At 43.1% G+C, this 144179-nt stretch overlaps 1 protein-coding gene across 1 annotated transcript; it reads left to right on the top strand.

Annotated features, from left to right (window-relative positions):
- Positions 1–90180: 90180 nt before the first annotated feature.
- LHCGR (luteinizing hormone/choriogonadotropin receptor) lies at positions 90181–143077 on the top strand. The gene is made up of 11 exons (XM_026486224.4): positions 90181–90347; positions 108489–108560; positions 110730–110804; positions 113949–114023; positions 116050–116124; positions 116213–116290; positions 125500–125568; positions 130753–130827; positions 133632–133817; positions 137041–137121; positions 141922–143077. Exons 1-11 carry the CDS (start codon positions 90181–90183, stop codon positions 143075–143077), a joined length of 2109 nt encoding a protein of 702 aa, XP_026342009.2.
- Positions 143078–144179: the final 1102 nt, after the last annotated feature.

The raw sequence follows: 144179 nt of genomic DNA, 5'->3' as shown, positions 1-144179 counted from the left end.
TTCCCACTCCCCCTGCTTGCGTTTCCTCTCTCACTGGCTGTCTCTCTCTCTGTCAAATAAATAAATAAAATCTTAAAAAAAAAAAAAAAAAAAAAAAAAGAATCTCCCAGGGCTCTGGGCAACTGGACGACATTGAGGTGGGTAATCCTCCATCCACATGCCTCCAGCGAGACAGTCACGTGGTATCCAGAGCTGCTTCTAGCATAGACACATTTGGAAACCAAGGTGTCAATCTGGCTATTTCCTCTGAGCAAGAATGGGGGCAGGTGTGAGGAAAGCTGAGATGGGAAAAGAGGGTATCTGGGCCCCAGGGCTGGAGACAAGGAGCCAGAGGGTTTGTGAGCTGCCACTAGGACGACTCGGTTCAGCTTCCTGTTGCCCAAAGCTCTGTAACAGGACAGGAGGGGCTCCCTCTTCCTGACACACAAATGGGATTTCGGGGACCAAAGGCTTCTGAGGTACTTCTCTGCCTGAGGCAAAGCAGACAGTCAAGGTAGCTCTCACTCACTACAGCCTCTAGTTAACTCTCTCTGGTCCTAGGTATGTCCTCAGTGTCAAATCTGGACTACTTCCTTAGAAATATAGCAAGGAAGCACATCCCTCCACCACAGTAACTTTGTGAATTCTTCCAGCAGTCAGTCTCCTGGAATGATGCCAGGATGAATACCGTCTCTCCAGCTTACTCTCTTCCTTTTTCCCCTGGGTACAGCTGAAATACTGGACAAGCCTTCATTCCACAAAAGTATGCTAAAACAATGAGGAGTAGAAAATGAGACATCACACATATTTCCAACACAGAAGAAGATTATGCTGCAAAGACACATGGGAATTCCTGGGATGCATCGGCCTAGAAAAGCCACTCCCCTCCCTCATATCTGGAACAGGCAGGGGCACACTGTTCTGTGAGTCAGGGCTTCCTTTTAGAAGCAACGTCTGCCGAGGCTAACTCAGCTTTCACAACATGGGCTCCTCTCTGCTCTAGTGAGCACCTCCGATAAGTCTATGAGCCATACCCCCATCGGTGCCCTCGTTTAGCTGCTTATCCTGGTTCATGATTTGTCATCATTGAACAAATCCTGTTTCTACAGAAGGAGTGGGAGAAATTTAATGCCCTTCACAGGAGTGCTTTCCCTTTTCTCTCTCCTTTCCTTCTTCCGGCAGAGTCCCAAGACCCACAGGAACCCCTAACATACTTCTCCACAGTCTCCCATTCCACCATAATAAAGCTGCCAATTCCTAGGCTTTCTATAGTCTCTGCTGAAGGGAAAGGCACAGGTGCCAAGTTCCATCCCACGTGTGCCTTTCCCACCCACCCCTTGGCCATAGCTTACGGCGCCAGAGGTGAACTCCTGAACCAAAGGCAACCAAATAGGAAGCTGGCCAGCAGCCTATACAAAACATTAGCTGTCTCTGAAAGTTGAACTCGGAAACATGGAAAAGTCGGCTCCATCATCAGTAGAAACCGAAACTAAAAAGATGCCTTCATATAGAGGTGGGGCCAAGGCACACTGAGGTCAAGTGCAAGCCACATAGTATGAGGAGGAAAAGAAAGCTATGAGTAAGAAATAGAGGACCTGGTGATAAGGATGAGACAAAGCAGTCATGTACAAGGAGGCAAAGCTGTCCTATGGAGGGAAGGAACCTGATCCCTGACCCTGCAGTGATTTCCATTCCAAGTGTAGCCTTACCCTTTTCCTCCTTCACTGGGGCTCTGCTCCTTGTAGCCAGAAGAGCCTTATTACACACACACACACACACACACACACCACTAATACTCCTATATTTTGGTCTTCTAATCTGCATATGCTCACACATGTAAATGCATTGAAATACACATGCATGCTCCTGATTGGAGAGCTGTGTGCATGGGCCAGCCCCTATTCTAGTAATATTTCATATCAGCTTCAGTTCCTGTTTGAATTCAATCTTAACACATAACCCACTGCAGCGACAACACCTTCTGGTCAAGCACATGAGACACAGAAGACTTTTCGAGGAATTTAAAATTTTTGGTATAATTTTAAAAGTTAATGAGCTCATGCACAAGATGTGTGCTGCTTATGGGACGCATGGTATAACTCAAAAAACAACTTTTTTTTTTCTAAAAGAAAGAACTCCCAGCACCTGGGTGGCTCAGTTGGTTAAATGACTGACTCTTGGTTTCAGCTCTGGTTGTGATCTCAGGGTCATGAGATCGAGCCCTGCATCGGGCTCCACACTTAATGTGGAGTCTGCTTGGGACTCTCCCTCTCCCTCTGCCCCTCCCCCCTGCTCTCTCTCTCTCTCAAATAAATAAATAAATCTTTTCTTTTTTAAAGAATGAACTCAAAGATGCCTATAACTCTTAGAAATATCAACATAATTCCTTATATTTATCTCAGACTTTAAACTTTCTTAGGCCACTCCATATTCCATGTGCTAACAATTCTTGAGATTGGTTAAGTTACCAGTGTGAGTGAGCCTTGTTTTTAGAACAGAAAAATAGCAACTCACTCGGTATGCTGGTGGCAAATTCTGCGTTAGAACCTTTGTCTCCATCGATCCTAATCTGGCAGCAGCATCTTAATTATTCTGCCCTTGATCCCAATATTAACACAATTCAGCAATGCAGATAGTAGCAAACACTGTAAATCACCCGTTCTTGAGACAGGCATTTCCTAGTGTTGGGACAGATGTCCTGACATCCAGGTCTCTGATTTATGCTTAATATATGCTAATTTGCACACTTTCTTAGCTGTCCAGGGGGTGCGTGCAGAGCCTCCTCTCGTCTGGCTGATTCATGGCTTTACGGTTCCTGCTATATATACCCCTGGTACTGACACCTCAGATGACCAATGACAACTTTGGCAGCTGAATAGCAAGTTCCTAAATTCTGCTGTCCCCCTTGGGACCACTGTTCTCACAAGAACGGTGATTCTGCAATGTGCTTTAGATATGATTGAGTATTGGCAGTATGGATAAAGGGGTCATGCATACATTGAGTATGACCAGAGGAGAGATCCTGGTCATCACGTAATTTTGAAAAATAAGAAATAAATCATGGTCAAGAAAAAGAGAGGAGATTCCAAATGCTGCTGGTTTTTATTTTTAGAACTTTATAAAAATAGTATTGATTTTTAACTTAATTTCTGGAAGTTGGGCATCCATATAAAGAACTTGATACACTTTTCAACCATAGCTTTTTTAAACCAAAGCCAGGCCTAAAATAATAGTACTGTTTGGATTTGGATCAAATTCCCACAGAAGTGCCCCACCTGGTTTGATTTGACCTTCTCAAAGGCTTTGAAGGTAAGATAAGTTCACAGATGAGAAAACCAAGGACAAAGAGATTCAATGTCTCGTCCAGAGTTGCTCAGATGGCTAGTGACAGACAGGAATAAGATCCCAGACATCAGGACCCATTGAATAAATATGTGGTGTTGGTCTTCTCCAAACACATAACAAATTTTCTCTAAACCTAATGACAGAGAGACCTTGAAAATAATAACACTGAATTAAAGCCTGAGACTAACCAAGGATCAACACGACCAGCCAGTAGACCACCAACTCTGGCTGCCATAGCAACAGACCCTTCCACCAGAACAGCCCAGATCTTCTAGAACACTCCACAGCAAGTGTCAGCAGGAAGGAAACCAGATGCTGCCCCCACATACTCAGAGAGAGTCAGCTGAGCCTCCTTTAAACTTTTCTTTTGCTCCATGCATAGAAAAGAAACAGTTAAACTTTGAGGCCCTATGGAGACATTATCTTAATACCTTGGAAACATCTGCTATTCACATCCTCATTAGGTAAAAGCATCACGAAGGCTTTTAGGGTTGGGGGTAGTGGAGGGACATCACATTGCGACAGTCATGTCCCAAAGGAACGTTAGCGTCTCCAGTTGTCCACAGTTAGGAGCGGCTGCAGCCAGTACCAAGTTACAGGACTGGGTTTTAATTCCTGAATGGCAAGGCTACTACTTAGAAGAAAGATAAATGACCTCTGTGTGTGCACACAGGTAAGCATAGAGCTGTGAACTATACACCTATACACGTATGCATCTGGTGAATTAAAATTATAGCTTCCCCTTAACAACAGTTTTGTCTCCTGGCTAATGCCCATGATTTAGTCAGGAAATCAGCAACAAGTTCAACCTTAACCAACAGTTCTCAACGGCATGTGGATTTCTTCAGAAGAGATTGCTTTAATACCATTCCAGATAAGGTAACTAGTGTACAATTCTGGATTTTATGTAGTAATCAAAGGTTACACTTGTCAAGTGGGGTCCATAGACCGCTGTTTCAGAATCAGCCAGTGTGGCTGTTAAAATTTCAGGTAATTGGGCCCCAGCCCAGACCTACTGAATCAGAATCACTGGGGTTGAGTCCCAGAAAACTGAAAATTTAATAGGCATCCAGGAGATTCTTATGGATTAAAGAAAGATCTGGGAAAGACATAAAAGGTCAAGGTCAGGGCTCAAGGTCAGTCCTGCCAAGCCCTATGCCCCTAAGGGCCAAACTTGCTCATCTGATAGAAGCCCTTTCCCCATCATCAAGCGGAGCCCAGGCATTGTCTGGCTCCCCTGCACCTGGCCTCTAACTTGGGGGGGGGAGTGACAATTTTTAGCCCCTACACATCACCATGAGCATCAGGCTACAAACATCACAACCTGCTCCATTGAGGGCAGCTGTCTGTCAAGCCACCAGTCCAGGTTCTCCTTTAACCTCAACTTTCCCATAGGGAAGCTCTTGACCTTCTGCCATAACCTCTGCCAGCCTCTCCACTGACTGGACTCCATGTTTGGTTTCCTCTGTATCACCCTTTGTAAGCTGATCATGGAAGAGACATCAGTTTCTGTGTGGTAGTATTGTCCTTATGTGGATGCTATGACCATTATCTGGTCAGATCTTACAAAGAAAGACCCTTCCCTGTGTGAAAGGGGTGGGAACTCACCTACAGTGTAAGTCACTCTTGGCTTTAATTAGTTGAAGATGCGATGAACTGGCTCTTAAGCTGGAAACCCAAACCCTCAGGAAAATGGCAGACAAAGTGGTAAGGTGGCTGTGATCTATCGTGGAGGAAGGTATGAGTTGTCATCTCCAAGTGAGGAGAAACAAGGGTTTGGGCAGGAGGCGTTCATGTCTGGAAGGTTGTGCCAATCCTCTCCTCCCTTATTGTTCCCTAGGCCCTATACCCGTGCCCCCTACACACACACACACACACACACACACACACACACCCCTCAAGTGTACATTAAGATTATCATGAAGGATCACAGGATGGGCCTGAAAGCCTTGAGTACAAACTACTTAGGGCAGGATCATAAATCTGAAGTTCGTAAACCATTCCTACTTGCTGCCCCCTAATATTTAGTAGTACTTAAAAATGCCAGCTGCTTCAGCTGGGCTCAGAGAATCAAGAGACAGGATTTTTATTCTCTTGGGAAAGATGCCTTCCTATAGAATGTCCTCTTAGGTCATGTATAAGTCAAACTTCAAAGTTGAATTATGAGTATATCCATTTTTGAGATAGGTAATTTAAAGTCAGAGGATGGAGGAGAGGAAGATATACTCCTGAGGCTAGCAGGGTAGTGCCGGCAATCACTGAATTATAAGAACCCAAAAGGAAAGGTGAAACACACCAGGCAAGATTCAAGCTTCCACAAAAAATTTTTTTTCTGCCTAATGCAAGGGAAAAGGAACAAGGCAGCAGGTTGGAGGAGATGTGTATGCCAGGGTAAGTCCACTGGTTTTGTTAAGTATAAGAGGCAAAACCCCTTACTCTGATTTTAAAAGAGAGCCAGAAGTTTATTGAGAGCTAATGAGGTGTCAGGTATTTTTCTACACCTTTTCATCTATCATCTCTCGTAATATAACCAAAACCTCTGAGAAGTAGGTGTTATTATATTGATTCACAGAGAAGAATGTTGAGCCTCACAGAGACTCAAGCAAAATAAGCCTGACATCAAACACGTAGTAAGTGGCAAAATCAAAATTCAAGCCCAAGTCTGGCTGATTCTCAAATGCGTTCACCTTCAACTGCGTTATACGGCTTCTACCAGGCACATACTTAACCCAGAGAATCAACCAGGATCTCTGCTCCCAGCGGTACTGACGCCTCCCCTGGGCCCGCAAATCAGCTGGTTTGGACCCTGACAGTGGCCGGGCTGGAGAGGTGATGGTCAAAATGCCTTGGGCCTCCTGGCCCCCAGTGCTGCGTTTTGCTGCCGTGGTCAGTTTCCCTGGTCCCACCCTGTGTTTGTTGGCACTCGATACCAATACACCCACCACCCCCACAGAGCATCCCACCGTGCTAAGAAGCCAGGAATGGGCAGTTTATGACACATAACATGGTTGTGTCCATCCTAAAGATTGAAGTTCTTCCATGAATTCAAACCTACATATATGACCACAGTCTCTGACTTTTCTAAAATCACGAGTAACAGAAAATTTGCTATTACAAAGTTTGAATGTTGGGTTGGTAGACTTTGTTTTTCAAAAGGGAGCCAATGGTGTGCAGCTGGGTTGTCTCTGGCAGTATGCTCTTCTAGAGAGTCAGCCAAGACCACATGGAAGCGAAGAAGCAAAGATGCACTTGACCCATCTGAACCCCTAACAGCATGTTCCAAAGTGAAGCACTATTCTACCAGAGAATCTACAACATAATTCACCTTCTTTCCCTTCAGAACGTGAGTGATTTCTTGCTTTGGCTGAAAAAGATGTGTTTGACCAGAACACCCTGCCGCACATTTGCAGGAACCACCTAGATAGCCACCAATCCATATGCTAAGCAATCAGTGCACTCACTGCATAGGAGACAAGAGATGCTTTTCTACACCGAGGCCACAACGCACACTCTTCACGTGTTGAGATCGTTTGCCTTCAGCAAACCACCAAGAGACTTGAGGGACTTGATGATCACATGGGGGTCCATAACAACAGAGACCCTCCCTGAGCTACTTAATGTGACTTCTGTTGTTCCCCATATGCCTGTGAGAGTGATTGCAGTTACAGGCGTGATAGCTAGATCACATCAGGTGTGGTATCTGCTGAATAGAGAGGAAAGCAGAGGTGTAATACATGGGGCTCAAGAGGTGAGCTATCCTGGATACATCACTCATGAGACCCCCCTCTCCGAGCTTCCCCTCCAGCTAAAGCTGCCCGACCCCAGCCCCTGCTCTAGGGAAATGGTGTTAAGGCCGACTTTGCACAGAGGCAAGTACCCATTGCATTAGAGACCAAAGAACAGCACATTCACATTCTTTTTAGTGGCCTTTAGCCTGGGCTGGCTCAAGACTCTGCCCAAGCAGGGAGAACAATGATCAGCTGATTCAGATAGATGACATTGCTCATGAATTTGACTTGGAAATACACAGAAGGCTGGTCGTTGTAGTAGCACAGACATAAGCTCCAGCAAGTAGGTGGGTCCCATTTATAAGACAATACCAGACTCCATGAATTCTGGATGTGAGCAAGTTCGAGCCTCACTGGAGCCTTCCAGTTCTTAAACACATTTCAATCTCTATAAGGCCCAGCAAGGTAATGGCCCTAATTTTTTAGATTCATATTTTCCTTATTCTCCTCCTACATATCCTTATATTAAACACTCCCATTACTAGAGGTAATTTAGAAAGGGTCTTTGGAAAAAGCTCTACATTATGTCTTCCTATTGATAGAGATTCACAAAGCTCAATAATATATTAAAGGCTCTGACAAATCCTCCCCCCTCCCAAAAAAAAACCTTTTCACCTTTAACTAACATTTCCAAAAAATACTGTTTATGCCCCCCTCTTTCTTTCTCAGAATAACTATCAGTATCTTGGGAAACTGATAGAAATCCTTCCTAAAATAATTGGCCCTTTTAAAGATAATGCTGGCCTGTCAGTTGAAGGGAGAGACATCAGTTCTAAAGAAAGCTTTAGGGAAAGGTGGGAATGAAAAGGACTCTTTGGACTGGGGAGCCCTAGATGGGCCAAGCATGGCAGAAAAAAGGAAAGCGTGTGAGCAGAGGAACAAAGTCAGAGATGAGCACCACTAAGGGACAGAAGCAGGGAAAGAGGGAGGGTCAACCCCTGGGACAAGCGGAATGAAAGAGGGTGTATCCAAGCCTTGCCATGAGGGCTTACCATTACGTTCCCCAATTCATCAAACAACAGTCTTTTAATACATCTATGACAGTCCTTAATTTGTTTTAGTCTGTATTCACGTCCCTGTTATTGTTTTAAATTTGCTGGGGATAATTTTAAACTAATCTTCTAATCTTTTTCCAAGAGCCCTCATCAATAACAACTGAAAGGATGATGAAAATAACTCTCTGTGTAGAACAAACTAAGTCAAAATTACCGTGGGGAGTAAATTACTCTAACAGAGATAGAATGTCAATGCCATCATTTATAAAAGATGTGTTGCCAAATGCTATCTCAATTCAAAAGTCTGCCGGGGTTGTAGCCTGCTCTTTTGCCAGAGTATCTGGGGAGAAAAAAAAAAAAGATGTTAGGCCTGGATTTCGGTCTCCATTGGCCCATCTGCATTGTAGGAAAGGTATGGAAGAGCAAAGGAAGTGAGGTCCTGAGGTGTGACACGGGCAAGGGAAGCCCTAGCTGTGCTCGCAGCTCAGCTCTGTTCTATGAACCCAGCCGCCCTCCACCTCAGCTCAGCCCCCGCCCCGGAAATGATCCTCTTTCAAGACAGTTTAGCCCTTGGAGAAGGCCTAATGCTGACAGGTGTGCACGGCACCGCGAATACAGATTGCTCAGCCCCCGGGAGTAGACGGAGAGTGTACTCAGGCTGGGAATGGCTTCCCTCCAGGACGTTGCAGGCAGTTTTCCCACCACAGCCCCATGGGCCCCAGATCCAGCAGCTGGTGGGTAGCAGCCAGCAAGGCAACATCTGCCTGAGAGCAGTGAAGAGAATAAATACCAGGAGAGACCTTAGACATCATGTGCTTCATTCCCCTAAACTTGCACATGGGAAACTGAGGCCCAGAGATGATCAGCAATTTGCCCAAGGTCACGCAGGCTAATGAAGGCCGGGAACAGAGTTTTGCCTAGAGCCCAGAAGATTTCCCACCCAGATTGCTCCAAATCCCAGCTTGATTGCCAGGCTTGCTTTCACTTCCTATTGTGGTCCCAAACTGTCATTTTAAGTGACAGCACTCTCCCTGCCCTAGCCAAGGCCCACTGGCTGGTCAGTTTAACATCTCTCGGTGAGACTGAGGGCCTCAACCTGGCAGGGCTTCACAGGCTGGTCACAGCGACCAACTGTGGCAGCGGTGACAGAAGCTGTTAAAGGGAGCAAACAGGAGCCCATAACAAGAACTTACAACAGAGGAAGCTCCTGCCGGTGGGGCTGAGCTCCCGCTGAGAATCTGTACGTTTGTGGTGAAGAGCCCTGCACAAGAGGGCAGCGATTCACAGGAGCCCAGTCCCCCAAAAGCCCCCAACAAGGAGGGCCAGGCATGCTCACACGCATTCATTCATTCATTTGCTCATTCACTCACTCGTTCACTGCTGAGCATCAGAGACTGTGCTGGGGGCTGATATATGCAAGGAGGAAGCTGGATGGGGTAGGGGATGGGGGGTGGGAAGGGATGTTACTCCAGCTACAAAACTAAAAACCAGTTCAAATCAAGATATAACCTAGAGGTGGGAGAACCAAAGCAGAGACCACTGGCTCAGCCAGCCTCCATGCATGGAAATCCCCACCAAGCAGGAGAGGATAATGGAGCAACCAACAATGAGCAGATCACAAAGGGCTTCCTCCTTCCCATCCTCCCCAACAAGCTCTGCCTGTGGGCCCTAAGAAGAGCCTGACAGGTTACAGGCAAGACCCAGCAAACGCATGAGTGTTTCCCTTGGTACTTGCCAAGCATCCGACCTCGGCCAGAGTTAATAAACCCCTAAAACTAGACTTACTACCTCCTGGGAAAGAGATGGAAACAGAAACTTGAAGTGCAAACAGGTATTTCATGGCCCAAATCAGGGGAGATATGATTTAATAATATAAGGGAGTCACTGCCCTGTAGGAGATAGAAGCCCACTGGGCAGGTGGGTGGGGGACCTGAACAAAGCCAGCAAGGAAGGAGAGGGCACTGGCCAGAGAGGGAGCAGTGCAGACAGGGGGCTAAAGGAATTCGGGGAAGGAGAGCCCTTTGTGCTGCCTCAGCTCCTGCCCACCTCAACTCTAGACGCTTTCCCATCTGCACTCACTATGCACAACTATTCACATTTCCGTGGCACTTTACAGTTTACCAAGTTCTGTACAAGCAGCATCTCATCTCACCCTCACAAAAGCCCTGTACATTGGCTAGAGAGCTCACTCTAACCCACCTGACCTCAAGAAACGGAGGCATGGAAGGCAAAGTCTGCACCATGACGTGCATGTGGCTAGTGGGAGGTAGAACCACCATTCCGAAGATGGCTTCCCTGAATCCTAGTCCTCCTCCCCTGAAAGCACGACCCCACAAAGAGCATTGGCCCTCAGAATTATTGGCCCCCACCCCTTGCCACATTCTCAGTTAACGAAAACAAAGCTTTAAGATTTCCAATAATCAAGATTTTTTAAGATTGCTTAACATACACTGAGTTCCTATTGTAGGCCAGGTACTATGCTAGCTCTATTGGTCTGCAATTCTGAGAAACCAGGTTTTATTGTTGTTCTTTGCTTTTAAACCACTGTTGTAGGGGTACGTGGGGGGCTCAGTTGGTTAAGCAGCTGCCTTCAGCTCAGGTCCTGAGATCAAGCCCTGCATCAGGCTCTCTTCTCAATGGGAAGTCTGCCTCTCCTTTTCCATCTGCTTCTCCCCTGCTCATGCTCTCTCTTGCTCTCTTTCTCAAATAAATAAATAAAATCTTTTAAATAAATAAATAAATCACCGCAGTATATGTAAGACAGCTGAGGCTCAGACAATGAAACATGGGTTTCCAGTCGTGCAGTTGTATCAAAGCAAGAATTCTAACCCATGTGTTCCAATCTTTAACTCTCTGTTTCCTAAACAACGCTATTAGCCAGATGTCCATTGATGGACTATTTCAGTGAACTGAGTTGTTCTTGGTACTATGATGGGATGTATGGATTTTGGGGGGCTGCCTCATTTCTACCCCCTGGCTACTCATATCTGAAGCACCACTACCACCACCTTCCCCACTCCCCTTCACACCAGTTCATACACAGGCACGAGCGTGTGTGCAAGCATGCGCACACACACACACACACACACAAGCATGTGAGGAGGGAACAGTTTCTCAAATCAAAACCATCCTGAGTCCCTTAGGGACTCCCCAGCTACATCAGAATGAAGGATGGAGTCTCACAGTTTTCAGTGCTTCGTTTTCAAGCACTCCCACGACACAGTGTGTATGACCCAAGGGAAGGCCTTTGATCAAATCCCAGCTGCAAAGAAAATGGTGGCTTGTTTTAAATGAAGTTGGATTATTTTAAAATTATAAGCCTGTCACGGGAGAATCTTGAGTACATAATTAATTTTTTACTGGCCTTCTGATTTACCAAAAAATAAAAAACTTTTTTTAAAAAAAGGAAATTACAAACTCTGAGACACCTAACTTGCCTACAAAGAAGGAAATAACTCTAAAGGAATTTTAGAGATCCAGGGGGAGGTAGTATGTAGCCATGGAGTCAGAAAGACACAGGTTGTAATCCCAGCTCTGCCATTTATCAGGAGTGTGACCCTGGGGATGTTGACCTCTGAGCCTGTTTCCTCATCTTCATTGTGCAGATGGCAATGCAATGAGATTGTTAAAGGGATTAAAGGACAAAGGATGTAAAATGTGAAATATGTGATACATTGAAGGTATTTAATGCTGGTCTCTCCCCACTGATGAGTCCTTAAATGCCTACACCTAAGACCTTCACTCCCAAACTTGGAAAGACATTGTATGTCCCAACCAGTGGTTCTTCATTCTGACTGCAATTGGAATCATTTGGGAAGCTCTGAAAAATCCAGTTACCCAGACCCTACTTCAAATGAATTAAACCAAAATCTTTAGAGGTGAGCCCCAGGCATAAGCATTTTTCTATAGCTCCCAAGATGATTCCAATGTGCAGCCAAGGTTAACAATCATTACCTAAATTCCTATTCCTGCACAGTAAAGACTTTGCCAGAAAGCTACGTTACTATCCTAAGTGAGCCTACTGTTAGATTTCCTCAAAGACTTTACTTCCAGAGAAGCTCCCCCATCACCTCTGTCTGCCATCCCTCCAAATACCTAGTACTCAACCCTCTCCCCAAGGCACCCATCATAGTCCCTCCCCCATCTCAGGAAAAGCTAGGTTATAGGTCATTTGCATAATAGTGGAAATTAGCAGCTGGGTTATTTCCCCAACCATTGGTCATTTTAGGCCTGAGGTCTCATTTTGCAATATATAAAAGGGGTTTTGAGATATCAAGGTTTATGAAGCCATCATACCTGGAGGGTTTTCTATTTTGCCTCAGAAATTACACCCAGGAAGTAACCACCTAGAATCCAACCTATTCTCTGTTTCTGGAAGTTTCTATCCTGGGTAGATAAGACAAGGGCTTTGAACTGCCAGTTTCACCCTACAATAGGGATTCCCAGGATGGGAAAACCTACAACGTTTTTAGCTTAAAGCAGAATGCTAAGGCAGCTAAAACAATGGCTTGGCCTTACAGAAACTAATTGCTCATGGCAAAGAGCAACACCTCTGGCCACATTCACATACTCCAGTAATAGAATCAGGTGAATACTCATGTCAAGCATACTTACAGATTAAAAAAATGAATACCTAGAGAGATCATTTAAATTACCCAAGTACAAATAAATCATAGGTAGAAATGAAACTTGAACCAAGGTCAGAGTAATACCAACACCTAATCTTTAACTGAACACTGCCCCACAGTGCCAGCCACTGACTGACTCACGGTCCCAATCAGCCTTGATGCTGACTGATAGGAGGGTAGGTCCTAACAGAATCCAAGTTAGATAAAGTGACCAGATCACTATAACCATTCCTACCATCAGGAAAACAACCCCCAAAATAAACTTGCTTCTGTTAGCAGTCAAGGTCCTAGCAGGAAACAATCCTACCCAGATGTTTAAAATGAAGAGAACTTAATCAAAGGACTACCCTTAGAGGAATGGGCAGGGTTAGAGAACCAATGGGATGTCAACCTCCCAGGAATGAATAACAGGAGGAAGCCATTTCTACCCTGAGGCCTGAAGGGGGAAAGAGAGTGGTATGATTGTAGCCTGGTGAAGGATAGCCTCTAGCAGGAGCTGTGGTCACCAGGGACATAGCCATGCCCAGATCTTTGGTGCCTAGCACAGTGGGGAGCTGGTAAGAAAGCCCAAATTCTCCCTCTCCCACACCCCCAGCTAGTGCCTCCCTCTGGTCAGACCCAATCAAAGCCAACCAGGAAGAGAGCCTGGATCATGCAGCCCGAGAACATCAGCGTCCTCGGGGCACAGAATACAGCAGGGAAGGGAGCGGATAGTCTGGGTGGGGGTGGGGAGAAGTGGAGAATAATCCACGTGAAGAGAAAAATGTAGCTTTACTGGGATGGTTGCGCACACCGTAAAGGAATTCTTCACCTTTCAAAACGGATTTCTTTAAACATCCTTCCTAGTAACAATACCTGTGGCTCAAGGTGTTCACTGCCAGGTGCTTTACAGAGGTAGGGGTATGAATTTCAGTTCAGGCTCAAGGGGGCAAGAAATAGTACATGTTTTTATTTTCTATAAACTGATTTAATTTTATTTTGAGCTTTTATCCTACCAGGATGGCAGGAAACTTCACCTCAGTCATCTTTTGGGCTTTGCCAACCCACGGGGCAATGGTGCTAGGTGCCAAGCTACTAGGGCCCTCTGGCTTGGGTCACCTGTACTCACAGGATCCCTCAGGAACATCCACTGTCCTGGCTGACAAAGCCTTACAGAACCATCAGTGGCTCACTCCATCTTCGGAGGCACAGTGGATAGGCCCGGGCCCCTGTGCCAAAGTAGGCGAACCCAACTAGAGCCTCACACACCGACAGCCATTATTCTTGAGGGCCTCGCCGGGAAGTAGGACCTGGGTCTCTGCTGCCCAGAGACATGCAGAACCTCTCAAGAAATTTGGAAAATCTCCTTTCAGTCAGAAGAAAGCCTCCCTGACTCTCGCTTTTTCTAACCACTTTGTTTCTTCCACAATTCTTCTTCTCTCTTCTACCTTCTCTGGAACGTCTGTATTCTCTGATAGGCGTCAGTTTTTAAAAATGAGTTAGAGGCAAGATAGTAGAAGGAGAAATCTAGGCAGGAAAAGACATAAATTAATAGCTCAAAATATGTTCCAGCTACACATATATTTCCCCAAACTTTAAGACGACACATGTCCCCTTTTTACTAATGAAGCTCAGAACAATTATTTACCCAAGGCTACACAGAAGGCAAGGATGCTATGAATCTTCATCCACCTACCCGCAAAGCCTACCTCCGAACTAGTCCAGAGACGGCAAACAGATCTACTTCTGGGCCTACTCTTCTTGCTACTGTGGCAGCCTAGAAGCTGTGTTGAGAAGGATTGGGATGCCATAACTAGCTCACTGGAAACAGTGCCATGACTGATTACCAAAGACCTCTGTGAGTACAGAAGTTCATGTATTTTGCATCCATTTACTAGAAATTAAGCCATTTCTTATACATAATAAAATGAAATGGAAAAAAAATTGGTTTGAATTTGTAAAAATTCAGTTTATACAAAATTAAAGGGGCACACCTATCTTGTGCAATATATCTCCAGCGCCATGAAGAGAGCCCAAAGGGAGGACCTCCCAAGAATCAAGAATCAATACTTCTTTTAATACTAAATTTTATGCTTCTTGTATTCAAAAGGTAGCAGAAGGCAGCCATTATACCTGCCTGATATAACTTCCACTAGGGACAACCCTAGAAATTAACTTGTAGAACCTGTTATCTTTCTCCCTTCTTACTTTCCCTCCCCAGCTCCAACCAACCTTCTACCCCAAGGAAAGCAAGTCAGCAAAGTGTGGATTATTTCATTACATTTTTTTTTCATTCATTCTCCTTTCCACGACTCTTAATGTCCTTCCTTTGAGCACTGTGGGTTTGTTGTTTTTCCCTGATTTATGTGGAAGTGGGGATCTTTGTCAGTTTAATTAAGAAAAAATTACACTGCTGTAATGCTTGTCAACTTAATTTTCAGGATTTGTCTTGTTTTACATTGTAAACTTTGGGGACGATTCGTACTGTCTTTAATCAACACTTGAAGGTTTTGTTTTCTTTTTTTTCCCCCTTTTTCAAAAAATTGTTTGTTTGCTTTCAAGCCCAATGTGGCAAAAATGTTTCACATTTTCCCTTGTTTCGTAACCTGTACCACTGTGATTACATTCACTTTGCTTTGAAGAAAAAGACAAATTGCTTGTGTTTTTATTAGAGGAAACAGATTGAGCATAATATAGTCAAGTTCAAAGATCACTAAACAAAAGTCAAATGATCTGGTTCCAGCCCAGTCTCCCCCAATTTTCTGAACAGTCTTAGATATTCACATGTCTTCTCTTTTCTGTAAAGTGAGTGTAACTTCACAGCATAGATGTGAAGCCTGTGATCACTTTGGAATTTATGGATCCTGTGTTAATGTTCTTTAGTTGCAAGCAAAACTACTAATGTAAATAAAAAACTGAAAGGAGGCTGAGATCATTTACAAAATTGCAGAAAGAAGTGAACTATCAGGCCTAGGAAAGACAAAAATCAAAGAAGTGCTGGAAATCCCAACCACAGAATTTGCAGACCTTTACCCAAGGGCATTACCATGTATGAGGGGATTCACTTTGACAGCTTGGCTCAAATTTAGAAGTTCCAGGAGACAGAATTCAATTGGCCTAATTTATTCCTGAAGCCAGGGTGCGGGATACTATTTGGAGGCCCAGCCTGAAACAGGGTCAGGGATACAGCAACTGTTACCATAAGAAGAGCTAACAAGGAGGTCGGGAAACCATACTATGCAGGTGAAAATAAACTGCTACCTTGGTCCACTGCTTGGGAGCTGCCCAGGACACAAATACACACACGTGCACACACACGTGCACACACACTCTTCTCTAGGCCTAGGACTCTAGGACAATTTCATCATGACCATATCTCTGTGGTCTGCACTTACAGATAACTTAAATAACCCAAGAGGAAGAGAGAAAACAAAAGAAAAACTTTTTTAATAAACAGTAAGCAAGAAGATTTAAGTAGAGGCATCTCCCTACCTAGCCTTAAAACTATACCTAGTGTCTATGGCTCACCACCAGCTGAGGTTCTGGTATGACAGAAGGAATGAGTCTTCTAAGGGATCTGAGCCCTCACTGGTCTTTCCCATAGAGGAAGACAGCAATCCCACATTAACTTTGACCACTTGAAATGGCAAATAAGGCTTCCTCACATTAGACCCATTTGCTTTATGTAGCAGCCACCTGACTTCTTGAAAATCAAGGTAAATTCCTCTAGCCCAACCCTATCACTACCTCTTCCTGTCTCCAAATGGTCTGGTGGCAGTTTCAACTTCCAGTTCAGTGGATCCATTCCTGCCCCTGATTAAAGAGTCTTGCATTTGGTTACCACGACCTTTAAACCAGCGGAAGCCAGATTCCCAGAAACAGGAACCAAAACTCAGAAGCCGGTTACTAGATAAAATCATGAGCTCCCTCTCCCTCACTGGGTGAACAATAATGAAGGATGAGAATTAGGCAGATAAGAGTAACAGAGCCTCAAATATCAATGGCTTAAGCAAGAGAGGAGTAGATTTCCCTCATGTAAAGGCCCAGGTAGGTGGCCCAGAGTTAGTAGGGCATTTCGTGGCTGCTATAATGGACATTGTCATAGGCTCCTGATGGTCCAATAGATTGATTTGGTCCAAGCCAACATATCTGAATTCTAACCAGTAAGAAAGAAAAAGGAGAAGGAGAGGAGAAAAATCCCCTCCTGGAAGTTACATTGATCACTCGTATCCCATTCACTAGATTTTAGTCACATGAGCTCCCACTGAGCTACAGAAGAGCTAGAAAATGAAATCTTTGGGGCGCCTGGGTGGCACAGCGGTTAAGCGTCTGCCTTTGGCTCAGGGCGTGATCCCGGCGTTCTGGGATAGAGCCCCATGTCAGGCTCTTCCGCTATGAGCCTGCTTCTTCCTCTCCCACTCCCCCTGCTTGTGTTCCCTCTCTCGCTGGCTGTCTCTATCTCTGTCGAATAAATAAATAAAATCTTTAAAAAAAAAAAAAAAAGAAAATGAAATCTTTATTCTAGGCAGCCATGGGCTCTGCAGCCATGGACTCTGCCTAGGCAGCCAGGAGTTCTATTTCTCTAGAAGAAAGGGAGAAAAGATATTAGGGGATAACCAGTGGTTTCTGCTGCAGAAAATGAGTGGGGATTGCCAATCTCCACCCCCGAAGAAGGGTGGTGGTGTGTGCCCTAGAGCAGTGTGGAGATCCTGGTTCTCCAAAGGCACGAGATCCTCTTGGGGATCCTCATCTCAGTTGTCTAGATTCCACTCCTTCCCAAACAGTGTTCGAACTTGCCAGAGCCCTGGCAAAGATGTAAATCCAGCTGATGCTGTAATCCAACAACTGTAAAAGCTCTGTGTTTCATTTTCGACATTCCCAACCCTGTTAGCAAACAACAAAAGAGTCTATCATCATAATCACATACAGGCTTCAGACTGCATTCCCTGTTTTGTGGTGAGAATTGTGATTTAGGGGCTTATCAGGAGAGTTATCAGAAGAAACCACCCTGGACCCAGACTGACATTTCCCATCGCTTCAGATGAATCCATCACGGCAGCTATCCTACCCATTTTCTCAGAGCTTCATCTTCAAAGAGCAAGAGAACAGTGTTGGTAATAAGAGAAGCTCTTTCAACACTTAATAGCATGGGTTCCAGTTACCATCCTAAAATAAAGAGGAGGCAGAAGTCTCAATCCCTTTTGCCCCATCTTGGCCCAATAACCAAGTCCAAGTGGCCCATATGTCTTTTGCTTGCAACCCTCTTGCTGGTACTAATTTTAACGTCAGTTTAAGTGTGGTAAAGGTGTGCTGGGAGAGAATATCCTTTAAGGCTCATGCCATCAACCTCCATAACTCTCTATCCTCCTTATACTGTCATTTTCTGACCTCCAAGTCACCCCCTCATTCACTAAATATTTAGACAACTGCAGGCCTCCTGAAATGGATGCAAGACTTTGTGCATATGTTAGTTACATATTTTCCTTAAGAGAGAGCCTATACTTCTTATTTTATTTTCAAGGGATCCCATAACTCCCCTCCCAAAGATAGTTAAGAATAACTTTCCTAGATATTAAAATTGCCCTTAGTGTTTGTTACATGTGGAGTCAGCCATTATGGTGTCTTACTCTCAGTCCCCGGCCTTCCATCTTTCCATCTGCTTTCCTTAGCTACTCCTCTGAGGGCTGGATCTCTCACCTCTTCAAAAGTTTCACTTTAATCCCCTTCCAACTTAAATTCCATGATCCATTCTTTCAACAACTCTTCACTTGTCAATTCTTTCGATCAATGTTTATTGAGCAACTACTATTTTTTGGGCACACAGAGGCAAACAAGACAGATAGTTCCTGCCCTAATACAGAATACATTCTGGTGAGAGAAAGAAAAAGAAAAGCAGCAAAGAAATGAGTAAATTCAACCTTGTGATTAGTGGCATGAAAGCAAACGAGCTAAGCAAGAGAAAATCGGGAGCACCTACTTTAAATAGTGTGGTAGGCAGAATTATGGTTTCCTCAAAATGTCTGTGTCTTAACCTCTGGAACCTATGAATGTGTTAAGTTACAGGTCTAAAGGGAATTAAGATTACAGATGGAACTAATATTGTTAATCAGTTGACCTTAAAATGTGGAGATTATCCTAACATAAGTACAAGAGTTTTTAAAGGTGGAAGAGGGAATTAGGATAACCAAAGAATGGCAGCATGAGAAGGACCGGACCCACTGTTTCTGGTTTTAGAGATGGAGGAAGGGGTCATGAGCCAAGGAAATTCAGGTGGCCTATAGAAGTTGGAGAAGGAGAACAAATCCATTCTCCAGAAGAAACTCAGCCCTGCCAAACCCTTGATTTTGGACTTCTGACCTTGAGAACTGTAAGATAATAGATCTGCGTTGTTTATTTTTTTTTAAGATTTTATTTATTTATTTGAGAGAGAGAGAGAGAGCAGGAGTTGGAGCAGGAACGGGAGGGGAGGGTTTGGGGGAGAAGCAGACTCCCCGTTGAGCAGGAAGCCCTTGATCCCGGGACTCCAGGATCACAACCTGAGCCAAAGGCAAACGCTTAACTAAGCCACCCAGGCGCCCCAAATCTGCATTGCTTAAACCTCTAATTTCGTGGCGATTTGTTACGGCATCAGCAGAAAACTAATATAGATAGAGTGGATAAAAAGAGCCTTTCTAAGGAAATGGCATTTAAAATAGACCCCCCAAAATGAGTAAATGCAGTGAGATGGAGAAAAAGTGTGCCAGGCAGAGGGAAAGGCATGTGCAAAAAGCCTTGAGGCTGGAGAGAGCTTGGTGTGTTTGCCAAACCAAAAGTAGAACTATGGAGCTAAAGTTCAGAGACTGAGGGCGAAGGTCCATACACTAAGTATTAGAAAGTCAGGGTGAGGGCACCTGGGTGGCTCAGTCAGTTAAGCGTCTGCCTTTGGCTCAGGCCATGCTGCTGGGGTCCTGGGATTGAGTCCTACATCAGGCTCCTTGCTCAGCAGGGAGTCTGCTTCTCCCTCTCCTTCTGCCCCCCTCACTGGTGTACTCTCTCTATCTCTCTCAAATAAATAAATAAAATCTTAAAAAGAAGAAAGTCAGGGTAAGGTCCTACAGCTGGATCACGTAGGGTTGAGCAATTTTTCTGAAACACAAATCAGATCATATCATTCCTGTTTAAAAAATCTTCCAAGGGTTCCCGGAGTCCTTCAGGTTGATCCAAATTTCTCACCACATTTACCACCATCTGGCTTCCTGACCTGAATTCTGTACCACCACATTTCTTGTGTTCTAGTCATTTTATTGAGCAGTTTTTCAGTTTTCAGTGTTTTGCTTTTTTTTTTCCCCCAGCTTGCTCACTGTTCTATCTACCTGAAATACTCCTTCTCCACCTCATAGCCTGCTTCCTCACTTTGTTCCACTTCCGGTGTCATTTCCAGCAGGTCTGGGTCTGCTGCCTCTCCCATGGGCTTCCTTAGCACCCAGCCTTCACTCCCATCCAAGAGCATATCATGGTGCTTGGAACCACTCACATCACCTTGAATAAGCACCACTTGATGAATGGATCACCTTTATTTTTTGTTTCCCACTGCTCCTGAGAAGTTCATCACAGGAAGTTTTGCCCCTTCCACAATGAAAACTCTGATGGGCCCTCTGATTTTTTTCATCACTTTTAGAAAACAAGATGTAATTTGGTTATTTAAAGTGGTAAAATACAATCCCAATTGATAAAGTGGAATTTACACTCTAACATATTAATCCACATCTATCTTCATCCATATTTAAGACTCCTTTCCATTTCTTCACCTGCTAGAAAACTATGGTAGGCAGGCTCCTGCCTTAGGGAAAGGGCATATGGTTGGCTTCACCTCCCTTTCTCTCTCTGCAGTAGGAACATCAAGGAGAGAGAATGGGAATGGATTTAGAAGGTTCTTACTTGGCTAGTACAGTCTTATTGATGTTTTGCTCTTCCTGAACTAATGTTTAAATCTAATTCTATATGAGTGACTTCAGGGTTCTTTGGAGGTTCCCCAGCTGGGATCCCCTGACTTGCAACTCCAATGATAGGGACAGTGTCATCAGTTCTCCTGCTGCTTCTCCCTCTGTCTCAGGTTTTCTGGTTGTACCTACCACCCAGACACTCTCTCCAGCATCGATGTAGTATAATGTGCTTGAACAAGAGTTGAAATAACTCCAGGCAGTTTTTCTCTACTGTATATGCAGTATCTGGTCCACATTCCTTTTACCCTGACAAATTCTGGGAGTGCAGGTCAATCTCAACCCATCCATCCTTGTTCTGTTGCCTGAAAGTCCTGTTCTCTAGATTTCTAGGACAAGGATCAAACCCAAGTCCATAGTACCTACCAACTGCAGGAGCATATTGTGAAGCTCTTCAAGTAGTCTTACTGAAGTCCCTCTCTCTAGATTTGAAATGACAAGATATAGTTAGTTAAGACAATATTAGCTACCTTAACAAATAAATTTACAAATCTCAGTGGCTTACTACAATGCAATTTATACTCAGGGTGGGAGGAATGACTGCTCTATGAAGTCATTATAAGTTCCAGGGTAACGGAGACTCTGCCGTCCTCAACACATTGCTTTCAAAGTTGCCCTGGGTATCAATATCTTGTCAGCAAATGAGGGAAGAAGTTGAGGTTTATGCAGGGAGGATTTTAATGGGCCAGCCCTGACAGTAAGCACACATACTTCTACCCACATTCCCCTGGCCAGAACTCAGTCCACGGCCACACCTAACCACAAGAGAAACTGGGAAACGCTGCCTAGCATGAGCAAGAGGAAAGGAGACCAGTTTCTGCCACAAGGTAAAAACACACCTTGGCTTTTATCTGGTGAAAGGAGTGGTGATCTAGGAAGACCAATGGACTCAGAGTCAGGACACCCTACTTTAGTCCCACTACTGACAATAAACTCAGAGTCAGGACACCCTACTTTAGTCCCAGTACTGACTACCTCTCAGGACTTAGGCAAGTCAGTTCACCTCTCCCCGATCCTTGGTCTTCTCATCTATAAAATGAGGGCTTGGACTAGAGGATCCCTAGGCCCCATTTCTCTTGTTCTGTGGGCTTATGACCCTGCATATCACAGCTGTGAATAGAGCAGAGCCATACCTCAAAAGGCACTGGGCCATGACTGAGGTGAGGGAAAATATTCTCATCACACACTGAGAGCTTCTTCCTTCAGTAACATGTTTTTTCAAAACTGAAGGACAGGGGTCATCTAGGAAGGAAGCACGTATGGAGACTGAGATCAGAAAGTCTAAACTATATCCGGAATCGCACCCTTTCTCACTACCTTCATCACTGCCATCTTACAGCCTTCTCTCTCACCTGGATTACTGCACTGGCTTCCTAACTGGCCTCCCTCTAGGCAGCCTCTTGAAACAGTTCAAGCTGTTGGATTGCTGTCGCATATTTATTTCCATTTAATTCAAACAGTAATTACAGAACACACCATTCTTATTTCTCCCACCATTTAAGCTTGGAGTGCTCACCTACCCCCCTCATCTCCATCTCTGCGAACCCCTCTCCTTCAGCTCACCACCAAAACCTTTCCCCTCACTCCATGAAATCAGTCCTGGCACGAGTTCTCATGCCTGCTCTCAGACCCTGCCCTCACTATCCGTCATCTACTTCTGTGCTCTCATATTAGAGGCTAGCTGTTTGTGTACATCTCATCTTCTCCCCTAAATTGTAAGCTCCCTGAGGGAAGAGATCATAGATTATACTGTGTGCATTTGCACCATGCTAGGTGCTTAATTATTTATTGAATGAATGAATGACTAATGACTGTGGAGAATTGTTAAAATCGTTAAAAGGCAGGAGCGAGGCAGCCCAGCTGGAAACAGCAGCGAACCTGGCTTCGGTTTGGCAAGTGCATTGTTTTCTGATTGTTTTTCTGAGTCCACCGTGGTTGCACTGAACAATCTGTAGGAAGAACTGTAGGTGTGAATCTTCAGCCAAGATAATGATTGCACTGGGGTCTCATTCAATTCAGTCTTGCTCAGGGGCAGTATTAGGAAGTGAGTTAAATGAGAGATCACATTCTGTCAAATCCTGAGAAAATGGCTGGGTGCCTGCCAAATGAGAAATTGCAGCTGGACAGTATTTTTTTCCCCCCTCTTTTCTCTCTTTTAAATGTGAAGCTGTGGGCTCTGAAACAAAACAGAGCAGGGAGATGAGAAGTTATTTGAAGAATTCAATCAACGTGGACAATTGTTCAGCTAAATTAAGACAAAATAAGCTTTTTCCTCCTCAGTAGCAGAAAATTATGAGCTAGTTATATGAATCCATGTTTCAGCCTCCACTTCCCTTTGGCCTGACTGAATCAATGGCCGTAAGCCAGGCCGCAGCCAGTTAGCTTAGTTGGACAGGGCCTAGAGTATACATCATGCTGGCCATGAGCCTGGTGCTCCTGGGGGCCCATTAGCTCTACTTCCTTCACGTGTCCAGATCATGCCCCCAACCACAGACGTACAGCATGCCATGGGCACGAACTGATCCAGGCAAGGTAAAGGACTGACGCAAACCCATCCTCACTACTAAAGCAGCAGCTCCAATTCAAATGGCACATCTTACCCGCATCGGCAGCACTGCCTTGACAGCACCTTAACAAGAGCTGGCCTAAGTACCCATCTGATCCTGTGTCCTCCGTGATCGCTCTCAAAAAATAACAGCTGTCAGTTATGGAGTTTCCCCTCTGGACCATTCCCAGGGCAAGGCATGCATACACATTGTTCCCAGTCTACACGTCAATCCTGGGAAATAAGAACCAACCCATTTTGCTGTTGGGAAAACTGAGGCTCTGAGTGGTCTAGTACCTGGTCCAAGGTTACATGGCCAGTGTACGGTGGAGCCAAGAGTCCAACCGATGTCCAACTGCGGAGCTGTGCATCCTTCCCCATGAGAACGCTGCCCACTCCTTTCGCCAACTCTATCATCCATTCTTGGGTCAATGGCACTAATGGGCACTCTGCAGACTGCAATGCTCTTTCATATATGTTATCTCATTTATTCCTCATCAGAGCCTGGGGAGGTAACTAAATCCCACTCACTTCACTTTCTTCAGATCCTGAGCCTTCTCATTGTGAGATGATATGGGAACTGAAGCATTCGGGTGAAAATTATTTTCATTTTCACAGTGAATGTCACATGTCCTTACTTGAAAACCTGCTGTGGCTTTCTGTGATTGTCAAATTAAATCAAACCACATTACTGCATGACATAAGGCCCTTCTGGGTGGGTATCCCCCCCGCCACCAGTCTCCTCTCAGCTCCCTCCTGCCTCTCCACTCTTGCACTGCCACCTCCAGCCAGAGAAAATTGTTCTTTCTCTGAAGACACCATGCTGTCGCACATACTAGCCCATGCCCGTGCTCTTCCCTCTGCCTGGAAAACCCCTCACATGGGCAGACTCTGCTCTTCCCCAACACCCTCAGGCAGAGTCGCCTGTTTCCAGTCAGCCTTGCCATCACCTCCAAAGGAGACAGTCCACATGCGGTCCACCTCTATTCATGAAGTTTCCACACGAGGAGCTGACAGGCAGCGAGAGCTGAAGCCCCTACAAAGGACCACACAATGCTACACACTCTGACTATGTGTTACAGCTGAGGGGCCTCTCCTCTCCTCCGCTCTCATTTCCCTCCCTGCCCTTCTTGCTCTTCTCCAACATTCCAGACAGGCTCTCACAGAGCCTTGTCCTTGCTCCTTGCTTTGTCTAGAGGATCTCCCTCCCAAGCAATTCACAGGATTGACTCACTGGTAAGTGAGGCCTTCTCTGAACTCCCTATTAAATTGCTACCTCTACTCCTACCCCAATACCCTTTATTTTCCTTACATATATTTTCGTTAAAGTGTTTCTCAACGTCTGATAGCCCATATGTATCATATATTTTTAAATGTTCTTTCTCATGAATGAATGAGTGAAACTTTATAGCCCCAGCTCTTCCCACTGACAACCCAGTCCCCAGGATAGTGTGCCTGGCTATGGCGTTATCTGGTCCTCTCCACCATCTAGAAAATCCTAAAAGGTTAGCCAAGCCCATTTCATTTCTATGGGCCAAGACAAAGGCAGACAACCAAAGGCAAATCACAACCCAGGGAGAGCTGTGGGTCAGGGCAGGCTAATTATGTCTAGGCAGTCTCTCAAAGCAGGTAGGTCCTGGAACGATCACCATCAGGAAAAAAGGTGCCAGCCCAAGGGAGCAGAGAGCCAGGAAAAATGAAAGAAAGCCAGGACAACAAGTCAAAACAGGCCAGGGAGAGGGCAGTGTGAGAAAATCACAGAAATGGTAGGTTTTGATATGTGCCTGGTGATGAATTGTATGGGCAGAACAGAGTGAGGAAGCTAATGTTTGCTGAATAGATGAAGAATCAGTGGAAAAGCTGGGGGACAGTCCCAAGCACCTGGTGGTTAGTGCCTTTCTGGATTCTCCACTGAGCAACCTTCCTGCGGAAGAGCTGCGACTCGCATCCCAAGTGATACAGGTGCTAGGCCAGCGCCAACCTCTGATTACCATGAGCCAAGACAGACCGCTGCAAGTGCTCAAAGCAAATGATTCATCTTTTTTCCTGGGAAAAAACATCCCCAGCAGATTTCTTTGGCAGAACCGCTGCATTTGATAAACAAAGTACAGGCTTGGAGCTCATGGTCTGCAGTTCTGGTCCCAGCATGACGCCAGGTCTCCTTTGTGGTTCCACTAAGCAAGTACAAAGCAGAGCCTAAGACAAACTGCTGTTCCACCTGGAGAGAGCAAGCAAGCACGCTGGGTAGCGCTGTGGACGTCAGCCAAGCAGGGTAAGCTAGACATTGGAAAAAACTTCTCAAATTGGCATCACCTACTTTAGAGTTATAATCTCAGGTGTATTTCCACCCTAGAAGTCAGGAACTGGTTCGATGAGCACACGTAAGTGCAGCAGGATGCTCTCTGCCTCTCCAAGTTCTATTGGCAAGATGGGCAAGGAGGAAGGGAACCAGGGCCAAGAAGAGGCCATTTGTTTCTTTCAAGCCTTTTCATGCCATTCCTTTCATTCTACCATGAGTGATTATTTTCTTAGGGTGGAACCAGGACTGGGCTGGAATGCCAAGGCCTTAAAAATGGTTTTTTAATAATAAAAAGAAAGATAATTTGTATTAGATAAGTACTGTATGAACTCAAAGACTGAAAAAATGCAGACACGGATATCACATCAACCTAGACATCAATAAGCATAGACACAGATACAAATAGAGTTATACGTACAGACGTACAGACGTAGACACATGGTGCAAAATGAAACATTGTCCCTTATCCACCTCCCTACTTCTAAATACATTCTTCTTTCCCAAGGTAACAACTGATGGCAATTAAGGGTTTCCTTCAAGTTATTTCTGCATTCACAATCATATATAAACATGTACACATTTGTTTTTTGCACTGGTGGTATCTTTACACATATTTCTCATGCATTTTGCCACTTAACAAAATGCCTCAGTGATCTGCCCATTTGGATATCTTAACCTTAGAGATATTTTTAAATTTTAATTTTTAATTGCTACACGGTATCCCACAGTGTGGATGCACCATATTGCATTAAGTCTCACCTTTTAAGGAATCTCTATAATGTCAATTTTTCAGTACTATAAAATAATATGGAATTAAATACCCTGGTATCTACATCTTTGTAACCATCAACAAGGATTTCTTTAGAATTTCTAGAATTCGAATTCTGGGTCAATCATGGACACAAGTTAAATTTTGAATAATTTTAATAAATCAGCCCCCAAAAAATCTTTACCATAGCTTATTCCAACCCAAATTACAAGACTTATTTCCTCCCATCTTTGCCCCCAATGAATAACATAATCTTTTAAATATTGATCAATCTGATAAATGAGACATGATAATTTGTTTTATTTTTATTTTCATCATTACTAGTGGAGCTGAATATCTTTTCATTTGCTTGTTGTCCACTTGGTTATCTTATTCTGTGAATTGTCTGCTTCTATTCTTTGTCCCCCTTATAGTTAGATTGTCTTTTTTTGAGTAATCTGAAAGAGCAGACATGTTCTCTTTCTTCTACCTTCTTCCCTATATACATTAGAACTTTGTTCTCACAAGGACTTTTTTCTTCTTGATAAGCTGTTTCATTCATCTGCCCAACATAACTATAAGCTTCTTGTGAGTAGACATATTGCTGCTATGTCATTTCTATTTTTATCATTGCTAATATTGCTAATTGGCCACCTACTATGCATACGTCACATATAGGCCCATGTCCCAGAACATAGATTCAGGCAGGCCTGGCAGAATGAACAGAGCCCTGGACTCTCAGGCAGGAAAGCCTAAACTCAAGCCTCATTTCTGCCCAACAAGCTGGAGATTTGGTCAAACCTCAAAATCTCTCTAATGTCAGGGTCCTCACTTAATCCTCTCAACCAACTCTCAGAGTTGGATTTTGAGCGATCTATCCAAGTTTCTGTAACCACAGGCCCAGGTGCCTAAAAGAGCAGCCAGCCCAAATTTGCCTCCTATCAGTGTCAATCACACTTGTCTTGAGCCTCAAATTCCATGTTTTGTCACCACAGCTAAACTCTAAATAATCACTTGCAGACCACTCTTACAAGCCCTAATAAATGTGAGAGGAGCTTGAGAGCAGTAACTATGCTATAGAACATCATAAAAAGAGATTTTTTGGGTTTTGTTCATGGAGATGAACTTCCACCTCATTGTTTCATGTACTATATATACTATTTATAAATCTATAAAATAATTAACATTCCTTTACATATTAAGGAATCAATAGTCCTCAAAATTTACAATTTAATTACACAAATAATAAATAAATGCCTGGGGCATCTGGGTGGCTCAGTTGGTACAGCATCTGACTCTTGACCTCAGGGTTGTGAGTTCAAGCCCCATGCTGGGTGTGGAGCCTACGTCCATACATAATACATAAATGCCTATAATTTAAAATAGATTTTCCCAAGCATTCAAACATTGAATACACACTTTTTTTGCTCAAACTCTCCTAAACATTGAATTATAATCACAAATCTAAAATACCATATTCTCATAAATGTTTTAAACATTTGAGAATTAGGCAAAACCCTAACAAGATAGCATAGGTGTTATAGAATTTGTTATTAAACTACTTTTAGTGCTAATATATTAATTTAAATTCTATATCTTCTTAGCCTTGCATTGACTAATGATACGGAATCCACTCTCTCTCCTTCTCAAAAAAACCTGTTCTGCATGATTGATCTTTTGGGGGGTTTCTGTGTTGGCTGGGGGGGGGGGGGGAGTCGTGTTTTGTTTTGTTCTGTTTTGTTTTCCTGTCTGACATGGAATCTGGTTAAGTTATTTTAGGAATTCAACTTCTTTTATATTGTCACTAAGGCTCTAGGATCACACTTTTCACACAGGTTTAGTATCTCCCCTTGCAATAATGTATTGTGCTCTTTGAGTTTCACTTGGTCAGCGTGAACATTTGTCCTATCATTACACTATGGTGACCTGGCTGGTTTGCATTATTAGAAATGCTTATATTCCCAATTACTATATTATTATGATTAGTAAGGCCATCCAAGGGGTCTGTTTCCTAGGAGATGAGAGATTGAATCTGTGCAATTACCTCTCCTCCATAGGACATCTGGACAATTGAAAATCTTGCCCCCATACTGTTAACCTCTCTCTCAACTTAGTTACTGTGGGTTATCATTGTGCCAATTAAATCTTGGACCCTCTTCCTATGTCATTTCTATGTGAGACAGTGGATACTGACCAATTTATTCCTATTCTTAGTAGTTTCTACTATATTTTCTTGGACTGTTTGAAAATGCATTTTTAAAAATATCTCTAAGATGCTATAAGAACATATATAATAGTTAGAATAAACTTAATAGAAGAAACAAAAATATATAGATATAAAAACATGCCCCTGATTTCTTAATGTTAAATTGTTACAATGTTCTATAACCTGCTTCCTTTGTCTTTTCAGTGCCATCTGACAACTTTGAAAGCACTTTTTTCCCCATCAACCATAGAATATTCTCGAGTTTTCCTGTACCAAGAAATGTAATCACTTTCCCTCCAGGAAGCTTTGGCTCCTGCTAGGGGCCAATACTTGGTGAGCCAGGAGTGTATATGAGTATCAGTAGTGGCCAAAAGGGATGCCTCTGCTCCTGGGCCACTTTTGGAGATGACAAAGCTGGAAAAGTTGTTTCTTTGTGAGGTCATGAGTTCAAAATGATATTTGTAACTTAACACATGATGCTAATATACCCTACTTTTCTTAGAGATGACTGTCTACCACCTTGACGATAAATGCCTCTCTGAGACATAGTAAAATATTTATTATACAAATGTTTTGGAGCCATATTAAATTGGAAGATATTCTGCATAGACCCATGGCTTCCTATCATCCCATTCTCTCTGACGCAAGGCTGATGACTAACCTGATCTTCTTCATTCCATGCCTCCCCACCCCCAGCTCCATACCAACTGTTCCTCACAGTTCACAAACAGAAGAGAGTCAGCCCACCGAATAACTGATATTCTGCTGGGATGTAGTAAAAGCATCAGAAGCAGTTCTAATCTTTGAGTAAACCAAATAAACTTCAAAGCAGTCCAAATCAGAGGTATAAGAGTCATGGGAAGATAAAACGCTAGTATCCAAAATCTATAAAGAACTTATCAAACTCAGCACTCAAAGCACAAATAGTCCAATCAAGAAATGGGCCAAAGACATGGGAATAGACATTTCTCCAAAAAAAGACATACAAATGGCCAACAGACACATGAAAAAGTGCTCCACATCATTCAGCATCAGGGAAATACAAATCAAAACCACAATGAGATACCACTTCACACCAGTCAGAATGGCTAAAATTAACAAGTCAGGAAACGACAGATGTTGGCGAGGATGTGGAGAAAGGGGAACCCTCTTACACTGTTGGTGGGAATGCAAACTGGTGCAGCCACTCTGGAAAACAGTATGGAGATTCCTCAAAAAGTTGAAAATAGAGATACTCTATGACCCGGCAATTGCACCACTGGGTATTAACCCCAAAGATACAAATGTAGTGATCTGAAGGGGTGCCTGCACCCCAATGTTTATAGCAGCAATGTCCACAATAGCCAAACTATGGAAAGAACCCAGATGTCCATTGACAGATGAATGGATAAAGAAGATGTGATGTATGTATGTATACAATGAAATATTACTCAGCCATCAAAAAAAAAAGAAATCTTGCCATTTGCAATGACATGGATGGAACTAGAGGGTATTATGCTAAGCAAAATAAGTCAATCAGAGGAAGACAATTATCATATGATCTTATTCATACATGGAATTTAAGAAACAAAACAGAGGATCATAGGAAAAATAAAACAAGACAAAATCAGAGAGGAAGACAAACCTAAGAGACTCTCAATCATAAGAAACAACCTGAGGGTTGCTGGAGGAGACGTGGAGGGGAGGAATGGGATAACTGGGTGATGGACATTAAGGAGGGCACGTGACATAATGAGCACTGGATATTACATAAGACTGATAAATCAATGAACTCTACCTGTGAAACTTATAACACATTATATGTTAATTAAACTTTTAAAAATCTTTAAAAAAACAAATAAATAAATAAATAAAAAGAAAAAGAAATGGACCCGACAACAAGGCAAGAAATTACTGTGTGGACAAGTGGTAAGAATATTCTCCTCTGTGAGGGAAATATAACTCCATATTTACTTTTTTAATTAATTTACTGATACTCTAACTCATCCTTACTAAGAGCTTGAAGTAGCTTACAAAATATAAGACCATTTGGTAAAGAAAGAAAGTAGATAAAGATCAGAGCAAAGAAGAAAACAAGGGTAGAATACTACTTGAAACTATAAGCAAATTAAATATACCCAAAAATGGGATGTCACAATGTCATATACAAAGGTTAAATGTCCCAATAACTTCTAAGTGTCATGACAACCAAACCCAAAAGGAAAATATTGATTATAAAAATTACAATGAACATTAAATTCTTCAAATTCAATTTGTTTAAGAGAAAGGTAGAAAAACAATTCTCTGGGTCCTCACAAAGGGGCATGATGTAATATAGTTGACCACAGCTTCACTGATGCTCCTTCCAGAATTACAACAGGCAGCTTTCATACTGCTTCTTCTTATAGCATCATTGATTCACCCCAAAGTCCTGTTCAGTAAAAGTAGTTTACAAGAGATCAAAAAAATGTAGTCCAAGCACACAGTTCTTTGATGGTCTGGCTTGATTTGGGGATAAATTTTGGCCTGCTGCAGGAATTGATAGCCTTCCAACAATCCTCTAAGAGTTTTATTTCTTGCAATTGAGCTTTCAGTAAGAACTGAATAACAGAGTTCAAGGTATTGTCTCTGGCAGGGACCTGCCACTAACACTATATCTTATACTCTAACCTCTATGTCCTCTAACAACCTACCAAGGGGGAGCATTCTCTTCCTATGTCTTTTTCATTCTCTTATGAAAACTGAAGAGCCTGAGAAGGACTGTACCTGGAAAGAGGGTACCTCTTCCTTGCCCCTCCCCTGCCAAGGGAGCACCAGCTGGGCAGAACCAAGGTCCTTCCTTGGCAAGTACAGAATGTCCTTTTGCACAAAGTAAATGACTGATAAGACCTCAGATTTCAGGTGGGCCATGTTTCACTGTAGTCAACAATTGTAGTAACACTACAGTCAGGGTAGATACTTGTTTTTGTGCTCTTGGGACCCTAAATATGGAGAAATGTCAAGGAAGATGGAGGCTAATAGAGGTAGGAAGAGACGGTCTAGGAAGTAAACAGGTCAGTTTTATACTGAAAAGATGATTGAAAGGGGAGAAAGTAATTATTTATTTGTCACTGAAAACTATAGAACAGAAAACCCTAACATAACTCAGCTCAGAATCACATTGACTGTGTTCTGCCTTATCTCTACAGGCTATCCACACATTCTGATCTTCTCCAAGAGGAAGCTTAAGCAGCAGGTGCTGTCCCTTGTTAGCAGGGGCTCAAAGCCAGACTACGACCAGAAATGGAGCTCTGGAAAGCCTACTGGCCAGTAGCCTAAGCTGTGTACCTTCAATAGGGTTTTATCAATAAAGCTGGCCTGTGATCTTCATCTTTCAGACTCCTCAGAACTGGGTGAGATAGAAGGGTATTATCCAGTGTAGGATGAGGATAAGAAAGGTGAAGAATGAACTGCTGGACTGCAAGTTTATTCCCAGTAGGCTCTGACAGATGACAGCAAATGGTTACAGGCGCTGAAGCCCCAGACCAGGAAGAGAGGTGGCTTAAACTAGCTAATGAGCTGCTCTGGCACAAGTTTGGAAGGAGGGACATATGTCTATGGCATTTCCACTCCTTATTCCAATCTTGGTAATGAGGGCAAGGTGTCAGATGTCTTCATTCCTCATTCCTCTAACCGTAATTCAAGGTGAGTGAGCTATAAACTCTGTTACTGCTTAGTGATATTCTTACTCACCAAAATCGTCTCTGCCTGCTTTTAGCTTCTATTCTCAATTTTGGACAGGAAACGCTAGAGCCCCTCAGAAAACTCCATGCCCTGATGGATAGGGTTAAAGGAAGAAAAGCATAAATCTTCCTGGCATTTCCAACTATAAATAGGTCCAATAGGCCTCATCAGGAGCCTTGTTGCTTGCTTCTGAAGCACAGGTCACATCTCTGTCTCCACTTGACTCTCAAGGAAAATCACCTGATTACATTACCACATTTACCAGTTTGCTGGAAAGTAATCTAAGGCCCTCACCAATACCAGGAATCTACACCCAACCCCATGCCCAAGACTTCAAAGGATTAACCTTCCCTAGGAAAAAATATTCTTGTATCTTTCCCTTTCCTTACAGTGAACAGGGATCAGACTCATCCACAAGCAGTTAAGGACTTGAATCCTGCAAGGCTCCAGTCAGAAGGAGTTTGGAGAACTACGTTAGTTTCTGGTTGCAAGCTAGAGACATGGATTTGGGATAACTTAAGTAAAAAGAGAATATTCTGGAAATCTATAGAACTGTTCACAAGATTGAAAGGAAGACTAGAGAACAAAGCTTGGAACAAACAGGTATAAGGAGGCTCCAGAAGAGCTGCCAGGTAAGAGCTGGCCCCACAGCTGGCATGATGAAGTTCAATGGTTCTTCTGCCCTAGTTTCACTCTACTCGAGACTCAAAGTCCTGGGGGAGAGAGAAACTAGGAGATCAACCTTAAGTCCTATCCTGAATCTTGCTATACTTGGACTGTAAGAGGAAGGTCAAAGAACTGAGCCTGGAGTGGACCAGTCTCCACTGGCTGTCATAATGGCACGGAAAGTCTTGAGTCATACCTACCTATCACAACTGCATTCATAAATTCTCCAGAAGGAAATCAAACTGTTGTTAGGAAGGTGCAATGCATGCTGGGCAGAAAACATAAAAAAATGTCAATCTCAAAAATGTTAAAAACCAATTTTCTTCTTTTACAGTTAAGGAAGCTAAGATATAGACAGGTTAAATAACTTTTAAAGGTTAAATAACTTCCAAAGAGCAAGTCTGAGGAAGAGATAGAACAGAAATTAAGACGTATTCTACCCAAAGTGTGGTCTATGAAGCCACAGCACCTCATCACCTGGGAAATGCAGGTTCTCAGGCACCATTCCAGGCCTACTGAGTCAGAATTTGCATTTTAACAAGTTCTCAAGGTGATTCACGTGCACATAAAATTTTGAGAAGCACTGTTCCATCTTTATGGGTCTTGACCTAAGCGTCGGGAGTTAAATTCAGGTATTCCTCACCTGACTTTGATCTCTGATGGCCTTTCCTCAATTCATGGAAAAAATGGATATAAGGGTTTCTTCATCATTTTCTAGCCTCCGGGGCCTATTTCCATGTGCTAGTTAGCATACCCACACGGAGGACAGTTTATATGATCACCAGAAGCTTAACAATAGGGTGTGCACCTAAGCCAGATTCCAACACAGTGATGGAAAGAATTCTTAAACTCAAGACTTCATGAAGGCAATTGTTGAGAATGACTAGTCCCAACTGTGAAATAAGAACCAAAATCCTATAATGATATGAATTGCTCCATGGCAAATTTGGTACAAGAAACATCACTCTTTAATGGTTCTGTATCAAATTAAATCTTGTTCAGATCCTCCTGCTGAGCAGAAAATCTAACTGCAGTTATTCAGAAGACCCCCCTTCTTTCCTCGGTTGAATCAGAACCAAGAGGCTAATGGAGTTTTGCAAAAATCAAGAAAGGGCCGTTAGTCCTCAGTTGGTCATGGCAGCTGACTTTATCATCAGCCTTTCAGCTCAGGGTCTCCACTCTGGGGAGGGTTGCAGGCACGCCTGCCCTCTGAACACATTCTCTCTGTGTGTCAACAAATGAGAGAAGTCATTCCCTCTCCTCCCCGCTGAGGTCTGTGCTTCATTGTGTACTGGTGGAAGGGTGCTTTCGATAGTAAGATTTTATTGCATACATATAATATAGGCATGGTTTCTGCCAGCAACGTGCTCCTTGTTTGCCTGCTGGGGTAAAACATCAACATTTCATGGTGCTCCATAAAGAGTATGATGTAAGTAAAGAGCACCAGAGGCTCTGTCACCTAGACTAGCTTGAGGGCACTGCTGCCTCTAATAGGTAGATAGGCTTTGCTGCTATCGCGCTTTGTAACTCAGACACTCTTCCAGCAGCTAGTCCTATACCAACTCTTAACCTTGAACATATAACATGTTGCTCATTCAACTTCTTATCACCTCTTCCTACACCATTCCATATGATTTCTCTCCTGGAGAACGTAATAAGAGTATGGCCAAGCCTTTGTGGGGAACTTGGAAAATGAAGGTTTCCTCAATAAATGATTAGTGCTATTAAGACTGTATATTCATGGGGCGCCTGGGTGGCACAGCAGTTAAGCGTCTGCCTTCGGCTCAGGGCATGATCCCGGCGTTATGGGATCGAGCCCCACATCAGGCTCCTCTTCTAAGAGCCTGCTTCTTCCTCTCCCACTCCCCCTGCTTGTGTTCCCTCTCTCGCTGGCTGTCTCTATCTCTGTCAAAAATAAATAAATAAAATCTTAAAAAAAAAAAGACTGTATATTCATTATACAGTGTCAGCTGTGTGTGTGTGTGTGTGTGTGTGTGTGTATTAAGGAGGTGAAAAGGATGGTATAGCTGTTCAAGTACATAGTGTTGTTTCAGGTTTGAGCCATTGCCCCCCTACATTTCTTTCATATTATCCGATGCATGGGCAATCTTTACTAAAAAATCTAAGTTTTTCATGCCATAATTAGAAATAAGACTTTAAATAATCCTGGAATAAAGAATAAAGAGGCTGCCATTCAGACTAAGGTCTAAATAATTCAGAGTAAAGTTTCCTGGGTACAGATTTGGGTTAGGAGACGGATACCCAAGAGGCATAATGTCAAGGAAGAAGGAGCCCGTAGAGTAGACCGGAGTACAGTGAGACGCACTCATCATCTTTACAATTTGTCAACACCTTGTACTAATGCATCCCAAAATGCACTTAAACATGAAATGTGGCCACTTTTCTTCACTTCTTCTGGATCAGGAATTTCAGAGGCAGGAATCATTCTGGCAACCATTCCAGTAACTTACTCACAGATCAAGAGGCCGTCCAGAGTCATCAGGTTTTAACTGACTCACTGGACCTCAGAGATCTCTCTAGAACATGTTCCACAGCAACCAGAGTGACCAATTAAAGCAACATACACTGAGTTACATACAATTCTAAGATGTGGCAGGATCTTACCTTCAAGAAGCTTTCATTTATGTGGGGAAATAGAGCATGTGCATAAAAAAAACAAATAAACAATCCACAATGGTCTTCAGTAAGTACCAAATCAATGGAAGAGACGCCAATTTCAGTGGTGTTCAGGTGAAAAAAGAAGGAGCAGAGGAGTTATCATTAGCCAGAGTGACTTAGGCTTGATGGAGGATTGGGGATTTCAGCTTGACCTTAAGCAATGATTCTTAATCTAAGATCAATATTCTCTTAAGCGGTACATGAATGGAGCTTCAGGGGCCAATGAACTCTTTGGCTATGCACTTCTCTGGGATAAAGGATGGCCTTCAACAGACTCTCAAAGAGATGACTGAAAAAGTTGCAAGCTATTACCTTACAAGAAATTGTTTAAGTAGTGAGGAAGAAAAACAGCATCTTAAATAGGAGAACAGGTAAGCAAAGGCATGGTGAGGGCACGACCAAGCCACATTCAAGTGGAATATGAGCAAGGCCAGTCAAGTGGTAGTACTGGTCCCATGTCCATCTCAGGTAATGTCAAGAGATGGAGCTGGGAAAGCAGGTGAGAACTGGGGGGTAAAGGCCCTTGACTATCAGGATTATGCTATGGGCAGTGCTCAGATGAATGACACAGTGACTTTGGGTTTAGGATGATTAATTGACCCCTTGGGGCAGGATGAGGTGGAAGTTGGTGAGCCTAAGTCCGAGAGATGAGGGATGGAGATCAAGGAAATGAGTTGCACTGGTGATTGTAGCCATGGAACAGAGGAGAGGGACTCTGGAGGCACTGAGAGAAGAATTGATAAAATTTAGTAATTTGAGGATATGGGAGGAGAGAGGAAAGAACCAAGGATGATTCAAAGCCCAAGCCTGGATGCCTGGAAGAATAAAGACTCATTCATAGAACTAAGGAACAATGGCTAGAAAGCTGATTTCCAAGAGAATGATAAAGACTTTGATTTCCAACAGATGGCATTTGAGGTGTTGTCCCAGTAAGAGTCGAAGAGACCCTTTATCAATGGCACCAGATATTCACATACCCAAAAGTAAGACTGGAGCTGAGCTGTCTTCCAGGCCAGTGCCCTCTATCCTACACAACTGATTTGGTCTGATTTCTTGGGGGACTCTGCATCGTTAACCTGATGCTGTATCATTTCTGGTTTTTATTTGCAATCTTTCCTAAAGCATTTTCTCCAGATGACGTTACCAGTGTGTGATTAGGAGACAGGCAAGGACGTAAACATTCCAATAAGATAAAAGCAGCCCTGCTTTCCCAGTACTCTCACAGCACTCCAACTTCATTAGGCTCATGTTGTTTCATTAGACTCAATGCCATTTAAATTTTTATGTTCATTTCAAGGCTATTTGTTTTGACAAAGGATTTTAAGAAAACTCAGTAGGAACTTTCTAGGTTTTATTTAACTTTATAACCATCTAATTTACTCCCCAATAAAGGGATAACTAAGCATTCCTGTTATGCTGTTAAAAACCTCTTTGCATAATTTTGAAATACAATACAAGACTCTGCAAAGAAGAAATTCACACCAACGAAATGCTGACACAAGCTATCCAACGTTTGGTGCAGGGGTTTGGGGACTCGACACTTCCTCTCTTCATCAGCACATACACACACTCTATAGGACCCAAAGACACTTCCTCTACTTACATATTGTTACTTTTCTAAGCAAGTGGATCTCTGACCCTGCCACAAACAGGATAGATTAAGCCCAGCAGGGAGTTTCTCGCAGCCCCGGGGTGCCAACAGACAGGAGATAACAATGACTAATAAGGGACAGGGTGAGAAGAGGAATGTATGAATGTATGGATCTTACAGAATCATTCCTCATTTTCTCCCAAGATGACATCTTCTAATTGACTCAGATAGATCTCACTTGCCCCCTTATGAATCAAGTCACTCCTCACCTTTTCATTTTGTACAAGGTCCCCCCTTGGTAGGCAGGACTTCCCTCTTACCTATCTAAATGCATTTGGGCATGTGAATATTTGGCAACTTAAATCCTGCCCCCTCCCTGAAACTCTTTCTGTCTATTTCAGGTCTCTGAACACTGTCTTTCCTCAATTAGACAACCAACAAACACTTTTGAGCACCTGCTAATTGCAGGCATGGGTGCCCATTGTACTTCTTCCTTGTTTTCCCCTCTGATTGTTGAAGTATACCCACCTCATCCCTCCAATACAGGTGATTGCTTCACTTCTTTACTACTTCTCACAGTGCCAAACCAATTCCAATTCGTGTCCATATGTTAAAACATGCCTGGTGTGTCCCCCCAAAATAAGACACAAAACCACTTAGGAAAATCCAGAACTAGCTGTTGTTTCAGCACAGTTAGAAAGAAATCTTAGAATAATGAAAAAATTTTATTTTTAAGATATATTTATTTATTTGAGAAAGAGCAGGAAGGGCAGAGGGAGAGGGGGAGAGAATCTCAAGCAGACGCTGAGCATGGAGCCCGACACAGGGCTAGATCCCAGGACCCTGAGATCATAACCTAAGCTGAAACCAAGAGTCAGACACTTAACCGACTGTGCCACCCACATGCCCTGAAAAATATATATGTTTTTTTAAGAAGGAGAGAGGAAGGAAGGAAGGAAGGAAGGAAGGAAGGAAGGAAGGAAAGAAGGAAGGGAAGAAGGGAGGAAAGGAGGGAGGAGGGAAAGAGGGAAGGAGAGGAGGGAAGGAAAGAGAAAGAGAGAGAGAGGAAGGAATGAAGGAAGGAAGGGAAGGAGGGAAGGAGAGAGAGGGGGAAAGAAAATGAGCCCAGTAAGAAAACGAGCCATTGGAAAGTGTTTCTAATATGATAAGCTGAGGAATGCATTGGATGGCTTTGTGAAGTATGAGAAGGGAGCAAAACTAATTTCCACTTGGATCTTACAAAGTTACTAGTCCTGACGCAGCTGTGTGGCTCAGGCTGAGCCTGGATGTGGGAAGCAACTTGTTCACCCATCTACAGTAACAGCCAATATGTGCTTCCAGAAATGGGCGTGGAATTCACATACTCCAAAGTTCATGTCCAGTAAATGTCCCCTGAGGTCACCCTCTAAACATAAAGTTTGAACTCCCTGGGGGGGGGGGGATAGCATCATAAGCAAAAGAAAAAAGTCATTCTCCTTAGAATAAAGAGATACTTTGAAACAAGAGAGCTGCAGGTTGGTGTACCCTCACATTTCTGTTTTCTCCCCTAATTATGAAGTCAGTGCCACCACGCTGTCTCCCCGGTATAGACAAGGGTCTCTTTTTTACTTCAAGGCTCCCCAGCAGCTCATATCACTCTATAGGAAGCAATAAATACTTACCCATCTGAACTGCTAGCTTCTCACACAAACATCTGGCAAGTTTTGTGGGCCTCTTAACTATTGAATTTCCATATCAAGCACATTTTCTATTTAAATCAGTTATTTATAATACTTTTGTGTAAATCCAAACCAACAGAATACACTCTGAGGCAGAGATTTTAGCAAATAATAAAATTTTTAACATTTATAACTTTCATAGCATGGCTTTTATAAATCAGGGGGGGAAACAGGACAATTAAAAATATTGTCTATGGACTCAGAAGCAAGGGAAAAAGAGCTTTTATTAAAGTAGCCACTGAAGAAACATGTCCTCAAACATATGTTTTATCCCTCTCCCCAAACAGGGAGAAAAAGGCATGAGTCTGCTCTTTAAATTAGAGGAATCTCTGTGATGTGCTTTCAGAGAAGCTTATCTTTGGTTTCAGCCCTAAGAAGCAACAGAAACTTCAGTGATTAGTTGCAGACACTGAGGAAAAGGTTAACAACACATACTCATGTAGCCTTTAAAATTGTACAGTCCTGGGGCTGAATATCAACTTTGTCAGGTGTCACAGGAAATAGCCTCACTTAATTGTAGCTGAATGATCTGTGTGACAACCGGAAAGTTTCATAGCTTCTCTGAGCTCCACCTGGACAATGAAGATAAAAATACCAACCTCCCAATACTGGTTGGAGGATTAGACGACATCATATGTAATCCCCACTATAGTCTCTGGCTTTCTGGCCAGAGAGAAGAAGCTCAATGTTGGGATTTTCCTCCCTTCATACCCTTCTTTCCATCCTGTAAGCCTGAACTGCTCAGAAATTAGGGGCTTCATTCACATCCATCCTAAAATAGCATTTATTAAAAGCATCCTTGAATGTAGCTCTTCACATCATAGTTTTCCCCCCTATAAAGTGGAAATATTAACTACCCTACCTACCGAATAAGACTGCTGTGACATCTTGGAAAAAACACACGGCACTGAAAAGAATGTCAGTGAGAAAGGGGAAAGCTCTGAGCTGACCTTCAGAAGACTAAATATTGAGCTATGTGACCTTGGACAAGCTTCTTAGCATAACAGTCCTCATTTTCCTTATATTTAGCATTCAGATAATGGTACCTGCTTTATTTATGCTATAAGGTTATAGTAAACCTTTTTCTCCATTACCCATCTTGATCCTCACATCTGCGAAGCCAGAAAATGTCTGGCTCATGCTCACCCAGCTATTATTTAAACCTAGATATTACACTATACTGGGAGTCAAAGTCTTGCCTTCCCTGATACCAGGACATTGACATTGAAAAGTAGCATTATTTCTGCTAAGTGAAATAAGTCAAGCAGAGAAAGACAACTATCATATGATTTCTCTCATCTCTGGAACATAAAAACTAGGAAGATCGGTAGGAGAAGAAAGGGATAAAGAAAGGGGGGGTAATCAGAAGGGGGAATGAAACATGAGAGACTATGGACTATGAGAAACAAACTGAGGGCCTCAGAGGGGAGGGGGGTGGGGGAATGGGATAGACCAGTGATGTGTAGTAAGGAGGGCACATATTGCATGGTGCACTGGGTGTTATACACAACTAATGAATCATCGAGCCTTACATCGGAAACCGGGGATGTACTGTATGGTGACTAACATAATATAATAAAAAATCATTAAAAAAAATAAGAAAAGTAGCATTATTTCAGAGGGTAAATTCTTTGAAAGCAGAGACTATGCCTTTTTTCTTAAGAGCTATATTCCTACCGCAGCAAGGATCTATATTGTACCTTATACAATCAAATGCCAATGTGCTTTTCAAATTAATTTTGGATTTCTTTTTTTTTTTGAGAGAGAGAGAGAGAGAGTGTGTGTGCATGCATGAGTGGGAGGAGGGGCTGAAGGAGAGAATCTTCAAGCTGACTCCCCACTGAGCCCATAGCCCATGGGGCTAGATTGCACCTCCCATGACATCATGACCTGAGCCAAAACCAAGAGATGCTTAATGGACCCATCCATCCAGGCACCCCTCAAATTAGTTTTAATGCATCTTCATTGTATATAAAAATTTTCATTCAGAATTAAGAATGACTATCCATGCAATTAAATACACTGAGGCAGGGGCGCCTGGGTGGCTCAGTCGTTAAGCGTCTGCCTTCGGCTCAGGGCGTGATCCTGGCATTCTGGGATCGAACCCCGCATCTTCCTCTCCCACTCCCCCTGCTTGTGTTCCCTCTCCTCTGGCTGTCTCTCTCTCTGTCAAATAAATAAATAAAATCTTTTTTAAATAAATAAATAAATAAATAAATACACTGAGGCAGCGTGCTGTATTAGTTAAAGGATGACTTTCAAACTAAGCAACTAAATTCAAATCATAGTTCTCCTTGCTACCTGTATAACTTGGGGAAAGAGACTGCATCTCTCAAAGTATTGGTTTCTTCATCTATCACATGGGAAAGACCAGACCTGCCTTCTTATGTGGTCTAGAAACTAAATGAGATACCAAATGCGGGTAAAGAAGACATTTTGTATTTTCAGATTCTGTGCAAGGAGGGGGCAGAAGCAGAGGGCACTACATTGAATGTAAAAACGAAGTGGAAATTTGGGCAACCAGAGAGCTCTAGGGAAGTCCAAAATAAATGAGTGAAGAATAGAGAGATTTAAAAGGTGTTGGGGAGGGGAACAAAGTTAAATCTCACATCTGGCCTATGCTTAATCCCGCTCTCAGGGTTTCGTTTAAAGAGGAGCTGAAAGGCAGGTTAAGAATAGGAAGGAAATATTCCATTGAGATAGAATATGACTCCAAAACTTGCAGGTCTGCCTCCCTCCACTTCCCTGCCCTTCTCCCTACACTCCCAATTCCTCACACTCCCCACTGCACGCCCATTTAGTTCCTTAGCTAACATACTTGTTCTCATTTTAACCAACACACACACACACACACACACACACACAATCTCATACATAGCCTTGCACATACGCAAAGAGACATAAACACGCACACATACACATACATCCTTTATTCCTGATCCCTAGCCCCCAGACAGTTCAAGGGCCCCACATCTGAGTTGTAAGAATTGATGATATTAATACTGGTAAAATACAACTGATAGGACTTCTGGTTAAACATGACAGATTGTACATGTGCATTTTTCTTCACTTTTCAATCCCATTAAGTTAATGACAATACTTAAATTTGGATTCTGGAAAGAAGATGGACAGTGGTAAATGATTTAGCAGACCAGAAAAGCTGAAACCTAAACTAAAAGGCAAGCTGGTTGATGCACAGACCCCAGGAAAACAGCTGGAGCCACCAGGGACCTCTGGAGACTCCTCCCCCAAGGCAGAAGAAGAGAGAGGCTTGCACAGCAGAGGATGGGGTGGCGACTGCGTAAATGCCAGGGGCCATGTCCACTACACCTCAGGAAGTCTGCTAAGTGAAAAAAGAAAAAGAAAAGAAAAAACTCTACCCAAAAAAGGGGGATGAAGTGGAAATCGGCATCCCAAACGGTCAAGACAGCACCCTACCCCCAGTTCCTAGAACTCTGACAGCAAGTGTATATGTCCAGGCAGAAAACACAGAGGATTACTGCACAGAAACTGACCCGCCCAAGAACAAAGAACTACAGATGGTGACACTTGGGGGTCCTCCAGCGAAATAGCTGAATTCCCATGTGGTTACCCATCACTTGGTACAACTCCCCTTTCCTCACGCACATCTTCCAATCATCTCTTTAGCACTTTCCTCTTAAATAAAATGGAAAGCCATTGTAGAGAAATCTCCAACATAAAAGAGAGATCAAAACAAACAAAAGAGGGGCAGCCTTCGCTTGGGTCATGATCTGGGGTGGGGGGGGGGGGCGGGGGTCCTGGGATAGAGCCCTGTATGGGGCTCCCTACTCTGTGGGGAGTCTGCTTCTCCCTCTCACCTCTGTCCCTCCCCACCACTCGTGCTCACTCTCTCCCTCAAATAAGTAAAAATAAAATATTTAAAACAAAAACAAAAGAAAAAGAACTTAAGGAAAATAAACAATGCAGGGAGCAGAAGAAAATTTCAAACATATTCAAAAACACTACCTCAAAAACACCGTTACAAGTGTTCTTATAGTGCCCAGAAAAAGCAAGGACGGCTGTGGAAAGGTGGAATCCAAAGTGGAGATTTTTATCTTTCATTTCCTTCATGTTTGTGTGGAAGTGTGTTTATGTGTGTGTGTGTGTGTGTGTGTGTGTTAAAATTGTATGTACTGTATTGTTTTATGTAGGATTATTCTTTCCCCTGTACATAACTGATCGTCAACTTAATAAAAAAATTAAAGCTAAAAAAATCTAAATAAGGTATCAATGAATAAAGAATGAAATGTCATGCACTGTAGAGACAGAATTTTAAAAATTAAATAGATCAGAAGACAAAGTTGAGGAAATATTTCTGAAATCAGAACAAAAAGACAAAGAGATGGAAAATAGGAGAGAAAAGAGAAAAGAGTGAACCAATCCAGAAGATCCAACTGATTTACCTAAATTCCAGAAATCAATCACAGAAAGTTCAGAAGAAAGAAAATGATCAAAGAAAGACATAATACCCGAGTCTCCAAATTGAAAGAATCTAGTAAATATCCCAATCAATCAGTAAAAAAAGATATACAAACCATCCTCATGAAATTTCAGAACACTGGGGATTAAGGAAGATTCTAAAAGCTTCCAGACAGGAGAATAAAAACAAAAACAAAACAAACAGGTAAGAAGAATCATATCTGATTTCTCAAAAGGAACAGAGGCTAGAAGATAATTAAGCAATGTCTACAAAATTCTGAGGGAAAATAATCTCTAGCCAAGAGCTCTATGCTAGCCAAACTATGAATCAAGTGGGGAGGTCAAATAAAGACATTTCCAGACATGTAGATTTAATATATATACACCATATATATATATATATATATATATATATATTCTTAGAAAAACTCAGGAAGGGGCGCCTGGGTGGCTCAGTCGTTAAGTGTCTGCCTTCAGCTCAGGGCATAATCCCAGGGTCCTGGGATCGAGCCCCGCATCGGGCTCCCTGCTCTGCTGGGAGCCTGCTTCTTCCTCTCCCACTCCCCCTGCTTGTGTTCCCTCTCTTGCTGGCTGTCTCTCTCTCTCTGTCAAATAAATAAATAAAATCTTTTAAAAAGAAAAGAAAAACTCAGGAAGATGTGTTACTGCCAAACAACTGAGAAAACCAGGAAATAAAAAGACATGGGATCTAAGAGCCAAGGCCAAAAGAATCCCATTGGCCAGAACTGTATCACGTGGCCTGTGAGACAGCAAGCTGGCCAGCAAAGAGAAACAGCAACCCGTCCACATGGGGTGGTTAGATAGAAGGCTCCAGGGGAGATGGCTCCCAGACAGGAAAGGACTATCTGATGATTTTGTGTGTCTAAACAGAACAAAAAGAGTTTTACAGTGGTAGTGGAATATATGGAAATGAGTTACTGATATAGGAAACTAAGCAAATGAAAAAGCAAGTCAATTAACAATGCTGAGAAAAAAGTTGCAGAGAAGAAATGAAATTTTAGAACATTACATGACTCAGCTGTGAGTGATACTGACAAAGTCATGATGAACAAAAATAGTGGGATAGTTGTACTGAGAGACAGAAGATGAGACATTAGGGAGGTGGGTGAAAGGAGTGATGAAGGAAAGCAAAATCCTCATTTTTTAATGTTAGATATTTAGTGAGTGGCAGAGGAAGAGAGCCACAAGTTGAAAGTGGTTTTCTGTAAGAGGCAGACTAAGGATGAATGGGCATGAGGCAAGGGACTACTGCTTTAGTTTAAGCTAAATTAATAAAGATACGAAAACTGAAGTAACGGTGGCTTATCACATAAGGACATCTGTTGTTTACCTAAAAATAATATACTCAAGTAGATGGTCCCAGGACTGATCTGGAAGCTCAGGGATATCACTGAGCGCTCATGTCTTTCCAAACTCTACCTCCACCATTCTCAGTGTGCTGTTTTTCGCCTTTGTTCACTCAGGGTCACAAGATGACTGCCACAGCTCCAAACATCAAGTTTTCACAGACAGAACATGGAGAAGAGAACAGCCAATGACTGAGAGAGGGAGTTGTCCTCATGTAACTCTCCCCTGTCATTAGTGTACCGGTTAGGATTAACTCAGTAATGAGAAACAGAGACTAAAAAAAAAAAAAAAAAAAAAAAAAGAGTGGCTAGATGAAGGCAGAATATTGTTTCATGTAAGAGTCTGGAGGTAGGTGGTCCAGGGCTACTTTGGAAGTTCTGCTAATTATCCCCCCAGAGAACAAGGCTCCTTCTCTCTTGTTGCCCTACTAGACATAGCCTCCATTCCCAAGGTCACCTCATGGTTCCAGATATTACTCCAGTTCCAGCCATCATATCAACATTCCAGCCAGCAGGAAGGAAATATGAATAAAAGTTCATCGCAGGAGACCTTTCTTTTAGGGAAATTTCCTGAAAGCTGCCACAAAAACACTTCTGATTAAGCCTGTTGGCCAAAATTTAGTCACAGAGCCACAAGTAGCTACAAAAGAGGCTGGAGAATGTAGTGTTTATTCCTAACAGCCACATGCATGGCAAAAAAAAATAGAGGTTCTGAAAAGGGAAGAACAAAAGGACGAATACCTGGCTGTCTCCAGCACAACTGGAAAGGGGAAATCTTTCCTGGAAGATCTGCAGCAAAGTCCTCCATACATGTCATTGGCCAGAACTGCATCACGTGGTCACCATAAACTGAGAGACGTCTAGTAAAGGGAAGGTCTGGATTTTCATCCTCCATGGTGGGAAGTGAACAAAGGAGGAAGGGGTTGAGAATGCCTGTGAGTAGCCAACCAACAGAGTCTGCCTTATAAATCTTGTAGTAAAATCTGACCTTAAAATCTACATACACATATAACTTTTTTTAATGTATATAAATAATAAATTTACTTTTCTATGAGAAAATGATAGGAAAACTTGTCAAAAACAGCTGCCATACCTCCCTCCATCTTCTTAGTGAAGAAATACAAAGAAAGAAAAAGTTATATAAGGTCAAAATACATATACATAAATAAGAGCAAAGCCTCCTCAAATGGTCTCTATTTCCCACTTTGCTAGATTGATTTTGTCATTCATTCAACAACATTTGATGAACACCTGCTATGTACAAAGGACCACAGACATGATTGAGTCTCAGTCCATGCCTTCAACAGGTCACAGCTTAGAAGGAGAGACAGGGATGGAAACCACTTTTTGCAATACAGCATGATAAACACGATGATGTGAGAGTGCACTAGGGAATCCCTCAGCAACCCAAAGCAGGGCTGTTTCAGTTAGCTGGCAGACAAGGGAAGGCTTCCCTAAGGAGGTGATTTTTGCGATGTGGTTTGAAAGACAGGCAGAAATTTGCCAGGTGATGAAAGAGGCACAGAAAATAAGCTAGACCACAGAAGAGTGAGTACAAAACCATGGATCATATTACAACTTAGAAAAATATGCCACATTGTTACCTTGTCTATCACAGATATAAAAGGCTGGGTACAGGGTTGGCACTCAATAAACATTTGGTGGGTTGAACCATGATGAGTATAAACTCTGTTAATCTACCTGAATTTACCAATATTCTAGATGGGGGCTGGCAAACAACCACCCTCAGGCTAAAAATCCCACCTACTGCCTTTTTTTGTAAATAAAGTTTTATTGAAACATTACCCATTCATTTACACATTGCCTGTGGCTGCTATTGTGCAGCAATGGCAGAGTTAAGTAGTTGGTGATAGAAACTATATGGTCTGCAAAGCCAAAAACATTTACTCTGTGGCCCTTTACAGACAAACAATGCTAATCCCTATTCTAGATTAACTGGCACCCTCTATTCCCTTTAAAACAGAGCACCCTGAGCTCAAAGCTAGTAAGCAGTAAGTAATACACTCTTTCCTCCCACCAACTGAGTTCTATATTTTCCAAAAGTAAACTGTTTGTTCCCAAATATGGTTTGCCATTTATTGTGTTAATGCATTTAACATGTAACATTAAAATGTAACACTTATATGTTCATGTAAATATCTAATTCAATGAAATATTGTATATACTGATAAAATATGAGTGTGAAAAGGAAGAGTTATTTCTATAAACACTAAAATGGAATGTTTTGAAAAATCTCAGTCATAGCATGCTAATAAAAACTTACTGAGCTAGATGTGAGTGAAACAATTGCAAAAGATTGGAGAGGAAATGTAAAATTTTAAGAATTCTACTTTGCGAGTGAATACAACTTTCACTCCACTTTCTAAAAAAACCTAAAATTAGGTCTCAAAAATGATGCATGCAGGGAATGGTTTGTATAAGAAAGATAACATAGAATTCTGATCAGCAGTATGTCCTCAAAGAGGAGTCTTGGCCCTATATCAACAGATTGCTATTCACCTGAAAGTTTGGGTTAAAATAAAAAATGATTACTTTAAGGAAATGAGTGAGTAAATAAGTGCGTAGATTAAATAAATATTAGTGTTTATTTGCATCTTCTTTTTTATAATTCCCTAATTTAACCAGATTTTTACTGTTAGGGGAAAAAAAGAACAAAGTAACTACAAGGTTTATTTGAACAAAGATACAAGATTACAACTTCTTAAATTCAATGAGGCCAACCCAGCTCTGCTAAACTCACCCTTCACCCAACCACTGGGTTGGCGGTCCAGCCTATGGGCACCCACTTCAAAGCCTGCTACCAGACCCCAGGAAGGCTAGACAGTCAGGACTCACACCTCACACTCCTGACCCTGGATAAGGAAGGAAAGATGCGCCCACACTGGCCCTGGCTTAAGGGCAAAGATAAATTAAAAAGTTAGCCTGAAAATGCCAACTCATTAAATCCCCAAATTGTGACATGTAAGCTTGGACAAGCCATTCCTGGGACTAAAATCAATGAAATCAGACAGCCCCCTTTCCCTTACAGATTACACAAATACTGAGTTCAGAAAACTTTTAATTTGATGGTTCTCTTTACTCATCACCTCGTAGAACCCTGGATCTTACCTTCATTCTGAAGCTTCAAACAAATCTCTGCTTCATTGGGATTCAAGGAATAATTGTGCTCCTTGTGGTGCATTAACACTTTATAAGAGATAACCAATTACATTTCATTAGTTCAAAACAGCTGGTTAGTTATGTCCTTGAAATCCTTGACTAAACATCGTTTTTTGTGGTTTTTTTCAGAAGGTGACCCTATTTGGTTTTTTCCTAGCCAATTAGCCCTTTACCCCCAATGACCATCCCTTCCAGAAAAAGAAAAGGGCTTCTTTGTTCAGAATGGGTCCCTCCAGGCATCCCGGGCCCCACAGGAAGCTCCCTGAAGGAGGGCCATGCTCCCCAAGGTCACCAGGGGCACTGCCACCCATGACAGAGCTATGTAGGTAGGAGATAACCCCAAAGAGACACATTGAAGATGAGGAGCAAGACAATGACAAAGAAAGCCAGAATGCCAACTCCACATACGCCTGCCGCTCTCCAACCAAGTCCATTTCCAAATATAGCACCAACAGGATTGGGTGTCAAGAGCGTGTGTTGACAACACTGGCTTAAAGGAAGTCTACTTTCTGTTCTGTCTCCTAGTGCTGCTCCAACTTAACCATGTCATACCCATGAGTGAGACCAGGCCTTATTCTTCCTTTATCTCCTCCTCAGCGTTCAGCAAAATGGGTTTTCTTTTCCTTCTCACCTATCTACAGTGTTTTCGTGGTCCCTTAGATGGTACCCAGGGATGAGCAAGCAGGAGCCCAACTTAGGTTAATTCCTTAAACTTAGGAGCCACATGAATACAAAGCTTCCCAAATGTTTTCCACTAAAAGTCCAGGAATGAACAATCTCAGAATTGCATGTTTGTGCCATAACATAATTATGTTTGGTTAGGTGTAGACAGAATAAAATTGCGGTCTCAAATTCAGGTGTGGCAGGCAGCCTCGAAGATGGCTCCTGGTGATCCCACTTCAGTATTCATGCCTCTGCCTCACTCCCTCCTCTTATATAGGAACTCACCTCTAATTAACAGAATTTGACAAAGCCATGGAATATCACTTCTGAGATTAGGTTATGAAAAGACTATGCGTCTCTCTGAGGCTTGCTTTCTTTCTCTCCCCCTGCCTTGTCTTACCTTTTATTTTTCCCTTCTCTCTCTCACTCACTCATTTTCTCTCTCCCTTTGCTCTGAGGGAATCAGTTGCCATGTTATGAGTAGCAGCTTCTGGAAGGGTCCACAGGCAAGGAAATGACATCTCCAGCGACAAGCCAGAGAAGACCCACAGCCTGCCACCAGCCACGTGAATGCTCTTAGAAGCAGACTCTGTCCCTGTCAAGCCCTGAGATGACTCTGACCGCAGCTGACACCTTGACTGAAGCCTTGAAAAAGACCCTGAGCCAGAAGCACCCAGCTAAATACTGGGTTTGTTGTTCTAAGATGCTAAAGTTTGGAGTAATTTGTTACACAGCAATAGATAACTAATATAACAATTTTTCAACAGATATCAGAATTTTTCTCTGTAAAACAAATTAAAACTAATGTAGGCTGCCTCCTTCCCCCTGCCAGCTGGGCAGGAAATTATTTCATTCAATCCTATAATTATACCCCTTTCTACTCCTCCAGGGTCTTGGGAAAGTCACAGGGTGTTCAGGATAGAATATTTGGGGAAGGGCCTCTGGTTCATGGTTTGCACTGGTCGCCACTGATGGGCTCATTGATCAACTGAGCATGGCCCCTAGAGTTAGAGGGTAAGGAGGCTCCACACCTTTTCTGCTAAGCCTCCGCTTGGCCACTGGGATTTTTGCTGATGCTGGAGCTCTGTACCCAGCACCTAAGACCCAGCGTCCCTTCCGCAGTCCTGTCAGCTCCCAACCAAGTCCCTCCTGGACTTCCATCCCTTCCCAGGCTTCTGGGAATCTCCCGTCTCTTGCCACTTCCACTCTCTTCTCTGTAGCCCTCCACCCCCACATACCCATGCATATACTCAGCATAATTCCAGAGTTTAGGGGTTTTTTTAAAGCCTAGAAAATAGGTTATCTTCAAGCTGCCACTGTAACAGGGAACAAAATGTCCTTCAGCAAATTCAGAAAAATATACAAATACTTCTCATTCCTTCTGATGCTTCAACTGCCTCAAAAACAAAATATAAATTATTGTTTCAATAAGTGATTCCATGACAATTATTTTCCCCCAAATATTCAAGAACCAAGAAGAAATGCCATGCTCACCCTAGGGCTCTGAATACATCCTGGCGAACTACAGCCCACCCCCCTCCACTGCTTCCCCTGCCACATGCTATAAGAAGCTCAATAATGGGGGAACATGGGGATTCAAAGTAGGAGCCTTCTTCTTCTAACCCTCCTTTCGCTCTAATACAGAACAGCCCAAGCCACCAGCCATGAGACAGGCACCATGAAGGCATAACTGAAATAAGCTGTTACTTCTCTATGGGATTAAAGGAGAACAGGGAGGTCTTTCTTGACCCAAAATATCTTCTCAGTGCTATGCAACAATGACAGATGTCTACCTTTAGAGCTTGGCTCATTTGGGTTGAAAGCACTGTTACTCCAAAGCTGAATTACCCATTGAGCTGCTTTCAGCCAGGAGCACCTTCTGACGATTTAGCTTATCAGTTCTTTTCTAATGGGCAGCTTATTGAAGAAAGTGTTTGGGTTCATGTATGAGTGGAGAAGAGGAATAAAGAGATTTTTAACAGTGGCAGAGTAGGCATCTTGAATGTAAAACTCAAGGCAGCCAAGGGAGAAAGATGAATAGAAAAAAAGACTCCCTTTCCTGGTAATGTGATATGACCACTGGGGTTATAACAGTACATTCTCTTATGGTTATTCTATAAAGACCAACAAGGATGAAGGCCACCCCTGGAACTAGACATGGTCTCATGAAGGGTCATTGTTGATTTCCAGTTCTAGGGGTACAGGCTAGTCCTCAAAGAAGAAAAAACAAGAGCTGAAAGGGTTAGACATAGGGTCTGGATGCCTGGATGGGCATCACTGGGTACTATGTATAAAGATGGTTTCCTCCATATGAAGGGACACCAGGAGCTGGGAATGAAAGATGCCAGGCTGGGTCTTTTCCCAAGGGTCCCCCAAGTTGGGGGAATGGGAAAGGAACAGCCTGAGCTCAGAGAGATGTATTATCTAGTTTCACACTACTCTCTCTATGGTAGTTCTTGACCCTCAGTGTGTGATGGAGACCAATTCAGTTGGGTGGCTGCTTAGAGTGCCCCTCTAGAAGGAGCTAAACAGCACTGGAAATGCAGCAAAGAGAAGACTGTATTTTCTGAAGTTCCTCTCAAAGAGAAAGCATATTGATTGGCACGTTGCTTGGGCTGGAAGGATGGGGAGAGATCGCTGAGGGTCAGATCTTCCATGGGTGGTGAAACCAGTTAATTATCAAACTTTTGATCTGTTGAATGAAAATCTGGGCTAGTGGCTAAATTACTCAGGGATCAAGGAAAGGCCACGCTCTACTATCACAAGTCTTTCTGCTTCCCAAACACACCACTTGAAAAGGATATTGGATTGAAGGAGTGCTATGCTACCATCCTGCACACAGAATTAGCTGTGTTCCAGTTCTGCTCATGATCAGATCCGCTTGAATATCTTGTCTTGTCTTGGCTCCATTACTGAGAAGCCAGGGGAAGGACACTTGTATCTCCTTTGAGTCAGAGTGCTGAGGGGAAGCAGTACTCTTGAGGCCAGTTGTTTTGGTCTTGTTCAAGAAATCTCAAAAGGAAGATGAATCTAAGAACAGGCCAACCCTCCCGGCCCCTTCCTTCCTCCCTCCCCAGGAGATTCTCCTCCACTTAGGGTCAACCTCAGAAGAGCTGGAGTCTGTGTGTTTGCTACTCATTGGAATGTATTCTTTGCTTCCAGGGGAGCACTGGCCATCCATAATAAGAGAGTTCACAAGAGGAGAAAGGAGAACTTTGAAGATAGAAAAAGATCATCTTGTTCCCAGATTCGTAGAGGACCCACCTTGGACATGGACTTACTGGCTAGAAAGTACTGTCATAACAAGCACTCTAAAAAATAATAAAGGACTAATATCCCATCCGTCTCACCCCTTAACAGGTGAAGTCATCTATGTAGCAGTAATAGAATGAGAAGAAAAACTGAGGACTAGCTCAGGGTGTTTTTTTTCCCCTCACCAATTGTTTGCACTTTCACTTTCTGTTTCCTCCACGGGCCTCATCATCAAAAGGCACCAGATCTGAGATTCCTGGATAGAGCTCCTCTCCTTTTGTCCCCAAAGCAGAGAGTCTCCAAATAAAATGCCCCAGACAAAACATTATATTTGGGCTTCCAAAGTAGCCTGAGCCCACGCAAATCTGTCATTCTTTGGTGGTCATCTCTCTTATTCCTAACCTCCCTAGGCTAAAATTAGAACATCATTAGAGCATAAAGGGTCTTTAAAGAACACCTAACTCACCATCCTCTTTTTATCCATAAATAAAGTGAAGTCTAGAGAAGAGGAGTGATTTGCTTAAGATTCCATAGTTGTTTGCAGCAAAATGCAGACCCTTCAGTGTTTTCACTTAAGAGGAACTACTGCCTCAAAACCTGGTCTCCATCTGTCCTGGCCTGATTTCGCTCAGTCTTAATTTAGTTAGCTGTGGCCTCCAGCCACTTTCTTGAACTTACTCAAGGTCACACTCTCTAGGACCACCTCAAAATTCTGCTGCTGAGAACCAAGGTGAACCTAGGTGATTCATCAACCACTTACTAACTTCCTAAATTTAAGGTTCCTGGTACTTTCACATGAAATCCTTATACAACTAGCAAAAGTAGTTTTCCTTTGAAAGGTCAGCACAAAGGGGAAAAACATCCCTCCTCCCTCACCCTGAGGTCATCACTGAAAGCCAGCATCCGGAGTGAGTGGCCTGGATGTCTGCTTGGGTAAGAGACTTCTAAAGAGCAAGTTTGCACGCACTTGAATCTATAACTTGATGTCAACTGAGGTATGAAATTCTACCCTTCATGCTTAATCTCTAGGTTTAAGACTTGTCTCTGAGAACACGCAATTAGCCCTGTCAACAGTCCCACCATGACAGAGCATCAATAAATGGAGAATCAGAGTGCTTGGATGGTGAGAAGGGAAGGAAGAGCAAAGAGCTAGGAGGCCGGTCTCCAGGAAGGCAAGGACAAGAAGAATAGAAGGAGGAAGAGATCTTCCAAAAGCTGACAGTGCAGAGACAAAGTAGGCAACCCCAAGAAAGAGGTTTGCCCTACTCATCCCTCACCACCCCCACTTCTCTTTTAATGATCAGTTTGCCCTCTCTCCTTGGGTATTCCCAGTTCCCTTAAAGAGATCGATCCCGTGATGCCCACAGCATCTCCACTTGCAAAAAAGAGAAGCCTGATAGGCTCCACTGTGAGAAGAGATGTGGAGTGACTTCACAATCACCCCACCTTCACCCACTGAAGGACCCCCATGTCTCAACCCACCTAGAGGGTGCAGGCTACTTCCCTCTCCTAGAAAAATAAGGGCACTCTTTCAAAACTTGTAGGTTTTAACATGCAACAGAGAAACCACAAGAAAAATACCTTCTTGTCTTCCCCCAACTTTGTTTTAGAAGAAACAGGATTCAAAAAAACCTTTTTTTTTTTTTTTCAGTCACCTGGGCTTCACTTTGACATAAATATTTTTGTTTTCTATTCTTCTTCCTGTTACCCTTTTATTTTCTGCTTCTTGATAGACTACTGTAAGTGAAACAAACCACATGGTCTGAGGATACAGTCCTCACAAGACTGCTCTCACTTCAGACGCCAGTCACCAGTTTGGAGGTCCCCAAAGCCACCTTCATGTCACACCAGTTGACTACAAATTCAAGGGATTCCCACAACCATTCTCAGGTTTGATAATTTGCTAGAATGACTCACAGAACTCAGGAAAGTGCTGTACTTATGACTGCAGTTTTATTATAGCAAAGGAATATAGATTAGAACCCACTAAAGGAAGAAAAGCAGAGAATGAGATCTGGGAAGGTTCCTGTCATCCTCAGGGCTGTCACTGATGTGTGGAAATTCATACAGAGTGTTGCCAACCAGGGAAATTCATCCAAGATTCAGCATCCAGAGTTTTTAATTGAGGTTTCATTATGTAGGCTTGATTGATTGGATCATTATCCTCTTGGTTGAACTCAATTTCTAGCCCCACTCTCTTCCCTGGAAGTCAAACTGAAGTTACCTGCCTCAAATCCCCAACCCTAAACACACGTTTGGTCTTTCTGGTGTGGTCAAAACCCTCTACACTGAGTCATCTTCTTAGCACAAATTGTTAGGGGCCCAACATAAATAGCAGACTCTCCTATCATTCTGAAAATTCCAAGGATTTAGAGATCACCTCACAGGAGCAGGGACAAAGACCAGATCTCTCTTTGGGTAAATTTAATTCTTCCCTACATAATTACCTCCTCCCCCCCCCCAAAAAAAAATGGGTCTGGAATGTGTTAAAAAGGTACAAGTCACCGATAGCAGATGGAAAGCTCGAGTGTATAACACAGGATTCTGATAAATGTCAAACATCCATTGAAAAAGTAGTGTCTCCATTGCCTAAGTAGGGTTCTGGGAAGGGAAAATGACCTGCTTTGACTGACTGTATATTGGGCTTTTTACAAAGAGAGTCAAACCTAATTCTTCAGCACTAACCTGCCAGATTAGCTGGGAAGGATGAGGGTGGAGAAAGAAAGAAAATTGTTGTTACCTTGAAACCAAATGGTTGGTCTTAACTAAAAACCGATAAATGTCTCCTAAAATATTCAAGGATTTTTTCCTTTCTTCTGCAAAAAAAAAAAAAAAGTAGTAAAATATGAAAAATCAAATTACGCACCCCTTGCGCTGACCCTCAGGAGAGATGCCAAATGTGCGCTGCCAGGTCTTGGAAACTGCAGGTTTCTAGCTTTGCCGTGTGCCTGGCGCACCCAATCACAGCCTCCCCTCCCCAGTCCTTTCCCTGTTTCATGGTCCCACAGAAGCATATGAAAATTCTTGTCATGACAGATACTCAAATTAGACTCTTGTAAGGAATGGAGCAGCACTGAGGAGAACTGCTACGGTGACTTCGAGAGCATATTCTTTCTTGTTTGTTTTTAAAGAAAAGTAATGATCCCCCAACCCTGCTTTCCTAGACACATTCCCCTTCCTTGAGTTTTCCAAAAGTTCATTTCAAGTAAATTTATACGATGTTCCTAGTACTCTGAAAAGAATAGTTGGGAATCACTTAGGAAAGAAGATATGGTCCCTGCCCTCTGGGAGTTTCTAATCCAGCTCAAGAAATAATACTAACATATATAAATCCTATATCAAAAAAGGTAGATTAACATAATGAGTAATACCTTAAGAATTCAAGAAATTTCAGAAAAATTGATATTCAACCAGTTCTGGAGAAAGAATGTGAAATTTACATTAAGCTTTGAGAAATGACAGGACTCTTAGCCCATGAGGTGTGGAGGAGAGGAGGTATTCTAGAAAGATGAGCTAGTACAAGGGAGGGTGTAGACACAGGAAAGAGAAAAATTGGTTATCTGGGAAGGTTTTTGGAGGTATAGCCTGATAGAAAAGTATAAAGGATTGTCCCTGTCCCCAAGGACATTGAAGTCATTGGTTTTTTAATATTCAGATTAGAGACAGAGAAACAGGATTTTTAACTAGTTGTCTTATTACTAAAATGCACCTGCAAATGCTTATGTGGTAGAAAAACAATGAGCAAATATTTGAATGGGTATTTGAATAGGACTACACCCTGCCAGTCTATTATGTAGGAAAATTATTTTTTAGAGAAACTATATTCCTTAATTATATGTTAGCTCAGAATATGCTTTTCTGCCCCCAAGTTCCTGCTGTGAAATACAGTACTGGATGAAATTCAAACACAAAACCAGGTATTCACAAGGCAAATGGCATCGCAGGAAAAACAACTCACAAGGAGAATTTTAATGCAACAAATTATCCTTCAAAGTTCCTGTCACATTGAGTACAGGCCAACAACTCACGCTAACATTGTTTTGATGTCACAAGTCGGCGAAGGCCAGAGAATACACTGGGTGGCAGAACAGGAATTCAAAGTAAAATATAAGACTGTATGATAAGATCATAAGATTGTCCAATGGCCCCAACATAGCCATATACTTTCAACAGAAATAAACCCAACTTTCAAACGTAAGATGTAGAAGATATGGCTTGATAAGTAACGAAGCAAAAGCAGCTTAGGCTGCAGTAACAGCAAGTCAGTGTCTAGAGCAGGTAGGGAATTGTCTGATCCATTCCTCACAGGTAGCATACTTTGTGTCACCACACACTCTAAAGGGAGGTACAGAGATCCAGAAGTGAGTACAAGAACAACCCGTGAGTTCATCATCCTAGGGAATAGTGAGACATAATGGTTGACTTCAAGTAACTGAAGGGCTGTGCCAAGCAGAGGCATTAGATTGGTTTCATACTGTGCAGTTCCTAAACTTTCCAAACCAGAAATCAGGACACATTACACGATGAAGAGTATTTGTGTCGCTTCCAAGTATGACAGGCATTCTAGATCACATGGTTTGAATACTTAAAGTTGAAAACATTCCAAGACTTTGTGATGTTGTATAAAGGCTATGCATATCTGAAATTGGATATTATGTTCTAGAAAACCTCGGGCTTATAGTTGTAAAATATAATTACAATGAATGAGTATAAATTCTAGAAGGATCAATTCCAGCTCAGTATGAAGGAAAAATTTTTTATTTATTTGTCTTTTTTGGGGGGGGCAGACAGAGGGAGAGGGAAAGAGAGAATCCTAAGCAGGCTCCAAGCCCAGTACAGAACGCATATGGGGCTCAGTCTCACAACCCTGAGATCATGACCTGAGCTGAAATCAAGAATCGGACACTTAACCAACTGAGCCACCAGGCACCCCTGAAGGAAAAGTTTTTAACAGAAAGACTTATCCAAAGATGAAATGTTCTACCACAGGAGGCAGAGATTTTCATAGTAAATATTTATGGTGAACTGTTATGTAACAACCATTACCCAGCCTTTAAATCATTCAAGGTCTAGAGTGGAAGCCAAGCAAGGGAAAAGGCAACTATAATATTCAGGGTGAAAAAAACTGTACAGTAGAGATAAGAAAAATGTAGGACAAAAGACTGGGGAATGGAAGGTAAGAGGAGCAGCACCTGAGTTTAATCTCAACGGTTGGCTACAGAACGGAGAATCAATTAGATTGTGATCACCCAGAAATCAGAGCTACAGGTGGAGAGGGCAACGCAGGAAAGATATGGCAATGATCAGAGCTAGGGAAGAAGCAGTGGGAATAAAGAAGAGTGGGGAGATTTAAGAATCAATAAGGAAGTAGAATAAACAGGACTTGGATTGCTAGATAGTGAAGAAGGGTGTCAGTGATAGCTGGGCTTCCTTGCAGGTTGGTAGTACCATTCCCCAAGACAGAGAACAGGCAACAAGCAGTTTTACTGAAGATGAAGTCAATCCTGAACTGGTTGAATTTGAGAGTAGATATAAAACACAACCACATGCAGATGTCAAGCAGGCAGCCGAGTATGTGGTCTAGACTTCAGATCAAGAAAGGAGATAGAATACTGCACATCCCTCTCTCTTAGCTAAAATGAGGGACTATCACTTTATCAATGATGGATTTATTATCTCTCCAATCAGTCATCCTTATAAATGAGATTAACTGAGATACTCTATCATACAACTTCCATCACTTCCTGATATCGTGCTATCTAGAACAAACTCTACTTCCCTAGATCATCCCTCAAATCACCCAGATGACATGCATGTCCTATAATAGAGTCTTTCTAGTGCTCTCTTACAGGGCAGCCAGTGGTTTCCCCAAGGTATGTGTTCACCTTTACTGCAACTTATCAAATGTGCTCCTCGTGCGTTCCTGGTGGTCTAGGCTGGACAGTATTGACATTTCCAAAAAGACATAAATTATATAGCCTTTCAACAAAACCCTTTGTGCCTCTGAGTAAATCTGAGGCCTGGAAACGTATACTGTGTTTCCTCTATTAAATTTTTCCTTTTATTTCAAAAAAGTGGAAAAATATTATCATTTATAATGGTTAAATTGTGCCATAATGCAAAACATGTCAAACGATTGGCAAATGAATTTGTGAAATGAGTCTTCTTCACTTGTGACTCAGATTGGTGGATTGCATCTGTATATCTGACCGATAAATCTCCTTTCTGAAGGAAAATTTTGAGTAATTTTGAGTAACATCACTCATCTGTTATATGCTTAGAAATTGACTTATGATTAATCTGAGAATCTTCTTAAGATACGTGACATTGATAAATAAAGTTAGTGAACATCAAAAAAAAAAGAAAAGGAAAGGAAAGAAAAGAAAGGGGCTAGAAAGGAAAGTTAAGAATATCTTGTCTTAGTTTGGGCTGCTATAATAAACTGAGTGGTTTAAACAATAAACACTTATTTCTCACCGTTCTGGATCTCTAAGATCAAGGTGCCAGCAGTTTCCATGTCTGATGAAAGCCTGCTTATTAGTTTATAGGCAGCCATCTTCTTATTATGTCCTCACATGGCCTTTTCTTGGTATGTGCATGTGGACAGAGAGAGAGCTCTCATCTACCTTCCTCTTTTTATAAGGGCATTAATCCCATCATGAGGGCCTACTCTCTGACATAATATAACCCTAATTACCTCCCAAAGGCCCCACTTCCAAATGCCATCGCTTTGGGGATTAGGATTTCAACCTATGATTTGGAAGAGACATAAACATTCAGTCCATAGCATATCTCATAAAACATAAATGAAAAAGACAAATCAATGAAAACTAAGAGATCTAAGAAGTCCAATATTCCGAACTAGGAACTGTGAATAGAATAATTGAGAAAATGGGGTGGGGGGGGACTGTCAAAGAAAAGAAAATAGACAAGAATATAAATATGCGTTATAGAAGGAAATGAATTTCTACATTAAAAAGTACAAAGGCAGGGGCACCTGGGTGGCTCAGTCATTAAGCATCTGCCTTCGGTTCAGGGTGTGATTCCAGAGTCCTGAGATCAAGCCCTGCATCAGGCTCCTCTGCTGGGAGCCTGCTTCTTCCTCTCCCACTCCCCCTGCTCATGTTCCCTCTCTTACTAGCTGTCTCTCTCTCTGTCAAATAAATAAATAAAATCTTAAAAAAAAAAAAAATAGGCCAGATGCCTGGGTGGCTCAGTTGGTTGGGTGTCTGCCTTCAGCTCAGGTCATGATCCCAGGGTCCTGGAATCGAGTCCCACATTGGGCTCCCTGCTCTGCCTGATGCTCCCACTGCTTGTGCTCTCTCTCTCTGACAATAAATAAAATCTAAGGAAAAAATTAAAAGTACAAAGGCTCAATGTAATGATAAAAAAAGACTCATATCAAGGACATAACTGTGAAACTTCAGAATCCAGAAGATAAAGAAAAGATCCCAGGAAGAAAGAGCAAATGAACATGCAAAGAATTGAGAATAAGAACGGTATCAGACTTCTCAACAGCAATACTATAAACTAGTTTGAAGACATACCTGAAATAATCGGAGAAAATAATGCCCAATTTATAATTCTATACCCAGCCAAACTATGAATCAAGAATAAAGATATATTTCTCTATAGTCAAAGTCTCAAAAACTCTACCTCTTATGCACACTTCTCAAAAAAAAATTCTAGAGGATAAGTTCCTGAAAACCAGAAAAGTTACTGTAAAACAAGAAAGAAGATGTGGTGGGAGCCATAGAACTGGGGACCTGGGGCAAGAGGTAAGTAGAATTCCCAGTATGACAGAAGAGTACGTCCTATGACAAGAGCTGAGCAGCCATTTTAGAGGGCAACAAGTCCAGATTAAAGCAGAAGCACAAAAGGCTCTGAGAGAGAGGTATCCAGAAGAAAATAAAACTTCTGGATCTCCTGACAAGTTCATGGTGTGGAAAATTGGATTGAGAGTCACTTCTACAGAGCTACCGGAGGATAGAAGAAGACTTAGCAAAAGATGGAAGATAGCTAAGCAAAAAAATTTTTTAAAAGACAAAAAGAACTATAGGAAAACCAAAGTTGAACAAGAAAGAAAAGGCATTCATAACATAGTTCTTGGCTCAAAAACTGAACAATGTTAACATAGTTATCAATTATGAAAATAATGAATATGGATGGTATCGAATTATGGTAAAATCATATTGGAAACATACAGGGAGACAAAGTATGTATGAGTGATGGATGATTATATCAGACATCTACTCCTGTGCAGCAAACCACCCCAACACGTAGCAAGTTAAAACAACTGCAATTTTATTTGCTCCTGGATCTGTACGCTAACAATTTGGATCTGGCTCAAATGAGCAGTTCTTCACTCACATAACTGCTGTCATCTGGGGACTCAACTAGCATAGTATATCCAGGATGGCCTCACACTCACATTTGAGGACTGCTGCTGGCTGGCTGCTGCTGGGAGGCCTGGGGACCTCAGCTGGGCCACCTCATCTGTGTTCCATGTGGTCTATCACCCTCCAGTAGGTTAGATCATGTTTTTTGTTGTGTTTTTTGTTTTTGTTTTTGTTTTTGTTTTTGCTTTGCCTAAGAATCCCAGGGCAGTGTTCTGAGAGGATGAAACAAAGGCACAAGGCCTCTCAAGATCTAGGTCTACAAATCCCACAGCATCACTGCCAGCAGGACTGTTGGTCAAAGTAAGTCATGTGGCCAGTCCAGATTCAAGGGGTAGGGAAACAGACCCTACCCCTTGATAGGAGGAGATACAAAGACACAATGCTAAGGGGTGCACAGACGAGGATGACAGAATTTGTTGTGCACATGTTTTCAAACCTTCTTGTACAATGGTATGTAAGAATTAAGTCCTTATCATCTATAGTGGAAAATCAATATAATGTCTAATGTGGAAAAATCATCAAATTAGTATGTAATTTAGAAGTACGATAAACAGAAATAACAGCTGAAGAGTTTAAAGTGGTTGTCTTTGGAGAAAGGATCAGGGAGGAAGAGAGGCAGGACAGGCAACTGCTGCTCTTGTTATAAGTTATAGAATACTGTTTGACTTTGAAAACTATGTCCATGTGATTACTTTAAAAAGCAAAACAAAAGTAAAAAGTTTGGTGATACGAGCAATTCCGCTTCTAGATATACACCAAAAGAATCAAGAGCAGGAATGCCAACAGAGACACCAATGCTCACAGCAGCATTATTCACAATAGCCAAAGGTGAAACAACTCAAATGTCCAAGAACAGATGAACAGATAAACAAAATATGAAACATACACACAATGGAATATCATTCAGCCTTAAAAAAGAATGAAATTCTGACACATGCTGTAACACATAGATGAAACTTGAAGACATTCACTAAGTGAAATAGCCAGATATAAAAGGACAAATATTGGAGCTCTTGGGTAGCTCAGTCGGTTAAGCGTCTGCCTTCGGCTCAGGTCATGATCCCAGGGTCCTGGGATTGAGTCCCACATCAGACACCTTGCTTCTCCCTCTCCCTCTGCCCCTCCCCCTTGCTCAGGCTCTCACTCACTCTGTCTCTCTCAAATGAATAAAAAAAAAAATCTTTTAAAAAGTTAAATAAAAATAAATAAAAGAACAAATATTATATGATTCTACTTATGAGGTACCTAGAGATAGGAAGTAGAATAGTGTTACCAGGAGGTGGGGTAGGGAAGAAGAGAGTTAGTGTTTAATGAGTACAGAGTTTCCGCTGGAAAAGATGAAAAAGTCCCAGAGAGGGAAGGTGCTGACGGTTGCACAACAATGGAAGTGTACTGAATGCCACTAACTATGCACTTAAAAATGGCTAAACTAAAATGGTAAATTTCATGTTATGTATATTTTACCGCAATAAATAAATAAATACTGTTGAAAAAAAGGTTGGCTAGGGAAGGCAAGAGTGATGGTGAATGGTTGATAAAGGGAGACATGTTTGGTTGCTTGCCTGCTTTCTTTTCTTCCTGTCCTTTTCCTAAGACTAGAGAGGACTGAGCACACTTACGAGCTGAGTGAAAAGACCCTGTGTAGATGTGGGGTTTGATAAAGCTGGGGGGACGATCATTGGTAGAGAGGTGTGTCTGCTAAAGAAGGAGACCCATGAGATCTATGAGCTGGGCAATCCACGCTTGCCTGCACTGGATGTGTCAAAGACAGTTTGGCTAAGCCCTTGCTGACGTCACAGGCTGGAATGGATGACTCCCTTCCATCCCTGAGGGCCTTACAAAATCATACACGCCTCAAAACTTCCTACGGAATAGAATGTGTCAACTGACTGGAGCATTCGCCAATCGCTCACCACGTATGCATTTACCAATCAATCTGCTTAGCAAACAGGTTAGAGGGAAGAGTATGCTTATTCAGACTATATGGTCAAAATATTGGCGATACATTTTAACTGCAAACTTGACTGCATTTTTTTGTTTCTGTTTTCCTAAAGGGTGGAGTATAAATACTTCTTCATCTTCCTGGAGGGTTTGAAGAGCAAACTCTCTCGCCATCAGGAAAAGAAGACCAACTTTGAGTGATTTGGGCTCTGGGCTTCTGGGGTCTATTGTGAATGAACAGCAGGAGGTAGAGCCAGTCAAGGAGAGAGGAGGCTCTCTGAGAAAAATCTAAAGAGAGATGATTTTCTCCAAACCAAATAAAGGTCAGGCATTAGTGAATTGAGCTCCCTCCTCATCGAAGCAGCCCACTACCTCTGCCCCCAACCACAATGGTACAATCCTCCAAGACAGGTGTGACCCTCAATAGGGTTTAGGGCAGTGGAGAGAAAGCGTGCATCCCCGTGTTTAGATTCAAGAGAGGAAAACTGAGCTTTCTGGAAACCTGGTCTGGGACAGAGGTGACACCCCTGTTACCTAGGTTGAAATACTGAGCCTAAATAAAAAAATCTCAGTCAATGTTGAGGTGCCGTGTAAAATGAGATGCTGTTGATTTGGAGAAATAAAGGCAACTGTAAAACTGAACTTTTTTATTCTACTGAAAGAGCAACTCTTTGCATCAGGTTTGAAACGAGACAGTTGGCAAAAAAATTTCTTCAAATTGTGACCCTTCCTCAGAGACATGAACCATATCATTTCACAAATAAATAAAGGATAGTAAGAAAACAGCAGAAAAACGTCGTCATTATTCTTATTTTTCAACCCCTTACACTCACGGCCACATTCCTCTGTATTACTAACAGCAGATGTAATTGCAGATAGTGTGAAACAAGAAACAACTATTTAGATGCCATGTTTGTAGCCTTTCTCTGGGGACGCTGACCTACACCTCAAACGACCTTATATCTGCTGGCTCCCCAACCCAGAAATCTCAGGGGCGGCCGTGGCCTCTGACCCAAGCAGGGTCTGACCCTGGATCATTCTGGTAGGACTCAAGGTCTTGGAAATCTGTGTGTTTCCATGGCAACCAGCCACCACACTAGAGCCTGCCTCTTTAGAAGCCATTTTACAGCTCCTTTCTGGAGGAAGAGGAGAGAGAGAAAACAGAGGAAAGGAGAAAGAGAAGCGGGGGAAAGAGAGAGGGAGAAGAAAAGAGAAGGGATATGGCACTGGGGAGGGCGTGAAAACCCATCAAATAGGAACTGACACAAAACAGCCTAAGAAGTATATAAACATCTTTCACAATCAGAAAGACTTTGGGGGCCCTTTCTGTTATGATTATTTTCTTTTTCTTTCTCTATTTCTCTTTTTCATCCTGGATTTCCCAGCACCCTGGCTTTTCTCAATATGTTTTATCTCCACGAAAGTTCCTTTTGGAATTTCAATCAACCAGCACTCTCAAGTTTTCTCGCTTTCCTTTTTAACATTTAATATATAAAAATGAGCAGGGGGTCAACCACGACTGGATGAAATCACTAATCATTACAGTGCTCAAATTGCAGCCCCCTGGTGTATGGAAAATTGCTTTTTACTGTGGCTGAATGTGTGTGAAGGGCGGGTGCATCCAGAGCCTTACTACGAAAAGAGAGTACAGATATCATCATACCACAATCTCACCAGCAATTTTAGAAAATTCATGAGACTGGAATGGATCTTCCAAATGTTGCAGAAACAATACACACATACACATACATGTCACACATACACACCACACGTACACCACACACATACATACATTTACCACACACCCACACACACCAGACACACCACACATACACACAAACACACACCACACACACACACACACAGTTTGTCCTCTAGCAGTTTTCCCTGTCACTTAACAACACCCACTCTCCCTCCTTTTTGATTTATTGAAAGTGACACAGCATTGCTCCAAAGTTCTTTAGTTTTTCATTTCCATTTACATGCAATTACTTCAAAAACTGTTTAAAAATTGCAATAAAATATTGCTCAATTCTTGAGACTCTGTTACATGTCTTCTGAGGGAAGGTCAGGGAATAGGAGAATGGAAAACCGTACTGGCAGTCTCTTCAGAAAAATCTGTGCTAAACAGCGTGAGGTAAGAAATAGGTGCCTCACAGGTCGCAACAGTTACTATTCTTTTCACTTGTATCCCTTTAAATTTCCAAAGAAACAGTGAGATATTTCAGCCTACTTACGTTTGGTTTTAACATAGAAATCCGAGGACATCTGATTTAATGATAAAAAGCAAACAATTTAGGACCAAATTAACTGTCATGTTATGTTCTACCCCTCCACTCCTCTCAGTCAAACAAAAAGCACTGAAAGAAATGTAAAAAAAAAAAAAGAGCCAGTCCTGGGTGCCCCCGCCGCTACCCCGGCCTGCACACAGCCTGCAGGGGAAATCGGAGACTCCCACAGTCCCTGTGAGCAAGCAGGTGGTGGGAAATGAGAAGGAGAAAAGGCAAGTCATTCAGAGTCTGAGGAAAAGGGGAAATAACGAAGGGAAGGAGAGAAGGTGGGAGGGAGCTGTTAAAGGCAGAAGTCGGTGGAGAAAGAAAAAAGATCAGAGTTTTTGAAAGGGTGGGAAGGGGGAAAGCAGAGAGGAGAAAGGGAAGGAACAGAGGGTGAAAGAGCCAGGAAGCAAATAATAGTACATGGAAACAGAAAGAAATAATCAGGAGAAATGGTAAGTGACGGAGGGCAGAGGACATCAGATCTCTGACACATCAGGGAAAACGGTGGGCGGAACAGCCTTCCTTCTCTGGGTCCCTTTGAATACTTGAGGGCCCCTGAGGATGAGCTGACGAATGAGTTGCTTGCGGCAGGACCTCATCGCATCTAAATGATTGAGGATTTTCCTTTCACTTCCTGTGTGCCGTTAGGGACCTTTCATCTGTTCTATCTATGGAGCCTAATGAATTCCTGCTAAGTCTTTATAGCAGTTGTCCCTTCCACTTAAATCTTCCCCCGATCCTATTTACCAGAGTTTACAGTTCAGAGTGTCGTATGCTAAATTGTTTGTGTTTTTTACAACCGTCACTAAATGCTGACTCTGGAAAGTGGTTCAGTTGCCAGAAGGAGAAGCTTCAGGTAAGGAGTAAATGGCGCCTGATGGGTAGGCGGTGCTTCCTCTTGTCTTACACCTGCTCCGTCTGCTGACCTGCATGCACTGAGGGGGCTTCCCAGGACCTCTGTCTCCCTAAGCTTTGACGGGTAGGGAGATCAGGAAAGGGACTCGCAGCCTGGAAGCTGCGGTGTGTCCCAGCCCTGCTATGACTAAGCAGGTGAGCTTGAGCAAGTCATTTGAGCTTCCTGAGCTGAGGTTTTCTCATCTGTAAACTGAGATTAGTCCACCTCCCTCTTCTACACCAGAGTTGGGAAGGGAACCTCATATAATTGGGGAATGATAAAAAGGGTGGTGTGGTTGCTGCCAAAGGTGATACTGATACTGAAGAGAAAGAGGAACAGGTAAGCTAGAGCCAGGTAAGAAAGGCCTTGAACCTGTGCTTCTCAGTTCCTCACCTGTAAAGTGGGTAGAACTTAGGCCAGTTCTCTTCATAAGCAGGCTGAGAGGCTCTTTAGCTCTTTGGGTTAAAAAGTGCTAAGAAATCCAGGATTGTAATCATCCATACCCTTCCTGCAAACCCAGTCCTTCAAAAATCTTATCTCCTGAATTCTCCTAGCTCTGCATATGGTCCTATCTCTGTTATGGCTAGGCAGCCCCAAGGAAATCTCTGACTCCTCGCAGGGCTTCTCATCAGAAGATATTCTGAATCATTTATCATGAAGTCCAGGATCCTTAGAGAATGATGCCAAACACACCTCTGCCAGAAAGGTCTGCTACAAAAACACAGGCCTATTAAGACAAAACAGCAACATTTGGGAAAACGGCAGGATTTGCTGTGCTGCCTTTCCTGAGTCTGTTTCTTTCTGTCCTTGTCTTCAGAGATGAGAGAGTTCTCAACTCTGGTGACCATTTTTAGGCATTCCATCAAGAGTGAAATTTTCAGACAGGAAAGAGATCCCACTAGTACTACTCAGATAATTCAGATATCTTACCAAGTCTGCGTGTTCAGGTTCAAACCCACTAGGTAAAATTTCAGGATCAATGGACCCCTACTATTTTGTTGCTTAATTTTTAACTGCTAAAGTTAACACAGTTTCTGGAATATAGGAGCCCACAAAAAATATCCATTGATATGGAATGAAGGTATGACTAATTGAACTAATTACCTAAAATAAAATGCAAATACCACAAAGAATAATAACTCATTAAACATTCTTATTAGTCTTTAATGCCTTCTTGTGAAAGCATATTTTTAAAAGGGAAAAAATGGGAAGGAAATAAACAACAATTATGGAGTGTGTACTATATGTTTAGTGCTGTGCTAGGCTTGTTACACATACATTTATGTAGGATTAATATGTTTAATCCTCACAATTACCCAGAAGATCACCAATATAATGCCTATTTTACATTTGAGATGAGACTGAGCCAGTTTACATGACTTGTCTACAAAGTTGGTAGAAAAGCTGAGGAAAGGGTAACAAGGAAACACTGAAAAGGATGATGGGCTGGAGCCTGATCTTATACCACCCACAAAAATAACTCCAAGTAACTTAGAGACTTAAATATAAAACCTGAAATGGTAAAATAAAACCCCTGGAAAAAAAATAAGAAAAAAGGCTCTTTGATATCATTCTCAGCATGATTTTTGTGGGTATGACACCAAAGGCACAAGCAACAAAAGCAAAAATCAACAAGTGGGACTATATCACACTGGAAGCTTCTGTACAGCAAAGGAAACAATCAACAAAATGAAAAGCAAACCACTGAATGGGAGAAAAAACTTGCAAATCATGGATCTGAGAAGATGTTAATATCCATCATGTATCAGGAATTCATACAACTCACAGCAAATGATAATAATCTGCCTTAAAAATGGGCAAGGAGGGCACCTGGGTGGCTCAGTTGGTTAAGCATCTACCTTTGGCTCAGGTCATGATCCCAGGGTCCTGAGATCGAGCCCCACATCCGGCTCACTGGTTAGCTGGGAGTCTGATTCTCCCTCTGCCTCTGCCCCTCCCTCGTGTTCCTATTTGCTCTCTTCTCTCTCTCTCTTTTCTCTCTCAAATAAACAAACAAACCAATAAATAAAGATATTTTTTAAAAATGGGCAAGGAACTGAATAGACATTTTTCCAAAGAAGACATACAGACGGCCAACAGACCCATGAAAAGATGCTCAGCATCACTAAACATTAGGAAATGCAAATTAAAACTACAACGAGGTATCACATCACACCTGTTAAAATGGCTACTTTTTAAAAGATAAGAGAAACAAAAACACTAACTCAAAAAGATTTATAATAGCCAACACAGGCAAACGACCCAAGTGGCCACCGAAGAATGAAAGGATAAAGAAACGGTGGTGGATATGTATGCAATGGCCATACAAAATGGCCATTAAAAAATGAGGGAATCCTACCATTTGTAACAGCATGGATGGACCTCGAAGGCATTATGCTAAGTGAAGTAAGTCATACAGAGAAAGACAAATACTGCGTGATCTCACTTACATATGGAATCTAAGAAAACCTGAATTCATAGAAAGAGCAATCTGACTGGCGGTGGCCAGCGGCTGACAAAGAGATACTGGAGTCATCTGAGCACCTTCCAAGGCGGGAAAAAAGAGGTGGTAAAAAGGGAACAGTCGACGGTATAAGAAACAGAGGGTACTTGGCATCTCTTCCTAAAAGATCTACCAGATAATTTAAGGGGAAACCTACCTTATGTCACTTAAAATAGAAGTTAACTTGCAAATATTTCATTTTCTGCAAAACATATATTTCTTAAACCGAGGTATACGAGCACTCAACAGTTTGATGTCCTCACTGGTGACAGAAGGGCAGCATGGCCCCAAATTAGGCCACCTTCTTCTGTCAAGAGCCGTCCTGTCCTGCCGGGATCTGCTATCTAATGTGTGAGTTAGTAATGGGTGTTTTATCTCATGGAAAAGTGCAGGCCAATAAGTAATGACTGATGGTGAGCCGATTCAAACGAGTCTTCACTGAGACATTTCTACCAAGACTTGTCAGAATTTTTATAAGCCATGTGACTTTCAGAGAAGCAACAAAAGTTGAATGAAACAACAAATACCTGAGGGAGAAAAATGAAAAGTTCTTATTGAAGCATCAGACTTGGAAATTTCCACTCCCCATTCTTATTTAGAGGGACAAAGACAAAATATACAAGTGTTCCTGTTCAAATATGGCCAATAATTTAATCGCTTTGATCTTATCGTGGAACCACAGATTACTATCTTAAATATTTGGGGCTCCAACTTTCATTAATTTAAACCCAGTGTTTTCATTTGGACATTTACTTTTAATCAGTCTCTGCAATTGAGGCTGATTACCTTGAGTATTAATAATAAGAATCAACTTGCTAATGACTTCTTTTCCCTCTTAAATTGCAGGATTAAGCACAGCCATTTAATCATATTCATTAGCATTTTTTTCGCTGGAGAAACTAAATCAACTGCAAATACAAGAGCTCATTTTTCCATGCACATCCGCGCAAACTTGTCAATACATTTTTCTGCTCTTTTCTTGGTCTTCCCTTTTATCTCCAGGGTCAAAAGCCACTTGCCACGCTCTCCAAAATGCCCTGGATGCTATGTCAGATAATCATCAGGGAGAGTGAAGGGCTGGAGCATTTGTGCCATCATAATCATCATTAATTACAGCAACCGCTGCTGTTGGATGCCCATGAGCCGGCACTGTTTACAAACCCCACAGACATCTCAGATAAAATCTAAGCGGTAGGTACTCAAAGTATTTCCATTTGGCAGATAAGGAAATTGAGACTTAGAGAGGTTAAGTCCGTAGCAAATGGCAGAGCTCTTGTCTCTCTGACTGCAAAGATGATGCTCTTCGTCACTGCACTGCCCCCACTCACCCGTAAAACACTCACGTTATATCACAAGATCCTTGGCCGTAAGCCCTTCAGAAAGGAAGTCTCCCAGGCCAAGAGGTGCCTTGGACAAAATTAAGTCAAGAAAGTGGTTGCCATTCTGAATCCGTCCATAGTCAGCCGGGCACCAAGTGGGAAGGACTAACTCCTGGGTCCCACAGGGCTCTGACCATCAATAACCTGAGCCTTAGAAGAAGTAGCCTCCACACACCCAGTCCTTGACTGAGCCACACACCAACCCAGTCCCAAAAGATAGCTTGAGGGGGTATTCAGGGTTGAAAAAGCTCTAACGGCTAAGAGCAGGGTACTGAGAGAAGTCCAGTATCTCTCTAGAGGAAGCATTGCAATCACCATATGCTGAAAGCCTAGCAGGGGTGATCAGTCCAAGATGAGCTGTATGTAAGCTCTAAAACAACATTGTTTCAGTTTCTACCTTTCCTTACCTCATCAAGTGTTCCCCACTCTGGCCTGCCTCTCCTCCCTTCCACTCTGGTTCCTGCACAAGACACAGTGCTTCACACCTGCCTATGAACCCCACTCATGAGCATCAGGCCATTTATGATTTCCCAGTTCTAACACCTGTGACTGCACAAGATCTACCCCCCTAGCTCCACTACTGATCCCTTGCACAAGACAATCACCCATCTTACTGCCCCCTGCATCCATCACTTTGTACTACTATCACAAACATACCATACACTGAGTGGCTTACACAACAAACATTTGTTTCTCACAGTTCTGGAAGCTGGGAATTTCAAGATCAAGGCACTGCAGATTCAGTTTGGGTGAGGGCCCACTTCCTGGTTCATAAACAGTCATCCTCTCCTTATGTCCACATATGACCAAAAAATGGTGAGAGAGGCCTCTGGGGTCTCTTTTATAAGGGCACTGATTCCTTATTCACTCATGAGGGCTCCACCTTCATGATCTAGTCACCTCCCAAAGGCCCCTCATACTACCACATTGGGGGTTAGGATTTCAACATGAATGGGGAAGGACACAAATATTCAGTCCATAACACCCCCAAAGGATACATAGCTTGACAGCTTCTCCTGGGAGTGAACCCCAGGACTAGGCTTCACAAAATATTTAAATACAGTCACCTTTAGGCTGAGCCTAATTCAAAAGCAAAACCTCAAAAAAGCAATAGAAGACAGCAGCCAGGCTTTCCCAACACATTCATGGTCTTAGTTCAAAACAAAAGGGTTTACAAAGTTGGTTTAACATCCATACTAATAAAGTATAAAAGCCACATGACATCTCAATAGATGCAGAAAAAGTGACAAAATCCAACACCTTTTCATGATAAAACTTACTACAGAGTAATCAAGACCGTGGTACCAGAAAAACGGTAGATGTACAGACAGTGGAATAGAAGTGAGAATCCAGAAATAAACTATCACCTTTATGGTCAAATGATTTTTTTTTTAGGATTTTATTTTTAAGTAATCTCTACACCCAACATGGGGCTCAAACTCACAAGCCCAAGATCAAGAGTCACATGCTTTACCAACTGAACCAGCCAGGTGCCCCTGGTCAAATGATTTTAGACAAGCATCTCAAGACAATTCAATGGAGAAAGCATAGTCTTACAGGAAACAGTGTGAGGACAAATGGGTACCCGAGCTGGACCCCTGCTTCATACCATCCACAAAAATTAACTCCAAATGGATCATAAACCTAAGTGTAGGAATTAAAATTTCAAAACTCCCACGGGGCGCCTGGGTAGCGCAGTCGTTAAAGCGTCTGCCTTCGGCTCAGGGCGTGATCCCGGCGTTCTGGGATCGAGTCCCACATCAGGTTCCTCCGCTGGGAGCCTGCTTCTTCCTCTCCCACTCCCCCTGCTGTGTTCCCTCTCTCGCTGGCTGTCTCTCTGTCACATAAATAAATAAAATCTTTAAAAAAATAAAATAAAATAAAATAAAATTTCAAAACTCCCAGGAGAGAACATAGGAATAAATCATGGATTTATTCCTATTTTGCACCTTGGATTATGCAATGATTTCTTAGACATTACACCAAAAACACAGGTAACAAAAGAAAATATAGGTAGATTGGACTTCATCAAAATTAAAACCTTGTGTTCATCAAGTGATACCATCAAGAGAGTGAAATGACAACCCTGAGAATGAGAGAAAATGTTTGCAAGAAATATATCTGACAAGATACTTGTATCTAGAAGCCTTACAACTCATCGGTAAAAAGACAACTCAATTTTAAAATGAGCGAAGAATTTGAATAGACACTTCTCCAAAGAAGACATGCAAATAGCCAATATGCATATAAAAAGACACTCAACAGCTTCAATCATTAGTGAAGTACAAACCAAAACCATATTGAGATGCCACCTCACATAAGCTAGAATGGCTATTACCCAAAAGAGGGAGCAAGAGCAAGTGCTGGTGAGGATGTGGAGAAACTGGAACTCTTACACACTATTGGTGGGACTGTGAACTACTACACCCACGCTGGAAATAGTTTGCCAAGTCCTCAAAAGGTTAAGCATAGAATTACTATGCAACCCAGCAAGTCCATTCCTAGGTATAGGCCCAAAAGAAATAAAAACATATCCACAAAAAACGTGCACACGATTGTTCATAACAGTGTTATTCATAATAGTCAAAAAGTGGAAAAACCCAAATGTCCATCAAATGATAAACAGATAAATAAAATGTGATATATCCATACAACATAATATGATTTGGCAATAGAAGAAGAACAAAGTGGGGGTGCCTGGGTGGCTCAGTCAGTTACGCATCCAACTCTTGGTTTCAGCTCAGGTCATGATCTCAGGGTCGTGAGATTGAGCCCCACACCGGGCTCTGCACTCAGTGTGGCATCTGCTCACAATTCTCTCTTCTGCTCCCTCTGTTACTCCCACTAGTGTGCCCCCTCTCTCTATCCCCCTCTCTCTCTCAAATAAAAAATAAATCTTTAAAAAAAGGAAAAGAATAAAGTGCTGAGACACGCTAGGACATGGAGGAAACTTGAAAACAGTATATGCTAAATGAGAGAAGCCAAACACAATGAAACCACAGATTGTATGATTCCATTCACATGCAATGTCCAGATACTCAAGTCCACAGAAACGGAAAGTAAATTAGTGTCTGGACACAGGTCAGGACAGCGGTGGGAGGGAGCAAGAATAAAGAGTGACTGTCTGTGGCTGAGTGACTGATACGGAGTTTCTTCCGGTGGTTGTTGAAAATGTTCTAAAATTAGATTGTGATGATGGTTGTTTAAAAGTTTTTAATTAAAAAAATGCAAGGTGAGGATGGAAACATAAGAAAAATGATTAACGACATGCTGATGTTTAGGTGTCTCTACCAGATTGAAGACGAGGATCTAGGTAGAATAGGCAGAAAGACGTCCACCACTAACCTACTTTGTGTCCTTGCGACTGTGCCTACTCTGATCACTTCATATAAATAGAACGATTCAGCACAGCGCCTTCTGCGCCTGGTTCCTCTCCCTGTGCAGTGTTTCTGAGGCTCCTCTCTGCCGTAGCATGGTTGGTACTACGTTACTTTATATTGCTACATGATATTCCATTATGTGGATATGCCACATTCTGCGGATCCACTCACCGAAATTTGAGATATTTCCCCTTCTCAGCTAGTATGAATAGTGCTGCTATGAACATTCATGTACCAGTTGGTGGCTAACTCTTTGGGCATTTGACTCTCTCTCCTGGCTGTGCTGCCGGCCAGTTGAATGGAGCTGTAATAACAGGTCTCAGGCTCCCTTAGCACTGCCTTCTTCACTCTGTACTTTTCCAAGGAGATAAGTTCACCCTCCTTCCTGGTCTCTCTGCCTCCCAAGCTCTTTCCAACTCTATCTAGATCTCCACATATTTTGACACCAAGTGTTACTTTCCTTGGCTTTGATCTTCACGGTATTGATTCCATGCTCAAAAGCGTTGGCTACAGCCTTGTCACTGAAGGTATGACATCTTCATCCTGCCCCACCAGCCTCACTTTCTATACCTTGTCCTGGCATCTGCACCAGAAGTCCCTGCCTCCTCGCACCACTCACTTCGACCTTCATCCAATCTCTGCTCACCAGGCGTCTCCCAGCACATCTCTCTGCCATCTTATGTCCAGCTCTTCCTTCCTCCAGCAAACATGACTGAATGTCTGTTAAGTGCCTAGGCACAATGCTAGGCATTGGAGACATCAGGAGATGAACTGGAAAAGATCCCTGGCCTCGAAGAGTCCACCTCCAGATCTAAGTGCAGCAGGGAAGGAGGGGGTTGGTTGGCAAGGCCAAATAGACATGTGAACACATAATAAGGAAGCCATGTAGTTAAGCAGACATGGCCTATTTGTCCAGTTCCACCAGTCACTCCTCCAGCCTTTGCAGAGTTTTGTTTGTTTTTTTCCCTCACTGCAGATGAGGTATTTCATAATTTTTTTTTTTTTGGTCCAGGGTTTTTTATAACTAAAATTTTGAGAACTTTTTTTTTTTTTTTTTTTTTTTGCACAGAGAAGGAAAAGAAAAGGTTAGTAAGCCCCACTTGCGCCAATCAGTGGCCAAGGCTGGAGAGTGGGAAGCACTCTCAGATTGCCCTGGATAGCCACATCTGCACCCTGTCAGGATTATCAAAATTGCCATGACAATGACCCGAGGGTTCTTCCTTGGATAAACCCTGTAAACATTTAGCTGATTTCAGCCAGACCCAACTGCGTGCCCTTGAGGTTTACATGTTGTAAAAAGATGGGGGCGGCAGGACCTGAAGCAAGAGAGAAGAGGCCAGCCGAGGCTGCTCAACCTTGAAATAATATTCAGCTTAAATATGAAGAAAGATCACTTGCCATCCTGCTTACCTTCCTTCAAAAATGTCGAGGTAGAACTGCAGGAAGTTGCAGGGCCAACTTCAAGTGTCTCAAGGTCTCAGAACTTTTCTTTACTAGTGACCAGGGAGGGTACACCTGTGAAGAACAAATGAATGCACAGACTCTAAGTCCCTAAGTGTTCTTACTCAGACGGCTTGGCCTTTGCTAGATTGTGATGTCATTCCCTTTAGTCTTTGGAGTCCTGGCCTCTACTTTCTCAACCCTCCCCTTCCCACCCTGGTCTCTGATTCAAATTGAGGATCAACTTCCCTTATTGTCCAGGTGGACCCACTGAGGCCCCGAAAATGAGACTAGATATTCTTCAGTCAGAATACTGTAGATGAAACGTCTTGGTCAGAAGAAGGTTGTACTTGATGACCTCTGATTCTGTCCCAACACAAAGGCTCCTCAATTCTAAGACTTGTCCCAAAGGAACCCAGCTATTTAGAGGCAAAGTCTGGACCAGAACCCAGACCTATCCCCTGCCAGTCCAGAAGCCACTGGAGCAGGAATCCTAGTTCATCTCTGCTGGTGAATCCACCATCAATTTGGATTTTTCGGTTCAGACCTTAAACATCTTTAACCATGTAAACATTATCTTCACAATTTTCACAGGGGGAGGAGATGCACAGAGGGGTGAAGAAGGAATAGAACAAGACATGCAAAACTCGTTTTTGCAACTGAGATTCCCCTTAAAGGCTGAAAAAGCAAACACATTTTGCAAACCAAGTTCCACTTTGTAATGAAGGGCAAATGTCCTGTAAATGGATTTTACTGTGAATTCTTATAAAGAGGACAATCTTTGTTGTGAAATGAATGACCACTCCTTAATATGTTAATGTAGGATATTTTCTATTGGTTTTGATTAAAGTTCTATCTATATCCTTGTGGTGATTTTACAGACAGTAAAACCAAACTCCAAAACTGAGTTATGTCTAACCCGAGAATATCCTGGAACAAAATCTGCCCTTACATGACTCTCAAATCCCTTTGTCATCCACCCAACCTCACAGCCTGGGTCTCTAAGGAACTTCATCTGATCTCTTCACCTTGCCTACATCAGAGCCCAGAGCTCCAAGTTGGCCATAACTTGAGATTCTTTTAAGCAAGGCTTTCTAACAACCTTGTGCTAAATACTGACATGGAAGAATAGGCCCATGTCCCTGACACACAGAGCCACTCTGAGTTCCCCTAATCCCCAAGCAATCCCCTGCCTGCTGGGTCTTATTGCTTAAAAGGAACATAAGCTCCTCTGACACTGCCCTGGACAAGGGCTGTGTATTTGAGATGACAGGGAAAAAGGACAAGCAGAAAACATCTTTAAGCGCATTATCAGCCTGCTTGATTTCTGCAAACTGCTCTAGTCAGCCTGACCCCCATCTCTGGAAGAGGGACCCTTGAGACCACAGGCTGGTGAAGCATGGGCTCCCTGGGAAGTGGTGAGATGCAGGAACAAACTGTTCCTTTTCTCAGAACAGGAAACCCTGCAAACTCACCCTTACTGGAACAAAAAGCATTAAATTATTTTTCCCCTCCCACTTCCCTTTAATGTTACAGCCACGGAATTCATACTGCTTATTGACCAGACCTCTCACTTGCCAATTAAGCAGATGTGGCAGCTCTTAAAATGTTGTCAGATGCTGAAAATTATCACTCGTAAGGGTATCTAACTTCCTCCAAGCTATTTGAGTCTTCTCTCTCCAATTAGGCTGTATGCTCTCGGAAGACTCAGGCAGAGCCCAATGTGTCTTTGCTTTACCCACAGTCTTGCTAATGTTTGGGATACAACTGGCACTCAATACACTCACTAATCTATGGGTGAGAATTTTTTAAGGGCTTATGGCCATTATGAATTTCAAGTCTACAAACTAAAAACATCTACATCTTTAAATTAAATTTGGGGCGCCTGGGTGGCTCAGTCGTTAAGCATCTGCCTTTGGCTCAGGGTGTGATCCCGGTGTCCTGGGATCGAGCCCCACATCGGGCTCCCTGCTGGGAGCCTGCTTCCTCCTCTCCCACTCCCCCTACTTGTGTTCCCTCTCTCTGGCTATCTCTTTCTCTGTCAAATAAATAAATAAAATCTTTTAAAAAAATAAAAATTAATTAATTAATTTAATTAATTTCCATTTTGACTTCTCATCCTCCTAGAATTCTAATTCCTTGCAAGAATTTCAATCTTGGGCATTACTGGAGTCTCCTTCCTCCTCAGGGTCTTTCCAGAATCCAGTAGACTTCCATGGTGCTCAGAAAATCAGGGTAAAGGTCTCCATACTCCGGTCCATCAGTGTTCACAGCTGATATCCTCATACTCAGCCCACAGGGAACCTGTGAAGTCTGATATCGCTCTGCTTCCACAACCAGTCAGAAGGAAAGGAATTTTTGCCATTGACAGCAGGGGGACCTAAGGTCAGGCTCCCTGGGTTCATCATTCACCCTCCCCTAAAATCTGGTCCCTGCTTTGGGCAAGGGGCTCTCCCATTACTGAGCCCAAGTCCTTACCAGGCTATCTCACTGACTCCCCCTGGTCCCGCTGTCTTGTTGGAGTCCCAGGGAAATCACTCTCCCACTCCTCTTGTTGCTCTTGTGAGCACTCCTCAGTCTCTTCAGTGGGGTCCCCAAGGCCAGTCAGGGCAGTCTCTTCCTCAGTCCAGTTAGGAAGTCAACCTGCTTCCTAAAAGGAGGAAGCAGTCCTTTCCACTTTGGGGCAACAGAGCAAAGAACAGAAAAGACCATGTATGGAAAGAAAATCAGAAAGACTTTGTATACAATTGGGCTCTTTGTTTGTAAGCAATTGAAACTGACTCGAAAAAAATACAGAGAAATAATAATAATAATCTGTTGGGACAACAGAACATTGGGTAATGTCCTAGAACTGAAGAAAGATCTGAACGAGCAGTCCTCAAGAAGGACAGGAAAAGAATAGTTCCAAGAATTTCAGTCAGTATCTCACAGATGAAAGAAGAATGACTCAGCTCCAGCCGCCACTGAAGACTAAACCCCCAGGGGAGAGTCTGAGGGGCCCAACCCAGTCATGTGCTTGCCACCTCTTGGATAAGAGACTTGAAGGCCAAGGAGTTCTAAGATCAAGAGGTTAACCAAACACATTAAAGAGGGGACAGAGAGTTCCCCTAAAAGAAAAGCAGAGAGCTGCTACCAAATGAAGGGAATACTAAGTTGGCAAGATGACCAGCGACCATCATAGACAGAAGAAGACAGCCTTTCCAGGTAACAAGTTGCCAGGGGCAAGGCGTCGTGTGTGGAGGAGAGCAAAACATCCTCACCCTAATAATGACATCTGATACTTGAAATGAACTTGGAACAACTGCAGATGCAAAAACCAAGAGCAAGCTGAAGAAAAATAGTATAAATATTAATATAAGAAAATAATCACCCCGAGCAGACTGTGTGGGAAGAGGAAAGAATAGGTCACATCCTATAGGATCAGGCTATTTGGAAACAGTTGGAAAAGAAAACTATAGAACAGATAAAAAAGAGGACTATTTTCTTAAGAATAAATATTTTATCAGTTATCTTGAAAGGAGCAACTTGAGATTTATTCAAGAATATCACTCCAAAAACATATGTCATTGCTGTGTAAATTATGTCTAGGCTACCTATGTAGGAAAATACACATAATTCTCAATTATATGTGAGTTCAGCTACTGTCAACTAATTTCTTTATGGTCTTCGCAGAATCCCTAGTTAAAGAATCCATCCTCTTATTACTAAATATTGAAACCTTGACTGGATATCATTCCAAGGAAGATCCTTAGCACCAGAGAGGACAAAACCAGGTAAGCACTGGTACCTAGAGATGGTGTCTCCAGATTTATTTCTCTGTATGGGCACTGCATGTACATAAAAACTGAAATGTAGAATTTTAAAAACAAAAATGCTATGTCAGGGCGATATTTCTCAAGCTAGGATTCTACACATCAGCTCTCTGAGATTTTCTTGAGGGAAAGGAAAGAACGGGGTTCCATGAATTAAAGGAAACAGAGCCTAGAAATTAGAAGTCTCATATTAGGAGACCACTAAGGCAGCTCACTGGCCAGGTACTGAGGACCATGATAGGAAGTGACCGTGAAAGCAAAACAGAAACAAAAAGTTGTGGAACAGCTGGGTGAGGTATCCCATCTGGGAAGTAAATCACCAAAGGAGTGAGCGGTAGTGACCCAGGGCCTACAGGCCGTATCCCTTTGTTCTCAACCATAAGCTCATCTTTCCTTTTCAAGAATAAGTCATTCAACAATGGCAAGGATAAATCTCAGAATAATGATGCTGAGGGAAAGAAGCCAGACAAAAAAGAGTATATGCTGTATGATTCCATTTATATAAGATTCTAGAATATGCAAACTAATCTATAGCAGTAGAAAGCAAATCAGTGATTGAGTGGGGATGAGAGGGTGGGATGGGTGGAAAGCAGAGGTCTAAATCACAAAAGGACAGGGGAAGCTTTTGGTGGTGCTGGATATGCTCATTTTCTTGATTGTAGTGATGGTTTCACACGTGGTGATGTCAAACACATCAAATCGTACACTGTAAACAGGTACGTGTTATTGCATACCAATTAGACCTTGATAAGGCTCTTTAAAAAAAAAACAAAGAATATGTGAGCTTTAATCTATAACAGAATTTCTCAACCTCAGCACTATTGACATTTGGGGCCAGACAATTCTTTGTTGGGGGGCTATCATATATCACCGGAAGTTTGGCAGCATCCCTGGCCTCTACCCACTACTATGATAACCAAAAATGATTCCAGATATTGCCACATGTCCTCTGCTGGGAAGGGAGGAAGGGGGAGGAACACCCCCAGTTGAGAACCACATGTCTCTAAGGATTCAGCAGGTTCCGAAGGAGGTCAGGGAAGAGACCAACCCCAGGGACACCGTGCGGACCAAAGCCATCAGGGCTGTGGACCACACAGAGCGTCAAGCTAGCGGGCAGGTGCAGGCGCGGTTGGAGGGCTGCGGGGCTCCGGCCAGGAATGCCAGGAGAGGCCAAAGTCAGTGCTGGAGGAGCAGAGAAGGTTCCGACGGTTACAAAGCCTCAAAGGAAAAATGAGAAGGATGTAAATAACACCTTGAGCTTGTTTACATTGCCCAAGTAGTTTTATGCCTATTATCTCATGGGTCTTTACAAGGCGCATGCAAGGAGAAGAGGGGTGAATATCGCTCTCCTCTTTTCCAGACCAAGAAGAAGTGTCGGTCCACCAGCCTCCAAGCTCCTAGGTCGCTGAGCATTGCGTTAGTAAAGGATGGTTTAGATAACCCCTCACCTAGTCAGAGCTGCCGGATAACAATTCTGAAGGGCCATGAGGAAGCTTCTGGATTTCTGATGGCCACCCAACAAGTAGCAGGCTGTGACACAGCAGGTGAGGAGTTTAGAGTTTCGCTTGAGGAAGCATTTCTGGGGTGAGTCTTGTCAGACAAAGAATGTACGATGGAAGGCTGTGGAAGAACATCCTCTTCTGGTGCGGACAAGAGGAGGAACTTGCTTCGCCCGGGATGACTTAGAGTTCCGACAGAGGCGGGAGGAGTCATCGGAGGGCCGTGCCCAGCCCCTCCAGCGCTGTGGGTCTTTGCGCGGTAAGAGGAGGGGAGAGCATTCGGGAGTGAGGGACGGAAGGTCCTTTGAAGTGAGGTTTTAGATTCATCCTCAGCACGTTTAGGAAGGGGCTAGATTTCAGTGCATCCAGCTCCCCCCAACCTTTTCTTTTCCCTTCACAGATATTAAAACCTTTCCTATAGAAAAACATCATCATTTACATGCAGTGTGAAGGTCACGATGCCTCTCCTTGAGCAGAAGAACACATTGCTCCCCAGAAGAACTGCACTTCTGTGCAGGAGCTAGAGAGAGATTTGGGGAAGAGGCATTCATGAACCACACAAGCGATAAACACATATCCCACCCCTCCCGCAGCCCCCAAAAACCTGAGTTAGTCCTCTGTGCGGGATTCATCACACCAACATCCCAACTGGAACCTAGTTATCAGAATTTAATGACCATCCGTGTGTGTGTTTACGATGTGATAATATTTTGATGACCTTGCTTTTGTTTTTGGAGTGCCTTTCTTCCAGCGTTGCTCAAGGAATGTTCTATTTGGGCTTTTTAATTTTTTAATTAGGTATCAACAACTTTATGGTGAAATGTAAGCAGAATCATCAAGAAAGAAAAATCCCAGGCCTTTTCACCATAAAACCTAAACTAGTGTCTAGATACAATGGTCTTTCCTCGCTCTAATATTGTACAGATATAACTTTTCATAATTGCAACGAAGGTACCTACATTATTTTCAGGTTTTATTTTAGTTAACATTACAGAATCTAGGGGTTTTTTTTGCATTCCTACCTCATATACATATTTATAAAAAGCCATGTGATATTCAGTTTTTTAACATAGCAGATTAGTTAAACAAAGTGCCACGGTTTGGCATTCACATTGTTTTCCATTGAGAGAGAAAAGCCCTAATGAGAATATTACAGTTATCTCCCAGTATGTCGCCCATCCATTCCTTATGCATTCACTCATTCATGGAGCAAGATGGAACAGAAAGTTGGAAAAATCTTGAGTCCTTGGCAGCACCTTATTGCTGTCTTACTGGCTCTGGGCTGCCTACCACCTAAACCCCTACTTATTTAAGCCACAGGAGTGAAGTTTGTGCTTCTTGCAACTAAAAGCAGTCCTAACTGATACACCACTGAAACCTCTCTTCACATGCGCACCTCCCTCCTGCCGTTGCTCATCTGTCTGAGGGAGACGCACCCCTCTTGCTATTGGAACTAGCCCTCCATGTGCGTTCTTGATCCCATCCCCTCTCCTGCCTCCTCTTAGCCCATGTTCATGATGTCCTTTCTTATTTTCATCCTGTATCTCTCCCTCCATTCTGGCTCTTTTTCATGTCTACTAAGAACCTGTAAGGATCGCCCTTCCCTTTACCCAGCCCACCGCTAGAGTAACTCCATCTTCCTCTTCCTCTTTTTGTCACCTGACCTCCTGACAGACTGGCCTTCGCCTACACATCCTCAGTCTCTCCCATGTTGGCTGTCACCCCCAAAACTGTGGAACAAGCAATAAGTTCACCGATCCCCTAGTTAGCAAGTCCCACAGCCTTTTCAGACCCTATCCTCCTCCAGCTTCCTGCATATGGCTCTTCAGCTCACCTTTTCCTTCTTCTTTAAACTTTCTTTAAAAGTATAAATACGTTATGTAGATTTTGGAGAGAATTATTTTAAATGACTGAAAAAAATGAACACAGACCTACACCCATCTATTTCCTTTCCTTCCCTGGATGCCACTAAAATACAGTAAGGATTTTTTTTTTTAAATATACACTCTCCACTCTGCCCCTCAAAAAAGGAATCATCCAAAAGATAAAAGGAATGAGAGAAGAAATAGTTTGTGGCAGCGATGAGTCTGCTCAGGCCTCCGCGGGTAGGCCTGTAATTGACCAAGGGCCCCGCTGCTGGGCTCTGAAACCCACGTAAGATCCACAGCTGAGTTTGGGCCCAGGCCGTGCTTCCCCGGGGTGGCTCTCAACTAATGACTGAGCATGGCATTCCCAGGAGACACGGGACTCCCACACAGTCCCCTTTGGCTCAAGGGTTCCTGCCAGCCTTGCTGACTGGCCTCAGACTGCACTGTGGTCTAGGTGGTTTCCACCAGCCTTCTTTCCTTCTCTCCCTCATTGTCAAATCTGGGTGATGTCCTCTCAGCCTTTCATGGCTCTCTCCCTGCTTTCTCTCACATAGGGGCTTCCCTAATAAACTCCGTGAGCATTTGGTATCATCTTGGAATCTGCCCCTTGGAAGAAAGCAGGTGAAAGATTTCAACAAATACTTGGAAGATAACGAGCAGATGGAGGAGCAGTAGCTGATGGAAGCAGTGTGACCCAAAAAGCCAAGCAGAAAGGAATGCTGATAAGCATTAAGCCAATTCCACTAGCAGATCTAGAAAGTCTCAGGACTCGGAGACGCAACTTACTGCAGAAGTTGAGGGGTGGGGGTGTGGGGTACAATGTGGAGCTAAAAACAGCTCTCTTCATGGAAAATCTACACCCAGAGCGATTAGGCCACCAGAGCCTCTCCCCAACCTTGTCCACCCTCCACCAGCTAAGCCATGCCCAAACTCCTGACCCACAGAAACTGTGTAATGACAAAAATGTGCTGTTTTAGGCTGCTGGGTTTGTGGTAATTTATTATACAGCAATACAAAATTAAAACAGATACCAATAAAGTATAATATTTAGAAATGAAGCAAATGCCAGGGTTTTAGATGAGGGAGGAATATGAAAATATTATATTTTTCAATATTAGATATAGCTTTACATTTGTATACTTTTAGCAGTTTCTGATGCAAAAAAAAAATTTTAAGTAAAATCTTAAACACATTTTATGACTGTTGAGGTGGATGTTACTACCTGAGACTGGCTGAAACTGGGAAAGCCAGTCACAGCAGAGTCTGAGGGGAAGGTGAAAGCCAGGAGTGAGAGAGACCAAGGCTGACATAAGGTGCAGAAGGTCACAGGTGGCGTCCCAAGCTCCATAAAGAGGCAACGGTTGGAAGGAAGACTTGGAAACCAAACCAGCGAGGAGGGGTTTAGGATATATACAGAGCTACCTTGGCCACCTGAGAACCATGTAACTGCCCAGGACACCAACTGCTATCCAAGGCTTGCTTTACACATCACCAGGCACGCGGAGAATGGCCCCGATTTAGAGGTGAGGGGCTAGAACAGAAAATGCGTCTGTTTTCTTCTCCTCACAAGAACATGTTTACGTTACTGTTTACATTATTTTTTACATTGTTACATTACAATGTAAACATTATTTTATATTCTCACTTTTTTGACCTATCCAACTTTTCTACGTCTGTAAATTAGTCAAATTATTATAAATTACAGCATATTTCATTGAGTGAATCATAATTTCTTTAAATCGTTGTAATTTTGCTGAATATTCAGGTTCTCTCATAGAAATACTCCTATGTTGAACATCTTCAGTCTCACGGCATTTTTATTCTGTTCAAGCATCTTCTTTGGAAAATTCTCAGTTCTAGAATCCCCGGATGGAGGGGTATGTGTGTACATATGCCTGGGTCTAGATGGGAATCACCACACTGCTTCCCAAAAGGCTTAAATCATTTTAAATGTGTAAGCCTATTTTTTTTTACAATTATTTCTCTACCATTGCGTGTTTCCTTTCGGTGACTTTTCTCTTGGCTAATTTAGTAGAAGTCAAGTCCTACATAGGATTTTCTTTAAGTTTCGTATCTTTAATTTCAAGGAAGAATAAACTTTCCCTTTGTGTTGGCCTATCCTTTGGTCTTGTTGCCGGCAGGGATGGTCTATTCCCTCCATTCTGCCTTCTACCCGGCTGTCCTGGAACCTACCTGATGGCTCCCCTGATCCTTCCTCCTCCTCCCTGCGGTAGATATGCCAGGCCGTCCCCCTTCTCTTCCAACATCCTCTCCCCGGATTTCACCTGGAACACCGTTTCTCCCAGGGTAGACTGGGGTCCCTTCTCAAAAGAAATCATTTGAGGCACTTTTAAAATGCACATTTCCTGTGATGACACCAAATGTACAGAGCAGAATCTCTCCAAGTTGAGCCCCCCTGAATCAGCTTCTTAAGCAAATTCTCAAAAGTGATTCTAAGAGTTTGACAACACCTGGGGCGCCTGGGTGGCGCAGTCGGTTAAGCAGCCGACTGTTGGTTTCTGCTCAGGTTGTGTCTCAGGGTCGTGAGTTCAAGTCCTGTATCAGGCTCTGCGCTCAGCGTGGAGTCTGCTTAAGATTCTCTCTCCCTCTCCCTTTGCCCCTCCCCCACCCCCGAAATAAATCTTTAGAAAAAGAAAAAAAGAGTTTGACAACCACTGATGTAGAATCCCCAAATGTGATTCCCCCATTTCAGCTTCCCTTGCTCGGCACCAGTACAGTTAAGCTGCCTCCCGGATCCCTCCAGCCAGATGTCCCTCAAGCCCCACACATCATCTTCCAGAGCTCCCCACCTTTCACGGACACACTCAGTGCCTGCTGATCCCCTTTTGCTGAAATCCGTCCTTCCAGTCTGTCAACCCCCCCACCCCCAGCACAATTCAGTACTGACAGCTCCTTCCAAACTAGTCTTTGAAGGAGATTCCCTTTTTGATACAGGGCTTGCAGGCCCTAGGGTAATGACTGACCTCTGTTTGCCTGCATGCCACATGATGTCCAGAAAGCATAATTCAACATGACAGATATTATCAGACAGACATTAGCAGCTGCAGGCTGACAGACGTGCATCTCTAATGGAGCCCTACCGAGTCTCAACGGGCCAGAGAACCCCAAGCCCGGCTCCCACCCAGGGGGCAGGATGAATGCAGGAAGGAAAGAGAAGAGGGCTGCTGCCTCCACTCAAAGCAGCCAGGTTTTCTTCACCCTCCAGGCCCCAATCTCCATGTCCTGAATGCATCTGAGGGCAAAGCCCTGGCAGAGCTCTGACGGGAGGAAGCTTCCTGTGGAAACTCCCTGCCCTCAGCCAGGTCCATCACCTCCTAAACTCTACACCTCTACACAGCCTGGGTCTCCACACCATCCTGCGCCTTCAGAAGTTATTCTGGAAGTAAATAATTCAGATGAAGATATAATCAAATCAATGTGCTCCCTCCCTGTGCTGTATTTTCATTTTTAAAATGGAGAGAGCGATATTTAACCTACAGGGAGATATTGATAACTTCGGGATTTATAGACCTTGGGTACCCACATGAAAGAACGGAGGGAGAAGCAGACGGATCCGGACAATCTCTCCTCTCACCGCCAAATCCACACATTATATCCAGGCAAAGGTTAGTTCTGGCTTCCAGTTCAGTGGAAGGGGTTCTTTGCCATAAAAGTCAGACACCTGAAAATTTGTGAATAAATCAGTTTTCTCAAGGTGTATTCCCAAATCAGTATTCTCAAAGTGTGTCCTGAAGAAACATCTATCTCCACGTACACTCGATAGCCCTCTTAGAGATTCAGAATGCATGTTAAAAGTTCTGAGAAATCGTCTAGTACAAAATTTTGTTTAACTTTTTTAACCCAGTTTTCCCCGAATTTCTTCAGCTTTGACACCTTTTCCCTAAATACTGCCAATTAGCATGGCAGGCGACCAGTATCCTGTGTTAGACACTTCGATAAACTCTAAAAAATCAAATCCTGTTTCCTTGTTGATTTATTTCATCATTTCAGAGAGTTTTCTCTCTTTCCTTCTGTTGGCTCTACCTAATATTTTAGCTTGAAATTTGATTTCTACACCAAGGTCACAAGTTTACTAGGAGGCCCTCTATAAAATGAAAAGAAAATGCTTGGTGAATTATTTAGCAAAGTGCAGCTTCTCTAAAAAGAAGAAGAATGTGGCTCTATGCCACTACCTCCTTGTTCACTCATTCATCATTCAATCATTTGTTCGTTCACGCCCTCCACCAGTTTAGTCCCAGAAGCACGGCGATAAATACTGCCAATGCAAACGAGAAAAATCCACTGTGTTTGTGATGAGTCCTGTAACGGAGGTAAGAATCGAAAAGCCCTATTTCTTTCCTATCTAAGAGTGGGAGGGGAAAGTAGCAGGTCAAAGAAAGGTCACAGACAGTAGAGATAGCAGAGGTTAGAAATTCTGGTATCAAGTGAGAGATGAACTCCAATGAGCTTAATTAAGCAAAAGAGGAAATGTATTGGCTCATTACTTGGGAAGTCCAAGGGAGGTGCTGGCCTCAGATGGTTTGCCCCCATCCGTCTCTCATCTCTGTTTTTCTCTCTGTAGCTTTAGTCATTGTCAGAGCAGATGGGCTTTTTTCATGAGACAAGGACGGCAACCCCCAATCCATTCACATCCTCTGACAACATCATGACCAGAAAGGCCGAGCCCCTTCTCCAGCTCTCTCTGTGTGTCAGCCTTAGAGAAGGAGTCTCAGGCCCCAGGAAGGTCTCCCCCTCCACTCTCAGACCCACCTGCAGGGCCAGGGCGCAGGCACCCATCAGCCTGCAGCCTCTAGCTAGTTCCTCCTAAGGCCACAAACACCCCAAAGCAGCGCTGGAGGTGGGCACAGCTAGTCACGTCTCTGATTTCACACTGTGTAGACAGTGAAATGGATGACTAAATTTCCACGCAAGCTACAGGAGGGGTTGCACAAAATTTCTGAGTGTAACTTGCAGGGGTCACCTTTCTTGTTTTGTTTTGTTCCGAGTGGCAAGGTGAGAAGCTCACAGGGGTAACTGTAGTTTTCTTTCCTTACAGTTTTTTTTTTTTTTCCTCTGCCCTACATTCACCTTTTCTTCTGAGGGAAAGGTAAAACTACTGCTTTCAAGAGGAACAAATATCTGTTATGGTACTAACAGGGCATATGTTCAAGAATCAGAAAAGCTTGCCTAGTCTACTTGAGGTTTTTTAATTATTTTGTTGACTTCCTCCAACTCCAATGTCTTAGTGTGACATCAAGTGCTATTGAGTTCTGATCTAGTCAGGCATAAAGAAAAAGAGGATTCCCCTCTAAGAAAAAAAAAAAAAAAAGAAAGAAGAAAAACAGGATCCATAATCTTGTGAAATTGTTCAACCCTCCTCCCAACTATTCAAAATAAATTTAAATTTAAAAATTTAAATAAACTGCTACTTTTTAAAAAATGTCTCAGCATTACAACCAATTGAGCAATTTTACACACACACACACACACACACACACACACTACTACTACTACTTGTATGCTTGTGCTTACATATGTCAGGTTTCTTTTACAATGCCTCAAAATTCTTAGGCTTCATTCAGAGTCCTTAGTAAGGATTCTTGAGCCTTGTCTTCCCAAGGTAAATTTAATTCTAAAATTTCCATTTTAGCGTTTCACCAGTTATGCTTTGGGTACCTCATGAGTCAGAATTACCTGGGGAGCTTGTTAAAATGCAGACTCCTTAGGGCCACCTGAGTGGCTCAGTCAGTTAAGTGTCTGACTCTTGATTTCAGCTCAGGTCATGATCTTATGGGTCATGGGATTGAGCCCTGCCTCCAGCTCCCTGCTCAGCAGGGAGTCTGCCTGATATTCTCTCTCTCTCCCTCTGCCCCTCCACCCCCCCAATCATGCGCACTCTCTCTCTCTCAAATAAATAAACCTTTAAAAAAGAAAATAAATTAAGTAAAATGCAGACTCCTGGGGAGCCTCTGTGGCTCAGGCAATTAAGCGACCAGCTTTGGATTTCGACTCAGGTCATGATCTCAGGGTTGTGAAACTGAGGCCGTATTTGGGCTTAACGATGAGTGTGGAGCCTGCTTAAGGTTCTCTCTCTCCCTCCCTCTCCCTCTGCCCCGCCCCTCCTTCAAAAAATGCAGGCTCTTGGGCCCCCTCCATACCAACTGAATCAGAATCTCTCTGGGGAGGGTGTCCCAGGAGTCTTTGTCTTTAAAATTTCCCAAATGATACTTTGCATCCTAAAATGTAAGAAGCCCTGCTCTAGAACTTGGGAGAGTTTTATTAGGGTTTCTGAGTTGTGGTGTCAGATATTTCTGTATCTCTAAGGCAGGATAAACTTCTTGTGAATTCCATGAACTTTAGTATGTCAGTGAAATATCATAGCGATCCCCTTGGGTCATGCTCTTTTGAAGTTCTGTAACAAAAGTAACTATAAGCATAGTTAGAGTACACAGAATTCCTTCAGATTTAAAAATATCTCCTCTAAATAGGTCACATATTAATGAGTAAGATAGGTAAATTTCATTGTAACAAACTTTTGTGATTATAACGAACAATTCGATGTAATTTCGTTAAAACGGGTCCACTGCAAGAACTGACACGATAATTAAAATCCAACTGAAATTAATCACAAATAGAAAAATTTTATGAAAACTCATTATGGTTGTGAGTTTTCTTCTAAATGAACAACTTGCCCTCTTCATAAACAGGATTTTACTTTCAATCCAAGACAAGCAATAAGAAGTCAATGTACCCAGTCTGACTCCTTCCACCACTAATACTGTCCACAAAAACCTTGCATTTAGAGCTAAAAGAGCCTTGGGGATTGTGAACTCCAACCCTCCTCTTAGATGAAGAAGCCAAAGACCAAATCACACTGTTGATGACAGAACAGAAAAAAAGAAAAAAAAAGTCCAGATGCCCTGATGGCCCAGTCCTTCTCCTACGGAGTATAAGTAGCCTCCAAGGATACCCAGGCACAGAATCAAATGGTTCTTCAGGGGTGAGTGGAAGCAACTACTCTTTTTACATAACAGATATGCTATGAAGGAAAAAGAAAAAACCATGTGAAATGTAAGATTTGAAATAAACACCACTCAGCCACCATGAATTATTCATTCCTTCTCTCCTACAATTCAAGCTACATGGTGGAAAGATTTGAAAACCCCAGTGCTACTCCAACTTCCCTATCAAAATCTGACAAATTAAGAGAGGAGAGAACATGTGACCCCAAAGTAGTCATGAGTAATTACCTGATACCTATCCAGATTGATCCAGTGTGGTTGAGAATAAATCAAACAAGGCTGTTAAGCTCTTCTCAGATGGTTTACTAAACATATGCTATAGGTCTGCACGTGGGTTTCACTTAGTCATTCTGTTATTCAATAGATAGAGACTGAGCACCTACTAGGAGCTAGAAGTTATGACATGTTCAAGCAATATTAAGATCAATAGACAAGGGGAAGGGAAACTAAAACCATAATTACAATGTGTTACATTACAGACTATAGAATCAGGTGTCATGGGCACAAACTCAGCTAGGTTGTGTCAGAGATGGTACTAACAGTGAAAATGACATTGAGCTGAGTCTTCAAGGAAAACCAGGGGTTTTACTAATGGGAAATGGAAAGGAGGAAAAAAATCATTCCAGGTAAGTGAATAGCATATGCAGAGGTATGAAAGGGTGAGGAGATCAAGCAAGCAGTTGGAGAGAGGGAGCTAAAAAAGAAAGTATTACAGACATAAGCTTTGTTTTTCATGCTATCTAGCACAATGTGGGGAAAGCCAATTTTTTAAAATAATAATTTTTAAAAATCTACCTTGCTTGGGCAAAAAACTCACAAGTGACTCCATACTGGTAACTGAGCCAGTCTGACCTTGACAGTTGGTTTCAAATAAGAAAGAAAGAAACCTGTTCTTTCACTTCCTGTCTGTAGAGTCTTAGACACCTTCCAAGCTCTCAAAGTCCACCTCTTCCAGCAAGACTTCCAGGATTCCCAGAGTCCAAACAGAGTCTTTGTAAAGGGGGAAGGAAAAGTGTTTTAATGATGAAACTGAATAGGGGAAATTACACGTTCCCATAGTTAACCATAAAATTGTCTCTTTTCTAAATCCTTCATATGTAGATCATATAGTAATTTTTTGCACTGGTAAGATGAAGTGATAGATGTAAGTTCAAACAGGTTTCCACTACTTAAGAACTGTGTGACTTCGGGGAAGTCATTTAACCTCTCTGGATATCATTTTTCTTGCTGCAAACACCCGATGAGTTTGTTGTGATGTTTAGACATGACTGGAGGGAGTGCACCTGTCACACGGCCTCTCTTCTTGGGGCAATTGCTGTACATTATCATAGCAGTTTCATTCATTCAACAAATCTTTATTAAACACTTAACATGTAGAAGCCAGGAATAGAAAAATAAATCTGAACTGGATTTTGCTCTCTAGGACGTCACAATCTATAGCGGAGACACAGAACAGCCTCAAATAGCTATACTATAAGGAAAATAGTGCCCACTGCCAGGAAAAATACAGACAAATTACTTGTGAAGTTGAGAGGACAGAGATTACTTGTGGGGACGGAGCTGGTGGGGGAGAAGGAGAAAGGATTTGGGGTTGAGAAGCAAGGAGAGGAAAAGCATCTGAGTGGGGCAGAGTATCCGTCTGCTCCTCTCGTAGATGAAATAAAAGAAGTTCCTGGAAGTAACAAATCTTACTCAACTTCACACTCAGGTACAGCAGAGCCTGGTGAGAATTCTGAACTCCCCACCCCTTGTCCAAAGCTTTCACCGTTACCACACTCTCCTTCCTGTCAACTAGAGGACGGCGCAGGCCAGGGAAAGCAGCAGAAAGGAGGAGGTGGTGGGGTCGCTGGCCACTACCCCAGGTCGGGGCAGAGCAGAGTCTCGGCTGCTGAGGGCGGGCGGGCGCGGGAGAGGGGGTGGGCAGACCAAGGGGCGGGGAGAGGGGCGCGGGCGGCACTCCGGGGCTGGCCAGGGCACCCGGCCGACCGCCAGAGCCCCGCGCTCAGGCTCGCCTGCCATGGGGCGGCGGTGGCCGGCGCTGCGGCCGCTGCTGGCGCTGCTGCTGCTGGCGCTGCTGCTGCTGCTGCCGCGGGCGCTTTCCGGGGCGTACTGCCCGAAGCCCTGCAGCTGCCCGCCCGACGGCGCCCTGCGCTGCCCCGGCCCGCGCCCCGGCCTCACCCGACTGTGAGTACGCGGCGCCCCGCCCGGGGACCCTCGCTCGCTCCAGGGCCACCTTGTCTCCCTACTCTTTAGCCCCTTTACCTGGAAGCTTGGAGCAAAAGTCTTGGCCCTATCAAATTCCACCACCTTTTAAAGTGATGAGAAGGCAAAACTTGGGGACTGTCTTTGCGTCCCGTGCCGCGCCTTGGGTGGCGCAGCTTCCTGGCGCACTCTGCAGCCCCTGGGGGTCCCAGGCCCGCGATTTCCCCGTTGGGGCTGTGGCAACGGGCGTGGAATTGCCCAGAAGCTACGGGGGAAGTCCTGCTCCCTGCCTCTGCTGGAAGGGGACTGGGTGTGATGCTTTTCTATCAGCAGCTGCCTCTGTCTTTGACCTTTGCACCAGCCAACTTGGTGAAGGTTACTGTGACCTCTGGCACCCTGAGCTCCTCTAGGCATGGGGTGGCGCGCCCTACGGCAAGGGGTGACCTAGTCACTCAACCAGGATTACTGGCTAGCGGCCTCTCCCCACCAGTGCCCATGCGCACCTCGGCAAGCATTCGAGCCACCGCTCTGCCCCTTCCCAGATGTACTTGCATTCCTATCTGGCTGTCTGATCAAGGTGCGCCCTGTGTCGCACCTGCCACACACACCACCCAGGCTTCCCGTTCACAGAGGTGATTAAAAGAATTGCATACATCAGCAAGCAGATGGAGGAAGTCGTTTACTGAAGTGATGGGGTGAAGAGAGGAGGGGCTTTTAGTGCTAGTGTATCAGTGTCACCTGGTCTCTTTTCTTCCATTTAGAAAAAGGTACCACACAATGGGGCGCCTGGGTGGCTTAATCAGTTGAGCGTTTGCCTTTGGCTCAGGTCATGATCTCAGGGTCCTGGGATCCAGCCCTGCACTGGGCTCCCTGTTGGGGGGGGGGGGTCTTCTTCTCCCTCTCCCTCTGCTTCTCCCCGCAGCTTGTTCTCTGTCTCTTCCTCTCTCTCATGAATAAATAAAATCTTTAACAAAAAAAGAAAAGAAAAGAAAAAAGAAAAAGGTACCACACATTATATGATTGTATTTACATGAAATGTCCAGATAGAAAGCAGATTAGTACCTGCCGGGTAGGGGTGAAGGCCCAGTGACTGCTAATGGCTGTGGCTTCTGGGGGTAACACAATTACTTAAAATTAGATTGTGGTGATGATTGCACAACTCCACAGACATACTAAAAACCATTGCACTGTACACTTTAAATGGGTGAATAGTATGGCATATGAATTATATCTCAGTAAAGCTGTTGAAAGAAAAGAAGAAAGAAGAGTATTATAAAAGTATCCAAAAGGCAGTAGGCTGGTAGAGGCTGTGGTTATATTCTAACCATTAGCAGCGATGAAATTCCATTCTTAGGGAGGAAAGAGGCAATCCCCCACCATTTCCTTGGGCCCCACAAGTCTGTCAGGAGTCCACTTCATGAAAGGAATTTCCCCTCCCTCCTGAGGAGCTGAGCCTCTCCCCTGAAAAAGTTAGTGGCCTTCATGGGGTGCCTGGGTGGCTCAGTCAGCTAAGCACCCCACTCTTGATTTTGGCTCAAGTCATGATCTTAGGGTAGAGAGAGCCAGCCCCACATCAGGCTCCAGCTCTGGGTGTGAAGCCTGCTTAAGATTCTCTCTCTACCTTGGGACACCTGGGGGGCTCAGTCGGTTAAGCGTCTGCCTTCAGCCCAGGTCATGATCCCTGCGGGGAGCCGGCTTCTCCCTCTACCTGCTGCTCCCCTTGCTTGTGCTCTCTCCCTCTCCCTCTGACAAATACATAAAATCTTAAAAAAAAAAAAAAAAAAAAAAAAGATTCTCTCTCTCCCTCTGCCCCTTCCCCCGCCCCAGAGTGCTCTCTCTCTTAACTAACTAACTAACTAACTAACTAACTAACTAAAGTTAGTGGCCTTCAGGGAATGTTTGCAGTTGAGGGCTACAGTTTAAAGGTTGAGGGGTTTATATTAATTAGTTTCCATTAATTACCTTGTCAGCTCAATTCCCTGAAGGTGAGGACCATGCTGATAGAATTGGTTTCAATCAATCAACAAATTCATGGAACCTGCCTTCCAAGTCCCAGCCCTTGTCCTTCCCTGACAAACCTCCATCTTGCTCTTGTGAATGACTGTGCCACTAACAGCCTTTCTCACTGGCCCAGTACTTATCATACAGACTTCAAGAAACTGAGGTCCAAAGAGATGGAATAACCTGACCAAGGTCCCCTTTTCCTATTGAGTAGCAAAGACTGTTAATTGTGTTTTTATATTTGCTTGTCTTCGTAAGAAAATTATCCTTTCCTAAATTCACACACACACACACACACACACACACACATGAACTATCTTGGCATCCACACTAAGAGCATCTTCTAGACATTTAGATACCTTAGGTCAGCAAGCATGCTGCCCCTCACAAGGTCAGGCTTCCTGAACATCAGGTAATGAGAGATGGCCGCCTCCTTTAGGTGAGAACCCTATGGACATGATAAAGTGACCTCAACATCCATCCATATACCAAGAGAAATACATAAGAAGGGATAACAGGGTAGTTACTTTAAGGCAATGTTCCTCCAAGTGTGGTCCTGGACCAGCAGTATTAGCATCACCTGCAATGTTAGAAATGCACACTCCTGAGCCCCGCCCCCAATCTACTGAATCAGAAACTCGGAAGATGTGGTGCAACAGCTGGTATTTTAACAAGCTCCCCAAGTGGTCCTGATGCATGCTAAAGCTTGAGGACCAAGATATTACTCTCCATGAAGGATATAATCTTGTGGAAAGCAAGAGTATGTTTTCAACTTCCTGTTCTGTATATTTTCCTTCCCCGTGCACCCCCCCAACACACACAAAATACCTATTTATTGCAAAAGGCAACTATGATCAAATTAAAAGCCCAAACTCTGATACATATGGAAAATATGCAGGATTAAGAAAGGTTTTGTTCGTTTTTGTCCTCAAAGAGGAATAAGGGAAGGAATGTATGGAGGACAGACTGAAGACAGAAGGGCTGGGGGAGAATATATTTGATGGAGTAAGATCTCTGTGAGGCTGGGAGAAGAGTGTCAGTCTCAGATCACAGGGGAAGGGTTAATCTTAGAGAGAGGGAAAGTTCTGAGTCCTGGGGGGATGGATAAAGTTACATAACTTCACACTGAGGAGGAAGACAGGAAAAGTGAACAGCTTCATACTGAAGTCCTCTTTCCTTGACGATGAATGAATGAAATAGTAAACAGTAATTACAAGATGGGGAAAAAATGCTATGAATAACAAATTATCAGGAGTTCGTCAGAAGAAGAAACCTGAAATTATGACATAAGGCTCCCAGAAGAAGAGACATACGGTCTTACACGAAGTCACGCACCAGGTCTGACTCTGCAGAAGGAAGGGGCGTGCTCTTGTTTCTGGGGGTTGGAGGAGCCAAGTGTAATTGCACAGCATTTCAGAAGTCATCATTGGCCCCTCAGTAGATGCTGAGGGTTTGTATTTGAATCTCCCAGGCCTTGGAAATCTGCCTTATAAGACTACCATCTAAAGTCCACTATTTGGCTTAAAAAGGGGGGAAAAAAGGAACATGGATTATAATTGTTTGTCATTGACAAGCCCACTGTTTGTAAATTTGGAAAGGGCACTGTTCACTCATTCTTACCTTTCTACCTCTTCCATGTTTTATTAAAAACTTAGGTATTTAAAATCTAAAATGTGATACAAAAAATAGCCTCCCACATGTTCATTCATTCTAATTTGGGGGGGCAGTAAAAGAAAAAATTGATTTAAAACATTTCCTTTTCCTTTTCTTATTAGTTTCAGACAACTGGAAGGAGAGGGAAAAAATTTTTTCACCTTGCCCATGGTTATATAAAGATCTTTGTCTCTATGACAACAGAAAGGTTGATCTTCTTGATATGGAAACAGCTTCTGAAAAATCTGTTAGAAAATGCTAATAATAATAATGGCAATTTATTTTTTGCATGTCGTGCCTACTGAACAGAGATTAAACTTTAAACTTTATTATAAGACACAATCCAAAGACTTGGGAAGGATAAAATGTACTGTATCTATCAATCCAACGTTATAGGAAGATGTTAGTCTCCTGACGTATTTCCTGAATGTCTTTTTCCTTCTTGTACCTTCAGTGAAAATCAGGGTCCAGAACAGCCTTCAGTGCTGTAGAGGGACATACAGGTGGAGGGCATGGTCCCAGTCCTCAAGGAGCCCACAGTCTAGATAGAAACACATGCAAGAGAGCCGTGTGGCCAGGGAGAGAGGCAACAAGGGTCTAGGAATTCAGAGAACAAGGCAATTACCATGGACTGAAATCTCCAAGGGAAGCCTTCATGGGTGAAGGGTTATGGGGCTGAACCTTGAAGGAGAGAAAGGAAGAAGAGTCCCACTGGACAAACCACAGGTTAAAATAGATTCAGATTCCTTGCTAAGAAGCAAAGAATAAAAAGTTGAATGGATTCGAGTTTTTTAAGCCTCTCCCAGGCACTCTGGGGATTTTTTTAAAGGAAAATATAAAATCATCAGAAACATTTGCTTGTATTACCCAGAGGGTTGTACAAAAAGAAAAAAAATCCCAATATATAGTTCTTAACTAATAAATTTTCAATCAGTGTCATTCTTGGACAACTGATTACAAAGACATTAAGTAAAAATCATGACTTGGAGTCACTTCCCCATGAAGCTTTCCCCAATGTCTCCTCCCTCCCATACAGGCATCCTTCGATACCCTGTACTTCCCTATGTTTTTGCACATATCCTGCCATAATGTAACCATTTATTCAAAATAAGCCTCTTCTGCTAGAGCAGGGCTTCTCAACCTCAGCACAACTGACAGTTGGAGCCCAATCATCACTTGCTGCGAGGGCTGCATCCCTGGCCTCCACCCACTAGATGCCAGTGCACTGCCCTCCCGAACTATGACAACCAAAAATGGCTCTAGACATTTGCCCAATGCCCTATGGGGGGCAAGATCCACCCCCACCCTTGGTTTTGAATCACCGTGCTACAGTGAGAGCCACCTGAAGAGATCCTATTCAACTTAGGAATCCCAGAATTTTATGGGCATTGTGATTCACATTCAGCACACATTCAACACACATTCAAGTGTGTATTGAACTACTATCATTATCAAACTGAGCAGACAGCTGAACAGGAACAATGAACCAATGCAAAAAAAAAAAAGTCTATTAGTTAGCATGTATGCATCTAAATGTCATTTTAAAAATCTCCATCCTAGAGGATGGGGAGGTGAGGAGGTGCTATGGGTAGCGGAAGGAGTTCTTTGTGTTATGTCAACATCTAGTTTCCAGATTTTGCAGACCCCCAGTCTATCCTCTGAACGGGCATAGTAAACATATCAGCTTCAAAGAAGCAAGACTGGAAGCTTATCTATATGAGTATATCCCATCCAAATCGCTTTGATTTTTGTTATTTCTTTATTTTAACTCACTTATTAGAGAAAAACCAATCCGCAGCCCAGGATCCATTAAAACCAACCAAAACAATCCCCTAGGAGCCCGGATTGAGACCAGTGGGTTCCCAGTCCAGGGTACAAGGTAAGAGTTTACAGAACATGGAGAACCCTGCCAAGTTCTTCCAAGTGTAACAGCTTGGGCCTGCCCTCAGCTTCCACGCAGCTGGGCCTGACCAAAAAAAAAAAAAAAAAAAAAAAAAAATCTCAGAATTCATATCGCTCATGTCCCAGCTCCCATTACCACCACCCCCAACACACCCAACAAAAGCAAAGGCCCAAGGTAGAGGTTGATCTTGAAACTCAGTTCTAACTCAAGTCTCTCAGCAACACCTTCAAGGCAATCCTTAAACCTGGCTGTGCCTATAAACAGACTCCTTGAGGAAAGCTTTGCAAGGACCAAATTTTATTAGTTTAAAAATCATCCTTTTGGGGACAGTGAATGATGGCCCCTAATAGCACACTAAAAAAGCAAGCAACAGAGTTCCCAAAATCTCAGTGGAAGTGTAGAGCCAAAATGGTTCACACACCAATTCCTTTGGCATTGGACCCAGCTCCCCCCTTGGAGAGCAATAATTCCTTGGGTTCTTTCCTGCCTTATTCTTTCTTATTTCAAAAGCAGTAAGTCAGATTAATTCAGGGCTCCAGTTCTGCTCCTTCACCCCCTCTATCTTCTTCCCAAGCCTCTCATTTTGGCTTCTTTTCATGTCTTGAAATGAGGCACAAAATCTTTTCTTCCAAAATGTAATCTGTCAGAGTGGCTGCACCAGACGATGTCTTGGCCATGTGTAACTATTATCTTACATATGGAGCTTTAAAGTCAGGTGAGTCATGGTGATGGAGAGAGACCCTGCTGCTCACTTCCAGACCCAAGGGGGCTGGCTCAATGGAAGCATATGTATTCAGTTCTGGCAGCTCCCCTTGGCGTGCAAAAAATCACATTTAATGCAGATTTTAGCAAATTTCTCACCAGCTATTTTTTTAAAGAGGAGAATTAAAATAATCCCACCCACCAGGCAGGTGGGCTCTCCAACTTGGTGGGCAGCTTCTAACAGCTTCTCTCCATGAGCTTCATTTCCTCCTAGCTTCTGCCTCACAGGGAGAAGACACCCCCTCCCAGTCAGCAAACCACTCACAGCTGTGCTCTGTGTGGTCCTGAACCACAGCTCTTTAATGCCACCTGAGCCAAATTCAGAAAAGTCCAATTTATAAGTAAAACTCAGCTTTCAGAATGAAGGGGTTTTTTTTCCCCCTGCTGCTGTGACATTTGTCCTTGACTCTAATGAAATGAGGTGACTCCTGGGTTCCTGTTTCTACCTCAGAAGCAGCAGCAGACAGGATTTCTGAGCCCACAGGTATAGGACTGTTCTGGTATGACAAGGTAGGGTCCAACGCAGCCTTCCAATTACCTGAATTGATCAACAGGACAAAGACCGGGCAGCCCCGAGTTCTAGCACAAGGTCTCCTTCCCCTCATTTGCACCGTGGTTCGGGCTAGCGATAAAACCTCTGCACCGTCTCTAACAGGGGCGGGATGGCTCCTGCCCCTGAGCAGGGCCGACTGTGGTGAACATCAACGGGCCGGCAGAGCCGAAAGGACCAGGAAGGAAAGGCTCCACCTAACTACAAAGTGTGACTGTAACAATCTGATGGTACGGAGACGACTGCAAACCCGCAGCTGGTGTATGAGGTCGAACAGGAAACACCTGTCATCCAAGGGGCAAGCCTGATGGAATTGTTTTGTTCCCAGGAGGTGTTAATTAGAGAAAATGACCCACTAGGTCTCCTCAACCTGGAAGGTGAATAAGTTAGAATCTCAAAATAGCAGAGCTCGTTATTGCCTGGAGTCTGATACGCTAGTCTTTTCAGCCCAGGCTGAGCTGCCTTTCAAACACGCCACCTGACACCCGATTAGAGGCTGTTTTCTATTGTTCAACTGGATTAGTCCTGTGTGTCCAGCCAGAGCATCCGACCTGTTCTGGATCCTTTCTTTTCTCCATTCCCCATCCCCAAGCTCAGGCTGACACACAGAAGACCTTCAAGGCAGACCTGTTGACCATCTGGGTACTACATCCTGAAGCGTCCACGACAACGTGCAGAATCCATAGACACTGCCCCTGTCTCCCAAGAGCTTCTAGTCTTCAGCCATAGGAGAGAGAGAGATGACTGCAGAGAAATGCAGAAGGTGGGGAAGCTCATAAACCGAGTCTGGTAGGAGTTCAGGAAAGGGGGCCGTCCCTTCTACTCTGAGTAATGAAGAAACTTCTGTGGAGGCATCGCTTGAACTGCAGTTCTTTGAGCCTCGCTCTGTATGGGGGCAGCCAGACCAGGGCGGTTCTCCCTAAAGCTCAGTCCGGCTGCACCAGCTTGGAGAGGCCACGGAATCACCGTTCAGAGCCTTCTGCTCTCTCACTGAGCACCGGCGCACACCCTGTGCTATGGGTCCTCAACAGAACAGAGGATTACTTCCCCCAGGAAAGGTCGATGGGGCTCTGGTTAAGGCTTTTCTTATTTGTAAGCACCAGAAATCAACTCTTGACAAATTTAATCATCAGAGGTTAACTCGATAGAAGAATAAGGAGGAAAGCAGAAGGATGTGGGCAAGATGCAGAGAGCATTTGGCATTTTAGCAGCAAGAGGTCAGTTCCCACTTCTCTAGATCCACCTTTACAATGAATCAGCTCCACAGAATCCTATTCCAAGTTTGAAATTCCAGAGAGAATCTGGCTGCCTCAGGCCCCACCCCCAAGGCAAGAGCACAGGAGGACAGTCAGTGAAATGCTCCACCCAGACACAGCCGGCCATGAGATGCTTCTAGAGAGGGGGCATTTTTGAGCAAGACAATCACACAAACTGGTGTCAGCCAGAGCTGAGGAGAGTTAGTGAAAAGTGAAGGCACACATGCCAGTAATTTCAGGCACTTTATTATTTTTTTAAGATATTATTTATTTGAGAGAGAGAGTGCAGGAGCAAGGGGAGAGGCAGAGGAAGAAGCAGACTCCCTACTGAGCAGGGAGCCCAATGCAGGACTCGATCCCAGGACCCTGGGACGCTTACCCGACTGAGCTTAATCGACTGAGCCACCCAGGCACCCCATTTCAGGCACTTTAAATCCATCCTCAAATTAATTAAAAGTATGTGGGGTATCAGTTGCAACGAGCTTTTACAAGCTCACTTAAAAAAAAAAAAGTTTTTAAGCGTCTGGAACAGGAGCTTATAATGAAAGAGTTTCCTGAAGCGTATCTTCAGTGTCACTGTCCTGACAACATAATATTCTCTGCTTCTAAAAAATACTTTTGAGAAATGATTACAGATGATGCAGACATTCCCTGGGGAGAATTCAACATGTAGTTTTATTTACCAGCGTTATTCTTGTCATGTTATATTATTGCTAGAAGAATTCAGTTTAGGGGGTAAAGATTGGGTTATTTTGCTTTGTGTCTTTAGAAAACTTTAAATGGGTTTTGAGTAAGGACTTAGATGTGTTTACCATTTTCCTCGGAGGCTTTATATTGTTAATTTAGTTGTTGCACAAATGACTTGGAAAATCCATTATCCAGGGAATCTTCTTGAAAATTTTGGTCCACAGTATAATTCATAAGCTCCTCACAGCCTCTTGGGTGCTCTGGAAAGTCTGTCTTGGAGGGGAGTCACCCAAATTGCACTTCCCAATGGGAGGGTTCCAACTAACTGAACTTTTTAATCAGTGAGCAAATGAGAAGTCTGCAGAGTGGTTCTCTAGGGTTGTAACGTTTAATGGAAAATTGTTCTTTATCGTTTTTTAAAAAGGGCTATCAGGTGACACCTGCAAAAGATACCTGAGCCCAAAAGAAAGGTACCAAGTGGGAGTATTTACTCTCCCTCTCAGTTGTCCTCTCTATAATCAGCAGAGAGTTAAGAGTCAGGGACAAGTCACAGATATTTTATAGATTAAAGCGTGACCCATGACAAATAGAAGAGTCCATTCCAAAGTAGTGAACCCACCAGCCCCCTCCCACCCCCACTAATCCCCTACCCTTGACAAGGAAGTTAGAGTTGTCACTAGAAGTCACCAGGGTAGCTTGAATCCTTCACAGTAAGCAGCTGTGAATTAGAAGTACTTAGTGTGCTCTTACCTGGTGCTAGACGCCGTATTAGTATCATAAATGTTTCCTTATTTAATCTCAAAAACTGCTGGGGTTGTTAGTATCATCAGTATTTTATAGATGTGGAATAAAGCTGTGATTTGAATGCAGGCCTTCTGCCTCCAGAGTCTGTACTCTTCACTGCCCCACGATACTGCTTCCAGAGAGAAAGCACATGCCATCGGGGATGACGGCCTATTCTGGAAACTACCCTTAACCAAGGGTAGCGGCAGAGAAGGAAGGATGTGCCAGATGGTGGAGAGAGTGTGAATGTGGGCAGAAAAGGGAGCGGCAAGTTCGGGAAGTACAACAGGCTGATTTGTCCAGGGTGGCACAGTCCAGCAAAAACACAACGTTCGTCACGTGTGTGGTCTTCATTTTCAAATATCCACATTTAAAAAGCTTTTAAAAGGTGAAATCAATTTCAGTGAAATATTTCATTTAATCCACATGGACAAAATATTATCATTTCGACATGTAATTAGTATAAAGTTGTTCATGAGATACTTTATATTCCTTTTTCTCGCTGAGTCTTCGACTTCTGGTATGTATAGTACACTTTACAGTGCATCTTGATTCAGACTGGCCATGTTTCAAGTGCTTGATGGCCACATGTGGCTGGTGGCTGCCTGACTGGACAGCACAAGTTTAGTGTATGGATTATGTGACAGGAATAGTGGGTGACAGGAACGACAAATGAAGTTTGAGCCTTTATTTGGAGGGCCTGAATGCGCGGCTGAGACATGTGTAGACAGTGGGTGGGCCAAGAGGAGGCACAGAATATAACTGTGTATGATAGTAACATGGTGGAAGGTATCAGGAAGATTAATCTAGACCTGTTAGGGGAAACCCAGGGTGAGGTGAGGGGAAACCAAGTCAAGAACTAGTTGGGGTGGAGAAAAGAATGAATGCCCAAGAAATTTGGCAGTGAGAAAGGAATAAAGGGGCTGGAAGCAAGAGACAGTTGTGAAGGTAGGGTCCACCACAGAATGGGTGTTCAGTGGTGGAACAGAGGAAACATTCATATGGGGTACCCGGTAAATTCTCAAATAACAGTACAGGAGGAAAAAAAACACTGAGTAGTCATTCTTGCTGAGGAGGGTAGGGGAAAGAAAGACAACCCACTCTGGTAGGCTCATGGAGGAACAGGAATTTGAGCAGCATCTTTGAAGATTAAGACTGTGAGCACATGCCCTCCAGAAGCTGATGGTTCTGTCAGAAGGCTAGGTTTTCACCCGAGAACCAGAGGATTCTATAGCAGAGTGTATCAACAAAACCCCCAAAGGAACAGCACTCATGTGCTTTGATTAGAGAAGGACACAGCACTGGACCAGGAATGAAGTGACCTATGTTCTGTCCAGATCTGCCCCACAATTGCCACATGGTTTCAGGGAAATCATTTCACTTTTCCTAGCTGAAGATTCTTAGTCTATAAAGTGAGGAGTTGGACTAATCCACTCGTAAGCAGCCCTTTCCTCTGATTCCTTGAGTCTAATACAGTCAGTGTTTAAAGGAGTGGTCAACCAAAACCACCTGGACGTACTTTTAAGGAGCATTCCAAATTTTCAGATGTAAAACTTAACAAATTGCATGTCCACCTATCCTGACTTCATATTTCAGGTAACATTGACATCTCAGCTCCCTGTAGGTAAATGCTAAAGACAAGAGGTCAATAAATGAAGATGTACCCAGTAATGAAGTTACCTAGTAGATCAATGTATTTGAAAACGCAATGATTTAAAATCATTTGGAAAGGGGGAAGCCATTTTTATTTCTTTCCAAGATGAAAGCAAGTTTGTTGTAATTACTGAGCAGCTTTGAAAAGAACACATTCTTAAGTCTCTGTTGAATTTAGATCAAGGTCTTATGTAATAAATATAAAAACATTAACATTCTTTTAAATAAGGTAACGCTTCCCCCTCCCATTTCGATGAGTTCATTAGGCAAAAAGGCTTTGAACATCTCTGATTTCTGTCTTTTTTCCTCCCTCTGATTCAGTAGCATTTTAAAATTCAGGATGTATAACTCTAGCAATAAACTAATTGTCTGTGAAAGATGGATGGATGTTGGTAGCTTTCTTAAATTGATAATACAGATGGTTTTCCTAAATAATTAGAAGGCAGTGAATAAAAATATTTCATTTCCGGTGTGCTGGGCAGAAGGACAAGTAAAGGTTCTGACAAGAATCCTAGGACTCCACCCAGTCTTTGGGGACTCTGATTGGTGCAGGACTTTTTCCCTGGCTCTCATCTTCTTCTGGCCCTGCTCAGCCCATGTGCTTCAGAAGGTGGTCCTGCCCCGGGAACCCTGATGCAATCCAAGCTCTTAAAGACTTGGGGGGTGGGGGGACACCTACAGTTGTCATTGACTTTATGCCTGTCTTTAAAAGGAGAGAGTCTATCAATTGGAACTTTATTTTCCATTCCCCTAGGGAGTTTGCTATTTAAAGGAACTGTCCACAGAATCCTTTTGTAGGACCAAGAATCCTTTGATAATGCAAATGTATCCCAATTGATAGGTTTTTATATAAGCAAGGATTTCTAAATTCTGGATTTCACTGCGGGGTGGGGACACAGCCCTCCTGACTCTGAAATTCTCCAGGGAACATTATTTTGAGGGTTCCTTAAAAAGCCAGTGAGCTGGACAAACTAGCTCCTTTCAAGGTCATCTGTATTATTAAAACTCTGAAGAAAAAAGTGAGAGGCGTTCAAGCCCCACCCTTGAGTATTCAGGAGACATTAGGCACAATTAAGGAGGACCTGATAATGTGGCATCACCCTTTTCAAGGTGATTGAGTTTATATAAATGCCATTTGCTTATCTGTAAATTGTCCCCTGGTGCTGAGTTCTGACACAAAATGCATGGGTGGCTTGGCAATTGGAGTTGGCTGGGAAGGGGAGTATTCTGGGGCCCAAGTGAAAGATGGGAAGGAGCTCCGAAGGCAGGATGGTCCTTCTGACTAGTCCCACCTTGAGGCAAAGGGGCCAGGCCCTCACCCTGCACTGACCAGTCATTGGATGCATGCTGCCCAGGAGAGAAGATGTGATCTTGGACAAGGTGGCAATCTTAGGCTGAGGGTAATTCCAGGAGAACAATTATTTAGGAGCTTCAGCTGTCCTCTCTCCCAGCGTCTGGGGGAATGAGTGCCTCAGTCCTGAAGGGTGATTTTGGAAGCCCACCACAGCATCCTCTATAGGAACTCACCCAACTGTACTGGGTAGTCCCAGCAAAGAGTCTCTGTCTGGGCCAGGAGCCCATTTTGAGGGTTAGAACCCAACAGTGAGAGATACTAGGTTGAACCTAACCAGATAGCAAGTACAAACTGTTCCGGGTCAGTAGGGTTTTTTAAGAAGGAGAGACATAGGGATCAGGATCTGGTGACTGAGGAGAAGGGTGGGAGGGGCTCCATTCCTACATGGCCTCTGGGGAGACCAGGCAAGCTAAAGGATAAGGTCTCAAGGCAAAAACAAACACCAACATGGCATTGGGGGAAGCAAGTGTAATTCAAGACACTGCAGGTGTACTCGTGCCCTCCGAAAATTGTTAGGTTTAGTGTAGACAATGCAGAAAGACACAGGACTCCACCAGAGTCATGACCAATCACAGGATCCCAGAACTAGGGTGAGTGCTTAGTTCCAATCTTAAAAGAGTAAAAGATGCTTCTACGTCAACTTAGCCCATAACTGGAAAGGCTGGGGACTTGCAGAGAGGGTTCATGAATAAATGGTCTTCATACCTGATGAAACTAAGGCAGACTCTGTCATCCTAAGTATTTGTTTCAACATCTGCGGCACAGGTACTTGGGCAAAGTAGGGTTTTGCCATAATCCAGGTGTCACCCATGCTGTATTATCCATTCATTTATAAATCAAGGTATTATATGGGAGGGAGGGAGGGAGGGAAGGAAGGAAGGAAGGAAGGAAGGAAGGAAGGAAGGAAGGAAGGAAGGAAGAAAGAAAGAAAGAAAGAAAGAAAGAAAGAAAGAAAGAAAGAAAGAAGAGAGGGAGGGAGGAAGGAAGGAAGGGAGAGAGAGGGAGGGAGGGAGGGAGGGAGGAAGAAAGGAAAAGAAAGAAGAAAGAAAGAAAGAAAGAAAGAAAGAAAGAAAGAAAGAAAGAAAGAAAGAAAAGGGGAGGGGAGGAGAGGAAAGGAAGAAAGAAAAAGGAAGGAAAGAGAGAAAGGAAGGAAAGAGAAGGAAGGAGGGAGGGGGAGGGGAGGGAAGGAAGGGAGAAAGAGAGAAAGAGAGAGGGAGGGAAAGAGGAAAGAAGGAAGGAAGGAAGGGAGGGAGGGGAAAAAGGAGATGAGAAGAGAAGAGAAGAGAAGAGAAGAGAAGAGAAGAGAAGAGAGAAAGACAAGAAAGAGCTGTGGAATGTAATAAAAATCAGTAGCTGGGGCGTCCCCCCGCCGTGGACTTCCTTCGGAGGCAGAGAGCGCTGCACCCTGCAAGCTCAACCTCCTGTTTGCCCAGTAGCCTGGCTCTCCACCACCATCTAAGCTGCAGAGTTTGGGACTGTCACACTGTCTGGGACAGAAAGGGCTCTGCCCCTCTTTTATTTGTCTTTGCTTTATGCATAGCTTTTATTTCCTTTTTTGACCCTGGGCAGCAGAGCCGCGGAACCGTCCTTGCCCTTGATCTTTCGTCCCCAGTTCTCCTTGGCTGCTGCTTTGTAGCAAATGCCATTGACTAGGCTTTTCCACAAGAGTTCCTCAAGTTCACAAGATTCTTGGAATACACACAGGCCTAATTTCAAAACCAGAAAAGAAGGAAAGAAGGAAGAGGGGAGGGAAGAAAGCAGGGGAGGACTCAACACATCAAAACAAAACTTTGTTCTTTTCCTTTTTGTCTCTCAGGTGCAGAGGGTTAAGTCGCTCACACTTCATGCAAGCAACATCATGGCTGGTCCGCTCAAAGTCGCTCTGCTTTTAGCTACTCATTCTATCCCCTCTCTCACTGCCTTTCAACTTGCACTGGCAACCATCCTAATATGTGTTTGGGTGTTTTCTCTTAAAATACCTAATGTTTTCTGTGCACATATTTTAATTCTGCAAGTAGGATTTTATATCATTAACTTCTTACTTGTTGCTCTCAGTACCATGATTCAAAGAGCCACGCAGGCCGCTCTGTGTGCCTTTAGACTTCCTTCTAGCTGCTGACCTATTAGTTAGGTATATGTTGTCCACTCTACCATTCTCCCACTCCGTAGTGGACACTCAGTTTGCGTCCAACCCTCCTGATGCCACAATGCCGGGAGGAAAATCCGCACACAGCTTCCCTTAAGTATCAGTGTCAGAATTTCTCTGATAGTATACGGGAGTAGGATTGCGGCGTTATTACGGAGACAGTTGTTCACATTGCTAAAAGTTTCTGGCCTCATAAAAGCACCCATCAGAGAAGGGAGCACCTTCAAAGGGAGTATATTCAAATGGTTATTGGCAAATCCGCTTAGAAACCGCGGCCAATTTGAAGATAAATCAGGAATGAAGACATGACATGTCTAAAATAAAGACAGAAGTCAGTGGGAAAAACAGCTTTGGATTCATAGAATCACATTCTGCACCTCACTTCATGAGAATACATCTAGTGTCAAAAGCTCGGTCCACCTGCCTCACCCACCTGTCTCCCCATTCTCTGGCCCCCGGGCCTTGTCCTTGCCCCAGCCACACCCGCAGTTACCTGCTGTTTGCTCGCGGCTCCTTTACGGTAGGAACTGTATTTGTATTCTCATTACTGCTGCCTTTCCTGATCTGCAGCATCACATCAACTGCAAAATTTCATCTTGCCCTAGGGCTGTTCTGTAGTCACCGGGGACAGCCAGGGCGCGACCTACAGCTTCTCGCACTCCTGTCCAACCTTTGCTCCTCATCCCTCAGCCCTACATCCATCAAAGGCTCAGGCAACCTCCCGGGTCAAACTCAAGCCAAACTGCTCTCCTGGGAGCCACACTATGCTCCCTTTTGGAGGCGGAGGCTGCCTGCTGAGAGGCTCCAGCGCCTGGGTTCCATTTGCATGAATAAACAGCTCTGAAGGGTTCGTTTTAAGCTTTTATGTAAACACTCTCCAAAATATGTTCTGTACTGCCTTATCCCCAGCAATAAAGATTCTGGAATCAGAATTTGGCTGTCAGTTTTATTGATGTTGCATGGGGTATGGTAGAATACAGCTTTCTCTTCTGGAAATTTATTGACTTGGCAGTGCAGAGAGCAATAAAACTGTGTTTTTAATCAGTAAGCCAAGCGGACATGATTCCAGAAGAAATATAGGAAGCAAACATGCCATCGTAAGAAGATTTCTCCCCCCACTGTCCCTGTTCTTCTTGGATGCCCTGTTAAATAAGTTTGGGTATTGAACAATGTGCTTGGTGGGAATGTCTTCAGGAATAAAATCAGAGGACCAAGTGTGGATTAGTTCCTCTAGGTTGTACCATCTCTAAGAGACTGTTGAGTAAAAGCATTTCTCTGAAATGCAATTTCTTTGCATTAGCCCCTAGGGGGGAACTGTTGGTAAGCTGCTCTATGGGAGAAATTGCGGGAGTGCCACATTTCTCTTCTCAAGAGAAACAAGGTTACAATGCATGTCTCTCCACCTTGTTCACTGACAGAGAGTGGGTTACCTGTATAGACCTGAAGGAAATGAAATCACTGTCTCTGAGAGATATCTGCATCCCCTGTTCATTCCAGTAGCATTCATAACAGCCAAGGTATAGAAACAACCAAAACGTTGTTCTTCAATTGATGAATGGACTTTTAAAATGTGGTAAATACACACACACACACACACACACACACACACACACACACACAGAGGAATATTTTTCAGCCATAAAAAAGAAGGAAATCCTGCCATTTGTGATAGAATAGATGCATCTGGAGGGCACTATACCAAGTGAAATAAGCCAGACAGAGAAGACAAATGCTGTATGATATCACTTATATGTGGAATCTAAAAAAAACAAAACCAAAAAGAGCCAATTTCCTATGAACAGAAAAGAGAATCATGGTTGCCAGGGGCTGTGGGGAGGAGAAAACGAGTAGCTATACATCAAAGGGCACAAACTTTGAGTTATAAGACTACATTTGGATGATCTAGTGAGAGTAGATTTTAAGTGTTCTCACCCCCCTCAAAAAGAGTTAACTATGTGAGGTGACAGATGTGTTAATTTTCTTAATCTTGGTAATGATTCCACAATGTATGTGTATATCAAATCCCCACACCATACACTTTAAGTATATACAATTATATTTGTCATTATTCCTCAATAAAGTTTGGGGTGGGAGGAGAAAGAGACTGGGTGAGGAATCGCATACTTTGGCCCAATATCGCACCATGGAAAGAACATTTGGACTCAGTCTGCTTGGTCATGTTACTTTGTTCAGGCTACTGAATCTCTTTGTGATCCTCTTCTGCTGCTATCAAAGGGAAATACCCACCTCACACCATTGTTGAGTGGATAAAATAAGGTTATAGGCGGGTGTGCACAGCTCGCATAGCACCTTACGCCAGTAGCAAGTCCCTACTGAGACCGTAAGACATCTGCCTGATTCAAATACACTTCTGAGGCCGAAGGTGTTCTTTTCCGGCAACCAAGACAGTCTGCTTTGTAGACAGGTGAAAAGCAAGGCAGCGTCTCCCACCTCTACTCTCATATTCCTGATACTCACTTCCCACCTGAAATGTCCTCGTCCACTCCCCGCCTCTCTGCCAGTGCTTGCTCCAAAACCCTGAACCTGTAGATGCTTGATAAATGCTGGTTGAACATTCATCCCTGTCCTTTAGCGGGTGTACATCACCCTGTTCCGCTTTTGCTATTGCTGAGTAATTGCTCTTTTCTCAACTTTTACGTAATGCGTAACTTTTGTCTCAAGAACACTCAGATTGTTCCTTTGAATATACGTGAGCGCCTGAAGGAAATGCTCTGTAGACGTTCCTCCAAAATGGCATGAGACACCCATGTGATTGAGCTACCATAGCAGCCAAGTGGTCGGTTGGGAAGATACTGAAATCGCCTGTCTGGGGAAGATGGGATGGGTCAAAATAGGAACATGTTCCTAGTGAATCTTCCTTTCTCCTGCCCGCCTGGCTTCCAATTGTATTGTCACCAGTCACTTCTCCACTTCACCCCAGACAGTTTCTTTTCCATCTTCCCAACCAGGCCTATGGGGCCACCCTAGAACTATTTATCAACTATTTACTTGGTGCCAAGCCCTGTTCTTTACGTGGCTTATCTTGATGAATCATCTAACAACACTGTGAAGCAAGAGTTATTATTCCAATTTTATAGATGAAGAAACTGAAATGAAGGGCTTACATAACGTCCTCAGGATCACCTGGCCAGGTGGTAGGAGAGTGGAGATTTGAACCCAGATGTCTGAGCCCAAAGTTCAGGATCTTACAAAATAACATATTCTTTGATAAAGACCAAGAGTGAGTCATGGCACATCTCTATAGACACACGTGCGCGTGTGTGCACACAGACACACACACACATTTTATTCATGAACTTTAAAGGTACCCAGTCTTAAATATTAAACTCTTGGCTTTCCTTTCTTCTTTTCTAGATCACTCACCTATCTCCCTATCAAACTAATCCCACCTCAAGCTTTCAGAGGACTTAATGAGGTCATAAAAATGTAAGTAAGATACTGCATATCAAAAGACATTCATAATTGGAATAATACAATTTTTGTAAGAGAAAACATAGTTGAAAAGGGATAGTTTTTCTAGGAGAGAAACTGTCTTAAAGAAACGCCATATTTTTATCTTTATAATACAAATAACATCTAGGGACCTTTGAAGAAAAGTATGATTTTCAAGAGTCATTAAGTTCTGGATAATTAACCTTGCTTCAATGAACTGAATGCATTCTGATAAGTGATGATAAACTTCTCAAGTAGAAAAGAAAATAGATTGCAATCATAAAAACTCTCTTTCTGCTAGAGCAGTTATTCCCTTGTGTCACATTTTTAGATAACACCCACACAGAAGAAAATGTGTTGGAGGTTTATTGTGCATCAGAAGATAATCTTTATATCTAAAATATAATAAGTGTATGACAAAAACACAGTATTTATAGCTGTATTGATAAAAGGCCTTTATCAAAAGTGTAAAGCAACCCAATGATACAGCGCGATCTCACACTTGTGTCAGATGTAACTTCAATCCATTCTCCCTGGGTCTCAGCCTCTAGGGAATAAGACACCATACATGAGAGAGCACTTTCTCAGGAGTCCAGTATTCCAGCATCCTCCTTAATGTTAGTCCACATGAAAAGACCTCAAAGGTCGTTCAGTTCCTAGAGAGCGTCTCTGATCTTAACAATCCACGGGGCTTTCGAAGCCAATCTACGTCTCTAAAGATGCTGCATCATCAATCCTAGCTCCTTGGGGAAACTCTGATTGCTCTTCAGGGTATTAGAAAGCAATGAGGATATTAAAAATCATTCCCTAAGAATTATAGAAACGTCAGTTTCCTTGAACCTAACTCTTCTCCTTCTGTTCTCAAGTTGAAATGTTGAGTTTTGATAACTTTTAATGCATTAGACCTCCTCATGAGAAAAGCAGCCACAGCTAAAGAAACAAACCATTAGGGACAAATAAAATGAATCAGTCCAGGAATAATCCATTACTGTGTTGTTCATAACAGACATTCCCTGCCTTAGGCTCAGCCTTTCTGTGGGCTAAAGCTCTCAAGTCTGAAGGCTTCAGTGAATGTTAACCTTAGAAACACCCAAATGTGCAATTTGCGAATTTGAGACTTTTTTCTCAGTTGGCAGCAAATGGTAGCTTATGTTGGGATTTTAGGGTGACATTGACATTACCTGCATGCCTGGGATGGTATATGGCAAAGCTGTTCCTTTACGTTTATTTTTTTTTTTAATCCATTTTTTAAAAAATCCATTCAGGGGTGCCTGGATGGCTCAGTTGGTTGGGCATTCGACTCCTGGTTTCGCCTCAGGTTGAGATCTCGGCGTCGTGAGATCAAGCCTCACGTCAGGCTCTATGCTAGGCACAGAGTCTGCTTGGGATTCTCTGCCTCTCCCGCTGCCCCTTCCAGTGTTCACTCTCTCTCTCTAAAATAAATAAATACATAAAATCTTAAAAAAAAAAAAAAAAAACTCCACTCACTAATCCATTCATTCATTCGTACTCTATGCACCAGGCAATATGAAGTCACCACAGACTCAGAAGTGAACAGGATGTACTCCTTGTCCTCATTTTGCCAAAAGAGAAAAATAGTCAAAGAAATAGACAGTTACAACCCAGAAAGAACGCTGACCACCTTGCAATTGCCTCAGAGCAGGATTTTGGGAAAAGGAGAAAGAGCTACGAAACAATGAATACAACCCAAATTAAATCCTCACGAGAGTGAGGGAGTTGGGAATTCAGACATCCAGATCCTGGTCCTGAGCCTTCCCATAAGCACTTTTTGCCTCTCCTCTGGAGAGTCTCAATTTCCAAAGCTGTAATACAAGAGAATCTGACTAGATTTTCTCAAAAGATTTGCCCACATCTCACAATCTGTGACTCTGAGCCTTAGATAAACAAGAAAAAAAACCTGTCACATACACAGGGGTTACTGAAACCTGCATTATCAACAGCCCCTGGGTTATAGACGCCTATCGATGCTCCTAAAGGGAGATGGTAGCACTTCAGGATGTGAGGACAACGTGAGGCATCCCTGTTTCTTTTTTAAAAGGACACGCTGGAGCCCCCAGTTGTTAGGTCCCACACAGCTTATTATGATGCATGCATGGTCATTTCTTTCATGTTTCTTCTTTTTTTTTCTTTTCTCTCCTCTAGTGAAATCTCTCAAAGTGATTCTCTGGAAAAGATAGAAGCTAATGCCTTTGACAACCTCCTCAATTTGTCTGAAATGTAAGCATCAGCTAACAGATAGTTTATTGCTGTACACTATTACCCTCGCTGGCTGGAGCCCACTCAGTATTTGTATTAAGCATCCACTGCTAGGAATCCAAGAGGAAAAGACTACAGCAATTACTAGGCCTGGGCAGGCACTAATTTCTCTCACTGCAGTGGCCTGAAGGTTGCCATGGTGACAACTGCTTCTCCCTGGGAGCTGTATAAACTCTGAAACATCACAACACAAAGTTGGAAATTAAAATTGACATTGTGGAGTCCTGCCAAGTAGCTCTTTACCTTACGGAAGGGAGGGTGTGAAGTACCTGGGGTAGTGGGGAAATTTGAAAGGGAGCTGAGAGATCATGAATTAGTTCATTGAGACTGTTAGGGCATCTTCATTTATTTACTAAATGATTCTTGGAAATCTACCACATAAAACCCTGGGTTGGACATGTGTATGCTGTTTGTTATTGTTATTGTGATGCTTTAGAATTGATTCCTAAAAACGGTCCTTTCCAAATTATCATTTTCCTCCAATTTACAAAAAAAGGTGGGTGAAGACTGGCTCGATTCAGTTTTCAGAGAATGAACCTCTGACCCAAAGAGGTTAAATGACTTGCCTGAGGTCAGACAGCAAGTCAGTGCCAGAGCTGGGACTAGGAATTGGGTCGTGAGACTCCCAAACCAGGTTTCTTACTGCTGCCTTATTGGCTGAGACGTGAGCTTCTAAAAATGTCACCTGCACAGAAGTTTTGAAAGTTAAGGGAAAGGGAAGGATATTAGCAACAAATATTTTCTTCTTTTTTTTTTAAAGATTTTATTTATTTATTCGACAGAGAGAGACAGCCAGCGAGAGAGGGAACACAAGCAGGGGGAGTGAGAGAGCAAGAAGCAGGCTCATAGCGGAAGAGCCTGATGTGGGGCTCGATCCCGTAACACCGGGATCACGCCCTGAGCCGAAGGCAGACGCTTAACCGCTGTGCCACCCAGGCGCCCCGCAACAAATATTTTCTGCACACTTGTGCCTGGCATTTATTTCCTCGAGGTTGTGTTAATCCTCAAAGTTTCCCTGCAAAGTGGGGTAATTATCCCTTTTGTTCAAGGGAAGGAATGGAGGCTCAGAGAGGTCGGTAACTTGACCAGTGTGGCACCGTAGACAATGGCAGGGCTGAGATTCCACCCCGGCCTGTCTTTCTTCAGAACTTGTGCATCTCCCACCACACCACAAGGCCTCCCTATGAACGGTCCAATTAGCAATTATCTAAAGAGAATTACTGATTGATAAGTATGTGAGTACCTGCCACATGTCCAACCAAGGGTCAAGTGCTGCTGGAATACAGAGGAGGTAAAATATAAATCTTCCCCAGGAGATGACAGTACAGTCAGGGAGGTGAGACTCCCTCTCCAACTGATTATGGGGAAATCCAAAAAAATGGGTAATCAAATGTAGATTTATACTTGGCTAGACTTGGCTGTGAAGTAGGATTTCGGGGTGGGGGGGAGAGGGAAGTGGAGGGGAGAGGTCATCACCATTACAGATGACAGTACTATTCCAGACCTAGAAATCTGCCCAAGTGATAAGGAAGCACAGCTTATACTGAGAACCACCAGAACAGCTTATGATAAATAGATTGCTCATGATGCAACAGAAAGAAAAATAAAATGCTCTAAGGGAAAGTTCATGGACTTTTCCCAAGGAAGGTCCTGAGACTAGGATGTTAGCTCCATACAGGCTCGCTCTGTTCACAGCTGTAGCCCCAGTACCTAGAACAATGCCTGGCACATGTAGGTGCTTAATAAATGTTTGTTGAGTGAGGGAATGTATGGAAGAGTAGTTTAAGGTCAGACCCCAAAAGCTCTTTAAGAAGTAAAAGTTCCTTCCACCCTACCTATATAATGCCTTACATGGCCCAGGAATGCTTGACTAAGTTGTTGTAAAAATAACTACAACAAAACAGCACTTACCTCTAAACAATCAAAAGGACATATAAGATGGAAACAGGCACCAGTGGTGGGTAACTATAGTAAGGGGGAGCGAACACTAGACTCGGAGTCCAAAAACCTGAGTTCACTTCCAAGTTGTGCCACTTCTCAGCTGTGTGACTAGAAATAAATCATTCAATCCCCTGATTTCATTAACTATAATAATAATTGTTAACATTGGTCAAAGCCTTACTGTGAGCCAGAAACATGCATTTACTTCTCAAAAACTACCCTAAGAAGAAACTATGCTTTAAGTGATGTATCCAAGGTCACACAATGAGTAAAACAAGGTTGTAAAACCAAACTGACTCCAGAGCCCCTCCAACTAAACAATACACTACATTTTCTCTATAGAACAAGAGTAATTATCATTTCTTCGGGTGGTTGCGGCATAGGGTTAGAGAGCCAAAGGCATTTATTGGCCTTTTATTGGATCCAAAGTAGACGGGCAACTGTGGCTACTTCTCAAAGGGTCAAAGCCACTGGAGAAGTAGGGAGAAGGGCAACCACACCACTGGGAGTCATGGCTGTACTTTTATACTCTACAAAGCCCTGCCTCCTACATTATCTTTACCTATTCTATTACTCACTACATACCAACCTATGAGGTAGGAAGAGTGCACATTAATATTCTCAATTTATAGAAGGTCACACCAGCTCAGGGACGGTGGGAGGCCGTGCACCATCACACAGCAAATTATCTATACAGTGGGCATAAAATCTCCCCACATCGAAGGCCCTGGACTGATCCAAAGACTGAGTGCCTGTCTGGATCATTGGTCAGTGTGGCTGCCAGCCCAGTATGTAGAAGACCAGTTTCCCTGTAAGGGAGACTGGCCAATTTGCTCATCTGACCTGGGAGTGGAATCTCCCATCACCCTCAGTGTGTAGGCTCCATGGTGGAGCCGGGTCTACTTGGCCGGGAGTCCTGGAAGTTGGTGCTGCCTCACCGAGTGGGACAGAACAGACTCCCAGCTATGATGTTTACACCTGCCTCGGCCAAACATGGCTCTTACATGCAGTTTTTATCCCCAGGCTCTCAGGAGCTCCTCTCAAGCATATGAAAGTCACTTGATTTTTGTTGACGCCATTTTCAGCCAGCATGTTTTGGTAACTATGGTCTTGTACATTCCAAACAATACATATTTCTTAAAACAGCTCCTTCTCTCTTTACAGACTGATCCAGAACACCAAAAACCTGGTGTACATCGAGCCTGGAGCATTTAGAAATCTTCCCCGGTTAAAATACCTGTGAGGATTTTTCCTTTTTGAGCAACTGGGGACAGAAACTGGGTATCTGATGAAAATCAAAACAATTAAAATATTGGGAAGATTTTTTTAACTATATACTTAGCATCATTTGCACGTCTGTCCTCAGCCTTCGGATTAAAATTTAATCACATTTCTTGTCAGCCACCAGGCTGGGTGCTTTCTGAATCCATATAACTGGCTCCCAACGTTTTCACTCTCCAGAAAGCACATGAACAGAATATCTCTCCTTGCAATGATTTTCAAAACTGACAGTGGGGGGGGGGGTCATGACACTTGAAAAGGGGTAAATCAGAATCGCTAAGGTGAGGTTGGTGATGCAGACAGAGCACAGGTGAAAGTAGGAGAGGCAATTCTGATTTGACACCCACCCCTGGTTAAGAATGACTGATTCCTTCATCTCATTTGTTCCTTTATGCATTAAGTGAAAACTTTTTTAAGTATTGCCTTGAGGTAGGCACTGTGTCATATAAACTAGATCACTGTTTTCTGTTTCCCATTAAATCTTATTAAGTCCACTAGTTAGAATTATAAGTTGAGTACCACGGGAACCCAGCAGATTCATTGCCTTGCCAGCGAAACCAAAAATTCCTGAAACTTGATACAATCTATAAACTATGGACCACTATGGATCTTCTCAGCGGTCAAGCAGTCACTTATTCACACAGAAAAGTGTAAACCCTCTAACACAGAGGTCCTCTTTTCTTCCTGATAAGTTAAATTTCATAAAATCTCCAGAGGATGGGAGTCCACAAACCCCACCACTTAAAAAAAAAACAAAAACAAAAACAACAAACCTGCAGAGGGAAGGGAGGACATCTCCCTGGGTCTGGTGTCATCTGTACAGCCTTGCCCTGGGGCCACCTACAGGAGCTGCTGCTGCACAAGGATAGCTCCTTTGAAAGCTCTAACACCGCATAGCTCCTAGACCAGGTGTTCTGCTTTTCCAGGCCTCCAAGGCTGTGCAGGACACATAAACATCTGCGTTGTCAACCACTTCAGAAAAACATAAGGAAAAAAAAAAAAGAAAGAAAACATAAGAAAATCCCAGGACCAAATTTGACCACTACAGTCCCTCGTTATCTAAGAATCATTGTCTCTATTAAATAGCATTTTCACCCCTCAAACAAGTGATAGTCCCCCAACCCCAGTACACATTGCTGTCAGAGTTACAATGCCATCACCAGCCACAGAGAGGGCAAAGATTCAGTGCGATCTGGGGTTATAGGTAAGAAGGAGCCCAAGGAGAGACCTGGCTTCCTTCCGTTGTCACCAGAGTGTGAGGAAGTTCCTATCAGTTTCTGCAGGCCCGCACAGGGGAATTGAAAACTCCGCTCGGGGAAATCTGGATGCCTGGACTCCTCTGAAGGAGTCCCACTTTGTGTCCCAATTTAACCTATCACTGAAGTTTCTCTCTTCCCTGAAGCTTAAATAAAAGGTGGGAGGAAGAAGAGCCCTGAGTAGCTCCAGTAACCAAAAGCGTGTTCAGTGATTTCAGTATGTTATCAGGAAGAACTTCCTGCACCACAAGGTAGCTAAAGAAAGAAAGATTTTTAATAATGAGGGATATGGATTTCTCATATGGAGATTAATATTCCTAAAGTGTTTGAGTTAAAACCTATTCCAAAGTAGAGGGATGCTTTCTAGAACTATCAAGAGCAAATTACCAAAAAATAGGATAGAATACAACAGAAAAATGCAATTGATACAATAGGAAAAGACAGGCTGGAAACACAAATATAAATGAAAAAGACCTGAAAATTTAGTTCCGGCCCCTACATCTTTAAACAGGAGTCTTTAGAGCAACTTCTTCTGTAGTGTTAGGGGCTTTAAAGTTCTGACAATCTTCAACAGCTAAAAGTGCTACCAATAAAGACAAACTCAATATTTTTTTAATGTGAAAATAGTCTTTGCAAAGTGCCTTTCTACTGCGCTTATCTTTATGCCTTAATAACAGTCCCTTTTACTCACTCTCTGCCCACACCCCCCCCCCCCGCCCCAATCACAGGAGCATCTGTAACACAGGCATCCGAAAGCTTCCAGATGTTACAAAGATTTTCTCCTCTGAATTTAATTTCATTCTGTAAGTATGAGGCTGATTGCTATGTGTAACAGTTTCCTATTTGCAGCTAAAATTTGGAAAGTAAATATTTCTTATTTTATTCCTCCAGGGAAATTTGTGATAACTTACACATAACCACCATACCAGGAAATGCTTTTCAAGGGATGAATAACGAATCCATAACACTGTGAGTAAACTCCCAGATTCACGTTCTGCCATACAGGCTCCTGCTATTCTCGCTTCTAGTTTGAGGTGAGCTCTTTCTCATCTTTAACCACGTTCCTCATTCACTGGTAACGTTCTTTACGACCTAAAATGCTAAGGGTGAGAGCAGTTGTGCGGGATTGCAGCTGGATCATGTGTTCACACAACCACCAACCAACCCATTCAGTTTAAAATGAATCAGACGGGCCCTGAGGATGGACAGTGACCAAATTTCCAACTGATGAAATTGTTCACTGCATCAATGGCACACTTTGAAGCTGGGAGGGAAACGGATGCCCTGGTTCAAAGAGCACAGAAATTTCAAGTTTCAAATGAGAAGTTTGGAAAGATATTCTTCAAGTAGGTAGGATAGTTGATCGATTGACCCTGCATTCGCTCTCTTACTCTCTCTTGCTCTGATTTTTTTACTTTGCTTCTGAAGAGTACCATCTATACCCATTCCCTACATCCCTAATACTTGAAAATAGTGTCTTTTCCCTTGACGATCACTCATCAGGTTACCCTTTCATGCTGTCTCCTAAGGCCTTGCTGTTCAAAGTATGGCCCATGGACCAGCATCTGCTGCACCTGCCAAGAGCTGGTTAGACACACAGACCCTCTGCACTCAGAACCACTGACTCGGAATCTGCGAGTTCCCAAGTGATTCACACACACAGAAAGTTCGCAGGCCACTGTGCTAGGATAACCCAACCTATTCTCTTCACTGTTCATCTGCCTCACTTCCTTCCCTCTGGGGCCCCTGCCGTCCGCACGTCGGGCACCCGCCTTCGCCCCACCATTCAGAAGGAGGCTTCTGGGCACCATGTCTCACTTATCTCCAAAGTCCAGTGACCCATACTCAATTCTTTTCCCCACATCCATATCCCTCTCTTTGGTTACAGCCCATGGCAGGGTTGTAATGAGTCAATAAATGAGCTTGCCCATAAAGAAAGAGAGAGCATGCATTGAAGGACCCCAAAATGAGGAGATAGTTGTGAAGCAAGAGAAGAGACCATCTCAGAGGACTCTCTTTTATATCATGGATTTTTAATATTGGTATCACCGTACATTGCATTTGAATAGTACTTTTTACTTTGTGTAGGTACAATTCCACACATATAACTGTCATGTTACAAAGCTATAGCCCATGTGCCTCCACCTCAGAGTACTGTAGTGAAAGGAATACGGAGCAGCAACCAAAAAAAAAAAAAAAATCTTTTTTTCAAGATAAATTCTTTACTTGCAGCTCTTAAACAATAGGAAAGAGATAGGAGATCCTAGAAAATCTTCTCTACAGCCTTTCTGCTCCTCTACTTCCCTCACACACTAAAGCTCTTCCAGCTCTATTTATAAAGTATTTCCAACTCACCATGCATGTATCTAGAACTACTCATTTATCACATTCCCCATCAGAGACAGAGCAAAGACGGCATGGGGAGGTACCACAGACCTTAGGATTTGGGGTCTTCCTATGTCTTTAGTGAGAACACAAAAGATATACAATTCATGTTCCCAAGTTGCTCAGAATCTCAATTATGAGGAAATAGAGAAAGTATGGGGGCAAACCTGAAATAATGAAAGAATATTACAAACCAGTAGATATTCACTGTGAGAGTTTATGTTATGCAGAAATGAGAAGTCTTGGAGAAGTCCTCTTGGACTGGATAAGTCAGAGGAGGCTGCACGGTGGAGCTGAGACTTGAGTTAGACCTTGTAGTTTCAGCAACATTGGTATGGGTAAATGTGATAATAGCAGCTAATATTTATACAGCACTTAGTAAAGGCCTGCACTGTTTTTAAGTACTTTTTTTAAAACTCATTTACATTTCACTGCAACCCTATAAAGTAGGGACTATCAGTACGATTTTTAGATGAGGAAACCAAGGTACTCTGAGATTAAGTAATTTGCCCAGGGTGAAGATTTAGACCCTTCTGGCTCCAGAATCACAGTCTTAACCATTACATGGTACCATACACCGAGAAAAGGGGAGTGAGTAGTTTAAGTGAAAGGACATCATGAGCAAAAGCATGGCTGTGGGAAAGAGGACAACAGGATATGTCTTACTGATTGGGGAGTACACACCCAGCTTAAGAAACAGGAAATAGGTTTAGCTAAATGGCAGGGGTGGAGGGGACAATGGCTTGCTGAGTCTTGAATGCTGGAATAAAGGAGTAAAAGCTTAGAAGTAACTCTGACAAAAGTGATAAAAAGAAACCACCCAATAGAGTAGCCTTTATTCAAAGATCACAAATATCCAAGACTTCGAATTTGACCTAAATCTAAAAATAATCAGGACCCAAAGGATACCTGTCCCAGGTAAATGTACAGCCAGAAGAATGAAGTGGAAATGGAATGAATGAAAAGACAGAAGATGTGGAGAACGATCAAGAAGAAAACAAATATTGGGATGATCCACAGCCCCCTGTCAGCTCCCCAGACTGGAGCACCCCACCAAACTCAAGGAACAACCACAGATTCCTTTCACTCATCACATTTCAGCATGTGCACATGAGAGCAGCACGGTATTTTTTATTATGGGGCCATTAATTTATGTTAGTTATGATTTTAAGAAGAATAGTGCCTACCAGCAGGGCATAATTGCCCCACCTCTGAAGTTAATGAGGGTTGCAGATTCATCTCTCCTAGTGGGCCCAGGGGGCCCTGTACTTCCATCCCCTCCTCACTCTCAGCCCTTCATCTGGAAGGGGAGTGATTAGTCATTTGCTTGGCACTTGTTCTCAGCTGAATGGGCCCTTCTGTAAGTGAAGGACCCTGCGGAGAGCCCTGTTGGAGAAAGGGTATTACACTTAAAGAGGAAAGCCTTATTTTCTCAGCTATAAAGTTCAACTCCCTAATTAGAAAAGAATGAAAGCAGGCCTTCTGTCGTCATTAGTAGTAGTATTTGAGATTTGGCTTTTTGTGGAACCTTTCCTGCCCTCCCCTCACCCAAATCTTTATCAACTGTGAGCTCATTTAATGAAAACAAAACACTTCACTTGATGCTGGAGAAGCTCAGGGGGGCTAATGCTAAAACTATGCATTATACTCTTATGTCCCTTTATAGCCACTTTGGCTTTTCATTAAATCTCCTCAAGAGGCCACCTGGAAATGAACCCCCTGAGCGAGCAGGCTTTGGCTACACCACCTTTAAAATATTCTAGATGACTGGTCATACCAGTCTCAAAAAAGAGACAACTTTGATTCACGTCTGGACTCCACAAAAAAAAAAGGAAAGGTCATGGCAACTAATTCTCAGGAAAAGAATGCCTGGCAAAGGATGGCAAGAGTCCAGGCTGCACCTGTGATAAGCCACACTAAAAGGACTGCTGGGTGTTGGAACGGAAAGCCTGGGTTCTAGTCCTGGGCCTGTGTCTAATGACCCTTAGTCAACTTATACCACCCACACATGGCTCTGTCTCTGAGTACCCAATGGGATTATTGATATCTCCTTGTGCAAATTCAATCGCATCGTGTCAAATACATGGCACCACCACGATTAAAAGCAAATATTCAGGGGCACCTGGGTAGCGCAGTCGTTAAGCGTCTGCCTTCGGCTCAGGGCGTGATCCCGGTGTTCTGGGATCGAGTCCCACATTGGGCTCCTCAGCTGTGAGCCTGCTTCTTCCTCCCTACTCCCCCTGCTTGTGTTCCCTCTCTCGCTGGCTGTCTCTCTGTCACATAAATAAATAAAATCTTTAAAAAAAAAAAAAAAAGCAATATTCAGCAATCCAGCTGTTTAAGACCATCCTGAAAACACCATGTCTCATCACCTCTTTTTAAATATTTTTTATTTTAAAAATGTTCAATGGACAAGTAGAGTCACTTTCCATTTGTCTTTCCAATAATACCCCTATACATCTTACCAAGATTTACCAACTATAAGCAGCTTGCCACACCCACCCCATCTCTATATATGTAAGTATATACGACACATTTCCTTTTGGCCAAACCATCCAAAAGAAGTTTATAGATATGATGATACTTCATACCTTAAATACTTCAGCATGTTATCTCCCCAAAACAGGGACATTCTATATAACTACACCATTACACCTCCCCCCCACCAAAAAATAAAAACCATGAATTTAATGACATTGTCCAACCTATAGCCCACATTCCAATAAAAATGTCCTTTATAGAATTTTTTTAAACTCAGAATGCAATCAAAATTTTATTCATTGCACATACGCATTAGTCCTCCCAACCTCACCTCCTACACCACCAAGATCTGCTCCCCCACTTTCCTCTGTTCTTTATGACACCAATTCCTTGAAGGAGCCCAGGCCAGTTGTCTGGATTCATCTGCCTGTATTGTCAGGATTAGATTCAGGTCAACATTTCTGCAAGAACACTGCAAAGGGCATTCTGTGTCTCTCCCAGTGCATCAAACCAGAAGATACGTCGTGCCATGCTCCTTGGCCATTTAAAGTGTGACTGCCAGACATCTTCATTGTAAGGGCACATTCTTCCCTTTGTCATTAATAATAAACCATAGTGGGATACTTTGAGTTGGTGCAACTAGCCCATTGGCCAACAACCGTTCATCTAATGCTTTCAGCATCAACTGATTATTCGGTTATTATTCAAGGAGTTACAAAATGGAAGTTTTAAGGTTCATCATTCTTCTACATTTATTACCAGTGCTCTTCTGTAAAAGAAGAAGAAGAATCCTCTCCTTCTCTATCGCTCTCTTTTTTAAGTATCACTGTGGAAGTAGATTTTTCAAAAATTTTATTCAATATATTATAATCCATTGCTGTCATCATTCTTTTGGATGCCTGTCATCTTTTTGCTATTACGTATGGTGAAGTCATATAAGATGACATGAACTTGGCCGAGGGGAACTTGAAGGGAAACATAACAACTCAGTGCGGCTGAAAAGCAGGAGGTATGCCCACATCAGAGAGAGGATTCCCTTGTCATTGAGACTAGGAGCCCCACAGAAACGGGGGACTTCTGATGAACATTCAAAACTAGGGTCATGGCCGCATATAGAGATCGGCCTGGTGACAATGACTGGTGACAAGTTATCCATACAAGTTAACCACGGCCAGGGCGGGCACTCAAGAAGTATCTTCATACACTTCATACACAGGAATTATTCAGGTATAAAAGGATGCCAGCAAAATACCACAGGGAGAAGAAAGTGGTGAATTTAGGAGCCCTGTTCTTTAGGTAGGTATCTGATTAGTCATTTCATAAAAATTTGCTTAAAGATATATCACCATGTGGCATATTTTCTAAAATAGAAACCCTGAGGCCACTTTTTGAGACCCTGCAGATCTGCAGACACAAATTAAGCTTTCTTCTTTAAAATCATCCCAAAACTAGGTGGTTACATGATCCAAAAGGAAACCATGGCAGACCATTTAATACTGTTAATATAACCCTAGAAATGCTTTTAAAGCCCCAGGAATATTTGGAGTTTGTTTCAAGGTGTCATTCAGAATGAGAGTATCATCTGTGATTAAGTTCTAAAACCTGAACCTTATTTTGAATAAAAAGGTGACATTCTCTCTTTTTGAATCACAATTACTGACATTTGAATAGAGAACACAGACAATGCTTTAAAGTAAGGTGCAGCTATTGTAATACAGAAGGGGGAAAAAATCATTTCTGTGCTTGTGACAGCATCCTCAAGGCAAAGGGAGCCGTCCTCATTTAATTCTGACACCATGATGTTCTGGGGAAAAAGTTATCTGAAGTGACTCTCCAGATGTTTTAAGGGGCATTTTAAAGCATTGTGCAGGCCTGACAGCAGGAGGCCTCCCACTCACATTCGTAACTTCTCCAAAGTAAGAAAGCCACTGTTTTAATCAAAACAAAGCAACACATTCTATTGTGTGCAACTGGTAAGAACAAAGCTGAAGAGCAGCAGCTGAAAAGGAAACAGTGAGCCCCACTCTTCGGGAAGTCAGGACAAGCAGGACCCAGAATATTAAAAAAAAAAAAAAAAAAAAAAAGACCTGAAAAATGTCCCAATACAAGCATGTCAATGATGCCAACACAGACCAAAGATGTTTAAGGGCCTCTGGAGAGTGAGTGCATGTGAGGCAGCCCAGGTCACTAAACTGACCTGCTCCACCAAGAACAGGAAGGCCCCTACCCCAGTGGACAACAGCTCAATTAAACGGACTGCTACATTTCATGGAAATCCTGTCCAGAGCATGGCAAGGGAGACCCTCTATTCTGGTCAGAGAGATGGAGCTACTATAAAATATAATAATAATAATAATAATAATAATAATAATAATAATGGCAACACATTAAGCATTTACTGTGTTCCGGGACTTATTTCTACATGCTTAACATATGTTTAGCATTTTAATCCACCCAACAGCCTTTTGAGGTCGGTACTATTCTTATCATCCCTATTTTCAGATTAGGAAATTAAGACACAAAGAGGTTAAGTAACTGCCTAAAGTAACTTAGCTAGTAAGTAGCGAGCTGGGATTCAAGCCCCGCAGTTGGGCTGAAGACTTGCAGCTGCACTTAGAGCAATGGCATTGTAAACCCCACTAAAAATATATATATATATAAAATCCTAATATGTATCAAAACTAGGATCAGGACAGCACGTAACAGTGATGGGGAATGGGCATCCAGACAACTGATGGCAGCTTTGCTTTGCTCAAAACAGAGTAGGAGCTACTTTTTCTCAATTCACTATACATATAGCTCCATCACTTAGAAGGTAGGGAAAGCAGTAAGGGAACCAGACTCTGGACTCAGTTCTATCCAGCAAACCATCTGATCTGCGTGTGGAAATGATGAGAGCTGTATCATCCTATGCTGTACCCTAGGGCAAGGCGCCCCAAAGTGGCATGCCCAAGCTCACTGGGAGAGCTTTTTATAGAAGTGCATATTCCAGAACACCACTACCAGATTCTGATTCCACAGCTCTGCAGGGCACCTGCCCGGTGGGTCTGAGTCTGCATTTCTGGCAAGCAGCTCCAGTTGATTCTGAGTCAGTGAATGAAGGAAGGGCAATGCTTTGACAAACCCTGGCCGAGACTCTAAGAAATCCAATTTCAAAGAAGTTCAGAGAAAAGTCTGATACGATTCCTTCATCTACAAGAGATTGCTGTAAAGGAATTCAAACCCCCAAATGATAAGGGACTGCCAAAGAATCATAGTCTAAGTGTGAAATTAAAAAAAGAATTCTTTCTTTGAGCTGCTAAGGAGGCAAGAAGGTTGTACGTAATTATACAACAGAGATAAACCAAGTAACTATCCCCTCAAATTCTAGAAAACTACTGAAAAACGACACCCGATAATCCATTACAGAGTACAGTTAAGAGCTCATTGGTGAAGTTGTAAATTCAAAATTTCAGAAGAAAGCACAGGACAGCAGGAGAAGCGAGAGAAGCCTGTTCCTTACGTGGAAGGTCAAGGCTACTGCTCCTCCCAGCCTGTTGACTGAGCTCCTACCCCCACACACATAAGCACTACACATATACCACAAGATGAAATTCCATCCTTGTTCTATTTAACAAAGGCTAGAGACCCCTTGCGGACAACAGCCACCTAGAATAGGAACAGCTGGGGAAGGTGTCTAAACTGTTTCTTAAGCCGCACCCACCAGCCCATCCCTACGTGGCCATGCAACCACCAGCAACCCTGTAAAGGGAAGCTAGGCTCTTGCCAGACGCTGGAGCTTAATTTTATGTTATACCGTAGCTCTTTCTCACTTGAGTATTACATCATGGCTCATGAAGAACTTACACAAATAATTCTAAGACTGTGACTTTCAAACGTGCTTGGATGACTATGATTTATAGTAAGAAATTCATCTTACATATACCCATTTGTTCATCCAATTCATTTAACATATATTTACTGTAATCCTCCCAAGGGGCAGGCACTGTTCTAGACGCAGGAGATTCCGTAAGAAACAGAACAGTTTGCAATCCTTGCTCTCCTGAAGCTTACATTCTGCTGGGGAAGGCAGATGATGAACGCGTATGATATAATCACACGTCAGATGCTGATAAAGCCACAGAGGAAACACAAATCTAGGGGGGATGGGAACGTGGGAATGCTGGGAGTTTAATGGGCAATGAAGAAAGCCTGCACGAAGAACATGACATCAAGCACAGCCCTGCAGGAGGAGGAAGAGGGCCCATGTGGATATCTCAGGGAAGAAAAATGAAAACAAAGAGTGAAACTGCTGTGCTGGACGTAGCCCGAGACAGTGTGTTCTGGTCCCATTTCTGCCTATGGTGGGCTTTATTTAGACAAGTCACTTTCCTTTCTGAGTCTCTTCCCTTCTTTGTAAAATGAAGGTGTGCCACTTGATCCTCTCCAAGCTCATTCCTGGCTCCAGCATTTCCCAACAGCTGTCTTGATAAGCCTCTTAACGTCTTATATTAGGCAGACGTATATGTATCTATATATATGTGTATGTATACTTTTATGTACATATAACATAGAAAAATGGTGGAACAAATTCCATAAATAGTACTACCCTAATTACATGCAACACACTCCAATATTTTCCATTTTGTCCTATTCTGTTCTATTTCATTTTGCTAAATGCTGATTGCACCCAACTAAACTGATTTCACTATCTGCTAATTGGTCTTAAAGAACCACTTACAGGCATCGAAATCTTCTTGGTTAGGGAGCCAAATACGGCATCAGCAAAACAAAAAAAAATCCTTTCCATGGAAAAGAAAAGCTAAGTCAGTAGTGGAGCCTTCCTCTGCCCCGCATTTCAGCCTCTCAGAAAGCCCACATGCCACACAGGCCTGTAGAAGTAGAGGCGAGACTTGAGAGTTAGTCAAATGGCTCTGGCCACTAATTCTGCTTCTACTCCGACTTTCTTTAACCTTGAGCAAACTGCACCACAACAGTGAGACTTGGAAATGATAATGAGGATAAAGTCACAGTATACATGTAGAATGACTAATCAAGTATCTGGCTCTTAATAAACACTTTATAAACAAACCAATCGGTGATGGTGCCGCTGGTGGAAGTGAAGCCAAAGTAGAGCAGAAACGAAAACAAAGCAAAACAAAACCAAAAACCAGCTCCACTCACCAGCTCCTTAGAATCCAAAAGGTTAGAGAAACAGAGCTAGATTTTGTGAATGCCAGTAATTATTTTAGGAATAAATGTCACAGAGGGAAGAATGTGTGATTCCAAAATGTGCTTCTTTTACTGCTAAATCCTCTCTCCTCTCACTTCAGCAAACTATATGGAAATGGGTTTGAAGAAATACAAAGTCATGCCTTCAACGGGACGACGCTGATTTCCCTGTAAGTATGTGCTTATTTCCCCAGCTCATGAATAAAAATGAAATATTACTCTAGCTACCAGATCACATTCAATCTTCAGCAACTAAGTCAGGACAAAAATAAACTTTCAAGTGGCTAGTCGTCAGTGTTTCACTCATGTTACTAGGCAACTGGCTGGCTAGAAACCCCAGAGCCCCCTGATTTCAAAGATAGATGCAGCCTGGAGACATTAAAGTTGACAGTTTGCTAAAATATTCAACACCCTACTTTAGTCTCATCTCTCAGCCTCCCTCTCTAGCCCCCTCACTCAGGTTGATGGTGTGTTAGAAGCAGCACGATTTCAGTGAAGAAATTCTTCCCCCAGCCCCACTGCAGAGAAATCGGGTAACCCCAGTTACCAGCCTAATCAGCCACAACAGGCCCTCTCACAGTCCCATCCCCCTACTGCTAAGGGGGTTATGGAGTGCATTTTTCACAGGGTGAGGAGGCCTGGTGCTTTCGCCATATCCCACCCTGGTCCCCAGAGTTCACAGCTTTAACTCAAGGAGAGCATCCCTACCAACTGCATCCTTCATTGTTCCCCACCTCTCTTTCCTTCGATGGCTCCTTTCCTGAAACAGTGGCTCCTTCACTAAACCTCCTGGGTTGCAGCCTTTGGAACCATAACAGGTACGGAATAGGTGACAATCACCCTACAGTTGGGTATAATGAAAACTAAGAGTACCTGAAAAGCTCAACTGAAGCCAAAATTAAGGAAAACCAATGAAAAGGCTTTTATAATGAGTTGTATAAACCACAGTCTATATCAGGGCTTTTCAGACTTTAACACACATAGAATAACATGGAGACTGTTAAAACACAGATTCCTAGGCCCTACCCCCAGAGACTTTGCTTCAGTGGGTCTAGGGTAGGGCTTGAGAATTTGTAATTATGACAAGCTCACAGGAGATGCTGATGTTGCCAGTCTCAAGCTGAGCAGCATAAGTCTATACAATATACTGTTCATTTTAACTATACATATGAAGCAAAGACTCTATTATACTGATACCATGCTACAGAGCGTGGTGGTGAAGAGAACAGATCTAAGGGTCACTGACTGGGCTTCAAACCCCAATGCCAATATTTATCAGCTTGGCCTTGAGCAAGTTACTTAACCTATCCCAGCCACAGTATTCTCAGCCATGAAACAGAGCCACTAATAGGCTGGTTTTGAGGACACCCCCACCAAAATGAAAAGGTCTGTCTTGAATCCTCAGTACCTAACCCAGTGCCTCGCATAGAGTATGTGCTCATTTATTATTTATTACATTGCACAGTTCATTGACTACAAATGAACGAATGAATCATAAATAAGATTATATTTTTATGATATAGCCTGAGTCTGGCACATACCAAGTGCCCGAAAAAATGGTACCTTCCTATCGTGGAGTAAACGTTCCTTCATTTTCTTGTTGACTTGAACGTAACGAAGAGTGCACTCTAGCCAATTGAATGTTTCTGCCAAATTCAAATCGTATCCTCTCCTGGCACAGTACTTTCAGATGCCTCATTCACTCGACAAGGGTTTGCCAGGCATCAGCTGTGTTTGAAGGAACAGGCTATATTTGGGGTGGAAATGAAGATGAATAAGCCCTGGTGTTTGCCCCACAAGAGCTCACAGCCTCAGAGGAAGCATCGCCAAATGGTATATAAACTGTACGCTAAGTAGTAACTAAAACAGAAGGCAAAGCATGATGCCTCCCCTGAGAGAAGCAGAGTCCTCTGGGATTTCAAAGGCAGAAGAGAAGAAAATTAGAGAAAGCCTCATGAGAGACATAGGCTTTGAACTGGGCCTAAGTCAGACAGGCAAAGAGAGAAGGAAAATGCATTCCAAGCAGAGGACAACAAAGAGAATGGCCCAGAGGAGGAAGCATGTGTTCATAGAACAGCACACAGTACCTTTTAGAAAGTTCTAGATGTGGGCTAGGGACAAAGCAGGAAGGGCCTCAGATGCCACCATGAAGAATTTGGATTCTCTTCTGTAGAAAATGAGAAGCTGTTGAAAGTTCTGGGATGCAACGTGTGAGGGGTACTTAAAGAAGGCTCATCTGTTAGCAGAAAGGACAGAAGTTGGGGGTGGGAGATGCAGGGCTAGCAACAGCCATCAGGTCCCTGAATAGAGGGGTAACTGAAGGCCTTTGTGGCTGAGGTCACCCGGATGAGCGGGGAAATAAGAGAACTGAATATAAAATTGGGGGACAATAAGAGAGGAGGAAGAAGAGAAGCCAGAGCAAAAGCAAATCCAGCAGAATACTTCTAGGGGAGGTCAGGGACAACAGGACTTCAGGACAGAGGGCCTTGGTCAGCAGTGTCCCAGCTGCTTCACGGATGCCAAAATGGCTGTGAACTTCAGAAAGTCCAACTAGTCAAGATTCTGTATCTTCCATACCTCACTCTTGCAAGAAAGAGGAAACCAAGAACACAAATCAGTTTGCCAAGAATACAAATCATTTCATTCATTTATTCATTCAATAAACATTTATTAAGAATCGCCGATGTATTAGGCACACATTAGGAGCTGGGTCTTAGATGGCAGAGTGGAAAGAGTCATGAAGTTTCTCTTCTAGCAGAAGACACAGACAAAAAGACAAGTAAATAAATGAAGATATTGCAGACAGGAATATACCCAAGGAAGGAAATAACCCATTACTGAGATCTGCGAGAGTACAGGGGCTGACTGACTTTAGGTTAGGTGCCCAGGGACAGCCTCGCCAAAGACATGATATTTAGGCTGAGCCTAAAGAGTTCACTATGGCAACAGTGAGGAGAAGTATGTCACAGGAAGAGGAAGCAGGATGTGCAAAGAAAAGAAGTTGTAAGCTCCAGGAATCTAGAGGAGGCCAGTGTGGCTGGAGGGTCATCAGCAAGGGGAAACGGATATGAGACAAACCTGGATATGAAGCAGGAGCAAATCACGCAGAACTCAGAGGGAACGGAAGAGTCTGAATTCTCTTTTACGAGCAAGGAAGCCCACGGAAGGATCCAAGCAAGGAAGGGGAAGTAGGTTTTAAAACCGCCAAGCAAATTTTCAAACTATACATTCAACCAAACTGTACATTCAACCCAGTTTCTGACACCTTCCCCATAAATGGGCCTGTCCAAAGTTGTTCAGAATAATGACACTAAAGCCCTCGAACTTCCTATTTACCAAGGCCAGACAGGATGGAAAGAAGCAGCACCAGGTTGTCCTCAGACACCTCTAGGGTTCTAAGAGTCAGTCCCTACCATTCCCAGAGCACACCACTTACGAACGTTCTGGGTGGAGTTTGGGAGTTCTCCCACTGTGCTCCAAGAGGTTATCCTACTGTGCTACTCATACCTGGAGGGCTGTGTCACTTGGGAACATGAAAGTGACCCCCAGGAAAATGTGGCAGACCAATTTATTTTTAACTGAGTTACATAATGCAGAGTTATCAGTACACAGAAAGATCTGAGTTTTAATAAAACATGTGAGATGCTCTGTCATGAAATTTGAACAATTAATTTGACCTGGCTGACATGAGGATTATTTGCTCACAGAGCCCCATTTCTATGATTTATGACCATAACAGAACATAATTAAAACAAACCAAATCAGGAAGAAGAGCCATGGAGGTTTGGAAAGGAAATTTTCTTTGATTTAGATTTTAAACAGCAGTTGACTCTGACAACCTCATCTCTTTGAAAGTGGAAACACACCCAAGGGATGGAACTGAATGAGACTGACGGGTGCCTTCTGATGGAAGGGCTGAGGATTTCCAAGGAAAACGCAGAGTAGAAGCATGTGGAAAACAGCCACCCAGGGAGCGAGATGCAGGGGTTTTTGCACGTTTTTTTTTTTTTTTTAAGATTTTATTTATTTATGTGACAGAGAGACAGCCAGCGAGAGAGGGAACACAGCAGGGGAGTGGGAGAGGAAGAAGCAGGCTGCCAGCGGAGGAGCCCGATGTGGGGCTCGATCCCAGATCGCCGGAATCACGCCCTGAGCCGAAGGCAGACGCTTAACGACTGCGCCACCCAGGCGCCCCTTTTTGCAGTTTTTAAATGGCAGGCGTGATGTGGAGACATGCGGAAAGACAATGAAGAAGATGTAGAGCCAGGAGACAAGCCAGGATGCCTAAGCATCCTGCAGGGGTTGGGGACAGCGGGTGTCGGGTATTTGTTTTGCTCTGTAACATTCTAACGGTGACGCAGAAGAATCATGCTCCCATGCTTGAAACCATCACAGCATGTTCCAGAATGCTCTTTGAGGCACCACTCTTTTCTTGTAGAAAGAAAGTGCTCAAAAGAAGGCTGGCAAGCCTGAGCCCAGGGACTCCTCTCCCAGCTGCCTTGCCCACCCAGAGAGGGGCCTGGGCACGGAGACACCAGGGTCAAGGCCCAGAGAGGAGGCTGCTCAGCAGCGCCAGGCCAAGCTAGCTGTTCCTGAGCAGTTCACCCCGAGCTGCTCAGAGCCCCCGGGGACAGAAGCGTCAGGTAGCGACCGCATAGCAGCGCTTGGCCATGCTACACCTTAACAGCAGTGGCTGTTTTGTCCCCACAACATGCCCACCTGGGGACAATCATATACCCAGCACAGGACCCGGGGCGGGGCGCGCAGGGTGTGGGGCGATTTTCTACGCAGGCCGTTCTTCCTCCCCTTTCCTACCCACGGAGAATGCATACCTGAGAGAAAAAGAGTACAATTCCCACAATGAAAGGGGTATCTTCGAATAGACGCTCCTTTTTCTTTTGAAGTCAAGTATTTGCAGACGTCAGTAAATGACTGCCAGCCAGCTCCGAGACCTGCAAGGTCAGGGCGGCTGAGCGCGGACACGAGCAGGCTGCACCTCGGCCCTTCAGCCTTGAGCGCGGCCGCGGCATTTTCACCCTCGCGCAGCTGGGTGCGGCCACCTCGCTTAGCTCCAGGACAGGAGGAGGCGAGCTCGTGAAGCTGCAGGACAACACAGTCTACCTGGGGGGGGGGGGGGGGGCATTGCAGGGGAAAGGTGGAGCCACACACACACTCCAGCAACTGGATGATGTGCCCGGCCCCTGCATGTCTTTTTCCGCTTTCCCTACAGTCCCCCTTCTCCCGCTAACGCTGAGCACCACGCAGGCAGGCTGCTCCAAACGTGTGTCCGTGCAGCCCTGACTGGTGACACATGAAAGCGCGGACTCCACTAAGGACGCCGTCCTTCCCCACAGGGAGCTCAAGGAAAATGCCCACCTGGAGAAGATGCACAATGGAGCCTTCCGGGGGGCCACAGGACCTAGCATCTTGTGAGTACAGTGGTGCTGCCTTCCCTGCCCACCCAGGCCTGCTCAGGATGTCCAGCCACACTGTCCCCAGGCCGGTCCGTGGAGATTCAGCCTCCGCGTGTGAAAGGGCTGCCATTAACCAGTAACGCAAACTGGGAGGGCTTACGTGACGGAAATTGTCCCCATTCTAGAGCCTTGAAGTCTGAACTCAAGGTGTCAGCAGGCTCATTCCTCCTGAGGGCTGTGAAGGAGGGATCTGTTCCGGGGCCCCCCTCCTTGCTGCTGGTTGTGCCTTCTGGTTGTGACAACATAACTCTCGCCTTCACATGGCATTCTCTGTGTGTACCTGTCTGTCTCTGAATGTCCCTCTTTTTATAAGGACACCAGTTATACTGGGTCTGGATTCATCCTAATGACCTCATTTTAACATGATGTACCTCTGCGAAGACCTCGTGTCCAAATAAAGTCACATTCTGAGGTACTGGGGGCTTAGGACTTCCACATTTGAAATTGGGAGAGACACGATTCAATCTATAACACCAAGTATAGAGGGCTGCCCACCTGGCATCCACTCATGGACATGCGAAGGTCAAAGATCTGACTTGCCCCTGGTGCTTTGTCTGGACAGAGCTGGGCTGCTGTGTCAGCAAGCAGCAGAACCACTCTACTTCCAACCCGGCCACTGTCGACTTCTGACTGTGTCTAGTTCCCAGCCCCCACTGCTGTCAACCCCTGACTTCACCTACACACCAGCTCCTGCCAGTATCCATTCGGACTCCACTGCTTAATTCCTGCAACCATCAACCCCTGACTGTTTACCCCCTATTTCCCACCACTCAAACTTCTGACCTTCTCAACTTCCTAACCTCTGCTGCTCTCAGTCCTAACTCTCTCTCTACTCTCCACTCAACCTCCTGATTGTTGCTTCCACTACCTCATGGCTCATGCCCACTGCTTCCTCTGCTGTGTCTCAGCTTCTGCCACCCTACCCACCCCCCGGGTCCTTGTCTGTATGTCTCATATTCAGAGTATGCCAGACTCACAATCGTACAGGTTGGTTGAGACTCTGCAGTGTAGCACACCCTGTCACGGAGCTCCTAGAGCAAGCTGACTCTGACCCAGCCACTGGACAGCCAGCCAACCAGAGTTGCCTCCAGGTCAAAGTGTATGATGAAGTTAGTATGGTCACAAGACATCCTGCCTGAAAGTCCTTGCTTGAAGAGCTGCTTGGTCCACTTGCTTAGAAATGACTGTGAGCAATAGAGACACCTGCACTGTCTTGTCCAGAACAGTCTGACCAAACTAGTCTTATTTCACAAGCAGCTGTTCTCATTACACCCTTACGGTGTAAGTGGTGTCTAGAAGTGTTCCTTCTACCCACAATCCAAAAATATTTCCCCCCCGGACTTCCACTGAGACTGAAAATATATTATCAGAGATTTACTCCTTTATAATGAGCCCTTGCCTTTTCCAGAATCCTAATTTAAAATATATCCCCCCATGGGGCGCCTGGGTGGCACAGCGGTTAAGCGTCTGCCTTCAGCTCAGGGCGTGATCCTGGCGTTATGGGATCGAGCCCCACATCAGGCTCTTCAGCTATGAGCCTGCTTCTTCCTCTCCCACTCCCCCTGCTTGTGTTCCCTCTCTTGCTGGCTGTCTCTATCTCTGTCAAATAAATAAAAATAAAAATTAAAAAATTAAAAAATAATAAAATATATCCCCCCAGCAAAACACATACACACACACACACACACACACACATACACACACACACAACAAAAAAACCCGCCTGCAAAGAGTTGCGTGCTCTATCCCTAACATATCCAAGATAACTCCATAAAGCAGGATGAGAGCACTGGTTACCTCAATCAACAAGGACACAAAAGCAGCAGGAGTCTGAAGCCCCTGAGGTAAATTCTGCTGTCCTGGCTGTTCCACCAATGGTCTACACTAGCTCTGTGTTGTCAAGTTCATCTATCAGTCACCTCTTGATCCCCTTCCATGTGCTGGGCACTAAGTATTGAGACAATTTCCTCAAGGGGGCTATGCTACTGGAAAAATTTCATGGGGCATCAGCAGCAACCACCTAGGAGATGGGCAAGATTTTAAAATTTCCACTGACTTGTCTTCCTCAAACTTGTTTGGATTTTTCTCGGACATTGCCTCAAGTCTAGAAAAACCAAAGAGTTTGAGACCTTGTTTACAAGACCTAAACTTTCCACACAGTTCTGTTTGCATGGCCAACTGTTTGCTTGCTTTGGACGGATGAATCCAGTTTGCCTTTAGAGAATGTGCAGTCTGCTTCCCAGGTAGATAATGGCTAAGGCCATGCAGCAGCTCTTAATAGTATAACCGGCTTGTGCTTAGTGAAAACCTACCCTGCAGGGCTTGATCAGTCAAAGACAGAGGCATCTAAAGCTCGAATATCTCCCCCCTGGGAGAGAGCACAAAAGCTGATGTCACTGCATGTGCCTGCTGTCTCATAAAGCAATAGTTATTTCATATCTGGAGAAAGGGAGAGGGATGGAGAGAGGGAGAAAGGGATGTGGGGGAGGCAAGAGAAATGCTATGGCAGGTATAAGGAGTTACACTCAACCTTGAAAGGAATAATGGGGTGCATATGAGGGGAAAAAACACAGCATTGTTGTTGTTGTTTTAATTTCAATCTTAATGTGAGTAACTGAATGGAGAATTAGGGGGAAAACAAGATGGAGAAAAGATTCCTCAGAACCTAGAGCAATGCTATTATTGAGAGGAGGTTTCATTCTATGAATCAAATGTATAAAATATGTAAACAAAAAGGCTTGCTCCCTTCTATTTTTCAGGGATATTTCTTCTACCAAATTACAAGCCTTGCCTAGCTATGGGCTGGAGTCCATCCAGACACTCATTGCCACATCATCCTATTCTCTAAAAAAACTGCCATCAAGGGAAAAATTTACCAACCTCCTGGATGCCACACTGACTTACCCCAGCCATTGCTGTGCTTTTAGAAACTTGCCAACAAAAGAGTAAGTAAAAAACAAAAGGTAGAGCCTGCCAAGCTGTGGCAGAGAGAGGGAGATAGAGAGATAGGGATAGAGATTTTAAAACGGTCAACTGGTCAGCATCTTCCTGCCCCTTCACTCCCTGTTCTAGATCAGCTCCACAGCCATGGGGTCACTTTCAGAGACACAAGAAGAAAATAAGCCATCCTGTTTCCTCCTGAAAACTGATTCCAAACGTTGATTCACCCTGCAGCTACAAGACCTTTGTAGGCTATTCTGGGCCAACAGAGTTATAACCTTAAATTAGGCTATAATTGCAGTTGCAAAATGTAGTACAAAACTGACATTGTAAAGATCAATTAGCTCTAATCCTTAATAGAGAGCATCATTTTTAAAGAAGGAGGGAAGTAGGCTCAAGAGAGTAAATTTTACCTAACGTCTTAATCTTTAATAATAAAAAAAAAAATGGACACAAAACTCTACAGAAGGCTTTTTTCTTTTTTTTAAAGCTATTTCTCTCCCACCAAGAAAACCATCTTTCATTTCAGAATAGAATCCTAGCTCCCTAAGGATTAGCTTAGTGTCGGAACAAAAAGGGCATGAGCTCCTGGCTGGTTTATGTCCAGTGGGGGCATCTTACTGTTTCCACTGATACACTGCAGTCCAGACTGGAAGGACCGCATGAGCAGGATTTCATTCTTTCCTTAAAGATTGTTTTCCAGACTTCTTTTTTGACTGAGATACATACTAATACCTTTTTTTTTTACATCACAAACCAGGATACATGTCACATAGGTAACAAAACAATACATGTGTGATGCGCACATATTTTTCTTGTCTGTTTTACTCTATTTCATGTGCGTTTGTGTTTTTAATACTAGTCTTGATGCACTCTTTTGTGTTCATGACCCACTAATGGGTCACAACTCACAGCTGGGAAAACATTTGCCCTGAAGTGTTATTATGCAGGCTAAGAAGATATTCTCAATTAATTAGATGAGGTGGTAGAAGAGTGACACTAAGATGCTACTGTCTTTGTTTGGAATCAACCTATTTATAACGAGTCAACCAACACCTACTTTGTGCCTTGCAGAGGTGCATGAAGTCCTATCTGAAGTTTTCAGGTAACCTAGAAGCCAAAGCACTCGGAGAGTCATGCACCATTAACTGAGCTTCAAGGAATATTAATTGAGCACTTATCATTTCCAAACTGTGCAAAAATCTGAAGATACAAAGATAACTAAGAGCTCGTCCCACCTTCTGAGCGTCACAAACAGCTGTGTGGGGGCAACATGCAAGAGACCAATGTTTAAGGACAATACAGCAAGTGTAATGGTAGAGCTGAGAACAGAACAGAATGCTCTGGGAGCACAGAAGTTTCTAAACAGCAACGGACTTATGGAAGGCTTCCTGAGGAAGTGACTTCTGAGCTTTGGAGAAGGGGTAGGATTTGACTAGGCAAGTGTAGGTGAAAACCATGCCAAGAAGACAAAGTAGCTCGTGTGAAGGCACAAAGGCAAGAAACAGAGGATGAAAGTCCTTTGGAAAAACTGGAGCAAGATGCATTATGGGTACAGGAGGAAACAGGAAGAGGTGGGCTGTGATGGGCTCTGAGTGTCAGGCCAGGTTGTTCAGAGGATGGGGAACCACAGAAGAACTCGAAGCGAAATTACTCAGAATTGCTTGTGTAAAGTAACACTCCGGCACCTCTGGAAGATGGCTTGGAGGTGAGCAAAGCACAATACAGACAGACACTGGTTTATGATAAAGCTGATTCTGGATACCTCAACTTTTGAGGCAAAGAGGTCACATCCCTTCTGAAATTACCAGCATGTAAAAACAATAGTTCAGGGCTTTTTCATTCCAGTGAATGAAAGAGACTGCCTCTGGGTAAAAAAGGGGAGGACAGGCTTATGCAGTTGTAGGCCAGTATCAAAGTGAGATGGGAATATAGTCACACAGAGGGTATCTTGCTTGGGATTACAAACTTTAACTGACTCCCTCTGCCTCCATAAAGCTTGAAACCTTGGATGCTAGTGAGGCCGGAGAGCCTGAAGCTGGGCCAGTGGAATGTTGATGCAAACTCTGAGCCACCCCTCTGCCCTGCAGCTGCTGGGCCCGGATAATACACACAGCTGCCCAGGCAGATGGCCCCAGAGACCTCCTTGGTATCTATGATTAAAATTTCAAAACAGAGTAGATGGAACCCAGTGCTATGAGTTGAAGGCTAAAAACAACCACATTTCCTGTTAACTATAGACTGGTTCACACATAGTATCTCTAAGTGTCAGACACGAAGCCAGTATCAAACACAAACACACACACACACACACAAACACGCATCCTCTGATCCAAATTTGAGGACTTATAAGCCTGACCCAAAATAACAAGCTGATTAATTTTTGCAAGTGGGTCCAGTAGGTCAAATAGTTCTTTATTATCTACCTTCCTGCTCTGTGTACAAAGTTATTTGTACAAGGAACTGTCTTGCTAATATTTGAGAAAAATATATAGAAATTTCTAGTCTCAGTTGCCTTGTGTCTCCTTCCTCCTTGGGAAAGGTTGAGTTTCTCACCGCCTTGTCTCTTTCCCTCTCTTTCTTCACCCAGTTTTCCTCTGTGCCTCACTTTGACCTCGTCTTAAGTCTATAAGTACGGATCTCTTTTAGTATCTTGATACTTCTCCCCTTTCCATTAGGCGAAACTTCTTGTAATGACGGAGGAGTAGGGAGCACGCATGTGTACTTCTGCACATAAGGAAAAAAGGCAGAAAATTCACATCATAATGTCAAGTCCAGTATCTTCAAATCCTTACAAAACAGATTTCCCAGTTAAAATTTGAAGCCATGAATTCTGAATGGTTATTTGTTCATCAAGGGCAACGTGGTAAGGAGCGTGGTAAGGAACGAACCCTAATGTACCATAAAGGTGGTTTTTAATAAGCGGTGGAAAATCCATGATTCAACATGACCAATTGAGGCTTTTTCATCTCTAGAGCCCACACAAACCATTTAGCATTCAGGAGCATTTTATCTAAGCTGGAAGCACTCTAATGACAATTCTGAAGCCTCTACTCTCTCTCCAGGAAATGTTTCAGTTAGGACAATGGTGCAGAACATGACTGGTATAATAGGTAAAGAATTTGGATGAATAAAGTATAAATAGACATGATCATGTTTAGTTTAAAGACCAAAAGCTCAACTGCTCTTTTTAAAAAAAAAAAAAAAAAAAAAACTCTTTTCTTTCAGGCAGAATTTTTCATTTTCCATTTTTGAAAACTTTTCCAAACAATGTGAAAGCACAGCAAGGAGACCAAGTAATGAAACGCTGTAAGTATTTGCATGCAAAGAAACTCAGGAAGCCATGTCTCATTCTATGTGCACCTTATTATCAGTGCCAAGGGTTTTCTTCTGATAAGAGTCTTCATTGGGGGGATGTTTGCAAAGCACTTTTTAATAGATTTAAAATGGGAATTTTTTCTTTGCAAGTGGCATCCAGTTGGTCAGACATCTCTTTTAACTGGTAAAAAACCAAAACAAAAAAAGAAAACCCTCTATAAAAAATGTATCTATGTGTTCGTTCTACAGTTAAATGCTCCTCAGAAATTAAAATTTTATTTGCAGGTATTTTGAGGTCACTAAGGGCTTGTTTAAATGAATTTGTAGGAATTTTCACTAGTCAGTGGTCAGCATTCCACAAAGATTAACTGATTGCAGATACGTCTTCTAGAAGTAGCCACTTCCCTTCAGAAAGACTCCGACCTCCTTGACCACTATGCTCCGGAGCTTAAAATTATTCAACCTCAATGCTATCACTAACATACACTGGATGGGAGCTCCATTTCTATTCTACTGACTGATTTTTTTAACATTTTTCCTGGTTCCTTGGCATTTCACATACGTTCAAATGTAAAAGAGCATGCCTCAAAAGATAATCCCAGTGTCCCTATGCCACATTTACTGTGATTTATAAGTCTTATTATTCCCCCATGTGTCCTTCAGGCTACAAAACCAGATGCCCCTCTAAGACACCTTGCCATTCTCCATTCCCTCTTCATCTTTTTTTTCTTTTCTTTTGTTTTGTTTTTTTTTTTTTCCCATCAATCTGCAAGTTATATAGAGGCAGCAGGGTGGTATGATGGAAGGACCCTGGGCTTTGGGGCTTCTCAGAGTTGGACATGAATCCTTGGCAGTGATGTTCCTGTAACACTGGGTATCCCTGGATAATACTTACCTTTTTTGAGACATTTGGCTTTCAGAACCATGAGAATGAAGGGGGTTGTTAAAGAAATTGACAGCATCTGGGGTACATTAGAAATATCATACTCTGTATCCTTCTTTTCTCTTTCATTTAGCTCCAACACCAAGTGTATTCCAATGTTCCTTTTCCTCATCATTCCTGCTCTTGTCTCGATATTCTGTCAGTCACCTTCTCTGTAACTCTTTTGTAACCTATGGCTTTTTTCCTCATCAACAGGAAACACTTCTGGCTATATCAACGGTAGCATCAAGGGGTAGTTTGCGGGGATGGGAGACTTAAGCCCACTCTCAATAATCCTCATCAGCCCCACCACAAGCCTTCCCAAATAAGTTTGCTATGCTAACGCTACTTTAAAACAAATCCCCTAATCTCCAATATCCCCAAAACTACATGAAATTTGTACATAATCTAGGTAAAAAGAATGTGCTCCCTGTGAAATCCCCTTCCCCCTTCCTACAACCTTGCTATTCCTAAATCCCTGGAGTTTAGAAATTCTACAGTCAGCCACTAATCCTTACCTCCTTTCGCCAAGATATCAGTGGCCTTGCTGTTACAGCTGGCCCCATCATTCTCCTACAGTTCCCATCTTTTCTCCTGTCTTTGTTCATTGTGACTGGAGTGGCCTCTCCATCCTCAGACCCAGTGATGTAGGCCTATATGAGTCCATTCATACCCTTCAGTACTAAAGACAGCTCCCTGCTGGGTTTTGTCAATAAGCATGCTGCTGCCCTCAGGAGCTCTCCCAGGACACAAATGTAAGTAGCAGCAGGTAGGTATCTGGTCTAAAGACAAATCACGAAGGAGAAACATTGCTAGACATATGCTCAGTAAGGCAAAAAAACAAAAACAAAAAACAAAAAAAAAGGGCAAAGGACCAGAGGAGTGAGAGAGGGAACATGTTTGACTTCTTACTGACACAAATTTATTCAGAAATCATGGCAGAATTTTTAGAAGTTCTGAGTTAGTGCTTCTGACGTAGTTTTATTAGTAGCAGCTGAAGTAGGTTTTTTTTTTATTGTATTTATTTGTTTGAGAGAGAGAGAGCATGAGCACAGGGGAAAGGCAGAGGCAGAGGGAGAAGCAGACTCCCCGCAGAGCAGGGAGCCTGACACGACACTGGGCTTAGTCCCAGAACCCCAGGATCATGACCTGAGGCAGATGCTTAACTGAGCCACCCAGGAGCCCCTGACGTAGTTTTGATAAGGGGAAAGGAGCAAGGGAAATTAAGGTAGCTATAGTTGGAAAGTTTCCACTTGGTTTAATACAGGCCATTATTTTGTAGGAATCATCCAGGGAACTTGTTTAAAACACAGATTCCTGGGCTCTCTCCCTAGAGAATTTGATTCAGGGTGCGAAGTAAAGCCAGGAATCTGCATTTTAACAAACACCCTGGTGCTTCTGGTGGGAGTGGTCCAAGGACCACACTTTGAAAAGCACTGACCGAGAGATAGTGAAGTAGAGGAAAGGCCCCTGCCCTACGGATATGAAGAGCAAGCGCTGCCACTACAGCCTAGGGCTGAGGGACCTTAGGCTAATCACCCACCTCCTTTAATCTCGGATTCCTCACCAATAAAATGAGGGGTTCAGTGAGATGACCTTTTAAGAACCTTTCTAATGCAACAAAATAACCTATTTTCTTTAATCATTCTTTATAACCACCACATCCCTTTAAAGATTAAAAAAAATAGGTAATTCTATTAATGGGCACGAGATGAGGACAAATGTACTTGTATTTAGTAATAAAGCAGGTGAGGTTCCTGTGCAATCTTCTGTGCAGAGCAGCAATCCTTCACTAGTTCCAAAATGGTTTCTAAGAATTTCTAGCACCGTTTTGGAATCCCAGATCATAGATTTCTTTTTACTCCTTTTTTAATCTGTGTTATTTCCCTTCAGTAATTGTATTGCTCAAATATATCATTTCATCCACTCACTGAATTCGGTTCACATTTCCTTGTTCGGAACATGAGAAGCTAAGTTTTAAGAGTAGAGAAAAATACGCTTTCAATGGATGAGGAACCGTAAGGTAATATACATATTTGTGATGGTCCTGACAGAAAAATTATGCCCGTTCCTCCAGCTCCCAAGATTATATTAGCAAACTGTGAGCAAAGAGAAAATCTGTTAAGCCTACATGCATCATACTGTACACTCATGTTGTCCCTGTATCCGTTCAATTCCCCTCAGAGCCAGGATCACCCTGGTTTACTCATTCCACAAGCATTTACTGAATGGATAGTCTGAGCCAAAACTGTGTGAGGCACTGAGAGCTCAGAAATAAATAAGACCTACTCCCCTGCCTTCAAAGCTATTAAAGAATAGTTTCACAGATTATTAAAGAAGACACGCATCATCACACAATGGCAGAATGGTTTGATAATTACAACAGTCCCTAAGTGCAGTCATGGCAGAGAGAAGGGGTGACAAACCCCTGGAGGTGTAGAATCAAGAAAGGTCTCATTGAGGAGCTTACCTTTAAGGATGAGAACAAATTCACCAGAGAGATGAGGAGAGGAAGGGAAGGAGAAACAGCACATACAAAGACAGAGGGATGAAAGTAGATTCTGAGAGCCACAAGTCATTTCATGTAACCAAAGGGAAAACTGCACAAGGGATCTGCAAGAGATAATTATAAGAATCCCTGACAGTCACTGAGCACTTAATATGTGTCAGGCATTATTCTAAACATTCTATAGGTGTTAATGCAGTTAATCCTTGGCACCACCTTAATGAGGAAAGTATGATTCATAGATCTATTTGGCAAATAAAGAGCTTGAGGCACAGAGATGGTAACTCTCCCACTCAGATTTACACAGCCTGTAAAGACTGGAACCCAGTCTTTCTCCAGAGCCCATGTTCTCAATTGTGCAGCACTACTGCGTCTTGGAAATGAGACTGGAGGAGGAGGCAGAACCCAGATCATTTACAACTTGGAGGTCATCACAAGGAGTCTGGACTTTATCCCATAGCCAATGAGAACCTAGCAAAGGTTTGAATAGATTTATATTTAAGAAAGACTATTCCAGGAGGAAGGTACAGATGGACTGGGAGAGGGCTAAAATTGGGGAAGGATGCTAGGGGAAAACTAATGTAACTGTCCTGTAATAGAGGATGAAAACCTGAATTTAATTAGTAGCAGTGGGCTTGGGAGGAAGGGAGTGGCAGAGGTGGGGCTGCTCCTTCACTAGAGATAAGAGTCCCTCTTCAATCCACTCTCTGAATTTGATTCATACCCCTAAAGAGTATCTATTGTCTCTGTTTCCCCAAGAGAGACATTTCTCCCTATTGTCCATGTCTATATTCATTTTCTGCTAGGTTTCCAGTAGTCCATCCTTGCTTTCCACTTCTCACCCAGGCTATTTGATTAGCCAGAGCCCAATGTGCAAGCTAGTCTCCCCTACCCAGAGCTGCCGACCTTCAGCAGGGTGAGCCTTCCAGTCCCATTTGTGTTCTACTACAGACACACGGCTTGACAGCTGTTTGGTTGGCAACTAAATGAGATAAAAACCTAAGAAAATGCCAAGAAAGGATTCTTTTAGACGTAGCAAGCATATACTGTCTCTAAATTTGTTTTCCAAAGAAAAATCATCCTCTGTAAACAGCTTCATTAAGTCTTTGCATCAATTATTTTATTTATTTATTTATTTATTTATTTATATAAATTGCTTTTCATTCCCTTAAGGAATTTTTATATCAATTCAGGGTTCTCAGACTATTTAACAAATAAACCTAAGACTGAGGCTGTTGTGGCTTTGTTTCCTTTTGTTTCATAGAATTTAAAAAACACTATGGATGATTCTTCCATTTTTTAAATATATAGAATCATAGAAAATCTCTTGAGTTTACATTGAGACAAATTATTCTTCTTACAGTTATTCTGCCATCTTTGCTGAGAGTGAACTGAGTGACTGGGATTATGACTATGGTTTCTGCTCACCTAAGACACTCCGATGTGCTCCTGAACCAGATGCTTTTAATCCCTGTGAAGATATCATGGGCTATGACTTCCTTAGGGTCCTGATTTGGCTGATTAATATCCTAGCCATCATGGGAAATGTGACTGTTCTCTTTGTTCTCCTGACTAGTCGTTATAAACTGACAGTGCCCCGTTTTCTCATGTGCAATCTCTCTTTTGCAGACTTTTGCATGGGGCTCTATCTGCTACTCATTGCCTCAGTTGATTCCCAGACCAAAGGCCAGTATTATAACCATGCTATAGACTGGCAGACAGGGAGTGGGTGTAGTGCAGCTGGCTTTTTCACTGTATTTTCAAGTGAGCTTTCTGTCTACACCCTCACAGTTATCACACTAGAAAGATGGCACACCATCACCTATGCTCTTCAGCTGGACCAAAAGCTACGTTTAAGACATGCCATTCCGATCATGCTTGGAGGATGGCTCTTTTCTACTCTAATTGCCACGTTGCCCCTTGTGGGTGTCAGCAATTACATGAAGGTCAGCATTTGCCTCCCCATGGATGTGGAAACCACTCTCTCACAAGTCTACATATTAACCATCCTGATACTCAACGTGGTGGCCTTCATCATCATTTGTGCTTGCTACATTAAAATTTATTTTGCAATTCAAAATCCAGAGCTGATGGCTACCAACAAAGATACAAAGATCGCCAAGAAAATGGCGGTCCTCATCTTCACTGATTTCACCTGCATGGCACCGATCTCTTTTTTTGCCATCTCAGCTGCCTTCAAAGTGCCCCTTATCACAGTAACCAACTCTAAAGTTTTACTGGTTCTTTTTTATCCTGTCAATTCTTGTGCCAATCCATTTCTGTACGCGATTTTCACAAAGGCATTCCAGAGGGATTTCTTTCTGTTGCTGAGCAAATTTGGCTGCTGTAAACGTCGGGCTGAACTGTATAGAAGGAAGGGTTTTGTGGCTTATACCTCCAAGTGCAAAAATGGCTTCACTGGATCAAATAAGCCTTCTCAGTCCACCCTGAAATTGTCTCCATTGCAGTGTCGATCTACGACTGTCCCAGACAAGAAACTTGCTAATAAAGAGTGTTAACTGTTTTATCAGTAACCACATTACTGAATTGCTTAAAGATGTAAAAAAATGATCTGTACTAGCAATTTTAACAAAGAGTTGCTTTTAAGAAATTATTTATTCTTAGGCACGCTGGGCAAAAAAGAGATATCTACGTAACTCAAAGTGTTGTCCATGACCATTGCCAGTCTAAAAATTATCTGTCATTGGTACATAATGACATAAAATACAGATGTTGAGAGTGTTTAGAAACATTTCTAGCAATTTTGACAGAGTAATTTAATGTCTGTTGAATCTAAAAAAAAATTTTTTTTAAGATTTTATTTATTTATTTGACAGAGAGAGAGGCAGCCAGTGAGGAGGGAACACAAGCAGGGGGAGTGGGAGAGGAAGAAGCAGGCTTCCCAGCGGAGCAGGGAGCCTGATGCGGGGCTCAATCCCAAGACCCTGGGATCACGCCCTGAGCTGAAGGCAGACGCTTAATGACTGAGCCACCCAAAGCACCCTGAATCTAAAATTTTTTTTAAAATGAGGTGGTATTTTACATATCCTTGGGTTTTTTTTTTCATCTTTGTAGTGATTTTTATTGTACTTTATAAAAATATTAGTCCGTAACAGATTTGAAATTTAAAATAACTGGTCCTTTTCCTCAGATAGTTTGAAAAACACCCTCCAGGGAAGCACTGTCCAATCCCATAGCCACTAGCCATATGCAGTGAAGTTAAAATTAAAATTGAAATGTAGTTTCTCCCATAAAACTTCTAGAAGAAAATATAGGCTGTAATTAATTTGACATCAGCCTTAGCAACATTTTTCTAGATAGTGTCCTCAAACAAGGAAGGCAAAAGCAAAAATAAACTACTGGGACTATACCAAAATAAAAAGCTTTTGCACAGCTAAGGAAACTATCCACAAAACAAAAAGGCAACCAACCTGGTAAACGGGTTGGAGAAGATATATGCAAATGATGTATCTGATAAGGCATTAATATCCAAATATACATAAAGAACTCATACAACCTAACACCAAAAAATCAAATAATCTGATTTAAAAATGGGCAAAGATGGGGCTGTTCCTTCACTAGAGATGAAGTCCCTCTTCAATCCACTCTCTGAATAGACGT

Source organism: Ursus arctos, unplaced genomic scaffold (genome assembly GCF_023065955.2).
Source record: "Ursus arctos isolate Adak ecotype North America unplaced genomic scaffold, UrsArc2.0 scaffold_8, whole genome shotgun sequence".
Classification (NCBI taxonomy): domain Eukaryota; kingdom Metazoa; phylum Chordata; class Mammalia; order Carnivora; family Ursidae; genus Ursus; species Ursus arctos.
The sequence above is the reverse complement of the archived record's forward strand: the minus strand, read 5'-3'. Positions and strand labels throughout refer to the sequence as shown.

Bases quoted from the DNA above. Each gene is read 5' to 3' on its own strand.
- LHCGR (XM_026486224.4), top strand. From the start codon at position 90,181: ATGGGGCGGCGGTGGCCGGCGCTGCGGCCGCTGCTGGCGCTGCTGCTG. The intron at 116,125-116,212 runs GTAAGTATGAGG...TTATTCCTCCAG, and splicing joins TCTGAATTTAATTTCATTCT to GGAAATTTGTGATAACTTAC. The intron at 137,122-141,921 runs GTAAGTATTTGC...TTCTTCTTACAG, and splicing joins AGACCAAGTAATGAAACGCT to TTATTCTGCCATCTTTGCTG.